Below are 144,179 nucleotides of genomic sequence, written 5' to 3'. Positions count from 1 at the left end.
GAACATTTCCCACTTGGAAATTGCACTTTTCTCATTGGTCAAGCCAGACTCAAGAGGAGGGACCTCCAGCAGAAGTCCTGCCTCTTACTCATTCTCTTGTTCCCTGGCTCTTTCCCCTGACTCTCTCTTCCCTCTGCTGCTGGTCAAGCTGACCACGAGGCCTGCAGGCCATCAGTATTGTCAGGCCTCAACATCTCAAGCCATGTGCAACTTGAAAACCATCGACTTGAGGAACCATCAAGACGTTCTCCTGCGACTGTATCCGGGCTCCCTCAACAGCCAAGGCAATTGCAAGTATTGTACCAGTAGCTAAATGAACCTATGTTTAGTAAGAGGTAAACTCCTTTGTAACAAAAGGTGCTTTTAAATTAAGAGCTCGATGGTTCTCTCAGATGGTCAAAATGACCTTTGACATAACTGCACTTCCCCTATTCTGTTCCGGTTTCATTTTATTTTCACTTTTCCCTTTCCCATGTATGAGTGTTTTGTGTGTATGTTTCTGTTTAGATTTGTTATGTGTTCATATTTTAGTTAAATAAACATTTGTGTACATTCTTGCAAGCTGATTCTGGTCTGCTTGTAAATCAACGTTAATTTAACGATTCGATCTCAGCTCCATGCTAATCAAGAGTTATTTTTGTGTGGCCACAAAAAATATCCTTTTCCAGTGCAAAATGTTTTGGGGTGTGTGTCCTTGAAGACTTCAGTGTAAATGCCCACTACTGTGATAGGGTAACATCTTTGCATGTGGATAAGTGTAAACACCCAATTATGCACATGTGGGGTTGTTTTGAAAACTTTGGATGGTTAAAAAAATGACAACTGGTTGACACCATGTGGGAAGCAGACATGTGAGCCATGAGCCCTGCACATTTTGCTATTTTTTTTTATTGTTTTCGTGTTATAATCCAGTGAGATTCGATACGCCCAATTACATATTTGCTCTTTGATGTAAACATGGCTAAGTATAAATCCTCAGATTCTGGAGACATTAAAAGTCAAGAAATTTTTATTTGTATAGCTCCTTTCACAACACACATAGTTTCAAAGCAGCTTTACAGAAGATCAGGCATTAACAGAAGATAAAACTGTAATATCTGTAATGTCTTAAGAGTCATCATTGTGTAGTTTGATAAAATACGATTGTGAATTGTGTTTAAAAATAAGTAATTCAATAATATTTGTATTTATAACCCCAGTGAGCAAGCCGAAGGTGACAGTGGCAAGGAACACAAAACTCCATAAGATGTTTGTTAAAGGAGAAAAATAACCTTGGGAGAAAAGGGCCAGTTCCCCTCTGGCTAACATCAATTAATCAATTCATGACTAATGTCTTTGAAGTCTATCCTGGATTAACTCGTATGGTGGTGTAGTGGGCTAAAGCACATAACTGTTAATCAGAAAGTTGCTGGTTCGATCCCCACAGCCACCACCATTGTGTGCTTGAACAAGGCACTTAACTCCAGGTTGCTCTGGGGAGATAAGTGCCTTTAATAAGATCACTGTAAGTCGCTTTGGATAAAAGCATCAGCCAAATGCATAAATGTAAAATGTAAATGTAACTGCAGAATTTCACATAGATGCAATTGTCCTTGTTAGTTGGATGATGAAGTGTTTTGTTGGCAATTAATTGATAGTCTGTGTATTCCATTTGAAGAGTGTAGTCCATCATTAGACCGAGGTGATGCAGGCAGAGATCAGTGAGGTGCATTGCAGTTCAACTTGGCCGGTGATTTCGGTGAGGTCTATCATAAGTCCAAGGTTCAGGCCATGGCAAATGATGTATCCCATGTCTTAATGTTGGTGTTGGCATCAGTTCATCCTCTGAAGTCCAACGTAATAGATGAAGTTTGGCTGGAACTGGCTGCTATTAGTATTCATCACACAGCGACACGTATCAGTGGAGTCCAACACAAAGCAGGAATGGAGCTGGATCCAGACGGTTCTGGTGACCTCAGCATAGGAGTCGCAAGGCTAGATAGATAGATTATTGTCCTCAAAGAGGAAATTTGTTTCCACTGTCGGTGCATAGAAAAACATAAACACAACAACACCATACATATTAACTGTCAAAACAATCACAAACATAGAGGGACAAAAAAATAAAAAATAAAAAAAACACGTGATCATACAACAAATGCCAGAGCATACGATGGCTGATACATAATGGCATAAATAATGGCTGATTACCTATGTGTTTAAAGCTCGTATAGCCATAGGAACAAAACCTTTCTGCACATGGGTAGTCTATACCTGCGGCAAGAAAGTGGATGAAATACTGAAAAAGAGGATGGTCTGCATCATTTAAAATGTTATCTGCCTTCCGAAGCTTATATAATGTAACACAGTCCGATAAATTCGGGGTAGGAATACCAATAAATTTTATCGCTAGATTATTTATCTTTAAGAGTTTGTTCTTATTGGTAACTGTTAGCATATGGAAAAAACAAATGGCACCATACATAAGAACTGACTCAATAATATTTAATTACAGAAGCAGAAGACTAAGCTGAACCAACCAATGTTTATGTTTACGAATAACTGTAATTCTCTGTTGACAGCACTTGTAAATACCTACAGTGTGCTGATTGAAGCTGAGATGTCATATTTAATGTAATGCCAAGATACCTGAAATGTTCCACCCTTTCCACCATCTCTCCATTAAAGATAAATCTGGAAGGATGGATCAGTGTTTTGGAAGAGCTAAAAACCAGTTCTTTAGTCTTTGAAATATTAAAGTAAAGAAAGTTTTCATCACACCATGTACTAAAAAATGCTATGGAGCATTGATAGTCCAAAAAAGAATCATTGTCCTTATTAAGCAGTGCAAGAATGACAGTATCATCTGCCTATTTAAAGTAATGAGTGGTAGTAACTGGACACTGACAATCATCTGTATAGACAATATAAAGAAATGGGCTAAGTACACAACCTGAGGGTTGAAAACAATAATAGGCGATAATGCATTGTCCACCTTTACCACTTGTGGTCGATTCGATAGGAAATTATAAATCCAATGTACTAGTGGTGATGGAACTTTCTTGATTTACTGATGATGTTGAATTGAAGGCAGAACTAAAGTCAATAAAAATAAGTCTGGCATAATTTCCAGGGGTATCCAGGTGTTGAAGTAGACGGTTCAAGAGACAAGCCACTGCATCCTCTGTACCTCTCTTCCACTTACATGCAAATTGGAGACTATCCATAAATGGTGAAACATAAGGAAGCATAATGTTTTGAACTATTTTCTCAAAGCATTTCATTATGATATAGGTTAACGAGACCGGCCAGTAGTGATTCAGCACTGTTGGATATGTTTTTTTTTTTAAACAGGAATAACAACTGATGTTTTCCATATGATTGGTATTGTTGAAGTACAAAGAGATCGAAGGAAAAGAGAATGAAAAATAGGGGTTAATTCCTGGGTGCAGTTTTTCAAGACCCGACCTGAAATTCTGTCTGGCCCGGGAGCCTTATTCGGTTTACACCTAATAAGCTTGAAATAGACATCCTGCTTATTTAGAAGGGATTCATAATCCAACTCATGAGAAGGTAAAGAGTCCAAAAGGCTATCTCAAACTGCTGAAAAATCAGAGGTATTAAAATGGACATAAAAATTATTACGATTAACAGCAAAGGTGGTGGGATCTAAAACAGAAATAGTATGTTTAACGGCTTGTCCAGTAAGAGACCTGACCCGCTGAAAAGCCTGTTTTGTGTTCATATTTGCAAAATCCTGCTCCAATTTGTTTTTATTCTTCATTATAGCCATAAAGATTTCATTTTTGATGTCCTTATTTATTATTTTGAGACCAGCAAAATCCTTCTGCATAAAGGCATATTTTCTCTTGTGGAAAATATATTTTATCGATGAGTTGATCCATGGTTTTGAATTTGGATATGTTCTGATAAACTTTACCGGTATCAAGGAATCCATACAGAATTTAATGTAATTGGTAATAACTGAAGTCTGCTCATCTAGCTCTCCCACGAAGACTTCCCAGTCTGTAAAGGCAAAGCAGCCTTGAAGGCATGCAATAGCTTCCTCCAACCATTGAGGGATGCTGTGTATTACCGGCCTGCATTTTTCAGCCGTTGTTTGTAAACAGGAAGTTAATGGATAACATTATGATCCGTTAATCCTAGTAGTGGGAGAGCTCTAGCTTCATAGGCTTCCGAGATATTACTGTAACACAGATCTATAGTTTTATTAAATCTTGTTGGTACATCTACATATTGGTTGAAGGCTGGCAATGAGTAATCAAACCGACAGCTGTTAAAGTCACCAAGTAGTAGTACTGGAGCATCCGGATACTTGCTGAGCAAAGCCTTTGTATTATATGCTATCTGCTCAGCCACTGCCTTGACATTAGCACTTGGTGGAAGATACACACAGCTCAGCACAACAGTCGAGAAATCCCTCGGGAGATAAAAGGCAGGGGCGGAAAGGGTGAACAGCTCCAGGTCCGGATTACAAATCCTTCCGTGTACTTTGATGTTAGTACACCAACGTAAGTTGATGTAAATACATACCCCATCTCCCCGCTCTTTCCCCGAGTTACTGGTACTGTCTGCCCGAAAGATCACAAAACCATCCAGGCTAACCTCGGTATCCGGGACAGACTCATCCAGCCAGGACTCTGACTCATGGCAAAAACACATGCCTCTCTGAACGATACATCCATGAGACATTTCGCATGCAACAAGTCCATTTTATTTTTCAATGAACGAACATTTGAAAGGATGATTGAAGTTAGTGGAGGTTTAAAAGGACAGCATCTAAGTCTGCAACGCACACCTCCTAGCCTTCCTATTTACCTCTGTAAACCAGATGTTAATACTATATCAGGTGGAATGAGGATAGATTGATTTAGTTGGCAATGGATAGAGTTACGGAAGAGTAGAAGTTCATTTCTGGAATAGGTAAGTCCATGCCTTAAATTATCATTTAATAAAATACTCCAAACAGCACATTCACTAACAATCCAAGTAATTATAAAAATAATCCAAACCCAACTTGTCCAATTTCCCATGATGTTTCAGCTGTAGACAAACAAACAAACAAACAAACAAAAAAATGCACCGACCGTGCCTTCACAGCAAGTGCCGAATGAATTGAGACAGGGAAACAAATAAAATAATATTAGCATTGATGCCATTCAATCTATTGCAGATATATAAATCATGATCACTGTTTCTGGTTCCGGCAGACCTAACTAAAGCAGATTCATTGTCAGTTGAAGTATAAATTAGGTGTATCCCTGGCTAAATTGATGAGTCTTTAGTCTAAACTTAAACTGAGGGAGTATGTCTGAATCTCGAACAGTGTTAGGGTGACTATTCCACAGTTTAGGAGCCAAATATGAAAATGATCTACCTCATTTTGTGGATTTTGATATGGTATGCACTATTAACAGGCCAGAATTTTGTGATCGTAATGAATGTGATGGAATATAGCATGGTAGAAGGTCACTTAAGTACTGCGTATCTAGACCATTCAAAGGTTTTTACATGTTTAACAGAATTTTTAAATGAACACAAAATTTAACCGGTAGCCAATGTAACGATGATAAAATGTGACTAATATGATCAAATTTCTTGGTTCTCGTCAGCACTCTGGCTGCTGCATTTTTTTAATTGAAGTTTTTAATTGTTTTTTGGCATCAGCAACAGAGAGCATGTGCCGTAATTTAGCAATATTTCTTAGGTGGAAGAAAGCTGTTCTACAAAAAAATGATAATTTGATTTTCAAAGGACAGATTGGTATTAAATATAACAACTAAGTTCTTCGCTGTTGAAGATGATGTAACAGTATATCCATGGAGAGTCAAATTATATTTCAGCAGCTTATTTTTAGAGATTTTTGGTCCAATAATTAGTACCTCTGTTTTGTTGGAATTGAGTAGAAGGAAATTTCTGGCCATCCTATCTTATATTTCATTGATCGTCGGAATAACAGTGGAAACTGTTTCCACGATTCCTGATAATATCTCCCAGGGGAAGCATACAAGGAGAAAAGCACAGGCCCTAAAACTGATCTATGTGGCACTCCATACTTTACTTCTGTTTAGTTTGATAATTCCTCATTTAGATAGACAAAGTGGTAGCGGTCTGCTAAATTGGACCTAAACCAACATCATTTTCTAGCCTATTCAAGAGAATGTCGTGATCTATCGTGTCAAATGCAGCACTAAGATCTAATAACACTAGAAGTGAAATGCAGCCGCGATCAGATGATAAGAGTAAGTCATTTGTTACTCTGATAAGTGCAGTCTCTGTGCTGTGATGAGGCCTAAATTGAATATACTATGACTGAAATTGTTCATATATACTAATTTCTCTATAGAAATTAACATATTTGGGAGGATACTACCTTTTCTATTGTTTTCGACACAAATGGGAGATTTGAAATTGGTCTATAAGTAGGCAGTTTTCCAGGATCAAGTTGTGGCTTCTTACTAAGCGGTTTGATAACTGTCATTTTAAAGTTTCTTGGGAAATATTCTATGAATAGCGAAGAGTCAATAATATTAAGAAGAGGTTATGAGATTACAGGGAATACCTCTTGTAAGAGCTTGGTTGGTATTGGATCTAACAAACATGTTGTGGCTTTTGATGTTTCGATAAGATTTGTTAGCTCTTCATGACCTATGACAGCAAAGGATTGAAGTTGCAGGTGAGGAAAATTATGAGACGCTGTTTTCTAAGGTGCTATGACAGATGATTGCCTAATTCCAATTTTATTTCTGATTATTTCAATTTTATCAGTAAATAAATTCATCAAGTCATTACTCTTGTGCTGTGATGTAATATATGGTTCCAATTTAGCCACAGTACTGAATTAACACCTAGGATTGTTGTGATCATTTTCTATAAGTTTAATAAAATATGCTGACCTGGCGGCTTTTAGTGCCTGTCTGTAGCTATAGACACTATCCTTCCATGCATCACGAAATACCTCTAATTTTGTATTCTTCCAATTGCACACCATTTTCCAAGCTGCTGTCTTGAGAGCATGAGTGTGATCATTGTACCATTGTGCAGGGCTTTTATCTTTCATTTTCTTTAATCGAAGTGGGCGACACTATCAAGAGTGCTAGAGATGACTGTATTTATATTTTTTGTTATTTCATAAAGTTCTTATGGGCTTTGGGGTTTACTGAGTGTATGAGATAAGTGAAGCTGTCTTTAGTGGTTGAAAGAATAGTTCTATCTGAACAATAGCATTGTGAAGATTGAGTGACATTAGCTGATCGCAGCATGCAAGAGACGAGGTAATGATTCGAGATGTCATCGCTCTGGGGCAGAATTTCTATATTATCAACATCAACTCCATATGAAATAATTAAATCTAGCATATGATTATGGCGATGAGTTGGTCCTGTTACATTTTGTCTGACTCCAAGAGAGTTGAGAATATCGATAAATGCTAATCCCAATGTGTAATTTTCATTATCTATGTGAATGTTGAAGTCACCAACAATTAAACCTCTATCTACGGTAACTACAAGATCTGATAAAAAAACAACACCTCCTCAACCCTTCAGATGAGGCATATAACAATAACCTGGGGGAGTATATTCATTTACATTATTATATTTATCCAGTTTAAGCCAGGTTTCAGTCGAACAGAGCACATACAAAATATGATCTGTTATCATTTAATTTACAATTAGTGCTTTGGTAGAAAGAGATCTAATGTTTAGTAGCCCTATCTTTATATGATGTTTATCTTTAATTTGTTTGTTTTGTTCAAGTTTGATCTTAATAAAAATGATTTAGTGAGGGTTTTGTGTTAGGTAGTTTAGGGGACAGACACAGTCTCTATGAGATATCTAGGTGATACAGTCTCTATTTGTTGTAGTTTATGTGACCTGTGTGATGTCTCAAGGTAGCTAGCAGATGTTTGGATTAACCAGTTTGTCTACTACCTGACCTTGGCCCCAGTTTGTCAAATACTATCATTTTCAAGTGTATGAGCCATATTACTAGAGAGGAGAGCAGCACCTTCCCTTCAGGGATAGAGTCTTTCTCTTTTTAGCAGGTCAGGCCTACACCAAAATCTCTTCCAATTGTCTATAAATCCTATTGTATCCTCCAGACACTACTCAGACATCCAGCCATTCAGTGAAACTAAACTACTATAAACCTTGTCACCATGATGAGCAGGCAGGGGGGCAGAGCATACTACAGTGTCTCACATCATATTTGCAAATTCACACTCCTCTTAAACATTACAGTGATTTCTGACAGGCAAAGCTGGACATCATTAGTGCCGACATGAATATACATTTTAGAAAATCTACATTTAGCATTAGCAGCACTTGTAAATTTGATTTGATGTCAGACTACATGGCTCACTTAATGTATTTAACAATAGTGGCTGGAGTCTCTATTTCCACGTTCCTTACAATAGAATCACCAATAACAAGGGCTCTTCCAAAATGCTTCTCAGTGGGTCCATCAATGAGTGGAGAGAATCAATTGGATGCCCTAAAAAGGAACGGGAGAGTGGTACTCGCTCAGTAAAGCGACAAACCGCAGAGACGTCACCCAAATGCCCTGCTGTGGGGGCTCTAGAGCCAGAACCAAAGTGTGTGTTGCTCTCTGTACTGTCCGCATCTGAAACAGTATCTACTGGCTTCTCTTTTTCACTGACCTCCACTAGCGTTTGGATGCATGTCTCTAACTCATTAATCTTCTCCGACAGCCTGACTAATTCCTTACATTTATCACTGTCATGTCTAGATGTGTTTTTGTTAATGTTTTGTTTTCATGTCTTTTATTTAGAAATTTCTAGTTCCTGTTTCATGTCATGTGGTTCCCTTTTCATTTGAGTTCATGTTTCCCTCCATGTTCATGTGTCTTTTTTTCATTGGTTTATTGTTTCATTAGGTTATTATCAGTTCTAGTTTGTCATTGGTTTTAGTTTATTGTCTTGTTATCTTGTTTAGAGTTCTGTTTGTTAGTTGGCTTATGTTTCCCCATGTCCATGTATTGAAACCCTCATGTTTGCCATTGTCTCTTTTCAAGTATTCTAATGGAATGTAACTTTGTTGTTTTGTTCAAGTAAAGTTTATGCCAGGTTTATGTAATCTAGTTTTTGTCAAGTCAAGTTCATGTTCACGTTTATAGTTAGGATTTTTGATTGCACATTTGTAAATAAAACTGCACTTGGGTTCTTCACTCCATCGTTTTTGTCTGCTCTTGTGTCATTGCCTACCAGCAACATTACAATCACATGTGAATCCCTCACTGCTGACAGAAGAGGCTATTGCAAACATGTGACATGCAATGCAGGAAGAAATAACATGAGTGAATGCCATGACTTACCACAGTTGTCTGTTGTTGTTCCTGAGCGGTTAGGGTTTGAGATCGATGTTAATCCCTCACGCAATTGTTTGTTCTTGATAAGCAGTGCTTTGTGATCGATGCAATAATCTGTGTAACACGGAGGAGAAAACAGGTGTGCGCTGTAAAATGCACGCAGTTTAATCGCAATAAAAATAGATAGTGGATGCACATGGAAAATGCACACAGTTGAATCGTGATAAGAGAATAATGCGGGGGAAAGCCTGATGCGCACTGAAAAATGGCAGCTGTTAAGGATTAAAGACTGAAAATGGATATATAAACTATAGTAAAAAAGCTAGCAGCCTACAAACACAGACTCGAGCTAGGCTCGACAGCAACATGTAAAATACACACAGATGAAACAGTAGAAAAACACGTGGTAAAATTACAAAGGATAAAAAGACGAAAGTATGAGAATAAGTATAAGCAATGCTAAGTAGGCTACAAACCCTTGTGCAGCATGCCGTCAGCAACAGGAACAGGAAGTCCAGTGACTTGTACAGTGACAATGTAAAAGATACTTACTTGCTCAAGCTGACACCCCCGCACAGGCCGCGAGCCAAGGACTCGATTTGGAAGGCATGTCGGGATAACAAATTCAGTGTCAGTTGTCCAACATCTCGGTGATGCTGACGAAGGTTGTTGCTGACTTGAATGATCTCGCTGTAACGATGTCGATCGATTAAGGCGATGGAAAAAAATTGTCTGAGTTGGTCACAATTATCTGCTAATCTGCCCGCATCCAAAACAGACTTGGAACACATTTTGGAAAAACTGTAATATTTCGAAAATATGAGCCGAAGGAATAACATACAGATTGTTGGAATTCCTTTACATGAAGAAGGCAGATATATAGTGAAATTCCTGGACGAGCTCTTCCCGAGTCTGCTCAACATAACAGGCCATAAACTGGAAATTGAGCGATCTCACATTGTTGCTGCTCGCGGATTTGAAGAGGGAGAAAGGCCCTGATCAATTCTGTCCAAATTTCTGAGAACATCCGAAAAATATCTTTATGATCTTTTATCAGATGCGCCAGGCAAGGAGCAAAGGAAAGCTCTCTTTGAAAAATCACAATATTCGGTTCAAGGAATGTAACAAGCTTTTACATCAAAGACGTAAGATCGCTTTTGCATTGATGTTTCCGGCCAAACTGAGAATAGAAATTAAGGATGGTCGCAAAGTATTTATATGTGCAAAACAGGCCTTCATGAATACATTGGAGTGAGTAAGCCATTTGATGTTTTGACACGCTGAACATTGACACGCTGAACATATACTCGATTGTCTGAGGAAGCTGTGTTGCTGAGTTTGTTTTGTGGCATAACACTTTCTTCAAGAAACATTTGCATTGAAGGAAGATCATTTTTACACTGATATTCCTGGCCAGATTGTAAATGGACACTATCGATGACCGCAAAATATCTACATTGTAGGATTATCCATGCAGAAGTATTTCAGCAATATGATTTGAATCTAGGAAAACCCCACAGCCTTTGAGAATACCTCAACGTCATAAATTAAAAAAAGGCACCAACGAGTCTCACATCTGGCCAATAAAACTACCAAAGAGACTTTTCTAGATTGCACATGACTTCATAACTTCTCTACAAAGAGGCCCTAAGTTCAAATGTCACAAGCGATAAGAGACAGAGAACACACAATCCAGGAGTTCCCAAGAAAGACTCAAAACACATGCTGTTTTGTCTCCCGATATAAACCAAATTGCTACACTGAGACTCATCAGATCACAAGACATCGTGATTATTATATAACAGCAGCTAAAAAGGACATTTCATCCTCCAGGAACATTTCACACAAAGTCACAGTACTTTGCAGAGTTAAACCTATAAAATATATATAGAAGGCATTTAAACCACCAATTTACACCATACCTAGACTTGCAAGATAATTCTGAAAATTGCTTTGAACTGTGGTGACTTTTATAACTGACAAATTAATTATTATAGCCTGATGTATCTTTTTAAAATATGTGTAATGATTTGTAATAACTTCTAACTAACAAATCAATGATTATAATCTTTAATCTTGTTTGGTAACTTCAAGGTTCAACTGGATATTATACCCCGATAATCAGGTTTCTCATAACGTGTAATGTATTATCCATGTTCTCAAACTAATGAATTAACCAGTATGATTTGTAACTAGGGATTTTAATGTTTTGTTACCTACATAATAATATAATAGTATAATAGTCAAGAAAGAATGTCATATTGAGTATGCAAATGCTTGCTGATTTAAGTAGAGAATGTTGATGACAACGAATGTCATGTCTCTTGTACTGTTGTCAATATATAAATGTTCATGATTAAACATGCACTATTTTTTGAGCGGGAAGTCCTAAGAATCACCCAAACAAAGGCTCATAAATCAATTCTGAAAAGGGACAGACCAGTCGACCATGTGACTCTGGAAAGTCACTTCTGTTTGGAGCAGGACAACTTTGGGGGTGCGGCCAATTTCAGTTCAAATCGTTCATAACCAATGAAGAATGCTCTCTTCTGCCTCCTCTCATGCCTCTCTTCTGCTGAACTCATCGTTTGCTGCTTCAAGATCCTCTGTGTCATGTGGAGTCCAAGGAACCTCGGGACTTCGAGTCTCTCACTCTGCTGTAGCAACTGAACCAATCACACACACAATTATTCATTATTTAATGAATAAGCCAACAGATGTCTCATGACTGTTACAAGCAAAGGTCCAAATAGGCCCAATCCGACTCTGTTATGTCTGCTCTCCCACTGATCATTGTCAAGCCTTTACACTGTCTTTACAAGGTCCATTAACTAATGGACATCAGTGGCATGCAGCTAACCTCTCCCGCTTGGAATGTAAGAGCAATATTTCCCCCATAAGAAATGGACTCAAACCCCATAACAACAGACTTTTCATCATTCAATTATAGACAAACTGTCCATAAATTCACATGTATATCCCCAGGAATTTGTGTATAGGATCATTACTGTCTTGTAAAGTGTTTTTGTACTGTATACTGTTATATGCCTGACTTATGACAGGACTACCAGCTAATGAAAAATTATTTAATATCATGTTTCCTACCAAATGAATCCTTGTGTGACATCCTGCACCATGGTATATATAGAATTCTGACAGCATGGATTGTATGCTTGCTATATTAATCAGAGCATAAAGGCGCTTAAACTAACCCATATCACGCAAATGAGTCAGCTTCCAAACAAAGGAACATTTCCCGCTTGGAAATTGCACCTTTCTCATTGGTTAAGCCAGACTCGAGAGGAGAGACCTCCAGCAGACGTTAAAATACACGTCCCGCCTCTTACTTTTTCTCTTTCCCCTGACTCTCTCCGGGTGTTCATGTGGGACCCAGTCCGACCCTGGGGTTGCAGGCCGGCAGGCCTCAAAACATCAAGCCATGTGCAACTACCTGTGGTGTTCATAGAGTCAATAAACACCACAGTTCATCATAATTTCTTCATTCAACATGAAAGAAATTGATTGCAACTTGAACACCATCGACTCGAGGAACCATCAAGACATTCTCCTGCTACTGCATCCAGGCTCTCTCAACAGCCAAGTTAATTGCAAGTATCGTACCAGTAACTATCTGAACTTAGGTTTAGTATAAGAGGTAATCACCTTTGTAACAAAAGGTGCTTTTTAAATTAGATGGTTGAATGATTCTTTTCATAACTGCATTTCCCCTATTCTGTTCCGGTTTAATTTTATTTCCACTTTTCCCTTTGCCATGTAGAAGGGTTTTTGTGTGAATGTTTTTGTTTAGATTAGTTATGTGTTTGTATTTTAGTTAAATAAACTTTTGTGTACATTCTTGCGAGTTGATTCTGGTCTGCTTGTAAATCAACATCAATGTAACGATTCGATCACAGCAACATGTTAAGAAAGTGTTATTTTTGTGTGACCATGAAAAATATCCTTTCTGAGAATTGATTGTAATATTAATTAACCGATCCAAATGTTCATGATTAATTAACCTTTTAAAGATATTTTGAAAGCACCTAAGCACCTTTTTAAGCCTTAACGTATTCAAAGCACTTTACACTGCGTCTCATTCACTCATTCACTGCTTCACCCATTCACACACACTTTCATACACCATTGGCAGCAGAGCTGCTATGTAAGGTGCTAGCCTGCCATTGGGAGCAACTTGGGGTTCAGTGTCTTGCCCAAGGTCACTTCGGCATGTGGAGTCGTGTAGGCCGGGATTTGAACCACCAACCCTGCGATTAGTGGTTAACCCGCTCTACCAACTGAGCCACAGTCTCCCCTAAATAATCTCATCCCTGTTTCTAAAAGATTTCGCTTCATATATATATGTGTGTGTGTGTGTGTGTGTGTGTGTGTGTGTGTGTGTGAGCGTGTATTTATCACTTTGTGGGGACCAAATGTCCCCATAAGGATAGTAAAACCCGAAATTTTTGACCTTGTGGGGACATTTTGTCGGTCCCCATGAGGAAAACAGCTTATAAATCATACTAAATTATGTTTTTTGAAAATGTAAAAATGCAGAAAGTTTTCTGTGAGGGTTAGGTTTAGGGGTTGTGTTAGGTTTAGGGGATAGAATATAAAGTTTGTACAGTATAAAAACCATTATGTCTATGGAAAGTCCCCATAAAACATGGAAACACAACATGTGTGTGTGTGTGTGTGTGTGTGTGTGTGTGTGTGTGTGTGTGTGTGTGTGTGTGTAATATTATTGTCAATAAACCATGAGAATAATATTACTCCAATAAGAGAATTCATCATAATTCTCTTATTAAAGCTAATTCCCTACAGTAGAAATTGTGTGCTGATTCAACGAGACATTGTATTATGAATTTTATTTTGAAAAATAATCTAGTTATTTGTCATTTATCTAAATTATTACGGTTGTCCAATGCAACTGATTCCTTTATAAATTTCCTTACATTTTTTTGTAGAAATTTTGTAGGTATTGTAGAAATAGGACCGTTTCATTTAATTCCTAGCTCATACATACTGTTTCCCGTACAAATAATGGTAATGTACACAACAATTTAACATGTGCAGTGTACCTTTATCATACCAAATTCTCTATATATATTGGTGTGAGTAACTAACTGCACATGCGCAACCTGCCGATGCCATATCGTCAACACAGTACAGCTAAGCTAATAGCACAACAAAGCTCATAGCACAGCACCACTAACCGAACAAGTGAGCGAACTTTCATTGAAACCCCTATATATGCTACACTGCTCTACATTTCATACAACCAACGGGAGTCGCGAGTCCTCCTTGCAGAAGGCCTTGCTTCAGAGTCCAAAACATCTATGGAACGAACTTCTTCAAACGCCAAAGAACGCAATGCAAGCAAATACAACAACACGCAAGTATATCTCCAGACTTTTGTTCAAAGTGCTGGTGTATTAGCTGAATACTTTGGGGAATCCGATTGCAAATCGATATAGACTCTAAGTAGGATAAATGGTTCTTAAGGCATTGTCTACAGACTCCATAATGTTAATTTTCTCTGTATAGATCATTTATTTCAGATTCTGTCACTTTCCTCACCAACCCAATTCATGTCGTATGTGTTAGATTAGTTTTATGTTTAGAATAGCAATAAAGTTTGTCTGTATTCAGATTAGTTTTATGTTTAGAATAGCAAAAAAGTTTGTCTGTATTCAAAGATAATTTGACTGTGGTATATTTTGATAAATAATCTTGCTTTGATTTCATTTCAGAGCTGTACTTAAACAAGCGTAATATCATTTTCAGTAAGCCATGAGATTAATATTACTTCAATAAGATAAATAATCATATTTCCCTTATAAAAGCTCATTTCTATAACAGTAGACATACAGGCAGATACAAAAAGAATTTGTATTGCTATGTTAATGGTGGAGCATTTTATTCAGACAATTAATCTAGTTATTTGTAATTTATCTCATTTATAATGCATGTCGAAGGCGTCTAATTCCATTATAAATTTAGTTACACAATGATGTATTATAAGGACAGTTTAAATTAATTCCTAGCTCACACATACTGTTTCCTTACATATAATGGTGTAGAATTGCAGCACTTTAACTGATCCCATCTACATGTATACTACCAAATTCCCTACAACATGCTCACATAAAGGATATCTTTTATAAAGTTGACAGGCTAAGTCATGGCGTATTGGTTTTTTTTTTTTTTTGTTTTTTTTGCACAGCATCCGAGTATGTTTGGTTCTTGATCATCCAAAGAACCGGTATGTCAGTTTTGTTCCTTTTTGTTCTTGTTCCGACGAGTGGCTGGAATTTGATTTGTGGAATAACACTGCTTCAGGACAATTGTGGATGAATCTGTTCGTTCTTTGTGCTTATGCCTACTGTTGGCTGCAGTTTGTTTTAGTGCATTATTTTTATGGGACATTAGAATGATTATGTCATCTGCTGCACTCATAACAGCCAGCTCACTGAACACTTTTTTGTCTGTCTGAGGAAACTGAATGGCTTTATATCAGCTGGAGTTTGTTTTGTGGAGGAACACACCTTCGAGACCAATCTGTGAATGAATCTACAAGTTCTTTGTGTTTATTCTGCCTGTTGGCTGGGGTCTGTTTTACAAAGTATTTTCTGTTATGTAATTTTGTCTCACAAAATTTGTATAGAAGCACCGGACTTGAACAATTTATTGTCGCAGGAGCTCTCGTAGGAGTACATGGACCTTTTGAGTTTAGAGGGATTGACGCCGGTTGGCACTTTCGAGTGCGGGATTAATGCACATGTTTTCAGGGGGAATTTCGGGGGTTTCATTGTTGCGGCTGTGGCTCAGGTGGTAGAGTGGATTGTCCAATATTCGTAGGGTTGGTGGTTTGATACCCGGCCCACATGCTGAAATGTCCTTGGGCAAGACACTGAACCCCAAGTTGCTCCCAATGGCAGGCTAGCGCCTTGCATGGCAGCTCTGCCGTCATTGGTTAGTGAATGTGTGTGTGTGTGAATGGGTGAATGAGTCACAGTGTAAAGCGCTTTGAATACTGTTAAGGTTAAAAGGCGCTATATAAGCGCATACCATTTACCTTTTTTTTTTGACACACAATACTTTTTTTTATTATATCAATATGTCAAATGTTAATATGAGTAGGTTCTCTCTCCACATGGAATGTGAATGGGTTGGGGCACCCCATAAAAGAAGGAAGGTTATTTCTTTTCTCAAGAATAAGAAATATGATATAGTGTTTCTTCAAGAAACACATCTTTTCCCATTGGAAGCTGAAAAATTTGGGAAGTTATGGGGTGTACATGTTTTCTTTAGTGCTGGCTCAAGTAAGAGTAGCAATTACAATGTCTTAAACATATTAAAGATAAATTAGGAAGATACATTATTGTTTAAGCAGAAATTCAGGGGCAAAGGTTGAATTTGGCTAAATGTTTACGCACCTAACGCTGATGATCAGGGATGATCAGGGCCGCCGGCACCCCTCATGATATAATTTTGGGAGGAGACTTTAATCTATTGATTGACTCAGTCCTTGATCATAGTGAAACAAAAGTGTGTAAGACCCCTAGAGCAACATTGATGCTTCACAGGATGTGTAAAAATCTTGGTCTTGCAGATATTTGGAGAATTCTGAACCCATCTGGTAGGGACTATACATTTTTTTCATCAGTCCATCAGATTTATTCTAGAATAGATTTTGTTTTGTTTTATATCTAAGTACCTCATTTCATCTTTTGTGGATTGCTCAATTGGAAATATCTCAGATCATGCCCTGGTGAGTTTAGAGGTTTTGCCACATACGGAAAATAAAGCATATAGATGGCGCTTTAATGTATGTGTTTATATGGAGACCAACTGGTCCTCATTATCATCTGTGGGCTTGTCTTGGGAGGCACTTAAGGCGGTTCTTAGGGGTCAGATCATACAATATGCCTCATTTACCAAAAAATCCAAAGCCCAAGAACTCGTGGAGTTGAAAGAGAATATTAAAAACGCAGAAGCAGAGCAGAAGCGCAGAATGTCATCTGATGGCCTCAGAGAATTGACTCTCTTAAAATACAGATATAATGCTACTTTGTCACGGAAGGTGGAGTTTTGGTTATTCAGGGCAAGACAGTCATACTTTGGGATTGGGGACAAAGCAGGGAAGCTTTTGACAAGATATATAAAGCAGAGAGAGCCTTTTTCTACCTTTCCCTCTGCCTTTAAAGAGTTCTATCTTGATCTCTATAGTTCCACGTCTTTGTCTACTGATGAAGATATTAGAACATTTGTGGAACCATTAAAACTCCCTAAATTGACGACTGAGCAAAACACTCTCTTGATTCTGAGATAACCTTGGAGGAGCTTGAAGACGTAATTAAGGTCTAACCTACAGGAAATACTCCGGGGCTAGATGGTTTTGCCACTGATGTTTTTAGATCATACGCAACAGAATTGGCTCCACTATTGTTAGAATTTATACAGAATCATTAAAGAATAGAATGCTTATGCCAACCATGCCGCAGACCTGGATCAGTCTGATTCTTAAAAAGGACAAAGATCCAAGCGAGTGTAAAACTTACTGTGTAATTTTTCTGATTCAGCTAGATGTTAAAATTTTGTCCAAAATTTTGGCTAACCGGTTAAGTAAAGTTATGACATCTCTTATACATATAGATCAGGTGGGGGTTATTTGGGGGTGTAGCTCTTCTGATAACATTAGGCGTTTCATTAATATCATGTGGTCAGAAGCGAATGATCAGTCTCTGGTCGCTGCCATCTCACTTGACGCCAAAAGGCGTTTGATATCTTTTTAAGATTTTGGAAATATATGGGTTCGGGAGCACATTTATTGGTTAGATCAAGCTACTTTATAGACACCCTGTAGCAGCGGTACAAACAAATTGATTAATTTCAGATTATTTTACTCTGAATAGGGGCACTCAGCGGGTTTGCCCTCTTCCCCCACTATTGTTCCTGGAACCATTAGCAGCTGCAATAAGAGAGGAGGATGATTTTCCAGGGGTGATGGCGGGAGGTGTGGTCCATATGCTTCTGCTTTACGCAGATTCTATTTTATTATTTGTCTCTGACCCCACTAGATCTATGCCTTGCCTCCACAGAATTATTAATTTATTTTCCAAGCTCTCAGGATACCAAGTCTATTAGTCTAAATCTGAAGCTTTGGCTCTGACATCATACTGCCCGGTAATGGCTTTTCAGCTGGGTGCCTTCCAGTGGCCCAAACCGTTTTTGGGTATTTTATTCCCAGCAAATTTGTCTTTGTGACAGGGCGGAGGGCGGGGCGGGGCCGGGCCGGGTTGTGATTATACACACCCGGTCCCTTATCAGGCTAATTAATCCTCTGAGAGGGATAAAGGCCGATTGCGGACGGTAGAGCGATGAGAGAGAGAGAGATAGTTTACGGACAAGTCCGTCATGTGTGTGTTTGTCATTAAAATTAAGTTTATCATTAAAATATTGTTTATATCGCCAACCCGGATCTCTCCCCTCCCCCAGGGAAAGAGTGGGGGGGGGGGGGGGTGTACGGGTTCTCGCTGCCTCCTTTCCATTGAACTGCTTTACACTGGTGCCGAAATCCGGGAAGGAGGAGGGATACGCCATAGTAGAGGTCTCGCCACTACCATCCACCCCAATGGAGCAGCCATGGCTGTCTGCAGGGGGACGGAGGAGCCCGGCCGCCTGGATTTTTTCGTCATTACAGAGGAAACAACCAGGGTTTCCGTTGTCCGGTAATTACCGGACATTGGCCGGTAAAAAAATTAAATGTCCGACAAAATTAAATCTCTCCAGTCAAATTGTCCGATTAAAATTGCCTAATAATCCCGTCCCCCTAACACAATCTGAATTTGAGAATAAGCCTAAAATGTATAAAGCAAAAATACACCGATCTCTTGCTATGTTATAAAGGAACAGGCTCTATCGTTTGAAAGTTATGAAACAACATCGCATGCTGCATTTCAAATAAAGCGCACGCCTAAAACGGCTGCAATATAGACCTAAACAACGAACGATTGAGTGAGACATTTCAAATATGGCCAGGCCCAGGCAGACTAGCTTTAAAAGCTTTTTTCAGAGGCCAGACGATGGTGAATCAGGAACATCTCATTATAGATAGATCAGTGCTTCTAATCCGCGCATTCGTGCAGTTTTTTTTCTCTATCATCAAAACTGAATAGCCTATGTTCATCAGTGCATGGTTACAGTCTATATCAAGCAGGGACACGTTTGTGTGCATTTTATTTTGTGATTTCACCGGAATTAATAGAGAGTCTCCGCAACGGCGATAGATTGAAACACGCGTCCTAGTGAAGATTGCGCAACTCGCGCAGCGCATCGTCCATGCAACTGATAGCAGCGGACACGAGCGCTCACTTGATTTCAAAAACAACAGATTTTAGCGCTAGATCTCTTATTTAATAACGGACTAAATGAATGATCTGCTAGTTAACTGGAGATGTTTTATTTATTTGTATTAGGTACATCCGTGATTGTTTCAAAAATGTTTCAATGTTTCAAAAAGTGAATGTGTGTGAAACCACAGTAAAAAACAATTGGCGTTGATTGACGCCAATCGGACGTTCATGTTTTTTTTTTTGTCTATTTGAAAGTTAAGCTAATAATAATATGTTGCATTCTATATGGCCTGATTATGTCATTTTTTAAGTTACATAGACTGCCTCCAGTTTTCCTCAACTTGACTAATTAAGAGGCGATATATTTGACCGGCATATCATCAAAATGTCCGTAAAACGAAACCTCTGCCGGTCACTTTGACCTGCACCATTTTTTTCTAGCGGAAACTCTGGAAACAACATAAAATTCTCTGTCATTTTGGGGCATACAGATAAGTGCAAGATATCATTAGAGACTATAAAGGGTCTACTTTTATTTGTGTACACTCACAATAACAATAAAACAAATATTCTCCTGCAATGTAATCTGTATGAAACAAAGCTATGTACAGTTTCTTCTGCCTCAGCGATAATCTGATCACACCCACCAGCAGAGTGCGCTATTCATACGCTAATGTGCTGAGACGATCCCCCAACTGTGCCTTAAAAACAAAGTCATTAAATTTTCTGTGTGTTTGAAAGACAGCACGATACACAATTGAGAAAACTCCTGAATAGTGTCGAAGAGTTGTGTCTCAGAAGAAGAGCGGGACTCCGATGAACTTTTGTATTTTGAAGAGAGACTTGATCCAGTGAGGATACAATTTCAGATGAGTAAGTCATTTAGTTTTCATTATTTGACATGCTATTTTATATAAACATGTACATATTTTACTAGTGGAACTGTTTCCAGCCAGGATTCAGAGTATTGACATTTGAAATATGTCCTAATAGGCAAATTTCTGTTACATTTAAATGCTGTTTCGGCTAAAGCAGGTATTTTACATTGTATGCTCTATGTGATATAAATATGATATGTAATTGTAAAAGGTCTTCAATGGAAAGGAGGAGGCGAGAACTGTCTTTTCAATATAAATAATAGTTTAATGAGAAACTTAAAAGAAGACACAAACACACACATGACGGACATGTCCGTAAACGATCTCTCTCTCCCGCACGACACCCTGCAGTCGACCTTTATACCTCGGAGGCTTGATTAGCCTAATATGGGACCGGGTGCGTAGGATAACGACCCGGCCCCGCCCTCTGCCCTGCCACAGTAATATGGTATAAAAATAATATTAATGTTAGATTATATTTTAACTAGTGTTCATGCTGCCTCATTATCATCAACAAAGCTTGTGCTTGCAAATATGTGTTCAGGTTAAATGAGTAAAATGCACTTTAAATATGCCCATATTAGAAAATCAGCATCTTATAATGATTTCTGAAGTATTATTTGACACTGAAGACTGCAGTAATGATGCTGAAAATTCAGCTTTGATCACAAATGCATTTTACAATATATTCAAATAGAAAACTGTTCTTTTAAATTAGTTTTTACTTTATTTTGGATCAAATAAATGCAGCCTTGTTGAGCAGAAGAGACTTCTATTAAACAGTAGTATAGGTCTAAAATTAAGTAAAGTCTTTATGTAAAGAAAATGTATAGTCAGATTACTTATTTTAACTTAAAACTTGATGGTGATCTTTCTGTCACATTCCTCATTGACTGGCCCAGGGGAGGGGTCTTTTGTCTCCTCATATGTGAATTACAATCAATATTCATGATGCATATGACCTTTCTAACACTAAAAGTGTCTTTCAAAAGTTCAATCACTATATTGTTTTGTATAAATGATTGATCAGGATGGTTTTCACATCATTTTGTAGTAAAAAAAATTTGGCTACAAGATCCAGTTCTCAAAAGGCTTGTGGATAAATGTTTAGTATGTGTTATATGACCTTATTTCAATGACTTAAAAAAACCATGCATAAACGTTATTTTTTCAAAAATACAAACATGTACACACATGTTGCTAACATATTATTTTAGCCCAGTTGGTGCTGAATACAGTGTTATCAGAATTTAGCCATTCATGTGTTATTAAGCAACTGAAAAAAGCACAAATGTCAAGGCATGTCAAGGCATGTCAAAACTTCTCCAGGGCCCAAAAAACCCTCAGACCCCAGAGGGTTAAACCAAAACACAACACAATGGTGTGTATCTAGTTACATAGTTGGGGCATTTTTCAACAGTGAAACAATGCTGAGTAATGCATGACAGTACCAAATAAAGTGTAAATACATGGTGCTATCATGTTTATAACTGTGAAAGGATACACTTACTGTGCAACATGTAAACATATACAGGATACACACCAGTGTTTGTCACAATGTCATCTTTCATCATATATTCAGTGTAGTGACAAACACATAGGTTGAGACATGTTTTCATTAAAAAGAAAAGAGATACTTTAAATATATTGATATCAATACTATCTAGGTCAGTGTTTCCCAACTTTTTTCTGCCACATCACACTTTTAATTATACAGCAAACCACTATCCCACATAGGCTAACCATCGTGAATATTTTTCCTTTTTAAGAAATTGCCCATGTTTTCTGTCCATTTTAGTAACGTGTTTACTTATAATGTTTGAAATTCGGCTATGCAAAAAAACAAAAAACAAGTCACATAGGAAGGCTACGCTGTGTGAAATCTACCAAGAGTCTTTATAGTGTTTCAGCATTAAAAGAAAAAATCTGATCTATAGTCATCAGTACGAGCATTATTTTTCATCCAAAAAGACAACGATAATAGTCTAATAATAGTCAGTTTCATTAACATCCTTATCTTCTGCTTTATTAAAACTTGCATGGCTACAAATCTGCTGACTTCAATATAAGAATTATAAACACAAAGGAGATCTACAGTATAATTTTCCTACAGTAGCTTATTTAAACTGCTGTGCATTGCTTTTATCAGAAAAGACCACAATAATTGTAACGTTAGTAGGAGGAGGCAGATGAGGAGTGCGGATCTAAATGCAGGTTTTATTTATCTGAGTGGAAAAACAAGACAGACAGGAACAAAAGGAAAAGTCCACGATGGGAAAAAAAGAAACCAAAACATGAAAACATCCAAAGGGTACAAGAACAGAGTGAGCATCGACATCCAACATCTACAAACAACGACGACCGACAGGGGAATGGAGAAACAGCAGGGTTTAAATACACAGACACTTGATGATGACAAACGACAATCAGGTGAGAACAATGACACAGGGCTGGCAGTGATGAGGGCCGGGAATCATGGGAAGTGTAGTTTTTTGACAAAGACTAGTGAAACACAGGGCATCGTGACAATAATAGACAACTAATAATCATTTTGAGTTTCAATAATGTCCTTTCCTCATTGTAAAGCACATTTTAGATGAGTCGAAGCGTCAATGCTCCGTTCAACGCCAGCGTCAAGCGCCGCATTGCCTTACACATGGCAAGAGTTGCAGAAAGCGTCACAGAGGGACGATTTTATGAGTTGGCCACATAAAAAAGTAAGAGGTGTGCACAATAAACATTGAAAACATGTATTTGGAAGAGAGAAAAAAAATCTTTCAGTTGCTTTGATAGCAGAAAGTATTAAAAGGACTAGTTTAGGTCTAAGCGTTTTCTTGGTGAATTTAAATTAGTTCAATAACTGGGGTCTCTGATATTCGTAAACGATAAGGTAATATTTAATTAAAAGAAATTATGAGACATTCTCATGTCTCTTAACATTTTTTTTTTTTTTTTATATTTCTTTTTGCTTAGTACTCTCAAAGACATTAATGGTGAAGCAAAAACGTGTGTGTGAAAAACACTTTGATGTAGTCAAGTGGCGTCACTTCATATACTTCAATGTATTCTGCAGCACTGACGTGAGTCATGTGAAGGTCCCTTAACACGTATAAATATCAGTCACTTTTGCACATTAATCATTGCTCTTCACATCAAAAAAGTGACCGATTATGGTTTCAAAATGGTGAATTTCTTCGAAAGGTGATGAGTTTGGATCCCTGAAATATATATATTTTTTCATGCATTTATTTATTTTGTGGAATTTAATCACTTTCCATGGCACACCTGTCAATCTTTCACAGCACAGTGGTTGGAAAACACCGCTTAAGGTGCATCTGTGGCAATTGTGCCATCATGCCAACAGAACAAGAAAGTATATGCTGCTTAGAGATCACTGTGCATTAAAACTAATACACGAGCATCTAAAATCACTAAGATCAAATCAAATACTCAGTACACATCTAACAGTCTGTAACATACGAAGCAAAACAATTAACATGGATACTCACACTTGTTTGCTGCGATCAATGTCGGGTCTGATATAGTTGGCACTGCATCAACTTTTAATTTAAGTCTCTCTAAAAGACTGCTTTGAACTGTGTCTTGTTTGTAAAAGAATCATCTGTAAAATGAAGCGAGCAAACAAAAACTTTCTTAATCATGTGATCCAGGATGTCATTAAAAATAAACGTTAGCCACCCTTTCTTAATGTTGGGATCCTTGCGAAACAAATGCAAGAAATCAAGTTTCCCACAGCCTGGCACTGGAACATATTGACATCTTCATAGCCATCGTGACACCTGTTGCTCCAAAAATAATCTCACCACTCTAAACACAAGACCGGTGGGTGGGCCTAAGCAGTGTCGACGATAAAGTAGCCGTTTATCTGTTCATGCAGAGGCTGGCCTGTGCTGATGTAATACCTCACTATGACGTATTAGTGAGGAGGAAGTAGAGAACAAGCCATTTTGGCACCTTGGTTTCAATAAAGCCTTTTATTTTGGACTAATGAATAAGATTTCGGTTCTGAAATTTAGATTAAGTTTTATAGTGCTATGAACTCTTACATGTCAAGATATTATGGTAAGTTTGATTTTCCAATTCATGACCCCTTTAAGGATTATAGCAGGGGGTAGGTTTTGCCAATTTAAAACTTGATAGAGAATTAACCTTAAAAACCTCATCAGTTTGGGAAAAAAACTGAACTTGCTTTTAATGGCACTCAGTTGACATTTGAACTTGGAACTATTGTGATACTTGAAGCAACCATGAAATATCATTTTGCTCAAATTTTTGAATTTTCACAAGTAAAAAACAGTTTAATATTGCTGCCCCTTCTCTTGTTTATTACATGTATCGCCAGCCAGAAGCCAACAGCAGAGGGAAAAGGAGCTCCCTTACAACATATTTTTTAGATATAGAGTAAAGAGAGTGTGGAAATTAATGATAGGCTACTGCCCAACTCTCTTCTCAGAGTCAATGATCTCCCTTCATAATGCAGACACCTGGCCCAGTAATGAACCGGAGCCCAGAAGGGATGAGCTTAACCGGAGCAGAGACTTACAGTGGAGCCTAGCGAGAAACTGTGTCATCCATTGTGTTACTATAGTGAGGAAGCAATGTTATATATGTATCTTTGTCTGTATTTCAAGTGCTCCCTCTTATGAAGCCAAATCACTTTTCTTCTTTCCTCACATTTCTTCTCTTGATTATTCTACTCTGTGAATAATCTCTAATCAGCCAGTAAAACACTGTAAGTGTAATATTGCAATTTATCAGCGCATAAAGTAGATCAGGTTTGGGGGTCAACTAAATATTCAAATTGCATAGCTTTTAATTCACTGCACCTAATCTGATAATAGAACTCCAATTGTGATTTCACAGCACCACCGCATTATATCTCTTTGCCAGAGTCTATTAATGAAGTAGAATAAGCCAAGTTGTTTCACACATATCATGCATACAAATCCACACAGATTTAAACTCAACATTACAATTCAACAGCACTTGCATATTATATGCATTTCATTACAAATGGGGAGAACAGCACCATCCAATGGAGACATATTTAATGTACTGGAACCTACACTTCAGCTAATTATAGATCAGTCAGCGGGAGCAGTCCAAGGTGACATGGTGGATTTGAAGGGGGGGGTCAATTCCTCTTTTGAGCAGCAATTAATTAGGCAGTCACATACTACAAGTGTCCTCAGTGTCATTCCTCTTAATTGATGATTGAAAAGGAATTTTGAAAGGAAGCATATCCTCCTTAATGAAGACTGCCACCTGTTATTTCAGGCTATCTTCAGGGATTTAAAACTCATGCCTGTGGCCTCCCTGAAGGTCACGCAGCTCTTATATGTGGCAATTAGTAAAGATGACATAAGGTCAACCCCTAAAGCCTGGATCTTTAACTTCTGAAGAAAGCCCTGCAGTGGAAAAATGGCTATCAACTCAGCTCACCTCTGTGTAATTTCTCAAGGCTTTGACTTTATAGCCACCGGTTTAATGGTGGTTGTGTCAAGCAAAAGGCTTTGATCTGTGGGGGAAGCTAATCAGTCATGCAGTGGATTGTTTCAGAGCTCCTGAACTCCAGCCATTGAATAAACTGGCTAAGGTGTGGAAAATGATTTAGTGCCCTCTGCAGCATTATAATAAAGCGTGCCAATCAGGTTTTTGGAACAATTGCTATCCTGCTTGCACATGCGCAAATCCACATAAATACAAAAACACACATTCACTCCTCTGCAAATATTCCAGCAGCCAGACATAAACCCTACTAAACTCCTAATGACAGATTAAAGCTCACACATAGTGAGTCACTAGACAGAGGGCGTTAATTAAGGCCAGGCTGGTGCTTGCTCTCGTCAGCTTTTATGCCGGACAGGATTGGCCTAAAACAATCAAAGAAGAGACAAGGAATAATAATTTGCTTGCACTGGATTGGCTATCTCGAAAGGGTTAAACATGAGTGGATTAGAAAGCTACCAGTCATTGGTTTCCATACTGTAATCCTCTTAGTTCCCACTCCTAATGTGTTTTTATATCTTTCCTATCTCTCGCCAAGGTGAAATATCAGATTAGTTACCCAGCTTTGAGTATATCATATTACATTCTTATCTAACAGTGACACACAAGCAAAATAAAAGGATATACAATGTATAGACCACCAGTCATTGAGAAATACCTGAAAACAAACCCCTCCCACAAGCCTTTCACTCTATAGCTCTGTTACTCTTCTCTTTTTTTATTTTATGAGAGTTAATCTCTAAAATAGGTGATTTACTTATGATCCCTCAGATTTACTGACAGATTATGCTCCCCTGCTCCTTTGTTTACAAGCGCTGGCAAAGATCACCCATGCCTTCAGAGAGGAGCTGGTGTGAAACACCCAGGGATTTTTTGTATATCTGCCTGAACATGCAAGATTGTGTATTTTCTCTGATGTTCTCCATAGGAAAAGCTTTGCCGAGGAAATTCGGTCCTCGTCTCTTGTCCTGGGAGCCCACCCTGAAGGCAGAGAAAATCTGCCAGCCTGGAATATGCGCATGCAGCACAAGGAGATTAGTCAAAGCATTTACTGCAGCTCAAAGCCAGATTTAAAACGCAGCTATCACAAACACCACCATTTCAGTAAACAATAGGGAATGTTGCTGGCCTTTTGCACCCATGGTGGGAAATGACTACTGTTATGGCCTTTTAGATCTAATCTTGAAATCTCTTTAGTCTCAGTAAGGGAGTAAGACTGAAAAGAAACAGTTACAGTTGATGTCATGGCAGAAAGACTACAGCACTAAAACACTTCCACTAAAATGATGTTCCCCTTAGCTCTGTTATGGAATTTAGAATTTTCAACTTTGAACAGGTAAATGTACTGAATATAGTGCACAGTATGTGTGTGTAAATAGATCAAACATTTTATTGCCCTGAAAAGGTTCTGAGAAACCAAATTAATCTTCATCTACGCAAACTAACATTTGTGCAAACGCCCACACATATATTCACAGTAGCGGAGAGGTCATCTGTTCAACCACTGTTTCCCTTCCTACTCAAACTATAAGCTTATGGAGCTGATCCTGTTGACTCATACATTTTCAACAACTACCAATAGGTAAGTGCCTTCAGATAAATAAATTACAAAAAAGTCAAGGATAAACTCAATGGGTGGCAGCACTTTTAGGAGAGAGAATTATCAGTATTTAACTGATAACTATTTTATTCTAATCATAAAAATATTAGTAACTACAGTCTTGGCCAACACAAAATAGGAATTGTTTTAACGCTTAGAAGCTCTACGTTACAATGCATGTAGACATTATGACCAAAACTGAAGAAGTGCTTTGAATTTTGCAGACAAATCAGAAGAGTTCCATTTTGATAATTTATGAAACATTTTGCACTGTACATATTATTGTAATCAGTAACTCATCAAACAGCCATGTGTCATATGTTTTTGGATAGCTCTCAAAGGGTAAAATACTCTTATTTGTGAAGATATAGCGCGTAATAGCAAATGTTTTTGACATTTATGTTTCATGTGAACAGGTGTTGCTTAACTTCTTATAACTTTATGAAAAATAAACAGAACATAAAATATCACAGACCATTACTTAGAGGAGGCTATTGTCTGTCAAACGAGCCTCCACCAAACAAGGTAATCGGATGAATAGATCATAAGATAATTGACACAAAGCGCAATGTGCACAGTGCACACCGCATCTGGCTATCTGTGTAATGCCTGGTGTGAAAGTAGGACAGGACGGACAAGAGGTGCGGATCCAAACGCGGTTTTTATTGAATACCAAACAAACAAACACTGGAGCAAAATAAAAAGTCCACGAGGGGAAAAGTAAACAAACACACACTAACACAAAGCTGGACACGAGTCGACAGAACATCCACGAAGGGCTGGGAAATCCTGGAGAAAACACGAGAGATTACGTATAGGCATAAACATGAAACGGTAACGATCGACAACGGAGAGAGGAAACGACAGGGTTTAAGTAGACAGACACAGTGATAACAAAATAAGCGACAGGTGCGGACAATAACGCTGTGACAGCGGTGATGAGGAGTGAGGAAGAGGGGAAGTGTAGTTTTAACAGAGACATTGAAACACAGGCGGACAACAAGGAAGAAATGACAGGGAGCGTGTTAGGTGAAACAGAAAACACGGGACGGATAACAAGGAAGAGTGACATGGAACGTGACTGGCGAGGGTGAAACAGAAAACACGGGACAGACCACATGGAAACGTGACATGAACGTGACTACAGAGAAACAGAGAACACAGTGAGGACAACAGGGGATCGTGACAATCTGTCATCTAGCAATCTGGCTGAAAACACGTTAGCTTTCCTGGATCAGATGATGTCATCAGAAATGATGTAGCATCACACAACATTAAACCAATCAGATTGGGGTCAGATCTGTAAAAAATCATCCATATATGGACAGAAAAACATTTGATTGGTGACTGTTTCATATGGCCACCAGGAGATGGCGCTAAATATATGATATGTGAATTTGTATTACTAAAATTATGTCTGCATGCTATGTATACCTTTAGTCATTGTTGTGTTTGCATTCTTATGTACAATTATTATGTTTTATTTGTTTAGAGAGGCTTCTGGCCACTTGCAGACGTTTTTGTCACTAGCATAAATAATTTTCGTAATGCTTTACATTTGTATTGCTTTGATGAATCAACACAACAGTTGACATGATTGGGAACAAAATAAAAGCAGTTTTACAGAGCCACCTTACTTACACCCAGATATATATAATGTGAAATCAGAAAAATAAGAATTCAAAGTAAAATTTTAGCTAATTTTTAATTTTATTATTATTATTTTTATTTGTATTATAAGATTTCAATTTTGGGTATGCCACTGAAACAGTAGATCATTAAAAAACAACTTCAGAGCTTAAAGAGTTAAACAATCAATAGTAGTACTATAGTATTACTATTCCTATATTAAAAGTCTTAAAAGGAGTTAAATGTGTGTTTTAATATAGACTACCAAGAAAGGAATAGACATCAATGATTCCTAGTGTGCACTGTCTAGAAGGGAATAAAAACAGTTAGAGAATATTTTTGTAAACTCCAGAGATACATTTGACAAGATGTCTTGTATATTTGCAGTATATTTCTTGATGTATATTTCTTGACAAAAACATATTTTTTGGGGGGAGCTGCTTTTTGCATCTGTTTACAATGGGCTGTGAATAACATTTTTCAATGGGTTGTATGTTCTGAAAAATTATGTTGCTGTCAAATAGGTATGGTGCTCGAAAGACAGCCCAAATTTCTCTATTTTTTATCCTGTGTTTGTTTGTGTTCCATTAGACTCTAGTTTTGGGAAAATTACATATGAACAAAACAAATGTTGACACTGAGGGAATTCTCATTCCTCTGCACAACCCACACATTGGGACCCGGTGTTCTCTTGTCCCTGAGGGATGAATAAACATTGGCTGCCACTGATAGTGAAGGAATTCCCATAACCTGAGGCCATAACACCCACCCATACACACTAATTCCTGTAACCTGCAAAGAAAGATAATGAAGCTAGCAGCCATCTCCAGCACAATTACTGCAGACCAAAACCAAGGGAGAGGCAGTGTTTTATTTATTTATTTATTTTTTATATTTATATTTATTCTTTGCCCAGAGGATTTGACTGGGTGGGGTAGCAAGATAAAAATAAAAAGATAAATCAAGTAAAGCCAACCCATAGTCACATTTTGACCTATTCTCAGTGCACAAATGCACAATGGGAAATCCTACACTTTTAAGGAGCAAATATATTCATACATGCGGTATCTTCTTGATTATCAGGTCAAGCAGTAAGCTACTAGTGTTTGTGTGTGCGGCTGCAACTGATCAAAGCTTAATACAAATCTCATACAAAGTGGTGGAAAAGATATTGCAGAGAGAGAAGGAGAGGGGTATGAAAAAATTTAAAATACTCACAAAACCACAATCTGCTAAGAACAGACTTTTCAATACTGGATGTGCAATTAGTACACGCTAAACAGCATGCCATGCCTCTCAGAAGCTATTTCCTTAATCCTTACAGGGGTGAGGAGAATGATCCTCCCAAGGAATGGAATCTCTATATCCCTCAGTTTGCCGTAAAGCAGCTATCTACATTGGAAACTGCCAACTTTTCAGTGCCCCTTAAAGCACCTTAATCGCCCGAGGCATTATACAGGCTAATTTCCATATTAATTTACAGTATTTCTTCTCCTCATTTCCCTTTAATTTTAGTCTGGTGCAAGCCTCGTCCAACGGCAGGAGGGCAAACTGAATAGTGTGGTACATGTGTAGAATCTAGAGGGTCAGTCGAGACACACATAAACAACACAGAAGTAATTTATAAGTAACTCTCCTTTGGGTCAGGGGAATTGAATTGACAGTGGTCCCAATGGACTGCTACCTTTATTGATATCACTGTCCAGACAGAAAGAATCTGCTATTCCCTGTCACATTGCCTGGACAGAGAGTGTGATGGGGGTAGGTTGACAAAACCTACCCGGTTATGACACATTAAATAGAGCTCTTCTCTCTGGCAATATTATGTCTGGTCTCTCTCATGGGTATGTTGGCGTCTTTTTTATAGAGAATGAACATTATGAGATCTGGAGCAAAAAGATGATGAAAGGGAAAATGTATATGTAACTGTGTGTGTTTGGGTGGGTATTAGAGGGTGTAACACATAACCTGTTCAAAATTCTTTGATGTATCAACGTATGCTGCTGTGACAGCAGTCTGCCCTGATTGTAGTATTTAATGCATAATTAATGGCCTCTTTGTTGAAAAGACAAAATGTAGTTTTAGGTATATACCATTCAAACCGAAATAGTTCAAGCTCAGAGCTGCATAATTGCTGTGGGACACCGTCTGAGTGTCACGCAGTCTGAAGCCCTTATACAATCATGGCAATTTATTGGCTGATGGCATTTATGCGACGCCCCTAGGGAGCTACATCACAGGCTCCATAAAGGCTCTTGCTTTCACGCCATTGAGTCATATTTTCTGTTCTTCAATGCACACTGTTTTCTGGTCCGTGTTGTACTAGGTACTCACGTCAAAGCGAGGATCATTATCATTATTATTCTCCCTTTTGAGTGGCAACACAGGATGGAATTTAAGAAGTGCTTACCTCCGTTCACATGGTTTATCATTGGTGAAGATTCCCATAAAATGTGCGTTGCCTGTCTGGAGTTTTGCCACACGAACGCTGGGTTGGAGGGTTCGTATTGCCCGCAGTGTGATTTAATGAACATCAGGATGCTCCACGAAAGGCTTGCCTCCTTTAGAAATTTGGTTAAGCCGCGTGCTGGTGCAGGCCACGTGCCTACCAGCGCCAAAGAACCACTTGACCCGTGGGAGGCCGGTGCGGACACAGACAGGATGGGAGCTGAGCAGCAGGCTGGCCTACAGTTCTCTCTGTCACTCTTCCCGGATTCAACATTCTTCCAAGGAATTATATATGGGTAGTTGCGTCCTAGCCCTGAGGCCCCCACAGCGGTTTGGGTTGGTGCCGAGGATGAGGACACCATGTCTATGGAGGCATTGGATTCCGAATATTTCACTGGTAGCCAGGCTGAAGCCTTGCATCTTAGAGGTTGGATTTCCAGACCTTCGGTAACTGATACGAAGTTACTGGAGTTTACTACACATGCAGTGGAGAAATTGCACCTGCACTGGCCAGATGAAAAGCAGTTGGAGGATCATAAAGGTTTTTTCCTTTTTTCTCCCCAATTTGTAATGCCCAATTCCCAATGCACTCTAAGTCATTGTGGTGGCGTGGTGGCTCGCCTCAATCCGGGTGGCGGAGGACAAATCTCAGCTGCCTCTCTGTCTGAGACAGTCAGTCCACACATCTTATCACGTGGCTTGTTGAGCGTGTTACCGCTGGAGACAGGCTTCATGCTATTCTCCGCGGCATCCACGCACAACTCATCACACGCCCCACCAAGAGCAAACCACATTATAGTGACCACGAGGAGGTTACCCCATGTGACTCTGCCCTCTAATTTGGTTGCTTAGGAGACCTGGCTGAGTCAATCAGCACGCCCTGGCTTCGAAATCATGACTCCAAGGTTGGTAGTCAGTGGACGACTGTTTTTTTAGGGGGCCAACACAAGCTCATCCCTTGAAGCCGTGCAGGATTACGTCATGCTTGTTGAACAAGGCCTACCAGGCTTTGGGTCAGGTGGTTTCGTACATTGCTCTTGTTGTTGGTCAGAATATGGAAAGCCTCGTGGCAGCAGAACGCCATCAGTGGCTAATGCACATGGATATTCATGACATGGACAAGGCATTTCTAATGAATGCCCCTGTGTCTCAATCCGGACTGTTCGGCGATGCAGTCCAGTAGGTGGTGGAAAAATGTGGTGCTGTGAAACAGCAGACTGCCACGTTCCAGAAGATGCTTCCTCGTAGAGAGAGAGAAAGCCCACTGCAGCTCTACTACTTTCACGTTCGGTATCCTCACAGCGCCTGACCAGAGAGCCACATAAGGCACCGGACATGAGTTTTTCACCCCCTCTGAAGGATTGGGGTCCTCGTTCATTCCCACCATTAAAGGTGCATCCGTATAGATATATTGATGTTTGCCAGGCCCCTTTTAAATGAAGCAAGCCTGATGGACTTGCAGTGAAACAAAGGGCAAGCCCTCATTCAGCGAATTAAACCAGACCATACAAACATATCCAAGTCATTCCAGTTTGCACTTTGGACAGTATCGGGTTGAGTACGACATTGTCCATGCCTTGAATACCCGACAGGCAGAATATGGTTCAGTTTCCCCCTGCAGTTTGCGCTGGTGAGTGATCATTAAAAGAAACACTTCCCGAATTCAGCCTCTGTCTCCATGAACAAAGGTCTCGAGACATGCATGTAGAATTAAATGTTCATCAAGCACAAGTGCACAACATGCAAAGTGAACATAAGCACCATAAAGAATGCTGAGGCCGTTGTGGCGAACCAGTTTTAAGAATTAACATTAACATTCCCATTTTAGAATTAACATTACCAGCAGTGTTTGTATGCTTTTCCCAATTCAAAATACCAGGGAAAATGTTTATTCTGTCAGCTTCCCTGCTGATACATTTCATGGCGCTCATCATTTATGCATAAATACAATAAAGGCAAAAAAAATAATCAAATTCCCTTCAACCAGCCACAGTATAGGAGAAGCGAAGGCTTCCCTCTGCTGTGCCACTGGTTCTTGGGCAGTCACCAAAAGTAATAAATTGCGCCATCTAGTGGTTACAGGTAGCGCTGAAGGCAAAAGCCTTGCATTAACACCTCTCTTAGCAGCAGCTGAAGGGCATTTTGAACTGGGTATTTTGAAAGATATAGCATGGTTATGTAATTCAATTCAGGCATATTCAGGAATTCAATGGGGTTGTTCTGACAGAAGTTTCTGTCGGGGAAGCCCCATTTTTGATTCGGGAAATTCACTCTTAGAAATAGAGGCAATAGGTGAATTCCCCCTTCCCAGAAAGAATGTGGCTTTTACAGCCATTATTTTCTTGCGGTGGCTTGCGTTCCATTCTGGTATTAACACGTTTGAATGTCACTCTAATGAAATGTCAATTCAGAATGCTCACACAGAAACGCTTCAATCGAGATGTCGCACTGTCCCCTCTGGTTTTCCCTCTTGCGCCCGGCACTGCTGGGCATTGGTGCTTTGGAACTTGTGGAATTTATGTGAATGGCCCCTCAACGGGGCGCTTTTTGGAATTATGGGTTTTCCACTGCTGTGGTTGATACCATTCTAAATGCTGGAGCTCCATTATCTAGAAGGCTTTATACATTCAAGTGGCGTATTTTTTCTTCTTGGTGTACAGCGTGAGGTGAAAATCTAGTTTACTGACCTGTCGGAACAGTGCTGGGATATTTGCAGGAGCTTTTTGGGGCCAGGGTTGCCCTGGCAATGCTTAAAGTCTATATTGTCGCTATAGTAGCTGAGCATGCGCTTATTGATGAAGTCTCTGTTGGTAGATATTCTCGTGTCTCTCGTTTAATGTGCGGGGTATGCAGGCGTATTGACTTATCAGTGATTTGCATGCCCTGTCAATCAATCCCTTATGTATGGATTTGGCGCCAGGGTGTTCAAGGTCACACTGAGACCTCATTTAGGCTACTTGCCCAAGTTTATTTTTATGTAATTTTGCTCACAGACCATTCATTTTCAGGCTTTCTATCCTCCCCCATTTGAGTCGGAGGAGCATGAATGATTACATATGCTTTGTCCAGTTCGGGTGCTGTTTATGCTGTTATTTTGAGTTTATGTTGACCGTACTAGCCAGTGCCTTAAGTCAGAGCAGTTATTCGTGTGCTTTGGTGGCTGCAAGAGGGGTGTTTCGGTGTCCAGGCAAAGACTGTCTCATTGGCTTATTTATGCAATTTAAAGTGCCAATAAAGTACACAATTTAATTTTGCCTTTGGGTATTCAAGCCCCTTCTATGAGGAGCATGGCATCCTCATGGGCTTTGGCTAGAGATGTGTCTTTGGAGCACATTTGAATGGCAGCAGGGTGGTCCTCTTCGCATACATTTGTTAGATTTTATAATCTGGATGAGGGATTAACTCCTGCTTCCCAGGTTCTCTCTGTTGGCACAGGAGTAAACTCATAATTCCTTCTTTTTATTCAGATGATTTATCTTGATTGTGCACCGCTATATGCTTGCCACATTGGCTTAGACATTTGGCAGCTAATGTTCGCATGGCATGAATGTCTATCGTTCCCATAGTGTTTACGCAGCTCAAGTTCCTACTAAAGGGGATTTCTCGGTTACATGGAACGTAACTATGGTTCCTTGAGTGGGAACAAGATGCTGACAGAAAATCTGACTTGATGGCGTGAAAGCGAGCGCCTTTATGGAGCCTGTTACGTAGCTCCCTAGGGGTGTCGCTTAAGCGCCATCGGCAAATAAATTGCCATGATTGTATAAGAGCTTCAGACCACATGACATTCAGATGGTGTCCCATAGTGATTACACAGCATCTCGTTCCCACTCGGAACCAGGGTTACGCTCAACGTAACCAAGACATTGATTCTTCATGACCTGTAAGAGCATGAAAAGATGCTTTGTTCCATTCAGAATGATAACGGAAACTCTAATACATCTTTTTTCTGTGGATTAAGCTAACAATTAACTGTAGAGGCTAAAAGAGATTTGCAGTAATATTAAGGATAAAGCTAGCCCAGCAACTCATATATATATATATATATATATATATATATATATATATATATATATATATATATATATATATATATATATATATATATTTAGATATTAGATTAGACAGCCAGATTGAGAAAAGGAAAATAAACAACAGCAATATGGTATTCACTGTTAATCCCTTGTGAATAAATACACTTCAAGTCACATATGTTCTCTTTGCATATTGTCAAGCTGCACCCGACACCAACTCAAGTCTGTGTCCTGTTTTCGATTACGTCTACTGGCATTAATTTACCTGAAATGAGCTAATCCGAACACAGACCAAGATTTGCATGCACACTTAAGCACACCAACCTTTACAAACCCACAAAAAGCCTCTGAAGTGGCCTAATGGCTTACATTCTCCTAATTTGTCTTGACTAGAGAACAGCTGTAAACACACACCCAAGGGGACAAGGGCCGATACACTTCCTATCCTGTTGATGGTATCAGACTAAGAACTGCCCCTCCCAGATTTGTAAATGTTCAGGTGTTTTAGCCTACATGTTGTGACATCCAACACACCCATGAAAAAAGCCCATGAAAATATCATACTAATTGACCATAGACCAGGTGATTCTGAACACAACAAGTATATACCATGCTACTTTTGAATGGTTATGATTTTGTGAGGTGGTCTTTGCACTTGCGCTGACTACTAAACAAAGGCCACTGATTTCTGCATTATAGGGGTAATCAGGTTGGAATCCAGTCTCTAGTGGTGTATTGAACACATGATTGTGCTCATTGTCTGAGTGGCATGAGGTGAGGAATGAATGCTAAACAATACTACTCAAATGGAAAAAAATAGGTTCTGCAGAATTGGACCATTCAGATTGCTTGATAATTTGCTTTCTGATAATTTATTGCTAAAAGCCAGTAAAAGTGTCGCTTCTATGACACTTTCGTCTCACGTGTCAGAGCCTATGTCTTTTGAGTACAAAGTCCAACACTTTATCAGTTGAGCTACCACAGCTGTTAATTACACTGGAAAAAGTGTCTAGCAGTGTCTGAGTAATAGTGTGAAAAATATGTGTTTATGAAGCCTTAATCAGCCATTGTACTAATGATTTGAGTGAAAGTGAATAAAAAGTAGAGTTGTAGTGCTTCTGGTGTTCTATTGTACAAAAAGTAGAATGCGGCTGTAAAGTGATCAATGGAAAGGAGGAGGCGAGAACCGGCTTGATAATATAAATAATATTTTTTATATAAAACTTAAACAAACACACACGACGGACATGTCCGTAAACGATCTCTCTCTCCCGCACGATCCTCTGCAGTCGACCTTTATCCCTCTCGGAGGCTTGATTAGCCTAATATGGGACCGGGTGTGTAGGATCATGACCCGGCCCCGCCCTCCACCCTGCCACATTCCTCCCTCGTTCTCTCAGGCTGGGGAGCCCCCAGCATGATGTACCCCCCTCTTTCCCTGGGGGAGGGTGTGCCCTAAGCCCCGCCTGCCGGCAGGTCATCCCCGCCTACCTGGACGAGGGAGGGGACAAGGGGAGGGAAACACAAATAATTAAACTGGGGGGGTACTTCCTGTAACAGTGTAGTACCCCCCCAAAAAACACTGTTAAATTTAAAAGAGAGGGAAAAGGCCAACGCAGAGTGGCAGTGAGAGAGAGAGAGGAGAGAGAGAGATGAAAAAAAATAACTCTTACTCGGCAGTTCTCCGATACGCCGCAGCTTGTTCCTCGGCCACTCCTCCACCCTCTATTGGACAACAGCCCCTCCACTCCGGGCGGATCAGAGGCAGACATCCAGCCCCTGGCGGATGGAATGCCCCGCCGTGTTCTCGGGGAACAGAAGGGGTCTCCCCCGCCCCTGGCAGCGGTTCTCCCGCTCCAGGCGGTCGGCAGCGATCGTCCTCTTCCAGGCGGCTGGGCTCCTCATCCCCCGGAAGATGGCCGCGGCTGCTCCATTGGGGTGGACGGTAGTGGTGAGAACTCAACTACGGCGTATCCCTCCTCCTTCCTGGGTTTCGGCACCAGTGTAAAGTGATCAATGGAAAGGAGGAGGCGAGAACCGGCTTGATAATATAAATAATATTTTTTATATAAAACTTAAACAAACACACACGACGGACATGTCCTTAAACGATCTCTCTCCCCCGCACGATCCTCTGCAGTTAACTTTTATCCCTCTCGGAGGCTTGATTAGCCTAATACGGGACCGGGTGTGTAGGATCACGACCCGGCCCCGCCCTCCGCCCTGCCACAGCGGCACTTCAGTTTGAAAAGATTGTGTTATAGTAACCTTCATTCAATGAGACTAGGTTGAAAAATATAATAAAACTCTTGGTTAAAAGTTGTTGCTTATATGTATAGAAACAATACATTTTTTAAATATATACAAAAATAGTCCAAGGCACTTCTTCTGGTATGAAAATTGAAATGCCTTTACTTTAAATGGCTTGTCACACTGACAATAAAAGTTAAAAATCAGTTGCTGCACACTGATGCAGTTTGGCCAACAGACCCATCCTCAGAGTGTATCAGTCACTTTAAAGCGCCCTTGAGGGTGTTTGTGTGCCAAGTTTAAATATAGTCTTTATTGTTATTCAATTATTTCAGCTTTCTAAACTAGCTATCAAAGAGGCATGTATTATAAACCATTAAAGCAATTAGAGAGACATTAGTCTTACAGGGATTAAATTTGCCATAAAGATAGTGAAACTACATGTATTAATTGCCAACTAAATGCTGAAATATTCAAATTAATCGTGCATACATAGAGTACAGTGCTCTCAAACACATCATACAGAAGACAAATGGGATGTTTGGTTACTAATTATTAGTTTCAATTGCAATTCATATATTCTACAATGAAGTGTGAATACAGCTCAATCTTGTTTGGGCCTAGAGTGGAGCGAAATCTAATTGGTTGCAGCTGTGCCAAGTGGCAGTTACAGTACTTGCTTGTTTTATAACTACGGCCCTGCATGTATAAATTTTTTAATTGTTTTCCATCAGTCTGTACAGTCTAGATACAGTAAAATGAAAAGGCAAGGCTAAGAATGGAACTCTAGTTGGAGATGGTCCCTGTGTATCTTTTACTGTCAATTAAACACTTAAAGATGCATGTTAAGGTAATCATTCAGACTGACCTCAAATTAAAATAGTAATGCAAGGTAGTTCGGTTTTGAAGACCAAATATTTCACCATGACCTGTGCTTAGAAGTGTGTACTTGCCACCAGAAGCAGTGAGGGGGCATAATTATTAGTGAGTTACTGGAAGCCACACGCTCATTCTTTATGTGATTTGTTAGAGAAATATACTGAATGCATATACAGGTAATACACATTTAAAATATACAGATACATTCACAAACAACATGTTGGAAATGTTGTTTGTAATCGTAATGTTTTCTCAGAGTAAATAAAAACTGCCCTATATCACTTCATTTTATGGACAGACAAACAACAATATTTCAATAATGAGAGGTCCATCACTGATGCAACACTGACCTCCCAGCTTAGCAGGGGGGCTCAGATGTAGGCCTACAGAGTATGAGTTTACACAATGTATCAAGGCACAGATAGCAGGGCAAGGCATTATTAAAGATGGGCCTGTAGATTTGGCTGTCAGTCATCCTGCTGTCTGCTTCCAGAAATGCACAATCTTTAGAGGAAATCAAACTTCTGAAATACACTACAAATAAAGACCATCATGGATACACCTCTTTGTAGCCAAATCCAGCCAAAGAAAGAATTCCAACTAACACCTGTAGGTTCTAGTCTTAGTGAGTGGCGAGCACCCATGCTATCCAGCAAAAGCAAGGCTGCAGCACATTAAGGGTAATAAGGCAGCAACTTATCAGGCAAGCTCAGACAGATATTCCTTTCAAAGTGAGCAGAGGGGACTGGCTACAGAAGTGTGCCATGCTTTGGCAGCAAAATATAGCATCAAATCAGTTATTCTCTATGTACTGTGGAATGTGTTGGCTCAAGGCTTTGAGCAAAACAAGTGTCTTAAAGAAGTTCAGAACCACTGCATGATTGAGTGGCTACTGCTGCTAGCTTGGGCTGCAGCCTGTGTACACCTTTGAGCTGCTTTACTTAGCAATTCACACAAAGTGTGCTAGCAGTCAGATGGGTACAGGGCTAAGAACACTGCAGCCACAGAACAAAATAGTATTTTCACACAGAACCAAAATATTTTTTAAAGAAGACATAAAAAGTAATATGTATAAATGTGTTAAGTGTGTCAATAGGAAATACAAATTTTAGATTCCCAAACATTCCTTTTTCAAATAGAATAGTGTAGAAGTAGCTAGATCAAGGAGTCCTGCAACTGATGGTATGACCCCCCAGAGACAGAAGGATTTGAGAAACCCTATATAATTAGAGCTGTGGCAAGTTTTCCAAGATGCTTGGAACAACCTATCTCCTAACAGCCTTGAAAAACTGTACGTACAGTAAGTGTGTACATAGTAGAATTGGTGCTGTTTTAAAGGCATAGGGTTGAAAGGCAGATATATAGTGATGATAGATAGAGAGGGAGGGAGGGAGGGAGAGAGAGGTAGGTAGGTAGGTAGGTAGGTAGGTAGGTAGGTAGGTAGGTAGGTAGGTAGGTAGATAGATAGATAGATAGATAGATAGATAGATAGATAGATAGATAGATAGATAGATAGATAGATAGATAGATAGATAGAGAGAGTTATTATTTATTTGAGAGCCATTACTGCTGTTTTTTGTTCTGATGCAGCAGCCATTTTACAATGTCTCTCACTGCTGGGTTGAATTCACTCTGGTTTTGATGATCATTTATCTTCCATTAAAATGAATGGAACACAGTAAGATTAAAACCTTCTACCATATGCATCAATTACTATTGCAGAATCAATACCAAACTTCTCCATGAGAGAAAACAAATGATGCCATAATATCAATGAGGAAGCTAAACACAAATGAAAGCAAAAGATACTGTTGAGTATCAGAGAAATATTGCACAATAATAATTAACACATTTGAGCAACACCAGACAGGATTGTAAGTTTAATTTCTTAATCATATATTTAAAATAGCAATGCATCAACAAAAGCAAAAAGCAATGCATGCAAGACCCAAGAAAAGTCAGATTGAAGAGTAATGTATTTTGGTGTGTGCTAGCATTTGGCAAACCAGCTACATCTATTAGCCTTGACGTCAAAGTGAATTTGCATGTCAAAACATGTAAGCTTGATTTCTGAGAGAAAACAATAAAGTCAAACAGCGTGTCAAGTCTATTAAACACATACAGTACAAACTTTCCTTAAGATTTTTATTGATGTAAATCCCCACATGATATATTTAAACATGAATTAAAAAAGGCTGAGCAGACAGGCATAAAAAAAAAAAAAATTGCAATTAATTACGATTAGCCGTGGAACAACCAGTACCCTGCTATTTCGTTTGAAGCTGGGCAAGTTTACACAGTCAACATAGCAACAGGTTGACAGCTTTTCTTAAAGCAGTACAAACTGGAAGCAAACATAAACTAGGATTCTCAAAGACGATGACATCTGTGTTTGTTCATAAATATGACGGCTAGAGACCTTGCAAGGCAGTATGGCAAACAAAGTGCATCGTATGCATTGCATATTCCTCTGTAATATTTGACATGCCAACTGTGCCTGCTGTCACATCTCAGACTGATATACACTACACATTTATATAAATATATAATTTATTTGAGAGCCATCATTGCTTTTTTGTGTTCTGATGCAGCTGCTATTTTACACTGTCTCTCACAGCTGAGTTGAATTCACTCTGGCTTTGATGGTCATTTCTCTTCCATTACAATAAATGGAACACAGTGAATCAAACATAAACACAATAATTCTTGCATGCATGGCTTTTTGTTTTGTTGATGCATTGCTATTTTAAATATGTGATTAAGAAATTAAACTTACAAGCCTATCTCTGTACTGTAAATACTAGCATTCAGGACACTGCCTTGGTCAACACCTTGGCAACTCCTGTGTATCTTGCACATTTGAGCCATTATATTGTTTGTAGGCTACTTTATTTTTATACTGGATATGATATATAAGCTATATTGTGCATACTGTATATTGTACTTATTTACATTGTATATAACCTTTCTATATTTATATAATGAAATGTGTGGACCACCCAAGTTTTTTCACTCATCATTACACTTATGCAAATGATGAAGTGAAAATAAAAATTATTGATTTGAGTTCTTCAGGTATGTTAAGAGTGAAACATGTGCTTTGAAACAAGCAATGCTTATGTAAAAAATAATGGGATCCAGTTTTCCTGAAATTATAACTGATATAACACTGATTTTATGTATCAATAAGGTGTCAGCCGCTAGGTGTCAGCCTTGTGACTTTAAACACGATATACCCTCAACATCTTCGCTGTCGTTTTCATGTGTGCAGGTTTCTGACTCGTTGTGCGTGTTCATCAGTCAGGTAGTGAGGAATTAAAGTATATATATATATATATATATATATATATTGGTGAGTGGGTAAGCAATATTACATTACAATCAGTTACAATTATCATATAACGAAGACAAATATTCAATTAAAACGAACAATATTTCACTAGTGATTACAAATGTTTTAAATGTTTTATTGTCTTACCTGTGTGTTACATATACAAATAGAAGAAATAAAAGAGGTTTAGAGAGAATTATAACATAACATTTACCACCCCAAAACTCCTTAATATTCAAATGCATAAACATGTAGCCTAAATAAATATATACATATATGGAGTAGGCACAGGCTTAGCCAAAGCGAAACTATTTTCATCCTCATCGGCGTAATATTGAATTATGGTGACATATTATGGTAAATATATTTTTCTCCTTCAGACTTAAGCCCTCGACATAACATAGTATGTTACACCCGAGTGCGCTAGAATGTTCGTGTGTTAGAGAGATTCATTCATTGATACATTGTGATCGTCATCATTGATGATCATGGGGACGAGGGGCATCTCCATAAAAGATTTGGAATTAACGCAGATCAAAAAGATGTAATTTCCAGTAGGCTACGACTAGGAACAGCAGTGTTGATATTGTGCTCCCATTCATATGTATGAATTACGTTAATATTTATTAACACGACTACTGCCAGTGCCAAGTGAAAATATTTCATCACTGAGGGCTCGCGGCGCAACACGTATCACCTTTCTCGATTTAATGTCAAAACAGACGAGTAAATAAAAACTAATTTGCCTGCAATAAACAGACTCGGTTTGCATGTTTTATGAATTGGATAATGATCTGACCGGATTGCATTAGCAGCCTTCCCATTTCTAATATCTAAGAATAAAAATAGGCTGTTTTGTATGCGGCAGGTCCTCTTCTGCAAACGGATGAAAATGCTACACCCATAAACCCACTTTAGTTCAAGAAAAAAGTTAATTAATTTCGAATAGATGGATTAAAGCCTGTTGTTTACACCTAGCCTACTGTAGCAAGAGCCATTTAATTACTCGCACGTAATGCCAGGATATTTAATCGTCAAATTTCAATTTGAATGGAAATGGCCGTAAATCGTCCTGCCATTTTATTATCCGTTTCTAAATATGGCAAATTTAGATCCAGACGTTATTAACTGTAGTTATGCGCAGACACAACTAGTGCGGATAACATGTTACACTGCTGCATGGACTAAAGCTAGTTGGCCGAGTTTTTCATAGCTGTAGTTTTGCCCCACCCACCAGCAAATCTAACTCGCCAGTGTAAACTCTGATTGGCTGTGGGGATTGCGGGTCCTGAGACTGAGCGCGAGACACTGTGCTGTGCATTCGACAGTATGCGCTGAAGATGCGTGTGGAGCGTTTACCTCAGTGAGCCACATTTAAGAACTATATCAAGAAGTACATTTCGCTTCATCCACAGGCTGGATATTTTTGACCGAACGCTTTAATAACGGTGAGGCGAGTCCAGTTGCCCTTACCGAAGCTAGAATATGTTTCATTGATCTTTCTCAGAGCTTTTATGTGGATTTGTTTAATTCATTCTGGACTAAGACCAGCTGAAATACCCTCATATAAGAAATTTACGCCGTTGAGAGAAATCTCCAGGATCTTCAGTGGACAAGACACCCACCTTTTGCTCGACTGGGAATATCACTGAATTGCGGTCTGGACTGGTACTTAATTAATTTAACTGACATTGGAATCTGCGTGGTATCATTTGGATATATTTATGCGGATCAAGGAGGAGACAACCCAACTTCAGCTCATTAAACTGATTGATTGGGCACCAGAGATGTTTTAAACTCAAATTTATTCCAAGTGAACGAATGTTTGTCATGTATCATGTAGCCAGACCATTTATTTTTTACTTGGATGCTTTCTTATAATTTATTTCTTTCATTCACAAGTTGAGGACCTTTCAGTGGACATTTACATTTGTATTGAATATTTTTCTCTCATGGACTCAAACTGATCGATTTACATACATCTCGGTTACCCTGAACAACGCAAATGTTCACGGTGAAGCCGTGTTTTTCGTCCAAAATGTTTTCACATACGTTATATGAAGAATTAGCCTGTTTACCTTTCCCGCAGATTTTTCTTTAAAATAGCGCAAGGCATGGGCTGGCCTGATACGATTTCAGTAGGCTAAAGTAAATGGAAGTTATCAACTGCGAAATCATGAGTCAGATGTATTTCATTGCAGATATAAACATTTTCGTTCGTTTTAAAGGACAGTGTGACTGAGCGCGAGACACTGAGCTGTGCATTCGACACAGCTCATGTTTTTATTTTTATTTGTATTTTTTTATTCGATTTATTGGGACTTTTTTACGTCGTGCCGAACGAACATATGTTTAATTGTTAATACATGTCCATGCAAATACGCGCTTGAAGACAGACATCAACAGGTACCATAATGCATTCAAAGGACATGGATTTCGTACAAATGTTTTTGTGCTTTCTCTTGTGTTGGACTAGTGTCGATGCTGTTTTCAATTTGAAATATTCAGTGGAAGAAGAGCTGCGTGCAGGGACAAAGATAGCCAACGTGACGGCGGACGCAAAAGTTGCAGGTTTTGTACTGGGAAACCGACAACCTTACTTGCGGGTCATCTCCAATTCCGAGCCGCGATGGGTTAATCTGAGCCCCGCCGGACTGCTCATCACAAAACAAAAAATTGACCGGGACGCTGTTTGCCGACAGACAACGAAGTGTTTTATCTCGTTGGAAGTGATGTCCGACTCGATGGAGATCTGCGTGATTAAAATTGAGATTATCGACGTAAACGACAACGCGCCCCGCTTCCCCACCAACCACATTGACATAGAAATCTCGGAAAACGCCGCTCCCGGTACCAGATTTCCCCTAGAGGGGGCAAGCGATCCGGACTCGGGGAGCAACGGCATTCAAACTTACACCATTACCCCCAATGATATTTTCGGTCTCGAGATTAAGACGAGGGGAGACGGCTCCAAGATTGCAGAGCTTGTGGTGGAAAAGACTTTAGACAGAGAAACGCAGTCGCGTTACACGTTTGAACTCACAGCTGAGGATGGCGGGGATCCCCCAAAGTCTGGGACTGTGCAACTTAACATCAAAGTAATTGACTCGAATGACAACAACCCCGTTTTCGACGAGCCAGCATACACTGTAAACGTGCTGGAGAATTCGCCCATTAACACATTGGTCATTGACTTGAATGCTACGGATCCAGACGAAGGAACCAATGGCGAGGTGGTTTACTCATTCATAAACTTTGTCTCCAACCTGACCAAACAGATGTTTAAAATCGACCCCAAAACAGGTGCTATAACCGTGAAAGGCGTGTTGGACCACGAAGAATTGCACGTCCACGAAATAGATGTACAAGCCAAAGATCTGGGTCCAAACTCGATCCCTGCCCACTGCAAAGTGATTGTCAATGTCATAGACGTCAATGACAACGCACCAGAAATCAAACTGTTGTCAGAAAACAGTGAGATGGTAGAGGTCAGTGAGAACGCACCTCTAGGATATGTAATAGCACTGGTGAGAGTCTCAGACAACGATTCGGGAGCGAATGGAAAAGTGCAGTGCAGACTGCAGGGAAATGTGCCTTTCAGACTCAATGAGTTTGAGAGCTTCTCCACCTTACTTGTTGATGGCCGGCTGGATAGGGAGCAGAGAGATATGTACAATTTGACTATTCTAGCCGAGGACAGCGGATATCCCCCGCTTAGAAGCTCAAAATCGTTTGCAGTTAAAGTAACGGACGAAAACGACAATCCCCCGTACTTCACCAAACCACATTATCAAGCCATGGTCCTCGAAAATAATGTCCCAGGTGCGTTTCTTCTGGCGGTGTCCGCCAGGGACCCTGACCTGGGCATGAACGGCACCGTTTCGTACGAAATCATCAAATCGGAGGTGCGGGGGATGTCTGTGGAATCGTACGTCACCGTCAACTCCAACGGTGAAATCTATGGGGTCAGGGCTTTTAATCACGAAGATACGCGGACCTTTGAGTTTAAAGTCTCAGCAAAGGATGGGGGAGATCCACCATTGACCAGCAACGCCACCGTGCGCATCGTCGTACTGGATGTAAACGACAACACACCTGTGATGACAACCCCGCCGCTGGTTAACGGCACTGCGGAGGTGTCCATTCCCAAAAATGCTGGAGTTGGTTATTTGGTTACTCAAATAAAAGCCGATGATTACGATGAGGGGGAAAATGGAAGGTTAACATATTCCATATCAGAGGGAGATATGGCATACTTTGAAATAGACCAGATAAACGGTGAGATGCGAACCACAAAGACATTTGGGGAGAACGCCAAGCCATCCTACCAAATAACAGTAGTGGCGCACGATCACGGCCAAACTTCCTTATCTGCCTCTGCCTATATTGTAATTTATCTTTCCCCTGATCTGAATGCACATGAGCAAATAGGACCCGTCAACCTGTCGCTCATTTTCATCATTGCCCTTGGTTCAATTGCTGTGATCCTGTTTGTCACTATGATCTTTGTTGCAGTCAAGTGCAAAAGGGATAACAAGGAAATCCGAACATACAACTGCAGGTACCCAAACAATTTTTTTGGTTACACACAGCTTAGTTTAATATCATGCATATTAATAAAGTATTTACTGGAAATTAATCGATTTTCTGACAGTATAAACAATAATTATGGCATGTTTGATTTGTATCTTACCTCAATGTTGTGTGTGCTCGTCTTATGCACGCGCTGTACTAGCCACCTGTGCATGTGCTTTGGCCTTGCCTTGTTATTTAGTGCCTCACTAGACCCATTTTATCACAATAATTGCATTAGCATTATCGTGACAATAATTTATATATATATATATATATATATATATATATATATATATATATACACACACACACACATAAAACACACTCACACACACAAACTAAATAAATATAACCAGTAAAAATAATATTTTAGTTACAGAAATTCAGTCACTAAAGCTTTTCTCTAAATAAATGAGAAAAGAATAAAGGATAGTATATTCTAAAATAAGCTATATAGTAGTATCAACTTGATAGTATATTGTTTTCCAGATACATTGCAAATAAGGAAAGGTAAACATAGGCCTGTTATTATCCACACACCATCTGCATTGAGATTGGCATTTGCAGAATATTATGTTGTAAATTTATGACCTTTCTCAAATGTGTTTGATCAAAATATGAACTTGTTGCTCACACGTTTGGATTTGTTTATGGCTTTGGCAATATATTATGACTGAGATCATAGAGGTCAGTATATCATAATACAAAAGCAAGACCATAGCTATCAAATGTAACTATGGCAACAACCACCATTTCATAATAGTAAAACATACTTAAAATGTAAATCATGCAAATGTACAGCACGGTAATTGGTGTGGGGGGGGGAGAATATTATTTTGTTAATCTACTGTAATATGAATACTTATCAATCTGTAACATCAGCCTCTGTGTTGATTTCCCACTGCTACATCACCACTCAGCATTTCCATATAAATTGCTTTTGCAAATTTGACCTGAAACCATTACCATATTTTTACCTCAAATCGTTGTTGACGTTTCTGTCATGTCAAGCAACAACATAACGAACCATCTTGTTCCTATGTTCATCAATTTGTATATAAGTGAACATCTTGAAGAATACTAGATCATGGCTTTGAGGGTTAGACGTATACAATATCTGCCTTGCCATGATTGCAAGATGGTTAGATAGGGCCTGTGTTTAGATTGCCGTTGTGAACATTTATATTCCTCTCCAAACAGAAACCTGATGAAGGCTTTCAGCTCTCCCAACAGGGGGTTAGTGAGAGTGCTTGATATGCTTTTCTTCAGCTGTGCTCACTGACTCGCCTTTCTGGCCTTATAAGATTCTTTGGATTGTTTTCGCTATGAAAAGAGCAAAACATATTTATTACAGTTAGTAAAGAAAACCTGATGTTATATATCACATATATTATTTTACAGATCAAACCAATTATATAATAATAATAATAATACAAATAAATATCATTATATGCTTTCCATTTTTTAAACAAAACTATTAAAAGATTTCAAATAATACTGAAATTTAAATAAAATAGAACAAAAACTCATATTCACAAATATGAGCATGGCTGAACCGGTTCCAACGAGTTCCAAAGAAATATTTTCCTGCTATGTCTAAAGACTTCAAGTAGCCACTATATATATGCGCACACTCATTTGTAAGCTTCTGTCACTCTATTTCTTAAAAATAAAGAGATAAGCTCGGTATTCCAAAGACAGCACTTTTCAACCATCTATTACTAACTTTTTCTCTGCTTTAACCTAAGAGAGGAAAAAAGCTTTTAGATGCCCTCCAAAATCATTTTTCTGAGCAAGAAAAAAGTAAGGAATAGGGAGACACAGGCTGAATCCCAATGAAAAGCACAGAAGAGGAGGCTTTGTGAGGTAGTGTTGTGCTAGAAAAAAAGAGTGTACCATTAAATTAAAGGCATACATTAAAACAAATGTGTGCCCTTCAGAGGACATAATAATAAATAAGTGCAAGGTTGTTTCAGCATATAATATGTAACGATTCTCACAGGAAGAAGAGAGGGGTCAGCAGGAAAAGCTCAGACAAAGACTGTTTACTTCACCAACTCTCCTTATGAAATTTCCAGTGTATATTTTCAGATATATGGATAAATTGCAACCCAAGCATTCTTTGGGGCAGAATTTCAAAGTTTCTCATTTACTCTGATTAGAATCAAAACCCTCAAATCAAGTAAGTAGTAGCCACAGAGCATAGCTTAGAGAATTTAACTCAATCCAATTCACTTTGAATATTATTGCTTACTCGTGTGATGTGTTTAGTATCATTTGTCACTGTGTGTGCTTTTGTGGTTTGGCATGTTTGCATTGTGAATGTGTTTGTGACAAGTCGACCTGCCGAGCATGAAAATTCAAGCAAATGAGGGATGTCGGCTCCATTGGTGGCCAGAGATCTCTCCGGCTTGCCAATGAATATGGGTCTGACACCTAAGCCCGGGCCAGGCTGGACCTGGCTCAGCTTTGTGTGCAATGAGTAAGGCAGAGCACTGCTTTATTGAGTCTGTTCAGTTTCTTGTACCTGCGCAGGGTGGCGGAGTACTCCTACGGCAACCAGAAGAAGACCAGCAAGAAGAAGAAGCTGAGCAAGAACGACATCCGGCTGGTGCCGAGGGACGTGGAGGAGACTGACAAGATGAATGTGGTGAGTTGCTCGTCTCTCACCTCTTCGCTCAACTACTTCGACTACCACCAGCAGACTCTGCCACTGGGCTGCAGGCGCTCCGAGAGCACCATCCTCAACGTGGAGAACCAGAACTCAAGGAATGCTGCACCCAACCATGGCTACCACCATACCTTCACAGGGCAGGGCCCTCAGCAGCCTGACCTCATCATCAACGGCATGCCGCTGCCTGAGGTGAGATTTGCTCCGGTCTGCTCCATCCATCAGCCTGCCACGGCTACCAGCGGCAAGGGAGAGTGGGGTCAAGGGAGAGCTGCCGCAAGGGCCGCTAACCCAACCTAGTGAAAAAGGCTAAATCTGGTTACTGCTAACTTGCTTGAATTGTACACACAGTGGGCAGCAATTAGGGTGCTTTCTTGTTTTTAAGTTTACAACAAGACAAATGGTTTTGCAGCTCTTTTTTTCTTCTTTGAAATATGGTTTCATCTAACTATGCCTTTGGTGGTGCTTTCATATCCATGATTATTTGTTGGGTATAACATTATGTTCTTAGGAATCTAAGTATTGGTAATGCCCTGCTATAATAAAAAAGTGAGGCAAGCAGCCATTGGACAGCTGCCAAAGTGGATATTTGGCCACTTCCATTTCTGCTCTCTCTTTTTGTTGGGCTGAGCAAAAGAGCTGTAGCCTGAACATCTGCCAAATGCATTGACCTGGCTAATTGGCAGCACTGCGTGTCATTTCAGGTGTAGGCATTAAGGACAGCCATTGCTGAAATAATGATTTGCAAGCACTTGTCTTTCATTGGTGTTATGGCTATTTGAGTTGTCAGGTGGTACACAAATATACACTGAACTATTTTCCTTCAAATTGACCGTGGTGAAAAGGTTCCAGGTCATCCAATGAACCTCAGCTTCACCAAGCAGAGCTTTCACCAATAGAACAGTCTATGAACTGAATACAAATAAACAGAGCTATGTAATATTGCTACATGTAATAATTAAGGCTGACATTAGTCTCCGTACTTTGTGTCTGTGTCTTTGGAGAATGTATCAGGAGTTTTATACTACTTACAAAATTTGATACATTTGCACCGATCCTTTGATTGGTTGATCCAGCTTTCTTAGCTGTTTATAAAAATTGCAGAGCTCAATGGGACACTGTTAAAATAGTGCTAATATATGGACTTTTCACAGTAGTGCCATCTGTAATTTTTGACTGGAATGACAACTTTGAGGATAGACTTACAGCCATTATAATGGGTTGTAATGTTGTTTAACATGTTTTGGATCGTTCTGTTGATGAAAAACATTGTAAACCCAACCATGGGGTCAAGGGAGAGCGGCAGCAAAAAAAAAAAAAAATCAGTAGACGTGATCTAGAAGTTGTGTACAGTGAAGGCCATTGAAGATACTTTAAGTATATCCCTCACAGCCTTGTTTTTGTGTCAAAAATCAGATATGGTGTTACTGTGAATAATGACTATTAAATATAAATATTGCTGTCACCAGATGCTAAAGTCATTTTGAGGATATTTAAGACTACTGAAAGGAATATACAAACAAATTTTGTATATGCTTTTTGTAAAAAAAAATTATGGAGTGTAACAGCAATTGTAGTGTCTAGGCACAGTAGCTTAATCCTTTAATGAAGCTACCTAAGCAGCAGGATTAAAGAACATCTATTTGTCTCGACTGATGAAAAGACAAAGAATGAATGGGGAGGGGGTGGGGGTGCAGAAGCCTGTAGTTTGAGTGTGATAGTACAATGAACTCTAAAGCAAACCTCTGTTGTTTGACTGCAGCATTAGAGGAGAGATAGAAACAGTGTCTGGGCCCAGTGCATTTTCCAATTTTCACATGGCCAGCGATTTCCCTGATTAAGGTGTGGGTTAATTTGTATGCTGGTTTCATAATCCATTGTGACATTTACAAAATACAGTGGCTCTTTTGCGACATATTGTTGTATATGGAAAATGTTGTCAGTGTAATTGTACATCCATTTATATGGGGCACAATCAAATATTGCAGCTGTGAAATGACCGATAATAGCTCTGTCACGCTTTGCGATCCCGGGCTTTGAAACATTTGACTCTATAAGTCAGGCTTTCCCAGAGGTCTGTTAAGGACACACTGGCTGGTACACAGTCATGAATATCAGTGCATCTCCGTCCCCAGAAATATCAAGGCCCATAGGCTGCTTTGCAACCTTTAATGATGCAAACGTAATTTCAAGAAAGTGTTTGTTTGTTTACTTCACAGTCCCAGAAGGAGCTTTAAGTCTGAAAATGTATATAAGGATGAGTGCCATTATTGCATAATTACCGGCTGAATAATTAGTCAAATATGCTAATCTACAAAGTACATGCACATTGCACATACACGATGATGTCTCTAAGACATTATGGATATTACAGTTTTATCTTCTGTTAATGCCTGATCTTCTGTAATGCTGCTATGAAACAATGTGTGTTGTGAAAGGCACTATACTAATAAAAATGACTTGACTTGGGTTGACAGTATTTTCAATTCAACTCAATAATTGATTGCCATGCCAACAAAGTTGTTTCGAATTTTTCACGGTGAGCTCACAACAATAATTACATACATCACACATACAGCATCAAGAGCAACAAGGGTATTACAGCAGTGCCTATAAGAATTAGCTGGTACCACTGAGTACAGCACAAAAATAGAGACCAAGAGTCTAGGGTGTAAACATTCAGGTACTCGAGGGGTTATGAATCTGAACAATCTTACAAAATGTACTATTTAAGAGATGTGTGGAGTTGGATTGATAGTTGTATGCTTTTGGGGAGCATATTGTATGCCCTTGATGGCAACACAACAACTGTGGCAGATGAGCTTGTGCTCAAAAAGCCACCATTGAAGAAATACACATAGCAAGCCTGAAAATTATAGTCTAAGATAACAGTAACTAGTATCTCAAAGGCCCCAGGTGAGCTCTGAGTTTTTGATACTGACTCTCTGGAGATGACTCTGTGCTGCCAGTCTCTGAGGATTTTGATGCATTGTTTTGAGAAAGCTGTGTGGTTAACCTGTCTGCTGTAGTCTGTAGCAGACACATGACAATCTAGCAATCACTTAAGATCATTGGCGATTCTTACAGAGTAAGCACTCTCAACACTTCGCTTTGAACTGGTAATGTGCGACACGCCTCACTCCACCTGTTACACTGATAAAAAGACAAAATCCCTCCAAATATTTATCTATTTTGTGTTGGTGCTAGACGAAAGCATCTTGCTATTCTACAATGTATAATTGGACATACATTGAATAGATTAGTGTTTTAAGAAGAGTGATTTTGTTCTGGTTGTTTATTTTGATTTGTGTTACTTGTGCTTTTACCTTTTCTGATGGAGAAAATTTGTTTCCAATTTTGCAAGTATTGCCCAATGATAATTTAAGTACTGCATGTCCAGATGCTAGCATTCTGTTAGCAAAGATATAAGCTCATAAATCCCCCTTCTAGCTTATAGTACTCAAATACAGTTTAATATGTGAGATTAGACACTCAATAAGGAGATTGGGTACTCATATTTATCATAGTCATATATCTCTTATTATATAACATATAAACACTTTTCATTGTAACAAAGCAAAGATATGCTCTAAATTTGTGATGATGTTGTGTTAGCCCTGTTTTACAGGGTGTTAAACTAGCATACAGTGTGCAGTAATGGATTCACGATTCAGGTAACATCAGGCCCCTCTGCAAGTGACACAATCAGATGTTATTTTTGAGTTCACAGAGCAAATACCATGCTATGTAAACATACTACACATTTGCTTCATTTTCTGCCAATCTAATGTACCTCCCTCCATTCACAAACCATCATTAATGTAGTTTAACCTTGGTTGGAGACAATCAAAGTTGGCAACTTTTTCAAACTAATAGTGCTACATTATCTATTATTTGAAAACTAATTGCAATTATCATATTTTTTTACATTTGCTTGTTTGCAGTCCTAAATTGAGCAGAATTTTTCATTTCTTCACAATCATTTGGTTGTTTGTGGTAAGAAATGGCTTACATTTGTTTCACCTGTCAGACCAGGGTTTGAGAAGTTTTGAAAATGGATGTTTAGACTTAACTGAACCATTGGGGTTTTGTATTTCTCTGACTTTTGCCAGACTAAGCCAATTAATCATTCTAAATCCCATGCACGATAAGGTAAAAGCCACAGCATGCTGCCTCCCTGAAGGGCTTTCAGAAAAGGATTCATTGAACTGGGCTGCTCTGATGAAAAAATCTGATTTAGACAGTTTCAATTAGAGGGAAATTAATAAAAAGAAAGAAAGAAAAAGGAAGAAAGACAGACAGACTGAAAGACTGAAAGAATGACAAATTGCCAAGACTATGCCTTGAAATATTTTTTTATCAACTTCCTCTTTAATCAAAACCTCTCCTGTTTTTTATTTTATGTTATGTGCCAAAGAGCAAAATAGACAGTATGAGAGAGAACAGGAAGAAATGGGCTGAAGCAGAGAGAGAGAGAGAGAAAGAGAGAGAGAGATCTTATCTAAAGTACCTTGTGATGCGTTCTGATTGGATTCTGGCAATGAAGATGGGAAATTTCAAAGAAGGTTACATTTAAGCTAGACTCGCTGGTACTCTGCCTTCAAGAGTCTACTAACAGGAACATTTCAGGAACTTATAAAAGGACCACAGTCCCATTATAGATGGAGCATTCACCATTCGCTGAACTCTACCGTTCAAGTGAGTGCACTGCAGTATTAGTGCAATATAGTCAGGCAGACTAATTTTCTCTTGGAGCACGGAGATGAGGCATTCATGGCCTCAGTAATGAGAAAAGCCATAATACAGTCATAATACAATATAGTCTTTGTGATTCCAGTCATGAGCTGACATAAGCATGTCGAAAAATACAGCTCTCATTTGATGTCTGCTCTCAAACATTGAGGACAAAATGCTGACAACGTAAAATCCTCAGTCAGTCAGGAAAAAGAGAAAGGATGGGGAAAAACTGAGATTTATGTAATACGACAGCACTTCTTGATCTCGTAGTGAGATGCGATGAAAATTGAGAAATGCAAAACTTAATGCATTTTCCATCGAATAGTGCTACCATATTCTTGTTCATTCAGGTTCTATATGCCCCTTTTCCTGGTAAACACAATTTTTTGTTTAGTTTGAGCCATCTGTATGATGTTTGTCACTGTATCTGAAAATGTTAAAATATTTCGTCAACTAGGTTCAGAGCAGTTATGCAGAATGCAGAATATATGTAATCTGGGTAACACTTTACAATATGGTTCCATTCATTAACATTAGTTCATGCATTAGACTCATGAACTAACAAAGAACAATACACTTTTTGTGGCATTTATTAATCTTGGTTAATGTTAGTTACAAAAAATACAATTGTTCACTGTTAGTTCATAGTTCATTAACTAATATTAACATATACAACTCTTGCTTTTAAAGGGTAACTAAACCCTAAACCAACTTTTTTTAGTTAATGATCTGTAAGCATGGGGCTTTATTAGTACTGGTCATTGATTCAAGTAATTTTTTTGACATTTGTGTATAAAGTGTTTTAATTCTACAATATATGGTGTAAAAACGTCTGAGTGCTGCCCTCTTCAGGTTGAACGATGGCTACTGCAGTTGAATTTTCCTATTGGCTGTTGCGGTACTTCGTGACGTAAGCGGTGCCAGCTGACGTAAGCAGGTTCCAGCTCACCACGCCAGATTCATGTACATGTCGTCTTGCGACCGTGTGAGGAATAATAATAACATAGAATCTGACAGCAGCTGTCAATTAATCCATCACTACGAGTCTCAGGTAACACCCCCCCGCTCAGCACCGCACTCGGTTCGTTCCCTCTATCCCCGCCGGGGTCTGCCCACTTTTCCTGCATTTTCAAATATTTCTAGTGGGTGGAGTCAGACTCTGAGCAGGTGTTTAGTTACCCTTTAAAAATTGCTATATGTTGAAATTTACAAAGATTATTAAATGCTGTAAGTATTGTTCATTGTTAGTTCTTGTTAACTTATGTTGTTAACTAATGTTAACAAATGGAACCTTATTGCATAGTGTTACCATAATCTGAACATTGGTACCTGATGATGCATGCTATTGCTTACTCTCAACAATTGCTTTGGTAATACTTAACAATAAGGTTGCACTTGTTAACATCAGTTAAATACATTACTTAACATGAACTAACAATGAACAATACTTTTACAGCACTTATTAATCTTGGTTAATACTAATACATCTTTATATATATATATATATATATATATATATATATATATATATATATATATATATATATATATATATACTGTATGTATTTTTCATCATAAAAAAAATTAAATAGTTGGAGACTGTTAAGATTTGTTTTTTCTCACACTTTTGCAAAGTAACACTTAATGTGTGATATCGCTTAGATCAGGGTGGCGAGATGGAACCTGTGAAAGAGGACTTTTGATGGAGAAGTAGCCAGCCAGAATCAGATACAGTTGAGACCCACAAGAGAGGAAAATAACTTTAGAAATTATTTTATCATCTCTTAGCCTCATCTCTCATTAACACAGATTTAGCTGCCAGCGCTGAAAATGCCTGTGGTTAAATTAATAAGATGGGAAAGGTCGGCCTACATTCTCTAACACAAAGCATACAAGGCAACGCCACAGGGAATGACGAAACATACAACTTTCTACATGGTTTTTGCAATACTAGTGGATTTGATTAATTATATGTACAGGATAATGGGCAAGCCATACCATTGTTTCTGTATTTTAACAACCAAACTGTATACAGTATTCACAGTTACATGTGTAGTGCACTTACTTGAACAAGTAGTCACAGTAAGTATAAGAAATGCCTTGTGGATGCAATTTAAACTGGTGGGTTATATGTTCAGGTGTGCAATATATCAGCTTCGCCAACTTGCCAAATAAACTACAAGGGGATCTGCACACAGATAGTCCTTTAAGGGAAATTGAATATATATTGATGTTTGAAAATTGCACAACGCAGAGCAAAACATTACATTATATAACATGTTGTCCAATTTATTTAGTGTGTCAGGCTATACATTTTTCCAAATGCAAAGGTGAATAGTAAATTTAAAATAGAACATGCAGCCTACTCATTCTCCAGCAGTTGATGTTTGCCACTCTGTATGTTAACAGGATGTTCCTTGTTTTTTTTTCTTCTTTTTTTTTCCTCAAAGCTAAGAACTGCATACTGCACATCATCATAAACTGGATGTACCGAAGAAAGAAAGAAAAAAAAAACATAACAGAGTATACTCTTAACTCCAATGCTGTAACAGGTCTTGTGTGGTTTGTTAGAATATGTGTGTAAAGAGATTTAGATGGGCAAGGATGTAAGAACTGGCTTGACAATATAAATAATAGTTTAATGAGAAACTTAAACAAAAGACACAAACACACACATGACGGACATGCCCGTAAACGATCTCTATCTCCCGCACAATCCTCCGCAGTCGGCCTTGATCCCTCTCGGAGGCTTGATTAGCCTGATAAGGGACCGGGTGTGTAGAATCACGACCCGGCCCCGCCCTCCCATAATGTGTTGGTTGTTTTCTGCCTGTATTTTAACAGGTTAACATTGGAGCATATCATTATTTATATATTGATCTGCACTCACCTCACTTTTCCACATTTAAAACAAACTTTCTATGCTTTGAGTCAATTTCTTATCAAGAACCATTTACTTGTATATTCTCTTTTTATATTTATAAAAGAAAAAGTCTTGAGAGACTGTGATAAAAAAATTGTTTTTTACTATATATCTGCTGAGATTAATTTCTGTTTTCACAGAGTTTACACAAGTAAGAATACCCAGCCCCTTTGTGGGTCCATTGGTAACTGGGTTATTTGTCTAGGTAGGCAGGGTGTGCTGAGTATGTGGTGAGCTGGCTTAATGAACAGCGAGATTGTTGGCTGGCAGATTGGCTGTATGGATGTAGCGCTGTGAAAACAGCAGGCCGACATAATTGTGCATTGTTCAGCTATAGAACAGGAGGCAGAGCATGTAATGAGCTGTAGCACCCACTCACGTCTTTCCTAATGGGCTATGACCAGGTTCATCCTTCCAGGGGTCTTAGCCACTCCAATCATCGCTGTCATCTATTCCCCATAGTCTTTCTTTCCTAGAATCCCATAATATCACATGTTCCTCCCTACACTGTTTTGCCTGTTCTCAGGTTGTTTTAAAGCAGTGGTTCTCCTTTTTTCTTTTTTTGGTTGTGCCCCCCCCCCTGAAACTACAAATTTGTTTCTCCATTATCTGATCCAAAATTCTTAAAACTGAAACTTTAACTTCATTTCCTTTCAGATTCATCAATCTTCAATCAAACAAAAAGAGTGTTTTATCAAGTGTTTAAAAATACACTGAAATATATACAGTAAATATAAACAAATATACAATTAAATTAAACTTTCACATTTCTTTCTGTTTTGGTGAATAATGAAATGTTACACTATGCATTGAAAAAAAAGAGTCAGAATGAAATTAGGTCTATATTTTTCTGTTATTTTCTGTATACTTTGTGTTACAAAAATATATAAGAAATAAAGCATTTTTATTGTTGTAAGTGATTTTAGCCATTCTAGAATTTCCACAAACTGAGCCATTAGATTAGCCCCCTCTTTCCAAACCATGCACTCCAAAGGTGCCAAATGAGCTTTATTGAGACACAGAGCAGAAGTGTTTGTAAAAACAACAGCAGCCTCAACTGACAACTGCAATGAACAACATGGCATAACAATTGCATTAAAGCTCAATAATTTGCAGCAACTACAAAACTTTGAGAACGTGCACAGGTTAAAAGCATCAGAGGCCGTGGCCCGTGGACACATTTTTGTTGGCTGTTTACTAGCTAGACATTTTGTTGGCTAGAGTTGTCCCAGAGGCAGTTGAGATATCTCATGACACTCATGTCATTAATATTTCTCAGGGACAATGAAAATTTTTTGCATACATTTCCATGAAAAAAAATCACTTGCAGCACCTTTCAAATAATAAAAAAAAAAAGAATAAATAAAGTGATACTGCTGGGCAGGAGCAATGTTGAAAGAAAAAAAAATTCATAATTAGATAAAAGCACTATAAAAGTTATATCACCCATGTGCAATAATTTAAGTCTTCTGAAGCCATACAATATCAGGGTGTGAGAACAGACTGAAATGTACCCATTCACCCATTCGAATCTGGCACGTATAAAAGGAAAAGCCAGCGGATAAGAAGAAATTGTGCACATACTTCATTGGTCCTTAATTGGTGTGTATTGTCACCGTGAAGAATTTGAATGTGAAAGAGAACGAGATTTGAGAGGATGCACCCCACACGTTGAGAACCACTATTTTAAAGCTTTAAAACAGGCAAACAAGAAGCTTGAAAAAAATTAAGCTAAGTGAGAATTTTTGTTGTTATTTGCTTAATATGCTGGGATTATTTTCATTTTAGCAGGTTGGGGAGTTTTGGTCCTGTTCTGCATTTTGATTGCTGTATAGCGTCCTGAATAAATGGGATTCAAGGATGCCTACTTCACCGATTTCATGAGTTTTTCTTTTTTTTTCTGTTGGCTGAGAGCCTGAGACATAAGGTGTTAAAACGGTTTTAAAACCCAAAAGACACAAATGCAGTTGCAAAATCCCTGAATGTAAGAATGGCTTTGATGCAACTGAAAAAAATATATATATATTTTAAGCTGCCTATTTTATTTTTAATTTTTGGAAACCACTCCACTAAACACAATGGAGGTTTGCTTTGACTCTCTCGTCACGTCCAGCGTTTGATGTCCTCCTGCCAGAGAGCCAATGTTAATGAATGAGATCGGTGTGTTCTGATTTGCTGCTCTGTTTCTGGGCGCTGTGCTTTCAGCAGGGGCTGTGGCCTCCCTAACCACATTCTGACAAGACAGCTGCTCTGAAAGAGAGAGAGATGAAGAATGCAAGAGAAAGAGAGGCTGGAATCACAGAGTCTCACTTCTCAGCTGTAATGATAATGTAAGGATTTAATTTGGCCTTGAGGCGCGTGGGTGCAGGTCACTCCAAAGACTTGTTACATCGTCATCCCAAAGTTATGATACATCGTTAGCCTAAAGCGAGCCGACAGAGCCCGTTATAGCCACAAAACTCATGCAAAACCTATTCTGTATACAACATAATGCTTGAGGGGGATGTTGATGATGGGTGTTATTCTCTGTTGGCCTCTTGTTTATTATGTCTTGGGTGTTTCATATAACAAATGGAGGGAGACAGTTTTCTCTCAGGGGTTCTTAGCGTCTCTCAACAGAGCATGATTAATTGTTGTCGTGGTCTATTTTTATGTTACATCCTGAATCACAAAGGTGCAGGTAGGTTGACGATGTAGCTCCGGGCTCTCGCTGACAATGTTTGTTTTATGGTATTTTCATATTTTATGGACCCTGCTGATTTAGTTACTTCAAAACATTACTCGCCATTAGATAGAACACAGGTACTACCAAGCCCTTTCTGCCTTCGATAGCCCTGTGGTCCTTTTGCATTTTTTATAGAGGCACTAATGCACCAACAAGCAAGGCTGACAGATTAGGGGACATCAGAGTGACTCTAGCTGACTTTTTATCTGCTCATATTTTAGTAAAAATTACTAGTAGTACCAGTAGTCTTAAGAACAGATTTGGCCTTGTTGAGTTTGAGATAACAGGCAGGCCCTGCCATTCCTTCTGGCTCACATACAGCAAATATCTGCGGTTTAGCTGCTGGAAGGAACAGGCTGCCATGAGGGAGAATGTGAGACCATAGACTGTCATCTGAACAGAGTCCTGGATGTTGATAGGGAAGGGTCTTGGCTCCACTGTTACCTGGGTGCCTTGGATCATGCTTATTGGGCTGGATAGAGAGATAGACAGAGCAGTGTTTCTAATTATAACATTCCAGTCACAGTGCTGTGGTGTGCTCCAGCTTGCATGAGGAACTGCAGAAAGATGACTTTAGGTTTAATTTGGAATTCTAGCAATAATCCAGACTAAGTCTCTTAAAACTGCAGCTCCCCCTCTGTTGGATTAAGGGGCAGTTTTAAAAGGATAAGAGCTGCTTATCAGTGCTTTACTTAACACTTATTAGTGACTTCCAAAAAACATATATATGAAACTGTGTAGAGTTGGATAATGTGGCTATTTATTAGTGAATATGTGACCTAGATAACAGAGTAGGAACCACTAAGATCAAGCAGAGGAGATTAAAACAAATGGTAGTGATTAATCTAATGTGAAACAGTATGCTGTGGAGTTTAAAGCTGTTTTTAGGCTTATAATGTTCTAATTGTCTCAATATACAAATCTGTTCTCCATTGGTCACATGTAATCTTGCTTCTAGAAATCAGAATCAGTAAGACATAATACATTTTTGTGTCACTATTTAGACGTTCATATTCTAGGCTCAACAATAAGAATGGTCTGCTGGCCTGGAACTGCCACTTGCCCTGTTAGGCCAGTGCTGTGTTGAGTCTAAATCTTACATTTGTTGATCTTGTAAATGTGTTTATATGCCTTGCAAATGTACACATTTGGATCCATGTGATGTATTGAATATAAAATTCTGCTAATTTTAATTTGGTAATTGTACTTTGCTGGCTTACATATATGAGGTTTTGTCAAAATTTCAAAAATGATTTGTGATAGAAATGTACGCAATTATTATAACAATTTATCGCTGACATTTAGTTACATAATAACAGTAACATTTTCAGCTATTATTGCCAATTGAAAACAGAGTTTTTCTTTCTTTCTTTTATTACTTATTTTAAGGAAAATTAACATATAATTAAATGTTTGAATATAATTTTTCTAGCACATATACAAACAAAAGTACATTACTAAAAATACAATTTTAAATTGATTCATGGTGGGGCCAGTCAAAATTTTTGCAGGGCAAGTAAAACATCTAAACATCTAAAATAATTAATATTGAACTCTGTAGTGGCTTTTTCCTATAAGCCAGGGCCAGGTGGTAAGATGTTCTTTACACATAATTTGGAATAAACAATGTCCACACATCGATATCCATTTCAACTGCTTTGTTTTCCATTTAATGAAATATATATATGTGTGTGTCTATATATATATATATATATCTCTTAAAGTGTGTAACACATGTTGCTCTATGGTAAGAACCATATGTTCCCGCCACCTGTCCCCTGATACAACCCACAGGAAGTTTAAATACCATGTTAAATTAACAGGTGACCACACCCACACCACTGGTGCACACTGTCATCTAGTGGTTTGAACAACATTACATTTGGCTCCTAGAAGCGCTGATATTTGATTTAGACAGCGCACACACACACGCACATATATGTGTGTGTGTGTGTGTGTGTGTGTGTGTGTGTGTGTGTGTGTGTGTGTGTGTGTGTGTGTGTGTGCAAACATGCTGTCAGCTTTCTGGAGATCAGCTTTCTCAGTGGAAAATAGCCGTCCAAGTGGGGGTTATTCTCGTGGTATTACTCTCTATTATTTCATGATAGATGGTGAAAGAGCCTTTCACTATAGAAACCGCAATGTCCTCTGCCATTTTGAACAGTACTTTTTCTCCTAAGTGGGCACTCCAGTAAGAGGTAATTAATGAGTTGTGTAATTCATCTTTCTGTTGTGTCTCTCAGCTGTGATGAGCCATACTGCTGAAGTTGTTTGTTTAAAGCTGTTTAAAGCTGTTTTCTAGCTGTAGTAGTGTAGTAGAAGTAATACAAGCGGTCACGGAGCGCTGTTGTATGTAAACAATGACTGACGGATTCACTTCACGTCACCAACTGCTCAAATTACACACAAAAATTATCTTTTGCCACCAACTGCAGGCTAACATACTTAATGTAAAAAAAAGATACATGTAAGAGACACTTATACAGTAACTCTTAACAGATCTGCACTGCTCTTACACTTTAGTTTAGGATGGCATGAACACAAGCAGAGTGATACACACACAGTGAAGCGTCCGAGTACTGATGGTGTCAGACCATCAGTGCTCATGGATGTCTCTCGTCCAATCAGATTCGATGACCGAAACTAACTGTTGTATATATATATATATATATATATATATATATATATATATATATATATATATATATATATATATATATATATTATAGATATTTATTTATGACCATAACTCAGTCATCCAAATTAAATGATGAAAAGTGTTTTGGGAAACCATTCTTTAAATAAAGATTTTATACATGTATTTATATATTAATGTATATATTATATATATATTGATTGATTGATTTTTTGATTGACACAAACATATATGATCATTTGCTATTCTGCACTAAAGTTTTTTTGGGCTGGAAGTTTTATTAACTCGTTTTATGTAACGCCTTAAAGCAAACATTTGTAAAGTGGCTAACTTTCAGACCTGCAAGAAAGCTGTTGAACAAAGATTGCTGTTGTCATTGTTTCTTTTTATAGAGAGGCACAGAGAAAGATGAGACTGCCACAAAATTGTGCCCTTTTGTTTAATGTGCTCCTAATGAAGTGTTACTTTGTCCTGTTTTGTTTTTGGCTGTCTCACTGTCAGGGCTGCTTTGGGAACAAGCTATATAATACAGCCCGTCATGACACATGTTGTTTGAAATTGCACAAAAGTGAGAGGCTGCCATGTGTCTCAGGGGGTTGAAGAGCTAGAGAAATAGAACTCTGCAGGGGTAGAAGGAAGAGAGAGTTGAGACAGAGACAGCTACAGCACAACCTTTTTTATCTGAAAGTGCAAGTATCCAGTGGGAGACAGTCACTCAGGGGGCAATGCAAAAATAGAGGAGTGTGTGTGTGTGCAGATTCTTGTTTACAAGGTGACACCTTTTTAACCTCCTATTAACTGCATGCTCCTGAGAGCATCTGTTCTCCGCTGGTAAATACGTCACTCAGCTCTCTCTCTCCTTCCCTCTGATTTGAACTTTAAGTCACCTAAGTTGTTTTCTGAGTGTTAATTTACAAATAATTCAAACTTGTCAGTTTTTTTCATGAGAAATAGAACCATACTTGAAAAATCCTTATGGTGAGAAATCATTGGGCCTACTATATCGGTTGCATTAGGTATGAGGAGTTAGAACAAAAGGAGAGATAATTGTTCTCTCTCTTCAAAGATCCGAAAACCTCTTTGAATTGTCTGAGCTGACCTCAACTCTAGACCCACTAATGATCACTATTAGAGGTGGCCTGTTAACCAGGATGGTAATTATGCCACATTTGTCTTGGCAGGTTTGTCAAACCAACGTCTCTGTATGGGACTATAAATGTAGACAGTTGATTGTGATAATTATAATGGGAATTCTAGAGATAATAAGTAATCTTTTATTTAAAAAGTAAATTCTAGCTGCTGGCATATTCAGACAAAGGCAGTGTGTGTATCATGGGGTGTTTTCAGACAAGATATGAAATTTGAGAACAAACCTAGTCACAGAAAGAACAGCATATTTTCTATCAATAATTACTTGATTAAAGACCACCAAAATTTCAATCAGTTTCTCCCCTGTTAAAATCCCATTTTAAAGACTTCCGAATTAACCCCAAGCTTGGGACCCCAGGTGTCAGGTCTATGCTGTTTCTGCTAATCAGGGGAAGTACTATTTTTCAAAGCTTGAACTGAACAAAATTGGAGCTGTTGGAGAACTCTTATGTTGGCATTATTCTCATGTAATGAGTGCAAGAGAGTCCAATTATTCCACTTGCCATCAAAACAGAGGAAGAATTAACTCATCTCCAATTTGAAACTCTCCTACAGTACTATATTCTATAGATATTCACACTTTTGATCTGTCTACGTATTCTCAACTGTTGTACTGTTTGCGAGGCTAAGCTTCTTCTACTAAGTCTTTTTAGTGCATTGTAGCTTTGTCAAGAAGTCAAGTCATTTTTATCTGTATAGCACCTTTCACAACACACATCGTTTCAAAGCAGCTTTACAGAAAATGAAACTACAATATCTATAATGTCTTAACGTCATCATTGTGTTGTTTGATAAAATATTATTGTGAATTGTGTTTATAAATAAGTAATTAAATAATAATTGTATTTAGAGTTCCAGTGAGCAAGCCGAAGGCGACTGTGGCAAGGAACACAAAACTCCATACGATGTTGGTTAATGGAGAAAAACCTTGGGAGAAACCAGGCTCACAGTGGGGTCCAGTTTCACTCTGGCTAACATGAATATAATGCCAATATTGCTTAATTATGTATAGTGCAAGTCATGGTTTAAAGTGATTAAACTAAGAAAGTGTTAAGGGTCAGTGATTAAACAAAGATTTTGTAAGAACTGTAAGATTAATGACTAATTTCTTTGAAGTTCATCCTGGATTAACTGCAGTAGTTCACAGTCCTTTGTTTGTTGGCTGATGAAGGATTTTGTTGGCAATTAATTGATAGTCTATGTATTCCAATATTAGAGTGTAGTCCATCATTAGACCAAGGTGATTCAGGCAGAGATCAGTGAGATGCATCGCAGTTCAACCATCCAGTAATTTCGGTGAGGTCTATCCTATATCCAAGGTTCAGGCAATGGCATATGATGTATCCCATGTCTTATGGTTGGAGTTGGCATCAGTTCATCAGTAATAGACTGAACTTATGTTTGGCTGGCACTGGCTGCATTTAGTCCTCATCACTCAAATCAAATCACTTTATTGTCACACTACCATGTACACAAGTGCAACAGTAGGTGAAATTCTTGTGTGCAGTTCCGAGCAACATAGCAGTCATGACAGTGACGAGACATATACCAATTACAGTAAACAACATACTTACACAACACAATTTACATATCAAATGTACACATACTTACACAACACAATAATTATATACAATGTACAGTAGACAATACACACAATATAGAATACACAATATACAATAAGTGGGAGAATATGAAATATATATAAGTAGTTGAATTGAGGAGAATATGTTGACAGTCCAGTGTGAGATTATAGATTAATAAAGTGCAGTGCTAATTATTGATCCTGATAGATCAAGTGTTCAACAGTCTGACTGCTTTGGGGAAGAAGCTGTCATGTAGTCGGCTGGTGCGGGTCCTGATGCTGCGATACCGCCTGCCTGATGGTAGCAGTGAGAACAGACCATGACTCGGGTGGCTGGAGTCTCTGATGATCCTCCGAGTTTTTTCACACACGCCTTGTATATATGTCCTGGAGGGAGGGAAGCTCACCTCCGATGATGTTTCTGGCAGTTCGCACCACCCTTTGCAGGGCTTTGCAGTTGTGGGCGGTGCTATTGCCGTACCAGGCGGTGATGCAGCCAGTCAGGATGCTCCCTACAGTACTAGTGTAGAACCGTGTGAGGATGTGGTGGTTCATTCCAAACTTCCTCAGCCGTCTCAGGAAGAAGAGGCGCTGGTGAGCCTTCTTCACAACGGCCTCAGTGTGGACGGACCATGTGAGTTCCTCAGTAATGTGGACACCGAGGAACTTGAAACTGCTGACTCTCTCTACCGGTGCTCCATTAATGGTGATGGGGCTGTGTACTCTGTCTTTTCTCCTGAAGTCCACTACAAGCTCCTTGGTTTTACTGACGTTGAGGGAGAGGTTGTGCTCCTGACACCAGCGTGTCAGAGTGTGCACCTCCTCTCTGTAGGCTCTTTCATCATTGTCAGTGATCAGACCTACCACCGTCGTATCATCAGCAAACTTAATGATGGTATTGGAGCTATGTGTTGCCACACAGTCATGCGTGTATAGGGAATACAGGAGAGGGCTGAGAACACAGCCCTGTGGGGCTCCAGTGTTGAGGGTCAGTGATGAGGAAGTGTTGCTGCCCGTTCTAACCACCTGACGTCTGCCTGACAGGAAATCCAGGATACAGCTGCACAGTAAGCTGTTTAAGCCCAGAGCCCGGAGTTTCATATCAAGCTTGGAGGGCACTATGGTGTTGAATGCTGAGCTGTAGTCTACAAACAGCATTCTCACATATGTGTTCCTTTTTTCCAGGTGGGAGAGAGCAGTGTGTATTGTAGATGCAATGGCATCATCAGTGGAGCGGTTGTTACGGTAGGCAAACTGCAATGGTTCTAAAGAGGGGGGCAGAACAGAGCAGATGTAATCTCTGATTAACCTTTCAAAGCATTTGCTGATGATGGGGGTCAGAGCAACAGGACGCCAGTCATTTAAGCAAGTGATTGTGACTTGCTTCGGTACAGGCACAATGGTTGATGTTTTGAAGCATGTGGGGACTACAGACAGGGAGAGGGACAGATTGAAAATGTCTGTAAAAACACCAGCCAGTTGATTCGCGCACACTCTGATGACGCGGCCCGGAATGCTGTCTGGGCCCGCGGCTTTACGGATGTTCACCCGTCAGAATGATCGGGTTACATCCACAACAGAGACGGAGAGTGAACCAACCTCTGTAGTGTCAGCCGCGAATACTCTCTCCGCGAGGGCGGTGTTATTGTCCTCAAAACGAGCATAAAATGTATTAAGTTTGTCCGGGAGAGATGCAGCGATGTTCATGGCGGAGTCTTTATTCCGTTTGTAGTCCGTGATGGTGTTAATTCCCTGCCACATACTTCTAGAGTCAGTGGTGTTGAACTGACCTTCAAGCTTGTGCTTGTACTGGCGTTTGGCTGCACTGATGGTGTTACGGAGGGCATTGTTTACGCTCCTCCGTGTTAGGAGAATTAAAAGCGGAGGTCTGCGCATTGAGTGCCGTGCGAACATCGCCGGTAACCCATGGTTTCTGGTTGGGGTATATCCGTATTGTTTTGGTCGAAACAACATCCTCTACGCACTTCCTAATGAAACACGTTACGCTGTCAGCGTAAACCTCGATGTCATCATCAGAGGCGGACCGGAACATCTCCCAGTCCGCGTGATCAAAACAGTCTTGTAGCGCAGAGTCTGATTGGTCCGACCAGCACTGGATCGTTCTGAGGGTGGGTGCGTCCCGTTTCAGTTTCTGCCTGTACGCTGGCAAAAGCAGAACAGAATTGTGGTCCGATTTGCCAAATGGGGGGCGGGGGAGGGATTTGTAGCCATCCCAGAAAGGAGAGTAACAATGGTCTAAAACCCGGTCCCCTCGTGTGTTGAACTTTATGTGTTGGTGGTATTTTGGAGCGATTGTTTTGAAGTTGGCTTTGTTAAAGTCCCCGGTAACAATGAACGCAGACTCAGGGTGTGCGGTTTCCTGCTCACTTATACTCCCATACAGTTCCCTGAGTGCCCGGTCTGTGTCGGCTTGTGGGGGGATGTACACAGCTGTGATAATGACTGCTGTGAATTCCCTCGGTAGCCAGAATGGTCGACACATAAGCATGAGATATTCCAGGTCAGGAGAGCAGAAAGACTTTATGAAATGTACATTCCTCTGATCACACCATGATTTGTTGATCATAAAACATACACCACCACCTCTGCTTTTACCATAGAGGTCTTTCGCTCTGTCCGCTCGGTGCACGGAAAAGCCAGTGATTTCGATGGCCGAGTCTGGAATCTCCGCAGCCAGCCAGGTTTCTGTAAGGCAGATAACACAGCAATCTCTCGTCTCTCGTTGGAAGGAGATCCGTGCTCTCAGCTCGCAGAGCTTGTTGTCCAGAGACTGAACATTTGCCAGTAGTATACTGGGTAGCGGGGGTAGATTTGCACGACGTCTTACTCTGATGAGAACGCCGGCTCGTTTTCCTCTTATCCTTCTGCGTTTCCGCAGCCGAGCAGCCCAGACAAAGGGCACCGCCGGCGTGTATGTAAACAGTGGGTCGGTATTAAGGAATTTGAAGTCCGGTTTTCGATGTGTAATTGTAGAACCAATGTCCAAAAGCGTTTGTCTGTCGTAAACAATAAGGCATACAACAGCCAAGACAAAAAAACAAAGAACTGTAAACAAAACAAACAATAAACCGCAGTGTTGTATCGGAGCTCGCGACGCAGCAGCCATACTCGGCGCCATCTTGAGTCCAAGAGACTCTGTTGGAGTCCAATTTGGTTTGACAATTCCTAATTTACAAAGACAAAGTGGTCTGTATATGTTGTGGCTTTCAGTGTTTAATAAATTTTGTTAGCTATTCATGACCTATGACAGCGAAGGATTGAAGTTGCATGTGAGGAAGATTACGAGACACTGTATTCTGAGGTACTGTGACAGATAATTGCATAATTCCAATTTTATTTCTGATTATTGAAATTTTCATTAGTCATTACTATTGTGCTGCGACAGAATATCTGGTTCAGTTGACACTTTATTCCTAAACAATTCAGCCACAGTACTGAATAAACACTTACGATTGTTGTGGTTATTTTCTATGAGTTTGCTAAAATATGCTGACTTGGCAGCTTTTAGCGCCTGTCTGTAGCTACAAACACTATCCTTCCAAGCACCGCAAAATACCTAAAATTTTGAATTCTTCCATTTGCGCTCTATTTTCTGAGCGCATGAGTGTGATCATTGTACCATGGTGCGGGGCTTTTCTCTATCAAGAGTGCTAGAGAAAACTGTATTTTATTTTCTGTTATTTCATCAAGTTCTTCTAGACTTTGGGGCTTATATAGTGTTTTAGATAGACCTGGAAGATTGTTAGTGAAGCTATCTTAAGTGGTCGAAAGAATAGCTCTACCTGAACGATTGCGTGGTGTAGATTGAGTGACATTAACTGATCGCTGCAGAGATTCCATCTCTCTGTGGAAGAATTTCTATAGTATCAACATCAACTCCATATGACAGAATTAAATCTAGCATATGATCATGGTGATGAGTTGGCCCTGTCGCATGTTGTCTGACTCCAAGATAGTTGAGAATATCGATAAATGTTAATCCCAATGTGTCATTTTCATTATCTATGTGAATGTTGAAGTCACCAACAATTACAGCTCTATCTACAGTAACTACAATATCTGATAAAAAAAATTAGCAAATTCACCATGGAAATCAGAATAAGGCCTGGGTGATCTATATACTGTAGCAAGGGCAAAAGACGACATAGTTTTTTATTTATATCTGACCGTGTCACATTTAGCATTATTAGTTCAAAAGACTTAAACTTATGTCCTGTCCTCTGAGTAACACCTAAAACTTCACTGTAAATTGTTGCAATACCTCCTCTTCGACCCTTTAGATGAGGCTCATTTTTATAACAATAACCTGGTGGAGTAGATTCATTTAAACTAATATATTAATCTGGGTTAAGCCAGGATTCAGTCAAACAGAGCGCATCCAAACTATGATCTGTATTAATTTCATTTACAATTAGTGCTTTGATGGAAAGAGAGCTAATATTTAGTAGCCCTACCTTGTTTAGTTAGCCTGTCACCTAAACAAAACACAAAGAGGATCTCAAACTACTCAAGAAAAAATTGATATATCTCCTCATCTTTCTCCACAGTGTGGTATTAACCTGCTAAATTAGAGTTTTAGCCTTGCCACAATCGACATAAGGATGGGAACCATTTCTACTCAAGCTTAGCTTGAATCCCTGTTAAGTGTTGGTTTTTCAAGTGTAAATTTTCCAACATCAGAGGGATTTCCACTTTGCTTTTGAAAAACATCTTGTAGATTAAATGGAAAGGCCACAGTTGGAGCCCTTTGAATAAATAAAAAGTGTCCAGCTCTATAGGATATCAGTTTTATATCAGCCTACAAGGATTGAAGTTGGCTGCTAATCAGGAGGGGCTGAATAAAAGGAGATGAATACAATTATTCGACACTGCAATGAGACAAAAAACAACTCTCAATATGCATCTACTCAGACACACAGTCAGCCTTAAGAAATGTTGGGCTCCAATAACTGCTGTGCACTAGCGAAAAACAATCCCACTCACCCGTACGCACATTTAGACAAATGCACCCAGACTGCTTTGATAAGAGACAATTACAATGCCTTGTTTAGGGCAGCAGAACAAAAGGATTTCAGCTCTTTATATCAAGGATGTGTTCATGGTGAAATGAACAGGCATGCTACCAAATATTAACGAGATCTTTATCAGTGTGAGTGCAGATGATTGAGGTGCTGAGACCATCGTCTCTAGGGTTGGAGCGAGGTGCTGGCCGTATCTTGTTGTTTTTCCATGACCCTCGCTCCATTCTCCCCTCCCCCTAAACCTTTTTATCCCTACAGACGGTCTAATACAAATTAAATTAAAGAAAGTCATCACAGATAATCCTGGTGGGTTTCAGCTGCTGCAGCGGTATGGGTCAAGCCCGCAGCATCTGGCCCTTCTCGTCACAGCAAGCCCACAAGCTGCTCAGCTCTCTCTGGGAGCCGGAGCAGAGCACCACCCTTACTGGCCCACTTATGAATGTGTGCACATGCATGTGGTTGAGCTCAGGATGTGGGAATGTAAAACAAGGGTGCGAGCGAGCCTGTCAACATGTGTGTAAAGTGTGTTTCTATTTGTTTGTATTGTGTTAAAGGAAAGTAGGGAAGAGTGTTAAACAACCATTTGGGGAGGGGGTGGTATTGAAATAAATAGCTAATTGAAAATCAGAACGCATGCTCGAATTAGCCCCATATCTGTCGGCAGTCCCTTGTGTCATGCATTGCAAAGGGACTTTGCTTTGGTGATAGCTGACTGATGTGGGGGAGTTAAAGCATTTTTCTCGATTGTGATGCTGACAGCTGCTGAAAAAAGGCATTTAATATTAGGAGCAGATGTGTCTGGCATTGATAAATCTGAGCATTAACTACTCTTACTACATTAATGCATCATGAATTGTGCTGAAGGGTTCAACCTTGTTTGATTACATAAGTTTTATCCATCTGTCTATTAGGGCATTATGGGAGTTCCTAGTGTAGCGCTTACTCTCTGGCAATTAACCTGTAGGTAGATTAGGCTAATAAATAACTTGTTATATGTCAGTCTATGGACCAGCGTTCCAGAAGAAATAGACTCGCTGCTGAGAAAGATGCCACAACAACAGTGAACACTCGTTTGAACCCACAATGTGTATTTTCAAAATACTCAACAGGTGAATTACATTAATTGATAAACAAATAAAATAAAATAAAAAATATATAAATGTGTATTTCTTTTTTCAACAAGAATGCAGCTTCCCAAATCTTGCTGTTGTATCCTTTGTTTCTCTAGGTCTCAATTTTTCTCTTTGGGTTTCAACAAGGTAAAGTCAGCTCACTACGGTTACTGCAGTGTTCCCTCAACCCTATTGAGGTTAAATGTACTCACTCGTTGTACTTGTACACACTTGTCTCTTTGGTAATCAATCAGTATCAATTATCAAAACCCCAAATAAACAATATGACACCTAATTGAACAACAACATTTGTTCAATTAAATATATTCAAAACATTCAGTCTTTTCTGAATATTGTTCTTTGAGAAGTCCGTAGAAAGTTAATTGTCCTTTATCTGTTGATGAGGAAAAAAGGTCTCCATCCCAGGAAAAAAACAAAAGATGATGAAAGTTATTCCTTTCCCTACCATTCGCAGTTCAAATCAGTGCTAAGACTAGTCTTTCCTCAACTGAAAGATCCAAGAATAGACTCAAGAGAGGCTCGCCAGTCCAAACCCTCCTCAGAACCACTGGAAGGCCGGGACAAATCCAGAATACAGGGACCAGAACATCGTCACCTCAGACATGAGGACATCAATGGGACTTGGAAAAAATAGAACAACAAAAAAAACCTGACCTTGAACAGACAAGGTCACAAAAAATAGCATGAATATCTTCATTGTAACAACATACAATAACGTTTTTTAATGCATGAAAGTAAATAAACCATTGTACATTTTACACAGAATTTGAACATATGCATTTTTCAAATAAAGAATATTTCTCTGACATATGTATGGTTTGTGACTATTTTCCCAACATAATGCATTCATTAATATATTATTAACCACTTTTCTGTCACCTATTCAGCTGTTATTTACCAAATACAGCATTACACTCTGTTTATACACATAAATCACTCACAGATTTAATTTATCTTGCTTTTCCTCTTATACAACAATAACAGTCTGATTTGTAACAATTACAAAGCAATTTGACTTACCAAGGAGATCGTTAACTCACAGAAAATTCCAGAATGGTGCAGGTACAGCACGCCCCCTTTAAATCCTTCTCTCTACCCTGCTCGAAAAGTGGGCAGACCCCAGCGGGGATAGAGGGGACGAACCGAGGGCAGGGATGAGCGGGGGGTGGGGTGGATGCACCTGAGACCCGTAGTGACAGATTAATTGACAGCTGCTGTCAGACTCTAAAATGGAGTGACTGGAGTGACGCAAGTAGCTTTGCCACGGAGCGGTCTTTTGAAGTCGAGGACCTTTCTCCCCCACCTTCACCTGAAGTGGAGGAGGGTGAATTGTCTGTGGACACAGGGCCGGAGCCATATCAATTCGAGCCGCTGGCTCAAACTGCGGTTTTAACTCCCTGTTGAGCATCCGAGTGCGCATTCACCTTCACTCGCGTGCAGGAAAAACAAATGAAACGCTGTTCAGTGATGTTTATCCTTTTAGCAGGATTTTTATTTAGCAAGCTTCACTTGAACATAACATCAGTTAGCTGTTCTCTCAACTTAGAAGAATGTGACGTAAAGCGTAACGTCATCATGTACAAAACCATATACCTCCAAATAAAACTATACAGGTAGTCAATACCGTAATACAATGTATAAGGGTGCAATACGTTTAACACTCCCGCATCGCGAACGCGTTTGTCGGCCCCAGAGGATTAACTTTAGCCTAACCATAAATTGTGATTCAAATATATATGATCACTCACCTCAAGACGCCACTGAGGTGGTGGAGTCCATGCAGGAGGAGCAGCGTTTGGCACTGCGTCGCTTTTCAGCTGAGCTGTTTGGAGAAGCCCATTTCCACCTCCATTGCGTTGGAGAAGCAATCCCGCGTAAAATGCAGTTTGCACACTCCTACAGCTCTAGGCGGAACTCATGGTCTTCCAGAACAAGAACGTGCAACCCCTGGCTCTAATTTCCAAGTCTATATGGAAAGCAATACAGACCAGCAGTGCTGTTGCAACCAGCAACATTACACCTACGTACCATCCTGACCACTGTACTAAATACAGATAATCTACGCTAACTTGAAGCTATCCTAACTGACACAATACTATGCTACTAACTAACTATGCTTCTAACAATACTACACTAACAAATATGCTAATTAACTACCTAGGCTACACGAAATAATCTAAATAACTATATAAATGCTATGTTAAATAGATGCTAAAATACTCTATCCTGATCGTTTTCAATACTCGCAATTCCAACTCCTGACTCGCTACAGTGGTTTTGACGAAACAAGATGGTTTTTATACTGCCATGGGCGTGGTAGCTCGTACCAAGGGCATGGTGAGCTGGAACCTGCTTACGTCAGCTGTCACCGCTTACGTCAGCCTACACCGTTTTTACACCATAGATTGTAGAATTAAAACACTTTATACACAAATGTCAAAAAATTACTTGAATCAATGACCAGTACTAATAAAGCCCCATTCTTACAGATCATTAACTAAAAAAAGTTGGTTTAGGGTTTAGTTACCCTTTAATCAAAAATACACTCCATAAACACTTCAGCAATACTCTGATGCTACTGAAGTATATGTATATCACTATACACTTTTATATTAACAAGCTGAATGTCCGTTTCACTCTCATAACAATACCAACATCACTCATAACTTAATAGGAAATAAAACGTGTCATTTCACTCACATCAATCCATCGACAGAATTCATCTAGAAGATTATTTTCTTTCTTTATTTCCCGGAGCGTCGTGAAACCGCGCTCATCAGCTATCCGTGCACGAGAGAGAGAGAGCTGCCTCTAACTTCACGCATAAACCTCGTGCGAAACCTGGAAATCAATTTTTCCGCTGCGCCACATTCTGCGCTCGCATTGGCTCATCTCAACTTCAAAACTCATCACCATTGGTCACACTAATACCCAAATGAAAATATAAGTTCGTATGAAATTAATATTTTCTTTTATAAAGTTTCTTCATTTGAATAGTTTTCAATAATTCTCCCATTATTACATTCTTATATTAATGACAATAATTTTTTTTCTGTTACTCTCTGGTAACCTTGGTTACACTAGCCATTACCCCCCCTCTGTTATACAACAAGATATGTGGTAAGGTTCATCAGAGGTGGGAGGATGATTTTGTTTTATTTTTGCTACTTTTATTACATAATTATTTAGTGGAGACATGGAAATGTAACGCTGAATATTGCGGCAATAGGAATGGAAGTTCTGCCTTTTAGTCAGTTTTTATTGAAAATGCATTTTTTTTGTGTGATCCAAGTTAAAGAAGCACAATTTATGATTGCAGTGTTAAAATATGTTATTTGCTTGTAATCTTGACCAACCATTTTGGAGATTTTCATATTTTCCAGTTAAAGTAGATTGGAGCTATATATAGAAAATAGATTAGGATCTATGGGAAATAGCTGCCCGAGGCATTATGAATTTGGCCGTAGAAGTAACCTGACTTGGCTTAAAGGATCTCTGGAGATGTTGCAAGTTGAATTTGAACCTTTGTTACATGTCTTCTAGGAATGTCAATAAGGAGATGTCAATAGGGAGGCAAGCTCAATCCATTTCAGAGAGAAGGAAAGAGAGAGAAAGTGAACTAGAGACAGAGAGAGACAAAGATTATATCCAGGGAGAATAAGAGTCTGTATTGAGATGCCGTAAATTTCCATCCAAAGTAAAAAGTATCTGGAAAGATGACTTTGTATCTTGTCACTGTTTGGAGAGGGGATGCGCTTTCGGTTGGGAAAGGCAGTAGCCTGAAACTGTTGGCGGGAGGGCATTGTGGTCTTTAAAACATTTTGGCTGTGCTGAAAGATATTTGGGAGAACATTACCCCAAGATAGATTGTCATTATCTTGGATAAAACTGATAAGCAAGTGAATGATTTACACTCATAACAAAAGCAGCATTCAGAATGGTATTTCAGTGTCTCCCCTATATGCATTTTGCAGCGGCACTGCTCTTGGGATTTCACACGGTTAATTTAATATACTTGATGTAACACAACGCTTGCCAGTCCCAGTCAACTATGTGCTTTGTACACTGCGAAAGAGAACCCCCCCCCCACACACACACAAACACAAATACACGCACACACTCAATTCTGAGGACAGTATCATCAACACATAACACACGTGTCAAACTTGCTTCAATTCAAGTGACCCGCAAGCTCATTTCTGAAATGTAGGATATTCAGGGGATTGCAAAGTTTCATTGAACAATCAGTAAGCGCTTTCCTCATAAATATTAAAGAACCTTCCCATCATCTGTATGTTTTTTTGTTTGCCTTCAGAAATTCCAAGAGATAACTGTAGTTTTATCAGAGCCTGATAAATGGAATCTGTAAAGAAGACACAACTTAGTCACACTGTCAGAATATTTTAATTTACCCATATAAAAATTAGGCACCGATCCGATACCTGGATTGGTATTGGGTCCAATACTGACGTTTTTACCCAGATCGCGAATAGGTCCAACGAGTATGATCCAAATCCGATACTGCATGTTGGTAATTGATGTTACTGTCAAGCTCAAATAATGACATAACCTTCAAATCACCATTAAAGTTGTCCATATAACTAATGCATTTTTTCAGGCTCTTACAGTCATCCAAAAGCTTTGGAATTGCAAAAGACTGTTTAATAATAAATATACTGTCAGCATGAGGCAAGCACCGGCTTGACAATATAAATGATATTTTAACGTGAAACTGATACCAAAAGACACAAACACACACATAGGACAGACAGCTGCCCTGTCACACCAATGAATAGTAAAATTATTATATATTATTAATTAAATAATAATACCAAAAAATAAATAAATATATATATATATATATATATATATATATATATATATATATATATATATATATATATATATATAGGCGTTGAATGTCCTTTTCAGGACGCATCTTTATAAAGATGCCTTTCCGCCCCTGTGTAGTTCCTGGATGCGGTAGAGTGCTCTCCGCTTCAGACGGCCACAGGCGCTGCCTCGTGTGTTTGGGCTGCGATCACACCGAGGCAGTGTTTGTGGATGGTTCATGTTCTCACTGCGAGAACGTGAACATGGCAACGTTGCAGACGCGGCTTTCCTTCAACCGAAGGAACGCCACTCCAGCCGCCCCCTGCGTCGCTCCTTCTTCCCACGTGATTGAGGATGACGCGGCTGGCGTTGGAGGCAATCTGGGGATGGCAGTGGGCTCGGTTTCGCCGGGTACACCCTCGCGAACCACCCGCCCTCCCGGCATGCTCGTTGACTTCCGTCTGGGCTCGCCTCACAGCCAGCCTGCTTATCCTCTGGAGCCCCCCAAGCTGGATGAACTCACCAATGCTTCGGAGAGCGGTCCAGCATCTGACGTGGGTGACTCGTCTTGGCTGCTGCCTTCAGGCCAGCACGCCCAGGCTGAGGCCAACGCCCAGATGTCCGACATGCTTGCCCGGGCCATCACCACCATGGGGCTAGACTGGAACCTTCCGTCCTCCCCACAGCCGTCGTGGGTGGATGATTGGTTCCACGACACGCCAACATTGGCCGCCAAAGGCTACAGCGCCACCGGAAAAGGCTGCTTCCGCCCTGCATGCCATGGCCCTCCTGCAAGTCCACCAGGCCAAGGTACTCAAAGATCTGCACGAGGGTAGTCCTGATCCCGAGGTGCTGCAGGAACTGTGCTCAGCGACCGACCTGGCCCTCAGGGCCATGAAGGCCACAGCGCAGTCACTCGGGCAGGCGATGACCAAACATGTGGGTCAGGAATGTCATCTGTGGCTGAACTTGGTCGAGATGCACAAGAAGGACAAGACACGCTTCCTCGACACCCCTGCCTCCCAGTTCGGCCTCATCGGCGACACCGTCGAGGACTTCACCCAGCAGTTCTCTGCAGTGAAAAAGCAGACGAAGGCCATTTCACACATCCTGCCCTGCCACAGACCTGCCGCCATGGGCCAAGCCCGTGCGCTGGCACATCAACTGCCTAGAATTGCTGACTGTATTCTTTGCCATGCGGAGGTTTGTCCCGCTGATTCAGGGCAAACACGTCTTGATCAGATCAGACAGCACCACCGTGGTAGTGTACATAAATCGTTAAGGCGGCGTACACTCCTGCCACGTCACAAATTTCCCATCGTCTCCTCCTTTGGAGCTCAAGTCGCTGCACGCCACTCATATCCCCGGCAACCTCAATGTGGTGGCGGACATGCTATCACGACAATGCTTGCCCAGTGGAGAGTGGAGGCTTCACCCCCAGTCGGTCCAGCTGATTTGGTAACGGTTTGGCAAGGCTCAGGAAGACCAGTTCGCCTCCCAAGAGACCTCCCACTGCCCGCTCTGGTATGCCCAAACAGAGGCTCCCCTTGGGGCAGACACACTGGCACACAGCTGGCCCACAGGGCTGTGCAAGTACCCATTTCCCACAGTGAGCCGTCTTGCACAGGTGCTGTGCATGGTCAGGGAGGACGAGGAATAAGCTCCCTATTGGCCCACGGGCTTGGTTCTTGGACCTTGTACTCCTCGCGACAGCCCCTCCCTGGCAAATTCTCCTGAGGAAAGACCTTCTTTATCAGGGACGGGGCACGCTCTGGCATCCGCACCCAGACCTCTGGAACCTCCCCGTCTGGCCCCTGGACGGGACACGGAAGATCTGATCACCCACCTGCTGTCATAGACACGATCAAATCAGAGCCCCTTCTACCAGGCAACTTTACGCGCTAAAGTGGCCCTTGTTCACGAATCGGTGTTCTTCTCGGGCCGAAGACCCACAAAGGTGCGCAGTCAGGTCGGTGCTCTCATTTCTGCTGGAGAGGTTGGAGGGCAGGCGGTCCCCGTCCAACTTGAAGGTGTATGTACCACAACAGCAAGTCTATGTAGACGGCAAGTCTATGGGTAAGCATGACTTGATTATCAGGTTCCTAAGAGGCGCCCAGAGGTTAAATCCCTCCCAGCCAAGCCTGTTCCCCTCCTGGGATCTCTCAGTGGTCATCTCGGGCCTTCAGAGACCCCCCTTCAAGCTGCTAGAATCAGTTGGACTCAGGACCCTCTCCCTAAAGACGGCCCTGCTGATCGTGCTCGCCTCCATCAAGAGGGTCAGGGACCTGCAAGCGTTCTCTGTCAGCGTCACTTACGAGTGGACCCGCATCTCCCTTGGGCAGTTCCCACTGCCCCCTGGTCGCCATTTCTGTAGCAACTCCTCCCTCTGAAGAGGCGGGATCTACCACCGCGCCACTTCCCACATGTGACCTAAAAGCCCATGTGGTGTATGTCACCACTCTTATCTCCCCCTCTCTGGGCAGGTGTGGTCTGCGCATGGTCTTTTCCCACTAAAATAAACTGGGTAAGACCCCCTTCCCCGATGCGTGTAAGGGCCCCAGCCTTTGACTCTATGCAAGAAACATAGAGAGGAAAGAGGCCCGGCTAGGCTCTGCCCGTTCCCAGGTTGGCAAGCATCGCCTTGTTCCCCTGTCTAGGGTATAAGGATTCCAACGACTTTATGGGGCATTGGGGGAAGGGTACATGCAGTCTGATACAGCTGGTCGTTTCGGCACGTCAAGTACCTTCCCGCTCCTGTGTCAGTAGTACACGTACACGGCTCAGCGCATGGCGTGATTTAAATTGGACCCCTAGTGTCGCTTCTTCGACACAACGTTGAAGTGAGTGACAGACGGGAAACGTCTAGGTTACGAATGTAACCTCCGTTCCATGATGGAGGGAACTAGACGTTGTGTCCTCCCGGCCAGGTCACTGAGCCGAGCCACTGTAGTGGCCGGACCATTTCCGGCTCCTCAGAAAAATCCTGAATGAAACAGACTTATTTCACCGCCTTTATATCCGTATGTCTGGGGGCGGGACATGCAAATTCTGTCTGCCAACTTCTCATTGGCCTGTTTTCATAGATCAGAAGTATATTCTGCGCTCAAGAGAGACCCCTAGTGTCGCTTCTTCGACACAACGTCTCGTTCCCTCCATTTGGGAAAGGAGGTTACATCCGTAACCTAGACGATTTCTGGCTTCAAGGTGTCTTTTATACAGGTAACTAGCTGAGATTAGGAGCACGCTCTTAAAGGTAGTGCTCATAATCTCAGCTTGTTACGTGTATAAAAGACACCTGTTCACAGAAGCTATCAATCAATCAGATTCCAAACTCTGCACCATGGCCAAGACTAAAGAGCTGTCCAATGTCAGGGACAAGATTGTAGATCTACACTAGGCTGGAATGGACTATAAGACCATCGCCAAGCAGCTTGGTGAGAAGGTGACAACAGTTGGTGCGATTATTCACAAATGGAAGAAACACAAAAAAACTGTCAATCTCCCTCGGTCTGGGGCTCCATACAAGATCTCACCACGTGGAGTTGCAATGATCATGAGAACGGTGAGGAATCAGCCCAGAACTACACGGGAGGATCTTGTCAATGATGTCAAGGCAGCTGGGACCATAGTCACCAAGAAAACAATTGGTAACACTCTACGCCATGAAGGACTGAATTCCTGCAGTGCCCACAAGGTCCCCCAGCTCAAGAAAGCACATGTACAGGCCCGTCTGAAGTTTCCCAATGAACATCTGAATGATTCAGAGGAGAGCTGGGTAAAAGTGCTGTGGTCAGATGAGACCAAAATCTTTGGCATCAACTCAACTCGCCGTGTTTGGAGGAGGAGGAATGCTACCTATGAACCCAAGAACACCATCCCCACCGTCAAACATGGAGGTGGACACATTATGCGTTGGAGGTGTTTTTCTGCTAAGGGGACAGGACAACTTCACCGCATCAAAGGGGCGATGGACAGGGCCATGTACTATCAAATCTTGGGTGAGAACCTCCATCCATCTACCAAGGGCATTAAAAATGGGTTGTGGATGGGTATTCCAGCATGACAATGACCCAAAACACACGGCCAAGGTAACAAAGGAGTGGCTCAAGAAGAAGCAATGTTATTGCCCTTACTAGATCCAATCAAACCCCTAACAATAAGTATTAAACTTTGGTGTGTAACATGTTGCACCGTTTGTGCTATGGACATGAATGATGCCTCAAATCCAAGGTAATTATCGTTAACAAAAACAATTAAGACGAAAACTAGTTGTGAAAAAAATATTTTAATTTACAAAAACAAAAGTAATAAAAAAAAGGAAACTAAACTCTAAATATGAACTAAAATAAAATAGAATTTTATTTTGAATAGTTGTTGGATGATCTGATTTAAATAAGAGTCAATGAGGGGTTTGCTGACACTTAAAATCAACCAACCACAGTTCGACTCCATACATGACGTTCAGAGGCACGTAAATCTGGGAGAGAGGCTCTGGACGACACCAAAATAAACCAGCATATGACAAAGCACTGACGGCAAAATGGTGCTGCCATCTTTGAAGAAACTAGAGCATGATCAAAAAAAGTCTCATTTAGTTGACCTCAAACCAAACTTCTCAAAATATTTCATTCCATAAACTTCGTAAACTTTGACAAATAAGTGACTACTTGTTCTCTGTGTTTGAGCTGCATGATTCCAGTCCATGCTGCGGAGATGTTAGAGTTGTCACTCCTAATTGTATCGGCAATGGCAAATAAACACTTGAATTAACAAAGAATAATATATATTTTAACATTTTTAAATCTTGGTCAGTGTTAATGTATAAATTAACAATTGTATATTGTAGTTCATAGTTGATCATAAGCCATTAAATAATGTTCAAAAATAAAATTAACAAACTTCTAAAAAATATGCTAGTTATTTTTATGTTAGAATTAATATTAACCAAGATGAATAAGTGCTGTAAGTGTTTTTAAATCTAACTAAAACGAAACAGAAATGAAAATCAAAACACAAAATAAAATAAAAATAAAAACTTTAGGAGAGGTGTGCTGTTATTTTTATAGCAAATTGACTTAAGATTTTCTCCAATCTTTAATAAATTAGTCGAAAAACCCATTTGAATTGATGGTGGGACTCGAGTCATATCTAGGCATCAGAATAGCATTGAGACTTGTGGATGGGCTTTGCTGACTTGGGCCAGTAAGTAATTTAGCAACCACCCAGAACACCCCAGCAACAAACTAAAAGGGAGAAACAGCAGAATTTTATTTGAGTTGTAAAGTTGCTTAAATCATCGTTTTAAGGCTTGTTTTATGGTTTATGGCATTACGTCCTAATGGCAACAAAGATGTACAATTGGAAATAATGTTACACAAAAAAGGTTAGTAAGTGATTTATCATACAGTGCATATTGCATATTGAGTATCACATACACATTGCTTACATATTGTGCCTATATTTTTGAAAAAAGTTAGTGTTTTAATGTTTACAGATTGGCCCCATTCACTTCCTTGTAATTACCCAGATATTGCAATTGTATTTTTTTTTTTACAAAAAGGAGGGACTAGTCAAATGAATTTTTTTGGGGTAATTAATACAATGCACCAAATGTTTTCGGTTTATACAAAGCACTCAAACCAACTAATTTCGTGGGACAATAGAGGCAGTAACTAACAGCCTGTGGATGCGACGTCTCTTTATCTGAAGGCTAGTGAATCAGCATGGGTTTGTATGTGCCAAGACCATTGTGTCCAAGTGTCTCTTTTTCCATCCCAGGTGACGCCAGGTGGACATGGGCGTCAATCCCATGGGATTGATTTATAGAAGTCACCACCATTTGAGTTTCATTAGATTCTAGGGCTGAAGTTTGCCTTGAAAAAGAAAAACTAATGTGATAGCCAAGCACCCCTCACCTATTACCATCACCACCACCACTACAAACACACACACCCTATTGTCTATTATATTACTGACCAGTCTGCTTCTTGTAAAACATCCAAGCAGATTGTGAGTCTATAAAGCACACACACATAGACTTGCTGCTCGATATGGATATTGTACAGTTAAAACCGCTATTTATAGTGTACAGAGTATCTGATCAATTGCGGAACACTAAAAAGGCCAAAAGCTAACACCAAGTCTTCTTGTTGAAACAAAATGTCAAAGTACAAAATTACATGCACACAATTATATATACAGTAGATAAGAGAGGTGTATCACAGTAATAATACTGCCATATGTTAGCAAACAACATGCTAGAACAGCCTTCCTTGCTGGAATGCACATACTGTATGTATGATAGAATGGGTTATTAAAATCATCATGTAAAAGGCAAAGAGCTTTGACATATGACCTTGTGAATTATTAACACAGTTGCTATAAATGTATGCATAATTAATCACATACAAACTAACTGCAGGCGAATGGCACCTACAGTTCTTAGCAGATGAGTCTATAACGGGACCAAACACAAAGGCTTTTCCACTCTTGCTCCCTGCTCTCTGTTTATGATGTAGCTGTTAATTGGGGAAATTCCCATTCCTGCTTCTTTAGTTGTTTATTACACCATGGTCTGTTCTCATACTCGATTCTGATTGGCTGGAATGCATGCTGTTGAAACCGTTGAAAGCATAGGTAGTTCCGGTCAGTTTTAATCACAGTTCGATATTAATGCGCTGTTTGTAATTATAGCAACATAAAATTACAGAGCAAGCAATACAACTTGCTTGAGTACAACTATAGCAATTGAAAATATTTCCTAACCACTTTCATCAGAATAATATAATGGAATTCAGCTTGTTTTGCAAGGAGGGTGAGAGATTGAAATCAGGACCTATTTAATGCATCATTCGCCTTCCAGGAAGGTGATGCAAGATGATTTAAACTGTGCTGAAGTGCCACCTATAGCCACTAAAAGTGCTACTTACTTTTACTTTCACTTCCACGTTTGTAACATTGTTTTTTCCACGTTAATGTGAAAGTGAGAATGAACAAAAATTAAATAATACATTTTCTCTGGAGTGCCAACCCCTCTACATTCTATGGACTATTATTTCTGGATTGTGCATTTAAATTGACAGTTTTGACCAAGACCTCTGTGTCTGATTTAGAACAGGCGGAACTGCAGATCTAACTGCCCTTAGATAAAATTAACCTTTATTTTTTATTCTTCCAGTTATAATTTTCACTGCAAAAAATATATATTACAGCTTTAACTAATAAATTCTGGCAAGTGACCATGGTATAAGCGGGATAATCCATGGCTAGATGTGCCTTTAACGATTTTAAATGCGTGATGTGGAGGCAAGGAACCACCCTCTGCAAAGTGCATTTAAAATCGTTAACCTAACCATGGATTACCCTTTAAGAAGTGCTTTGCGATTATTTTGCTTAAAGGAAATACATCAGCTATTGTCCGCAGTGAAAGAAACACTGAACTAATTAGGTAGGAAAGGGTATTGTGTTTAATCATTTGTAACACACCGTTTCGTCCCCCATGGAGTCTTTCTATAGCTAGTGGAATAATGCAAAGCTGAGCAAATGCATATATACACTGAGACTCTTTTAAAGTATACATATTTGTCCAGTTGTTTTTTGATAATACAGATTACATCACTTTGGACTGACAGGTTGTGTTGCTGTCAGTTTAAAGTCGAAAAAGCTTTATAAGCATTTACACTCGGAAACGACTCCCTTTCATAATAAGATGGATTTGCAATGGAGCAAGTTGAGTTGAGTGTCAATTGACAGGTGATGAAGTGGAATGAAATGGCAACTTATTTGTCACATGGGCTCCTGTTGCGATTGATTCTTTATAATTTGTGTTTGTAGGTAGCCGACCACTATTCAACATCAACAAGTCTTCATATTCATCATGGCTCCTGCTGAAGAGGCAGGAATAGAAAACTTAATTTTATCCCGATGCCAGGGCGAGCCTGAGGCAGTCTTTTGCCTTCTTTATGCTTTAAAGCCTCCTCTAGTGTTCATACGGTCTGCAAGAGAAGGGGAAATCTATAATCTAGCAGATGGCAGTGGATCTATGGGAAATTCTATAATCAGGAGTTGGCAACCTAACACTGGCTCAGTATTTCCACCCGTCATGCTGTGTTTCTCTGAGCTGGTGAAGAAAGCATAAATCCAGTCCTATTCTTAATATTTTTTTGTATTCTTAATGCGCAGTATGCACATGCACATGTAATTATCTGCACTAATAAGTGGGTCCAAAAGGTGGCAACAATCACATTTGAGCCGTTGCTGTCACGAAGAAGTGGTAGAAGACGATGTAATTGCTGCTATACAACATGAGACAAAGATGGAAACAACAACAGTGTATGTGCATGTCAAGAACACATGTGTAAGGAGGTCAGGAGATACCTGCATTTATATAACTTCTGAAAGAATATAAAGACATTTCTATGGGTCTAAACTCCTGAAGAGAAATAGTCCAGCATCTCTTAGCAGTCATAGCACACAGTCAAATGAAGTATACTTTAAAAGGTGGAGCATTCAACTACGTGTTCGTGTCAAAACCGGGTCATACTTTGGGATTTAGAGAAAAGAAAGGCTGCATGTTCGACAATGAAAAGAGGGAGTGTGAGGAAATAAATGAGACAGACATTGATGTCTAGGAAGAGAAACTCCATGTTGAGATTGGCTTTCAGTGTGATAGGCCCCATGTCAATTTACACAGTCAAACAGCACAAAACACACACACGTTGGTGCAGCTATCCTTATGAGTACTCTCCATAGACATAATGATTTTTATACTGTACAAACTATAGAATATATCCCCTAACCCTACCCCTAAACCTAACCCTCACAAAAAACTTTCTGCATTTTTACATTTAATGTTTAGTCCATACTAAACATCGTTTAGTGTGTTTTTTTTAAGCAATTTGAATTATGGGGACACTAGAAATGTCCTCATAAACCACATTTATAGCATAATACCCATGTAATTACCAGTTTGTAATCTAAAAAAAAATCTCCTTGTAAACCACCCATATTTATCTAAAATATATATATATATATATATATATATATATATATATATATATATAGCTGCAAGCAGCAATTATGGGGCAAACATATGGCATGTACCGAAGTGTCACTGGACATCACTGATTATGACTTTCAAAAAAGCAGAATAAAAAACACAAATAGAATTGCTAAAATTAAAATACAATTAATTATAACATTTTGACCAATATGTGGAACAGTAACCAACTATAATGTACATGGTGAGGTCAAGGTGTGATCATTATGACACACACAAAGTTTCATGTGGTAAAGTGTTGCATAGATGCATCCTCAGATGCTCTTTGGCGACTTGCCATCAAATTTGTTGGTACACTATTGAGAACCGTCTATTGAAAATAACTTTTTGTCATGAAGAGTCCCTAGATAATACACTACAAATTCCGTGCAAATCGGACTTACGGCCCAGGAGGAGTTTGAAAAAGAAAGTTTAATTCAAAATGTCAAACAGGAAGTATAGCTGACCATGGCAAATATATCATGGCTATCACGGTACTCAACATGACCCGTGGAATCTTCAAAGAGCAGTAACAGGACAATAGTTCAATTTCATCAAACGTTACATGCATTTTTAATCATATTGTTATAATTTTTGGCTACAAGGTGGAGCTGGAACCAAATTATATAGGTACTCTCAAGGCATAGTCCTGATGATGTATACCAAGTTTCGTAAGCATAAGCCAAAGCATTTGTAAAATACAGAATTTAAAAAAAAAAAAAAAAAAAATGTCCGATGCCCCAAATGGAATGGAATGCCCCAAGGAATCTTTAGAGACCAGTCTAATTTTTCATATCTCCTGACCACTTTGTGGTGCTGTGCCGAAAATATGCTGGTACCCTCAAGTCATGATGAGTATAATAAATACAATATCACAAGTGTCAATATGCCTAAGCGTGGCAATTTTTGCATGCTCGCAGTAAAATTAGTTGAAGCATTATTCGAGGACGGTTTAGTCTATCAAAATGCTTTTAATAAATTTTTGTCCTCAGATGATATGTGCAAAATGTAGTGCAACTCGGATGTACGGTCTATGAGGAGTTTGAATAAGTAGTTTTTTGGAAAATTCAAAATGGCGGAAAATATAGTCAGACAGTGATTGAAACCATTGTGAGCATTCGACTTGGCATGAGCCAAGGAATCAGAGGATTTTTTTTTTATTCTAGGCCTTTGGCACTTGAAAAACTGCTGTTGGCCTTGCTCTGTGCATCTACCCCTGTACAATGAACACCCTCGCATCCGGACTACGGAACCAATTATCACGCTGTGAAAAAGGCAAATCAAATCTCACAGTGGCAACTATGCGAGGAGATTGCTTTTCCTCTCCGGTGGCTGATGTAGGTGGAGTTTGATAGGGGGGTTGTAGAAGTTAGGGTGACAGGTTAGAGAGAAAAGAAGAGAGAGAAACAGAATGAGGTTAGAGAACTAGACTAGGGTGCTTTGCTAAGGTGTCATTGCAGGGATATGGTGACTCCAGCCACTTGGATCATAACAACACATTGTAGAACCTGATTAAGTAGCCATTTGTTGCAGCCAAACTGTAGTTTAAGCAGCCCTCATCTCCGAGCATGAAACCCAAACTCTGGGAAAGAAATATTTATATCCCTTAAACTTTGATGGCGGACAGCAGTGTAGGCATAAAGTAAATTACTTTACAGGAATTTACCAGGATTACCGCTAATGCATGGAAGCTCTCTGGCATAAAGACCTTTAAGGGCCAAGGGCGCCTCTTAAATGCCCTCTTGCCATCAACCTGAATTAAAGAAATCATAAAAAGTGCATTGAACAATAGAATTGATATCCTCTTTTTTTTTGGGTGAAGCACGATCCATTAGTGAATAATTTGCACACATCAATAGATATTTTTCTTGTTGAATTATGACACTTATGTTATTTATGTTATGTTGATATCTGCTTGAAAATGCTGAACCACATTTCGCAATCTCCAGCCGTGATATGTCTCTGTGGAACAGGCACCGCATTTGCATAACCAAAGCTATTACTCCAATTAGTCCACTCTGATATAAACAGGGAGATCAAAATGTCAACAGAAGGAAATCTGCTGAGATCAGACTGAGCCTGTATCATCGATGGCAACTCTTCTCTTAAAAGGGTCAGTGATCTATGATGTGTAACTGCATTTTAACATGGCTCTTGTTTGTTTTAAGAGTCACAGCTGAGAAGAGGGATTGTAGAGGTTAATATGTGTGGGTAAAATGGCCTTGAATCTCATTATCCTGGCAGAACTCAGGCTAATGCAGATCCACCATTCAAAACCAATTTTGGGCCTGCCGCCTAGAGGAAATTTGTATTTGGGATGCACCGATCCGATACCTGGATCGGTATTGGCTTCGATACTGATGTTTTTATCTGGATCAGGTATCAGTCCGACAAGCCCAATCCAAATCCGATACTTTGTGTTATTCATGGTTGTTACTGTCAAGATAAAAAAATCATAAAAGAACCATAGAAGCACCATTAAAGTAGTCCATGACTTGTGAAGTTTATTTGAATTCTACTGAATACTTTCACTGGAATTACTGTAATTTTTTTCTGCTGCATTATCAAATAGACTAGTTTACAAAGTTTTTGTTTTTTGTATGTTATAAAGAAATAATAGAGGTTTGTGTTTCTTTACACATAAAAGAGCATTCCCAATCACTTTCACACAGTGAAGTATAGATATTCTAAACTGATTAAGGAAAATACAACACTGGTATCGGATTGGTATTGGCCAATACCAAGAGTTCAGGTATCGGAACTGGAACGGGAGATGAAGCTGATATTGGTGCATCCCTAATTTATATGCTGTCTTTTTCTTTTTTTAGTTTTCTCCTTGTTGCTCAGTCCATAGCGGTTCTTTAATCTTTGTATGGTTGATGGAAAGGCTCTATTATGAGTTCTCAGAAGGAATAAAGTAGAGCACAGGTGGTATAACAAAATGCATATACATTGGTATATTTTTATACACCTGCCCTGTTAGAGTACTGGAATAATTGCATTGCCCATGTCCATTACTTTGATTTTAATGAGCCAAGCCAGATAGGAACTAAGAAGCAACTACCTCGTGAGTTACGACGAGAACAAACAAGAGTATGTTCCAAATAGAGGTCTGCTAATATTATGTTAATTAAAATGTATTTTTATAAATTATATCCTTGATTACTGATGACTTAAGGTTTAATTAGGTACACCAAACACCCACACAATCAAGAACATACACATCCCGACACACAAAAGACTGTGTTAAACTTCAGTGGGTCCATATTTCATCACCACCCAAAAATCTCAATTAGACGCCTGGTCAGCCATCACTTGTAATTAAAAAAAATATCATGCATTAGGTAATTGGTGAGCATGGAGGTGAGACGGTACACAGCAGCTGGTGACATGGTATTTGGAGTTCTGACTGGCCTGAGGTGGACAGCAATGAGGTGGGCAGAAATGAGACATGACTATACGTCCTGATTAGGGACTGTGGAGATGTTTTTGAGAGACCACTCTTCTTTTTTCTTTAGATTAACATTTGGACTGCAGGGAATGCTCTAATTGTTCATAGCAGCCAATAAACCCATTCAAAAAGGAATTCAGCCAACATCAACATGAAGTTGGTGTGGTTACGCAATTGGTGGCATGCACACACATCTTCTATCCACTGTTTAAATTCGAGGATACGTCTGCCAATTCTTTTTACAACTTGGCAACCTCTGTGACTTGAAACAGTGAGAGGTGGTCCCCACAAGTGACATGATTGGCTTTTAAGTTCACCTCTGGCCCAAGTTTCGCCCTCTCCGGAACCACCATTTCCAACATCACAGGGACTGCCTCCCTCCATAATTTCAGGAGGTTGAGATGGTATATTTGACATGTTCGTTTTACCTCATAATCGAGATCTCCCACTTGTCGTGTGATCTCAAATGGCGCTTGCCATTTGGCAAGTAATTTGGAGATTGATGTTGGGAGGAATACAAGTAATACAAGTAATACTTTGTCTTCCAGTGTAAATTCCCATAGCAGAGTGCCCCTATCATACAGTCGGCTTTGACATTATTGAGATTTATTAAATTCTCCTGTGTTAGTCGACCCAAAGTGTGTAGTTTTGCTCTAAGATCAAGAACATACTGAATATTTTTTTTTTTTGCTGTTTGAAGGTCCCTCCTACCAAGCTTCCCACCTGACGTTGAGCATGCCGCTTTGCTGACACCCATACAGCAGCTCAAATGGGGAAGCCTTGTAGAGGCTTCCCCCATTTGTAGAAGGTGCAACGGCGCTTTGGGGTGGTTAGTGCCACACACCACCTGCACACATCCCCATGAATGCCTAACCAGTTGAAATGGCCCATTATGTGGTTCAGTGTTTTTCCCTGTCCTATGTGTCCCGCAATTGAATTATAATGAGCTGCCTGGAATAACATTTCATGACAGCTCTTTGGCACTAACAGCTGGGTTGTATTTTCCATTGTCTGAGTGTCCTGTGTCACCTGATACAACCAATCCTTAATGATATGAAAAATAAGTACAGTGGGTACGGAAAGTATTCAGACCCCCTTAAATTTTTCACTCTTTGTTATATTGCAGCCATTTGCTAAAATCATTTAAGTTCATTTTTTTCCCTCATTATTGGACACACAGCACCCCATATTGACAGAAAAACACAGAATTGTTGACATTTTTGCACATTTATTAAAAAAGAAAAACTGAAATATCACATGGTCCTAAGAATCCAGACCCTTTGTTCAGTATTTAGTAGAAGCACCCTTTTGATCTAATACAGCCATGAGTCTTTTTGGGAAAGATGCAACAAGTTTTTTACATCTGGATTTGGGTATCCTCTGCCATTCCTCCTTGCAGATCCTCTCCAGTTCTGTCAGGTTGGATGGTAAACGTTGGTGGACAGCCATTTTCAGGTCTCTCCAGAGATGCTCAATTGGGTTTAAGTCAGGGCTCTGGCTGTGCCATTCAAGAACAGTCACGGAGTTGTTGTGAAGCCACTCCTTCGTTATTTTAGCGGTGTGCTTAGGGTCATTGTCTTGTTGGAAGGTGAACCTTCGGCCCAGTCTGAGGTCCAGAGCACTCTGGAGAAGGTTTTCGTCCAGGATATCCCTGTACTTGGCCGCATTCATCTTTCCCTCGATTGCAACCAGTCGTCCTGTCCCTGCAGCTGAAAAACACCCCCACAGCATGATGCTGCCACCACCATGCTTCACTGTTGAGACTGTATTGGACAGGTGATGAGCAGTGCCTGGTTTTCTCCACACATACCGCTTAGAATTAAGGCCAAAAGGTTCTATCTCGGTCTCATCAGACCAGAGAATCTTATTTATCACCATCTTGGAATCCTTCAGGTGTTTTTTAGCAAACTCCATGCGGGCTTTCATGTGTCTTGCACTGAGGAGAGGCTTCCGTAGGGCCACTCTGCCATAAAGCCCCGACTGGTGGATGGCTGCAGTGATGGTTGACTTACTACAACTTTCTCCCATCTCCCGACTGCATCTCTGGAGCTCAGCCACAGTGATCTTTGGGTTCTTCTTTACCTCTCTCACCAAGGCTCTTCTCCCCCGATAGCTCAGTTTGGCCGGACGGCCAGCTCTAGGAAGGGTTCTGGTCATCCCAAACGTCTTCCATTTAAGGATTATGGAGGCCACTGTGCTCTTATGACCCTTAAGGGCAGCAGAACTTTTTTTTGTAACCTTGGCCAGATCTGTGCCTTGCCACAATTCTGTCTCTGAGCTCTTCAGGCAGTTCCTTTGACCTCATGATTCTCATTTGCTCTGACATGCACTGTGAGCTGTAAGGTCTTATATAGACAGGTGTGTGGCTTTCCTAATCAAGTCCAATCAGTATAATCAATCACAGCTGGACTCAATTGAAGGTGTAGAACCATCTCAAGGATGATCAGAAGAAATGGACAGCACCTGAGTTAAATATATGAGTGTCACAGCAAAGAGTATGAATACTTAGGACCATGTGATATTTCAGTTTTTCTTTTTTAATAAATGTGCAAAAATGTCAACAATTCTGTGTTTTTCTGTCAATATGGGGTGCTGTGTGTACAATAATGAGGGAAAAAAATGAACTTAAATGATTTTAGCAAATGGCTGCAATATAACAAAGAGTGAAAAATGTAAGGGGGTCTGAATACTTTCCGTACCCACTGTATATGTGAGTCCAATAACTGGCTGGAGGTGCTGACCATCAATCACTTTCACCTGATCAAAAGCGTGCCTAAGGGTCTCGTTTCACGTCTTCTCCAGAGGGAAATCCCCTGCAGGGAATCCTTTAAGGGCTGGGGAAGTCAGCACTTCCCCCTCCCTAATGTCATACTGACGTGGAGCTGACTTAGACGGCCATGGCTCTGCCACCCCAGCCAGTGAATTGCAAACCACACACGAGACACTTTGTTACAGGACCCATCCACACAAATTCCCCTCAATAACCAGTAAATTCCAGCCAATTTGTACCCAAGATTTGTGTATGGGTGAGGCGGGGACTATCTGCCACCTCGATTTTATGTTTTTTCCCCGGAATTTAATGATGAGGGTAACCAAATATTATCATGAACATCCCTGTGCATGCACATCTTAACTTCACCATCCTATTTGTGCCCAATGCCTCGTTTTGAATCAAACTGTAATAGGTAAGGACGGGCAAGGATGAGGCGTGAAGCTCCTCCCCCAGTGGACAGCAGCAAGTCCTCCGGCCCCTGGTCGATGGAACTGCTCCTCCCCTTTTCTGCAGACGGCCATGGTTCCTCCGACTATCGGTGGCCGGCAGGAACCCACCATCCCCAGGCATCCGGGTGCGGCTGCTCCTGTGGTGGATGGCAGCGGTGAGGACTCTGCGACAGCGCAACCCTTTTCCCTCCTGGGTTTTGACAAATAAGGACAGGCAAGGAGGTGGTGGGAACTGGCTGAACAGTAAACATAAACTTTAATGATACAAATGAACTTAAAACTACATAAAACACAAGGATACAGACACATCCAACGTGGCCACATGCGTCTCACTCGAACCAGCATCTTCGGCTGCCCCTTATCTCATTCTTCCGCTGATTAGCCAATTCAGCACTGGCCGTGCTCCATCACGGCCTGGCCACGCCCTCCTCCTCATCATACCGTGAGCATTAGTTCTGTGGACAGAAACGCCTTGTTAATGAGAGAGGTCAACGGAGAATGGCTAGAATGGTTTGAGCTGACAGCACAATTGTTGTGAGCAGAATAGCATCTCAGAATGCACAACACATTGGTGTAAACCTTGAGGTGTATGGGCTACAAAAGCAGAAGACATTGGGCACTTTATTAGGACCATAGTGTCCCTAATAAAGTGCTCAGTGAGTGAATATCTTGATGTTTATGTTTGCTTTCAATCAGAGGAACCATCATTTGACAAACAGTGGTACCCAATTAGATTAATAATGATTAAATGTTTAAGTATTAACAAAGTATTTTCTTATATATTCAAATAATAAGTTATTGAATCAGTTTTAAGTACATTAATTGAAATGGAAATAAATAGAATTTACTGACTCTAATATAATCTTTGCTATAAATCATCTATCTTAATGCTCTCATACTGGACAGTAAAAGAGAGATCACATTAGTATAATGTAATTTAATTGTCAAATAAAAAGCACATTAAATTCTCTGCAATATTCATGATGTTGCTTATTTAATATATCCAGCAAAACCATCACAAACATATTGTAAATATTCAATATATCACACAGCTCTATTGTGTGTTACTAGTCATCTTTTGGTGCTATCATCTCCATATTCCTTAGATTTATTCCAACACTTTTGACTTCCAGAGGCCTTTGAACTCTTTTTCTCAGTGTGGGACAGAGTCATCATATGCAAATCATTGAGGCCTTTTCATCTGCAATTGCTAAGTAAAATAAAATCCCCTGGCATACTCTTAATTTCTTCTCTTCATTTATTTATTTATTTGATATTCTTATATTAGCATCCACAAAAATGGTGTACGGAAAAGAATAACTCAAATAGAGGAAACTTTCTTTTCTAACCCTCAATCCCTCATCTTTTCCCTTGTTTGGCTTGATGACATTTTGAAGTGCGTGGTCTGACTGAGGATGGGTTTGGGGGGAGGCTGGAGGAGTGACGACAGGAGCAGACTCACTGCAGCAAAACAGGCCACATGTGCTTAGAAAAAGAATGGGGGAGTTTGTCTTTGAATGCCCAGGCAGCTAACTAGAGTATTTGTGTAAAATAACATTTATATTGAAAGGCAATTACTGATGACATTATTTTGGTTGCTGCATAATTAAATAAATGTTTTGTTCTCTTTCTCTTGCTCTCTATTTCCTCTCTTCTGTCTCTTTCCCCCAGACGGAGAATTATTCCATCAACTCCAGTTATGTAAACAGCAGAGCACATCTAATTAAAAGGTATGTCTTTATTAAGCAATCAGATTAACTAAACTCTCTTATTTTAATGCATTCGTATATATATATATATATATATATATATATATATATATATATATATATATATATATATATATTCAAGCCACCCCTCCCTCCACCCCCACTTACAAGGTTGCACCCAAATAGTTACATTTGTTGTCCACCCTCTCTCTTTATGGCTGGGTCTTTAAGACTTCTATGTAAATGTTTTTTGTTCTTTTGTTTTTTGCATGTGAAATGAGCAACAGCAACCACACATGAGCTGCTGATGTGCCATTGAGTCCAGTATAGTTTTTAATTGCTGCATACCTCAATATGAGTCTCTTGGCAAAGCCTCCATTACATTGTGACAGTTTCACAAAACAGTATGAAACAATATAAAACAATATAAAATAAGTCACATGAACTGTTAAGATCAGACTGGAATGATCACAAATCAGCCAGGAACAGAACAAGCTTTGCAAACTTTCCAATATTTTACTCTTATTGTTAGTATTTAAGATTGATAGTATCTATCCTGCTTTCTCCTGCTTTAACTCACTGTGACAAGTTTCTGAATCAGGAGAGGCATCATTGACATGCAAATGTGGGCAGTCATGTGTTAATGTCAACAGATGGTCTTTTTAGACTGGGGAGGTAGAGTTGAGTTCTGGAAGTTACAGTATAGTACAATAATATAATGAACTCTTTTATCTTAAAAGATAAAGGAACATGCGATGCCTCATGATATGAACGCTTTAAAATCGTCTTTGACCAGAGACTTCCTTGTTTGTTAAAAATATAGATAAAGAATATATATAAAAATGTGGTTGCTCATAAACCATCTTAGAGTAGGCCATAAAACATTAATATCCAACATGTTTATAAATGGCCAGTATCAAGTATTAATAATTCATTATCATTAGTGATTAAGCACATCCTCATCAAGTATTTCTCATTTCTCATCTAATATGAATAATTCCATCAAATACTTCCAAACGTGTATACATATTACATTTTAGAGAATATTAAAGCTTTAGAGGCAAGGAAAAGGTAATGTCATTCCTCATTGTGAAAGAAAGGAGCAAGGACAATAGATCCTTTGTACTAACAGGACTTGGCCAGCATTCCTCGGTCCACCTAAAGGAGGCCATTGACTGACATGGAGCATTGACATGCAGACATCCCTAATTAAGTTCCTCAGCCGCCCAGGGGCCTAGCTGCTATACAAGTGCATAAGCACCATAATCCTCTCTTACCTGGAGCAAAAGAACATTCCAGCCTACCTCAGTACTGCATTTTTCAAACCAATTACAGCCATTTTATCTTCTGAAAGAAAATAAATTCCTGTGTTGACATAAACAAAGACTATTCAAGCATCGGCTGTTTGGCTCTGCAACACTACAAAGAAATCCCCTCTGGAGCCTGTGGGTGCACAGACTGGGACAGGTGCAATTAGACTGATAAAATCAGAGACTGCACTACCACCACTGCAGTGACATTGCTAGAATCCCCCACTCTCTCTCTCCATTCATCCCTCTCTTTTTCCTTAGAAAAGGCTACAGAGAGGCTTTTGTCTATGAAGTCAGTTTGTGTTTGTGTACACATGCGTCTCTGATCCTTGATATTGCTTAAAAGGCAGAATGTGTTCCACTGGGCAAACTTTCAAACTGGGTTCAAACAAGTTAGGCTCAATCTACAGCATTTGTGGTATAATTTTGATTATAGTGCTGATCTATTCATGAAAATAATAATCTAAATCATGATATCAACTTGTGTGATTATCAAACATGATGACTTTTATATAGTGTAAAATGCTTTCTTAAATACATGTAAAGTGTGTCATTGTATTACAAATGTGTTCTGGTTCTGTGCTCAAAACACAGAAATTCTATCTATCTGTTGCCCTGAGTGACAGATGTGCTCTGAGTTTGATACCTTGTGCTAATGTGCACTGAGTGCATTATATTTAAAGTAATCCAGATTTACTTTAATTGCACATTTGCTTAATTTCACACATGTTTGGCCACTAAAATGTACCATAAAAAGGCTATTGCCAACTCAACTACAAACAACAAAGTTCAGTCCATTTAGTTTTCCGGCAAAATAAAATATTCAATCAAAATGGGATTTAACTGCACTTGTTTTTCTTCTTCTTTCTCCCTGTCGGCAGTAGATCATGGGCAAATCATTACATTCTTTTAAATTCAGGTTAAAAGGAAAATATTTTTTTGTAGTGTTTATCATATCGCAGTTCAAATCGCAATCACAATATTAATTTTTATCTAAATCGTTCAGCCCTAGTTTTTCTTTGATAAAAGCAAAAATCATATAGGCCTGGATAGCACAGCAAGTATTGATGCTGACTATCACTCCCGAAGTCATGAAATCGAAAACAGGGTGTGCTGAGTGACGCCAGCCAAGTCTCCTAAGCAATCACATTTGGGAGGGTAGAGTCACATGGGGTAACCTCCTCATGGTCGCAATTTGTGGTTCTCACTCTCAGTGGGGCACATGGTAAGTTGAACATGCTGGGTGTCTCTGCGGTGTCATATAGAACGAGCCACAAGTTAAGATGCATGGATTGACTCAAGTGAAGGCATCTGAGACTTGTCCTTTGCCACCCAGATTGAGGTGAGTAACCGCGCTAAGTGAATGGGGATGATATTTTAGAGGGTATAAAGGCAGAAATGTGAAGTTTAGTTTTATAAAAGCACTAATATAATTTTTTTCCATTAAAATGTGTTTAGAATTTGAGCTGTAAAGTTGTTCAAATCATTTGTTTTACAGTCCTGTTTGGTTTTTAGGGTTTACAGCATTACGTTATCATGGCACTATGGGATATAACTATCACACATCAAATTATGATAATATGCATATTGTTTACGTCTTGTGGCTATACTTTTGAAACAGTGAGTATTTTAACATTTACGGATTGGCCCCATTTACTTCCATGGTAAGTTCCTCACTGTAACCCAAAATTTTTATTTATTTATTAAATTTTTTAAGAAAGTAGGTACAAGTCGAACTTAATTTTTGTGGTAATCAACATTATGCCAAAAATGCAGTCAATTGAGCTTAACTTGTATTGAACCCAGAATATTCCTTTAAAGTACGGGTCTCAAACTGTTGGCCTGGGGGCCATTTTCGCCCTGGTAGATTTTGATAAGAGAGCAGGTTTCAGGGATTTATTTGTTGTTTGGCTGCAAACAGCAAAGATGTCTCTTTCCAAACCAAAAAGGAAAGTGGATGATGAACACAGACAGTTTCAAGAAAGATGGATATTGCAGTAGTTTTTTGTGGAGTTCAATAGAAATGCTACCTGTCTGATATTCAAGGAAAAAGTCAGCGTTCTAAAGGAATATAATCTCTAGCATCATTACTCGACTAAACACAGAGAACAGTAAGAGAAGTACCAGGGAGATGAGAGAAAAAAACAAGCCACATGGCTATTGAGAGGGCTAACATCTCTGCAAAGTATTTTCCATAAAGCCAAAAAGGATGCTGATGCTGCAGTTGAATCAAGTTATGTGGTGAGTTATTTGCTAAAGCAGGAAAGCTATTCACCGAACAGCAGTTTCTGAAGGATTGCATGTTGCAAGTCACTGATATTCTATGTCCAGAAAAGAAGAGCTTGTTCAACAATATCTCTCTATCAGCAAACACATTGGCAGAGTGGATTAACCAGATATCAAGTGACATTTATGATCAGTTATGCAACAAAAGTAGAGTTTTCACTGCGTACTCTATGGCGCTAGACAAAAACACAGACAAAACTGACAATGCTCAGCTAGCCATTTTCATCAGGGGTATTACTGACCAATTCAAAGTGACAGAAGAGTTGCAGAGTTTGTGTCCAATGCACGGCTGTACCACAGCCAAGGATATATTTCAGCATCTGTGAGACAAGATTGAGCGCACTGGTTTGCACCATGAAACAGACTGGTAGGCATTACCACTGATGGTCCATGACAGGCAAAACATTTTTACTGGTAGCACTAGTACAAAGAAAGTAGAGGAGGAAAATACAGATCCAGCAGTTTTTTCTGCACTGCATTATACACAACAGGCCATGTGCAGCAAATACTTGGAATATGTCATGTCTGTTGTCTTGAAATGTTTCAATTACTTCAGGTCCAGAAGTTTACAGCACTGGCAGTCCTGGGCCTTTTTAGAAGGAATTGAGTCAACATATATTGATGCATTTTTCTTTAATGAGGTGCGCTGGCTCAGCAGGGGAAATGTCCTGAAAAGATGTTTTGAGTTAAGAGCAGAGGTGAAGAGATTCATGGAATATGGCAGAATGGATGTTCCTGAATTTGATGATCCAAAATGGGTCATGGACCTTGTATTCCTAGTGGACATAACACAGGAGCTGAACACTCTTAACCTGAAGTTCCAGGGCCCAGGTTAGCTCATCACTGCAGCTTATGAAAGTGTGAAAGCCTTCTCAACAAAACTGCGATTGTGGAAAACTCATCTTTCTGCAAAAATCCTCTTAATACATTTTCAAATAGAAAAGTCCTTTTAATAAATAAATAGTCTACAGTTGACGGTTACCATCAAAACAGAAACAATAACACAAAAACTCTTTCTCTCTGCTGGTTTTAACTCGCTGGTCACTCTCTCTGCTCTGATGCTCTGGCGTGCCTTTTAAGTCTCCCTCCGCCATGCCTATAATGAGAAACAGGTGTTAGAGACAACTATGAGCCAGGTGACAAGCCTTACCGCTCTCCCTCTCCTGCAGACTGACGCATGACCACCGCTGACTCAGGCCGGGGTAACTATTGGCCTGCACACCTGAATTTTTTTTTAGAGAAAGTCAGCAACAACCATCTGCACCCCTGGTCTGTGGATCACCTTGTACTTAAAGGGCAGGAGAGCCAGATACCAACTGGTGATCTGTGCATTAGTATCCTTCATGTGTTGGAGCCACTGCAGAGGAGCGTGATCAGAACAGAGGGTGAAGGCCTGCCCCAGCAGGTAGTAACGGATGGTCAGAAAAGCCCACTTAATTGCAAGACACTCCTTCTCGATGGTATATATTTTGTCTCCCTGAAGGAGAGCTTGCGATTAATAAATAGCACTGTCCGCCCGCCCCCGCCCCCACATTTCTTTGGGTTGGCCGTGAGCCCCGTCTGTCTCAGCGCTCCCAGGACAGCCCTCATATGTTGCATATGACGCTGCCAATCATTACTATAGATGATGATGTCATCTAAATATGCAGCGGCATATGCCTTGTGTGGTCTTAGGACCTTGTCCATAAGGTGCTGAAATGTTACCGAAGCTCCGTACAAACGGAAGTGTCAAAAATTGGTGTAATCTTTTCTCGAGACTTTGGAGTTAAAGGGATCTGCTAATAACTAAAATAATTTATTAATAATAAATAATATTTTTTGGGAGAAATTGCATGTTGGTAAAGAAAGGAAGCACAATGTTTGCTCAAATTATTATACCACCTTTCTAAAACTTCCAAGAGTTTATGGGACCAACATAGGATATGTTCGGAAAAGCTACTGTAGAGCACACTGCAAGGACTATTCCACAAATAAGTGTGCTCAGCATCGCCTTCCATTACCAATGTTACAAATTAACAAGCAGTTCACAATTTTTTAAATCTCCTGCCAAGATATTACTCCCCAAATTTGGATAAAAATGTATATTATATGAATCCATGGTACTCAACAGGTGACCCACAGGCTGGAACCATCTTTTCGTGGCCTGTGTGATGTTGTCAACATATACAATTATTAAATGTACATGGATTTTATGTAGTCAAGTAGTAGCTGTCCTAAAAACTATTCAAGTAAGAGTAAAAGAGTAGCTAATTTAAAAGTACTCATGAGTGGTGAGTATTGAGTACCGAGTTGAAAAACCTATGCCCCATTATAATGAACGTCTCGGGGTACTTAACCTTTAACCCTTGTTCGCATGGCCCCACGAACGAAGCGAGCAAGCAGAGGATGTTTCCCCAATGGCATCCCATCAATCAGGGTGTGTTAAGCCGAAAGAGCGGCCATATAAACCCTGAGAGTGGCGGGGCATGTGCCTGCTGATAATCTTTCTTGAAAACGTCCAGAACTGAAGCAATCTGGCAGTTAACTGGATCTGTATTGTGTGCAGTGCACCATCTTTCAAATACACCCCATTTATTGGCATAACTTCTTCTAGTAGAGGGAGCCTTAGCACTCAGAATGGTCTCGATAACTTCAGGTAACTCGATAACTGGGTGGCCGGCGGTTCCTCCCCCTGAGTGCGACGAGGAAGGAATTGCCTGAAGGTTTCCTCATGACTCTTTGCCTCCTGAATCCTAGTGATGACTGTGTTCATTGAGTCACTGAACAGGCCAGAAGGTGAAACCGGGGCATCAAGAAGGAACACTTTGTCCTTATCTCTGATGCCCGAAAGTTCAACCATAAATATCTCTCTGTACTGACCAAAGCAGCCATTGACCAGCCAATGGCGCCTGGTACGCCTGTAACACTCCCATGTTGTGTAGGGCAGCACCAGCCTGACCTGCTGCCTGATAAGCTTTCCCCACAAGCGTAGAGATGGTCCTGCATGGCTTTGTGGGGAGAGTAGGTCTTTTTAATGACCATGCTGAGCCAGGCGAGAGATAAACCACGAGTGTCTCTTCTACCTGCGGTATCATCAAATACCCCTGTGCCTCAGCACCCTCGATGGTCGAATATGTCGACATCGAAGGCACAAAGATACGGGAAGTATAAGGTTTCCTCCATAAACGAGAAAGCTCATCATGGAGGTCTTCAAAGAAGGGTAGGGACTGATTTTACGTTCCCTTCACCTGGCTACCAGACAGAAATCTGTCCTCTAGTTTAGAGCGTTTGGGGTCTCTTGTTCGTGTGGCCAGTCTAACTGTAGTCTAGCCACCGCACGAGTAATTCCTCAACCGCTTTATTATCATGTGAGGAATGCTCAGAGGTAGGTAGCTCAAAGTCCACGGACTCAAGAGATTCAACGTCCCCCTCATGAACCGAAGAGGCGCCGGGGCGCGCTTTGGGATCATGAGAAGGACCGGTTGGATCTGGAGAGAGAGGGAGCAATAGGGACGAACCCGTCTCTCGCTCCTCAGCCAGATCCAAACGAGAGCCCCACGATGGAAGGGTGGGCGCTGGCTCTCGGAAGTAAGTGAGGCGAGTGCAAAGCATTTTCATGGTAAACAGTTCGCAATGTTCGCACCCGCCCCGCCCTAACACAAGAGCAGCATGCTCTTCCCCCAAACACACAAAACAAAACTGGTGTGTGTCCGCTTCAGCCAAATGGCTTAAACACGGAAACACACACCGTTTGCCTTGCTTGTTGCTCATGTTAAGGAAGAAAGAAAGGTTTTCTGCACACTGCCTAACAAATCTAACTCCTATCAGAGGGAAGTAGAAAGTTTTGACAGGCTTGAGAAGCACAACACACACACAGAATGGTCTGAAGATAAAAGACCTTCAGGATGAACCTGTGGCGCATCTATTTATAGCCCCAGGTACCGGCGCATCCTGATGATGTCACCAGCAGAAGCTATAAATTCCAGTCAATTTCACTGACGTGTTGCACACATCTCAATCCTAAAAGACGTTCCCAAAGCGCTAAATCAGCGCAGCATCAAAGTGTAGTTTTGATAGGGAACACTGTATGCCAACTTTTAAAATACATCACTTATCTACGATAAACACTAGGGATGTGCACGAGTAGTCGAATATTTGAATATTCGTTACGCAATAATTAATAGAATAGTAAAAATACTATTCTAATTTCGCAAAAAGTTGTGCTTTGCTGGCCATATATACAGTAAGCTGCATGTTAAATCCTGAATATTCTGCCTTAAGTATTGCTGTACAAATGTTGATCTTTATAAAGGCTAAGCATAATTCTAAATTATTTTCAAATGTATAAATCTTCTCTACTTTCCTGGTAATTTATTATATCAAGTAACACTCTCTACATCTGGGGTCGGTATTATTAAAAAACGAAAAATATTAAAAAAATATTATTATTAAAATATATAATTGTTTAATTCTATTACATTAATACTTTTAAAGCTCCTCAAGTTATTCAGCCATAAGTAGTGAGTGGTTTTCTTGTTTCTTTGTTATTGTTAATTAATAGCCTTTATATGATTTATAGCCTACTAGACACTGCTCAATTCACGTATATGTACACTTCAAGTCTTCTCTTTTTTCTCTTTTTTGATAATTTTAATCTCTCTCAGCAGCCCAATAATCTCAGTGATAGATAGTTAAATTACAGACTACGTTATAGACACAGAATTTAGTAAGCAGAAATATGAAATTTACCTCAATATGTTTCTTCAAATAAACTCACATGACACAGTCAAGCAATTGGCCTTTTTCACTGCGAAAATCCCTTTTAGGTGCGGCCGTGACATTCAGCGGTTGAACTGTGTTTGAGGCATTCTCCACAGATGGCGGCATGGCGCCAAATCTGCAGCTGTTGTTCAAATTTGTTACTTGTGATTTGATTTGACAGGAGTCACGAGACTCTCGTAGCCAATCACGTTGATAGATAAAAATACATTCAGGACAGGGAAGTAGCAAACACAGACAGTGGGAAAATAGCACAGTAAAAGTATAGTTACAGCACTTAAAATGTACTCAATTAAAAGTAAAAGTATACTAATTTTAAACTAGTTATTATTGGGAAAAGGTAGTTAATTACAGGAACGTGAGTATTTGTAATTCATTACTTTACACCCCAGAGTATAGGAAAATATTTTTAGTGTGGGGAAATTTGCTGCAGTATATTGGGCTTTACAAAGTTAAGTACTTCTGGTATAAATATACAGTATATTCTCTCTCTCTCTCTCTCTCTCTCTCTCTCTCTCTCTCTCTCTCTCTCTCTCTCTCTCTCCCTCTCTCTCTCTCTCTCTCTCTCTCTCTCTCTCTCTCTCTCTCTCTATATATATATAAAGATATATATATATATAAATAAACATTATTTTGCAAAAGTATTTGTCTTAAGATGTTTATTTACGTCTTCAGCTTTAGTGTGTCAATAGGAAATATAAATGTTAACATTTCCGAATTATTACTTTTGCAAATAGAAAAGATTAGAATATAGAACAGGGAGCCCTGCAACAGATGTCATGGCCCCCTTAAAGCCCCCCACTGAACAATGTGTCAGTCTGAGATTACATAAATAGACAGAAGCAACAAAGACAGCCTAAATAAATAGAAGAACTGTGGCAAATTCTCCAAGAAGCTTGGAACATCCTATCTGCCAACAACCAAGAAAAATAGTGTCCAGGTGTACCTAGGAGATTTGGTGCTGTTTTAAAGGTAAAGGTGGTCACACCGAATATTGATTTAGCTTTTTTATGTTTACTGGACTTTGTATGACATTAAGTGATAAATGAAAACTATTTATGTCATTATTTTTGAAGACATCCTCACTATGCAAAATTTTTCACAAGTGCCTAAAACTTTTACACAGTACTTTGTATATACAGTCAGGACCATAAATATTGGGACATCGACACAGTTCTAATCTTTTTGGCTCTATACACCACCACAGTGGATTTGAAATGAAATGAACAAGATGTGCAGACTTTCAGCTTTAATTTGAGGGTATTGACATCCAAATCAGGTGAACGGTGTAGGAATTACAACAGTTTGTATATGTGCCTCCCACTTTTTAAGGGACCAAAAGTAATGGGACAATTGGCTGCTCAGCTGTTCCATGGCCAGGTGTGTGTTATTCCCTCATTAGTGAAGCATGGTGGTGATAGTGTCATGGCGTGGGCATGTATGGCTGCCAATGGAACTGGTTCTTTTGTATTTATTGATGATGTGACTGCTGACAAAAGCAGCAGGATGAATTCTGAAGTGTTTCGGGCAATATTATCTGCTCATATTCAGCCAAATGCTTCAGAACTCATTGGACGGCGCTTCACAGTACAGATGGACAATGACCCGAAGCATACTGCGAAAGCAACCAAAGAGTTTTTTAAGGGAAAGAAGTGGAATGTTATGCAATGGCCAAGTCAATCACCTGACCTGAATCCGATTGAGCATCCATTTCACTTGCTGAAGACAAAACTGAAGGGAAAATGCCCCAAGAACAAGCAGGAACTGAAGACAGTTGCAGTAGAGGCCTGGCAGAGCATCACCAGGGATGAAACCCAGCGTCTGGTGATGTCAATGCATTCCAGACTTCAGGCTGTAATTGACTGCAAAGGATTTGTAACCAAGTATTAAAAAGTGAAAGTTTAATTTATGATTGTTAATCTGTCCCATTACTTTTGGTCTCTTAAAAGTGGGAGGCACATATACAAACTGTTGTAATTCCTACACCGTTCACCTGATTTGGATGTAAATACCCTCAAATTAAAGCTGAAAGTCTGCAGTTAAAGCACATCTTGTTCATTTAATTTCAAATCCATTGTGGTGGTGTATAGAGCCAAAAAGATTAGAATTGTGTCGACGTCCCAATATTTATAGACCTGACTGTATATATATATATATATATATATATATATATATATATATATATATATATATATATATATATACTGAATTAAGAAGTCAACAAAAATGCAAAATACTACTGATTAAAACATTTCACACTATGTGTTGTTTCATATACTATTTTAAAATATACTATATACTAAACCTGTCTCAGTATAAACTGCACAGTATGCAGTAAGTATGCTATTATTACATTCCAAAACATTCCAAACAAAGACATTGACCTCCTTAAAGAAAAGTGGCCTCTTCAAATTATTTCCTTTGCAGATCAGACAGATAAGTTTTCTTCTGAAACAGCCTGTAGAACCTCAAGAAACATTGACCGCTGACGTCTTGAGCTATAATCCTGGCATTAACGAAGCACTCTGTACAGCTGCAGAGACTGCCTACCAATGACCTCTGATCTTTTACAATGCTACATCAGAATGTGATAAAAGCACATTCTTTTCAGCTTCAGCCTCTGGGCAGCTAGGAGCTAAACATGGGATAAATAGAGTTAGCATGGGGTGAAGAGAGAAAAATAATTATGAAATCAAAGTTGACAGTTAAATATCACTTTCTCTTCTTTCATCTTTTCTCTTTTCTGGCTAAAGCACGTCAACATTCAAGGACATGGAAGGAAATAGTCTAAAGGACAGTGGGCATGAGGAGAGTGATCAAACTGACAGTGAACATGATGTTCAGAGAGGGCACTACGCTGACACTGCTGTCAATGACGTACTTAATATGACTGTACCTCCAAACAACTCACAGTTACCTGACCAAGGTAAGACAGCTTTATAGGCAGAACCAGCCTTTCTTCACTGGCCTGTCTTTGATATGAACATTATTGACAGAGCCATGCCTGCAGTCAGCTGCAACACACTTAAATGACAGCAATTAGGCTAACAAAAGGTTGAAGTTGGAAATCTACATATCACAAAGTCTTCTCATGCATAATTCACATGGATCATTTAGCAGGGAATTAATGTTGATGTTTCATTCTTGACTGCCATTAAAGACATTCGATTTGTTGGCAGGAGTCAGTAGGAGGTCATGTTCGCTCTTAAGTTCTGTCACTCAATGATACCAAGTTATAGAATGACGAGTGGCGGCACTACAGAGCATCAAAGACAAGCCAAGACCAAAGGAGGGCTTACGATGATTTTATTACACCGATTTTTTTGTGTTATCGTGCTCAATCAGCCTTTGATCTTGGCAATTCAGAACAATGGTACACCTCCAGCAGAAGCTAGCTGTCAATAGTGAGAACTCAATCTTGTTGGACAGAAATTTGTAAACTAATTTTGTGAATTATAATGAGAGCATGGCATTTGCTGAATAGGAAGAGACCAGAATTAAGAGCATTTCTGAGCGAAATGAGGTAATTAAAATCAGCAGAACAGTCACTCAGATAGAAGTTTAAAGAATGTGTGACATTGTGGATTGCTTGCAATACACCAAATCGAGTTTGGCTACATCCTTGTGGACTTCTGACTCACAGCACTGCGACTCACAGCATACATTTGCTCCACCTGAGTGTCTCGCTTGGGGAAGTACAGCCTATTAAGAGAGCTAAGGAAGAGAATGTACTGAGTTAACAGCCGTAACATAATTTAGCTTGTTCTCCTTCATTGTTTTGTTCCTCTGCAAAGCAGGATTCTGAATTATGTGTAATTGGCAGGTGAACCAATTAAGATCTCATTTGGCACAGATCAGGTGCTCTATGGCGAATTTCAGCAGGCTAATTAACCAGTTTGTTCTCCAGACGAATCGCAAGACGTATGGCTACCTGGCAACTGCAAAGAGGGAAACATCTTCCATTTACATTTTATATGGCAATGTGCGGATGCATCAGCAGATTTGCTTGAGTGTTGTTAGGCTTGCCATGGATGGTGTTATAGTGTGCTATGGAAACTGCTGGGAGGAATTACAAGCCTCAGGATTTCTAAGATGGAGATCTTTGTACATTTCTTCCACCGCCAACTTGCTGTCAACAAATAATTAACTATGATTTGGTAAGTCTCAAGACTACAGCTAAGCAATTGAAGACATCTCTCGGTAACAGAAATGCAAAAATAGGTCTCATAAAATGCACTCTGACAGACTCTCCAGCCTGGCACTCTCATAAATGGACACAATTAGAAAAATGTACACAGAGCAAGTTACAGCTGAATGAAGCTGTTCCAGGTCAGCCCTTTTATCTTTAGCAAAGCTCTTATCTGTTTTTGAGCAAACAAACACTGAAAATAAATGATAACAGATCAGCTAAATGAGCAAGCAATTCAATGCCGCTGTCGTCAGTTTTAAGCAAAGCTATTAGACGGTGGCAAGTATCAGATACTAATGGAATTTTGAGACATGTCTTCTATCATATTATTCTGCAGCCTCTGCAACAGCGAGGGCCTTTTTTCTCCCAATGTAGAATCAGTGCAGTGAACAGACTGGTCTCATTTGAGTCCATGTTTTCAACAGAATCTGTAACTTCATGAATGTTAATAATTATGAAATGAATTGACCGAAGGCTCTTACATAAGCAGAAATGTAATGATACCGCATCTCCCTGCATTATAGTCTTATTATGCCCCTAAAGTGTGTGATGGCTTGCTCACTTCTAGTTCGAATTGGCACAAAAACATTTTCTTAAAAGTTATTATATAGACTCAGGTGTTCAAAGGCTCTTTTAACTCACTTTGTTGCATTTAAAGCAATGCGCTATGTAAGAGTTTAGTGTTTTTATAAAAAATTTAGACAATCTCGGCAAACAGATTCACAAGAAAACAACATAAGAATTCCTAGGTAAACATGCTCATTTAAGACACCAAGGCATATAGGCTAGCCGTTGTGGTGGGAATACCTCTGATCTAACATTAACTGCTTTAGTAAAATTAAATAAGTATAAACTGCAATTGCCAAAGGACACAAACAGAGACTCTTTTTATAAAAACTCTCCTTAATTTCCTTTTTTGCTTTTGTTTTTATGATTTTTTCCCCCTCATTCTTCCTTGAATCAAACAGAGGCAGGAAGTAAAGGGATAGTAAGCTCCCTTCTGTTTTGTTCCCCAGGCTCCCATGCAGTGTAAATGTGTATGATTCACGCAGCTCTTTGAAAAGGTAATGTTCGCACCAGGGACACAGTGTTACCTCCGATTTAAAATGGCTCCTCCCTAACTTGTCTCCCCTGCTCTTTCCATTGTGAGACAGAATGTGAGAACAAGCTTCAGTGAGGGGAAAAAAGCTCTCCATGGACTGTTGTCTCTTAATACACAATACTCATACACTTCCTTAGGGTTGCTTTCTTCATAAATTTTTTCTTTTTTCTATCACCAGGATATATTTCTACTTCCTGCAGTGTACGTTCCTTTTCACAGCAATCTATAGAGCCTTCTACACACATCAGAATCATAATTTCAAGAGATGGTGTTTTGCCATTGAAGTGTGGGAGACACCATTAATGCTACTCTAGCAGGGCTATAGTGGTCATGAGCCAACAGTAATGATTTCAATAGGGCAAAATTACCTAACAGTGCTTAGATCTAAATGTAGAGAAAAGGTGATGAATAGGTAACAGTGTTAATCGCGTTGACTGAATCCTATGTCACCCTGCATTGAACTATACATCAATTGAGTGGTAAGAGACTGTTGAGGACATGGGCAGCAGACAGTAGTGGGCTATAAAATTGTTTATAAATTTACTCTTCACTTCCTTTCAAAAGCATTTTTTGCATGCAAAGGCTCTCTGAATCTCAGAATTTTACATAGGGATTGACTGTTGATTTTATCTGTTGTTGGTCAGAGTTCTAGTTAAAGACTATTTGTACAGTCTCAGTCCCACCAGAGAAAATGACAGTCACCATTAAGCTCTTCTTCATCTTCTCTCTCTTTTCCACACCCCCAGAGGAGACTGAGGAGTTTTGGCAGCTCAATTTGCAGCTGCTGAGTTCCAGCATGTTCCACTCTGAGTGTCCCCAGCCCTGGGAGTCTTTTATTCATCAATTCCTCTGTCCCCTTAGGCATGCATCTCCTCCTATGCCCTAGGATTTCACACTCTCTCCACCTCCCAGTGTCCCATCAGTACACTTTGGCTTCTAATTGATTTTGATGAAATTGATAAAAGAGTTTCCCTTTTTGTCTCCATCGCCCCCACCCCTCTCAAATCCCACCCCCAGTTCATTTCTGACTCTCAACCTGCTACATCAGTGTTGGAGAAGCTACTTTTAAACTGTAGCTTGCCAGGCTACAAGCTTTTCATAATTTAAAGTAGGTCTGTCACTATTGATTATTTTTGTGATCGAGTAAACTGACAATTATTCTGACAATAAATTGAGTAATCAGAAAAATTACTTAATTTCTGATTCCATAATTTTGTTGACTTGAAGTAGCACTTGGCGAAAATAAGTTCATTATCCTAGGTTTTGATTGCACTTTATGTTTGAATGATAATGACAACAAAACAAATGTTAAAACAATATCTAATGCCAAAAGACATCCAAAGCAGATCTATAAAATAAAAATGTATATAATTCCAGCTGACAGACATTTGCTACTCCAGGTTTTTAAATTTAATCATCCTGAAATTTTATTTACATGAGGATGAAGATTGCAGTTACATTAGGCTAATTACAGTAGGCTAATTAGTTGACACGCAATGGAACCAAAGTCACAATCTGCTGAAAATAACCTAAGATTGTCTAATATTTACAGATTTACTGTAAATTGAATAAAGTCTGACAGACATCTTTTACATTACATTATTTTATGTTGTTTCATAAAGCCTGTATTGCAAACAAATGTGTAGCTCAATTGGATTTGAATCCATTTTAATTAGTTTTTTGGTGAGTTCAGCATGTCCCGCACACACAGCAACAAAGGGCTTATCTTCTCTCCCGCATCTGGACAGAGTTCAGCAAATCGCATGCAGTCTACCTAGTTTACTTACCATGCTGTGTCAAGTGTTGTTGCATTTCAGAAATGATGTTATGGTATCAGATGTCAACAGACAACTACTATTCATTGTTTTTCAAATTTAAAATGAAGTGCTCTCACAAGTTGACACTTCTTGTAGCTATGTATTCGGACCGTCGTCCATGGACTACACCTTCCACATTATTTTCAATTTGTCATTTAGGCAATTTTGTATTCAAGGATTTTGATCGAGTAGTTGAATTAAATTCAGTAATCGTGACAGTCCTAATTTAAAGCAGTTCAACTAGTGTCAATCTACAGTATTTTTGATAAAGTAGTTTGCTACTCTGCAAGCTGCTAAAAAAATTATTCTATTTAAGCTATTTGTAAAACTTTACAATTAATTAATGCATTAGGTAACATTAACTAACATTGAACAAGCTTTATTTAATAAAAAATTTTTACAGCATTTTTTTTATCTTGCCTAATGATGTGGGCGGTTGGTAGAGCAGGTTGGTCACTAATCACAGGGTTGGTGGTTCGAATCCCAGCCCACACGACTCCACATGCCGAAGTGTCATTGGGTAAGACACTGAACCCCAAGTTGCTCTCAATGGCAGGCTAGCACCTTGCATGTGTATGAATGTGTGTGTGAATGGGTGAATGAGTCACAGTGTAAAGGGCTTTGAATACCGTTAAGGTTAAAAAGGTGCTATATAAGTGCAGACCATTTATCATGTTAATTCGTAAATATAATTTTTTCATTGTTAGTTCAGGTTATTTCATAATGCATTAAGGTGCAATATGCAACCTTATTTTTAAGTGTTAACAAGCGTTTTTAAGCTCAATTAGAGTAACACCATAAAAAATAAACAAATACAAATAATAATATAACCTAGTCAAAAACATTGATGAACAGTAGTATGTAACTACCCAGATATCTATTTTTAAAGTAAATCAAATTTATTTTCTTCTTTTTTTATTGGTGGTGATAACTGAAATATAATTTTTGCACTCAGACACATTTCAAACTTAGTTTAGGTGAATATATTTTGTGTGATGGCCTCTGATTGCCTAATGTAAATGCTGACAGATGTCAAAATCAAGACAGGAACAGGAAGAGACAGAGAGATGAGAGTTAGGTAAGCAGGATGAGAGAGGTGTAGAGAGTAGGAGAAACAATGTCTTTGACAGTTTGCTGTGATTTTCCCTGGGCTATTAACAGTATCCACAAGGGGTAGTGCATCATGAAAGATGACTTCCTGGGGCTGGCAGGCTATTACAGGAGATTTGTGCCTAATTATTTGGACGTCACCATCCCGCTGACTGATCTCACTAAAAAGGGGGCTCCAGACCCGGTCCAGTGGACGGGGAAGTGCCAACAGGCATTCACGCAGGTTAAAGCCGCACTTTGCTGAATTGGCAAATTCTCCTGTGTTAGTTGCCCCAAAGCGTGGAGTATAACTGTGTGTATATATATATATATATATATATATATATATATATATATATATATATATATATATATATATATATATATACACATATATACATATACATACACACACACACACACACACCAATCAACCACAACATTAAAACCACCTGCCTAATATTGTGTATGTCCTCCACGTGCCACCAAAACAGCACCAACCCTATTCTTCTTACCACAATTGTACAGAGCAGTTATCTAAGTTACCATTTACTTTGTCAGTTCGTACCTGTCTGGCCATTCTCTGTTGACGTCTCTCATCAACAAGGCATTTCCGTCCACAGAACATCCCCTCATTGGATGTTTTTTTTGTTTTTGGCACTATTCTGAGTAAATTCTAGAGACTGTTGTGTGTGAATATCTCAGGAGATCAGCAGTTACAGAAATACTCAAACCAGCATGTCTGGCACCAACAACTATCCATGCAATTATCTAATCAGACAATCGAGTGGCAGCATGCAGTGTATAAAATCTTGCAGATGCAGGTCAGGAACTTCAGTTAATGTTCATATCAACCATCAAAATGGGTTTTAACCTGAATCTCTCTCTCTCTCTCTCTCTCTCTCTCTCGCTCTCTCGCTCTCTCTCTCTCTCTCTCTCTATATATATATATATATATATATATATATTAGTGTGGTCAATTGATTACAATTTTTAATCGAATTAATTACATGGTGTCCCGATTAAATAATCGTGATTAATCGCATTTTTTGTATACAATATACAAATATCTGCTGAGAAAGCCCCTCATATAACAATAATTCAATATAATGTAATAATGATTATACATATTTATATCAATATATAATTATACATAGTTATCTTGAAATATGTACAAATTATTTATATATATATATATATATATATATATATATATATATATATATATATATATATAATAAAAAATATTCAGATAATTAAAATGCATTACATTCTTGTGGCAGAAGAGTTAATCATTGGTTTAGAATACAATGTAATGTTTACTACCATATTATTGATCATAAGTCAATCATTGGCACACAGTTCACAGCAATTCATTTCACAAGTTAATTTGTCAATCAGTTCTAGATTTATTATGAGGGCTTGTTTAAGGATTTACACCTGCGTCAGACATTTTTTAAATTTTTATTAATGCTTACAAAACTTTATATCTAGAGCCAAGAGGTATATTAAAACAACAACAACAAAAAGGAAAATAAATAAACAGTTTAAATAAAAATATCAAATTGTTTATATATTTCAATACACTTTACAGCTTTCTTGTTACTAAAATTGGAAATTGTTCTTAGGTATAGCTGAACCTCCGAATTAAAAATTAAATCTAATGGTTTATAACCACCATACTTAAATTTATGAATATTAAACTTTGCCAACAAAAGCAGAACATTAATCAAATAATATTCCTTATGAAGAAACATGTCATACCTAAAAACAATGAATAAAACATTTTCAATCCAGCCACACCCTGCGTCAGATATGCTTGTGTAGTGTCTCGGGTTCATTGCGTCATAAATATAAAATGTTTATCACTGTGTCAAGTTAAATATAGTTTAATACTCAATCTTTAAACACATCTTGAGATCCCTTAGTTCGCATTTGCGCTCCTTCAAGTGTTTTGTTCACTGCATAAACTGCACATTTCTCACACAGCTGAAATTTCACTTACTGCCCTCTGGAGTAAACAGGTGGTACTACAAGCTTGCATTTCTCAGGAATCTTCCTTATTATGGTCAGTGGGGCATTGCGATTAAATGCGTTAATTTTTTTAACGAGTTATTTTTTGTCAAATTAATCGCACTGAATTAACGCATTAAATCGACAGCCCTAATATATATATATATATATATATATATATATATATATATATATATATATATATATAGCATTTTATTATGTGCTATTCATTTTTATGCATTCAAACGTATTGATCTATAAAAAAGTGTCAGAGTATTACTCAAAGGTGCCGGAGCTTACCTCTGCATCTGTTGCCTTCACAAAATTGTGTAAAAATTAGGAAATTATTATTAAATTTTTTTACAGCACTTTCAAACTGTACTGTGGCAGGTATGCCTTGAGATCTTTTTTTTTCTCTTTGAAAGTATGTCTTCCTCTCAAAAACACAAAAACTTCTTAGACAATCACATAACTCAATAGCATTGCTCTCCCTTGAAGATGCTCTACAAAATCCACTGCCTGAATACTTGAATGGGGTTTAATCATCTCAAGAGGGGACTTCTTATCTTTAATGTAGTTGATATGGATAGCTTATTGAACATAACAGAGAGAAAAAAGGAGCGGTTCATTATTTCTAGGGTCTGCAATGAAGCTGATGTGTCTCATTGTGAACCCTCAGTTAACAACTCATCTTCCAGTCAATCCTGTCTTTAATTCTTGGAAAGCGAGGAAGAGAGTGGAATGGTGAGGAAAAGAGGGCTCAGGATTGCATTGCTTATTCAGGACAATGCTCTTGGCTGTGTGTTAATAATCTCTTCAGAAAAGTGGCTGGATCCCAATTGTTTGTTCAACATGTGTGTAACTGGGTGCAATTCAGCACAAATAGGAATGCAGAGAGATTGGCCTTGAACACAGAGGAGACGATTAAGGCTCTTAAGGTAGCGTGTTGTTTGATAGTCACGGTGAGAGAGAACTGCTGCTCTTCAATCTGAAGTCAATTTGTGAGGGGGTGGAAAAGACTGAGAGTGAGAAGAGATGAGAAAGTGTGTGTTTAAGGGTTAGTTAGAGAAATTGTGAAAAAGAAAAAGGCTTACTTTGAGTAAGGCTTTTAGTTGGATGCGGTCAGCTGTAATGTGGTCCCACACCACATCCAGTGCCCCAAATTGTGCTATCCAATTTTTGGGGATTTTTCATTAACTACGCTGGAATTCTTGCCCACCCACCTTCAATCCTCATATCCATCTGCTATATACCATCCTAGCTCTTCCTGACACATGGCCCTTATCCAGACCAACTGGTTACTTATTCTCATATGCACAAAATCCACAGGAAAACAAAAACAAAATCTCACGGGCAAAGCAGCCGCTAGGGCACAGAGGTAAAGCGAAGCTAACCACATTCCAGGCTTTGCTCTAACTGGAACTTAACTAATAGGGAGGTGAGACAAATTTTGTCCCAGTAGAAGACTCTTGGACCTCCTCCATGTGTAATGGGCTCTCTGTAAAACTGATGCTGAGGAGCCCAGTTCTCACAGTAAGCATTTCCTGCATTCCGTCCCAGATTCTTCTACCTGGGCAGGGTATTACTGTGAAAATTAAAAGATTCTCAAGGCACCATTTGGGTTCCTCAGCTGGCACACAGGCAGATCCTCTAGACACCCTTTAAAAGGAGTTTTTAATATCCCCTTTATGTACTCATGGAACTTAAATATATATTCCAAGTGCTTCAGAGTTTTTACCTTATGATAGGGAAGATAACATGCCAAGGATGAGAAAATGTTTCCAAATCAGCAAAATATCATCAGCACCAATGCTGAGCTGAACCAGACCCTCATCCTCATAGCCCCTCCTTTTGATTTGGATTGGAATGTGTGGCTAGTGCTGCCAAAAAGTGAGCCTCTATCAGTGGGCAGGCTGTTTAATAGATCCGTCTGGCATGCGGCCTGCAGTAAGCCTCACTCAACTCCATTAATTCCAGTTAGAATAGCTTAGCTCTGCTTACTAAAACTCAACATTACAGATTTTTGTCCCTGCTAACAGAGAAAACCACATGCGTGTCCACTGAAATACGCACTCATTAAAAGTGTGTACACATTTAAGGAGAGCACTCTCAAACACACACATGCTTACATAAACACTCACAATAATCTGTAGCACGTTATTTTCTTAGGAAAATAACAATTGTATATTGCATTTTTTTCCTTTGACTGTCAGGGGTCGCTCATTTAAGGGAAGATTACGCACACTCTGCAATGGTAAAGGAAAAAAAAATCAGCTGTCTTCTGACAAGTACCTTGTACCCAGCAGTTTCCTGTCCAGAATACAAAGAGACATTTATTACTGCAGCTGGGTAGAAAGGGGGATGAGAGAAGTGAGAGAAAAAAACAGAGGAGAAAAAGAAAATCAGAGTGAGAGCTGTTTGCTCTGTCACTGCGGCAGCTCAAATTTCTCTTTTAACCCCCTTTTATATTAACACAGTGTGCATCTGAGTGCATCTTTCTGAAAAATAAACAATATTTTTTTAAAGCTCTACTCTCTTTCCTGCTATATTTTCTTCATACAACTCTCAACTAGCATGTCATTACATTTATCTGTCCCGTATTATGACTCAACGAGAATAATTTTACACAGTGAAACTATAAAATGATGCTGCCTGCTTGTTTCAGATAATTACATCCATTAAGAAAAGGTTTAAACCCTGCCACTCTGATCTATAGTCATTTGTCCTGATGTAAACATAAAATTATCAGGATGAAGACCTTTGACAGCAAAAATGCATACCCTAAGACGTACCATCAAACGGTTTATGACTGCACTGTAGGGAATGACTGACCGAGTTCACAGGCAGGCCTTTATCTTCTCAACCCTTTTTCCTTTTGTCCTCACTGCATCCTCTGCCACTTTCCTTCAGATGATCTAACTGGGTTAAAATTCAGTTCTTTTGCAAAACTATCCTCCCTCCTTGACATAAATGACTGCAGCCAGGCCAGATTATCAGCCACTGATGAAAGACTAAAGACAGGGACCAGAGAGTGAGATCAGTTACATTCAGGCTCTCCCCACTTTGCCCAAAGGCGTATGTGCTTTATAAAGTCAGCCTTACGATCCAGACCCCCTCCCTGAAAACATTTATGTGCAAATACTCTCCTTCCATTCCCGCAAAGCAGTCCACTCTCCCCAAAGTTTAAGCAACCTTTTTTCTTCTGAGGCTGTTAAATTTAATGGCAGACAGGGAGACCTCAGAATGGGTTTTTTAATGATGCTTTCCTGCTCTTGTGCACAATCCATTAAAGACTAGGTTGGAATGGGCTGCTGTACTGCAAGATTGGAGATCAACAAAATCAACTGGGGCAAACAGTGCAGCGGCGGCTTAGACCCTTTTGTCTTTCCATGCCAACAATAAAAAGAACCTTTTGCTGTCTCAATATTTCTCTCACAGTAACAGCAAAAATCTAATACATCTTAATAAGTCTCCATACAAACCTAAACTGTCATATGATTTATCATTAACAATTGATGTCTAATTCTATCTACAGGCCTTCATAAGATCATTAGCCCGTCTTCTTAAAAGCATGTGAAGCTCCTCCGGTGGACTTTGCTCCTGACCCTAAATCAAGACCACAACCCCATTGTGATAAATAGTTTGTCAAATCTAACAGGCCCACCCTTGCAGACAAGCACTGCCACAGTTGGAATGGGAATGTGGTAGAGCAAAAGAAGTGATTGGGAATGGTCAGTTGGGCTCCTTAAGACCAGCCACTTTTTCTGTACTCTGTCTTACACTCCTGTAATACAGCAGATAAGGACATTTAATGTCACAGCCCTGTATGCGGCCAAGAGTGGGCCTTGGTTGAAATTTAATTATCTTCAGCTACAGCAACATTTCCCATATTATGCCTTGCGCAATCCCACCCACCCCTCTGGCACAACAGGGTGCCTCCTGTCGCCAATGACCCACTGACATCATTTGACTCAACTGGAGTCTGCGTTGTCTAACATTGTCTGTTTTCCTCCAACCTATTACTCAGGGGACTGTGTTTAAAAATATTGTGACGTCAGGGTTTTTATAGCATTCCATGCTGAGGAATACGCCCCAATGCTGTCTCTGCTCAGTGTGTGACTCATGCTTTAAGGTAAGTTTTGCAGCATATAGACAAGCAGTCACATACTGTATGTCCCCTCACCATTGTTTTGGCTGTGAGTCAAAGCAAAGGCTGTTGCTATTTCAGCTGCAGTGCCTCTCCCTCTACAAAAGCCTGTCTATTTGACTCAGTATTACACAGTGCAATGGATGGTCAGTATTGCTGTGTGGCAGCTGAAGTCTGATGTCTTTTTGGGCATCTTTTTTTTTTGCACACACCTTAGAGAGGCTTTTATTTTAAATACATATAAAAAGGGACACTTTAAGTGTCCATATGTATGTGAAAACAAAAAGAGGCATGGTGCCCCTGTTAAAGGGGCCAGACAGGTATTGTCTAAGAGCCAACATGGCTATATTGCACCTGGACTTGGGTTTCAGAATATGAGAGCAATGATGATGATGTTTATAAAGCATCGGTGATCCAGCAGGGCTGCATTGTCATACCCCTCCTCTTGGCCACCCTCTCCATTTGTGTGCCTAGACTCGGGTGGCAACAGAAGGGCTGGGAATTGATGATGATTTAAAGAGATGCAGATCCTCCATAGCAGGTATCACTTAGCAGGTATCGTCCTTAATTAAGTCACTTTCTATATACATACAACAACAAAAATAAATTAATAAAAGACTAAATAAACAATCTGTCAGATATTGTCCAAGAAAGTGAGGGATACAGAGAATGGGTAAAACAAATTTTAAAACTCATAGCCAAGGATGATGCATTGAACAAGCCTGAATGAGAAGGCACATTGCATTAATTATGTAACAGAGTCCATGGAAGCAGGCCGCTCGCAAACATCTCCCTGGGAATGGCAGTCTGGAGATAATAGTATTCAACTGACGTATTTGGGCCCAGCTGTTGAAGGGAAGACACATTGATTTTAGGCTCTCAGGTTGCATTGTGTCCAGGTGCATTTTTGTCAGTCTAGGTCTGACAGGAACAGGGTATCTACTTTATTCCCACTGAATAAAACAAGACTCTAAACATTTAAATGGCACAATAGCAGGAAGATGAAGCCATACCAGCCATGGGAGAGGATATAAAGGGACTTAAGATGACCCTCCTTTTGTGTGTTAACTTGCCACTTTTGCTATGACCAATCCATTAATTATATGGGGCTTTTCCACTGCACGGTACAACTCGACTCAACTCGGCTTTCCACTGTGGATAGTACTGATACTGATACTTTTTTTAAAACCATCTCTCAGGTTCCAAGCTAGCCAAGCCTATACTAAATGTGATGTCACAATCCTGCAGATCACTGATTGGTCAGGGAGAATCGTCACTACCAGCATTACTGGATTTCCGACACGCAACATCAACCTGCAAGTTTTAAAGTTAGCAACAGCAATAACAGTATAATTTGTTCAAGCGACTTTCGAATTGTGAAAAAAGAAATGGCTATGGGCAAAAAAACGCCGTGGTCAATAAACGAGGTGCAGAGCGATGGTATGTTTTGTTATGTTAACCAGCTTTTAGTTGACCAGCTACGGGATGCTTGCTTCTAAAACAACCAGGCCAATTTAACTGTTACACTTGTCTAAAATCACCATGCAACAACTGCTTTATGCAGCACAATGAGCTAGTAGCTAACAGCTAGTGGTTGTGTTATTGTTTTGGTCAGTTTGTGTCATGTTTAATATAATGTCACAGCAGTAGAGGCGGCACAACTATGACGATCAGCCTATAATCCCACCCACGTTGAGATGGCACTAAACTGCAGTGGAAATGCAAGCTCATAAACGTAAAGTGAGTAGAGTTGAAGCGAGTCGAACTGTAATGTGCAGTGGAAAAGTGCCAATATAGGCCCGTTTCCACCTGCTATTTCGATGAGTCTCGGGTGATCCGTTCGGCAATGTGTTCAGACGAGACAACGCTGTTTACACCTGTTCATTAAAATACCTCTCCTGTGACCACTTTTGTTTGGATTTACAGGGGAGGGTCTCTGTTTCATGACGATATAATTAATCACTGTATTAGTGTGCTACTGCATGATATTAAAGCACAAAGTCAGAAAAGACAAAGAAAGTGCAAAAAACACTTTCTCCCAGTTGCAGTTGAAATTTAATCTAAGCACAAATGCAACATGTCAAGCAGAATTATAAATTATTTTAGTGGATTATCTGTATTAAAGGAGCTTCAGGGGTTCTTGCTTGTCATCAGTGTTAATATCAGACACACCAAAGAAGATCTATGGAGCTCTTATGATTGTGTTTGTATCCGCTTTTTTAAATTTTACGATCGGATAGTTTTTCCTTTTAAAGCCACTTTTAAATGGCAAATTTTAAACTCGTTTTAACGGCCAGGACACATTCAGGACAGATTACTGTTTACACCTCAAATGCGATGTGGACACATGCATTTTGACCACATTCGTATGTGGTGTCTGTGATCTAATCACAAACCGTTTTAGATCCCGCTTAGACCTGTATTTAGGGCTGACCACATGTGATCGGGTCACCCGAAACACAGCTTAATCCCAGATGGAAATGGTACCTTAGCTTTTGATGATTACTTAAATACGTACAGAAGAATGAAGTTCAAAATTTACATAGTTCTCTGATTTAAAATGTAATGAATTAGTCTTTTTATTTTAATCAGCGCAAATCATATGCGATCAATAATTGATTGAAATTGACTGAAATATAAATTAGAGTAAAAGAAGGGAGATCAAGAAAGGAAAAGTTAACAGAAGAAAAACTGTACACTCATCCACCCACAAATCTATTTTTGCCAAACCTGCCCTGAAGCCAGTTACATTCTCTTGGCTGGATGCTTTATGAATAGCAAATAATGCCCTAATAGAACAATATCTCACAGGCTTGCTTCAAGTAAAGAAGCATGGCCTGCAGATTTCAGAGGGGCTCACTAACTTCGGCAATGTGCTTCTCACAGATCATTTAATTCTATGCAGCCAGCGAGTTTGTGGACCCCCCCAAGCCCAGCTCGTCCCCTCACAGATGTAATTTACTGTCTTTTTGGTTGCTCTTCTCAGACTCAAGGGTTTCTGAGTAAATTAGCTACATTGCTCGGTCAAGTTTAAACACAGAATGCAGCATTTGTTACAGAGTATTTAAAGATGTCCTCCACAAACCAATCCTTTTGGAAAAGAAAAGCCGGCCCTTGTGATTGCGCTCAAATGGGCAGCCACATAAGCATGCATCCCTTGATGGCTGCCAAATCTATGAGTTAATTTGGAGTCTGCCATGATCAAGGATATTTGAAGGTCGAGGACCACTACAATAGCTTCCTCTGTCCTTGTCAAAATCTAATGAAGGAATCTGTAATTTCCCAACCCATAAAGGGTGCAGAGACATAAAATGCCTGTGCTAGCATGCTATCCACTTCTCAGTCCATGACACTGACCAAAGAAAAGCTATAAGGGTGCGGTTTAACAACAACAGGGAGAAGATGTCATTCTGTGGCACTACTCAATGGAGTCTAACCCTTTGGTCCAGTTTAACTCCTCATAGTGGCTGTGAAGCATGGAGCTCTTTGGCCTTGTTTAAAACCTGGAGCAGAAAGCCAGTTGCTATGGGCCTGTGCACAGTGTATTAGTATGCTGATCACTGTGAAAAGCCTACATCACCATTCATGATCAACCATTTTATATTAATTTCATATGTAAGGACTGGGTAAAAATATAGATTTTCAGATGAATCGTGATCTTCATTTGAATCTTGATATTGATTTTTAAATCCGTATGCTACCAAATTCCACACTTGAATTAGTCTGTAATTTGCCACTGGCTGGTAAATGTTCAGATTTCACTCACCAGTGATTGGGTTGTATAGTGGCTTGGTATTAGAGTTTACTAGTAGAGTTTGGTTTGACCTGTTCCGTGTTCTGTGTGTCCAAAATGAGATCCACACAATCCACATGACATTGTAAATACTTGTAAAAAGTACAAATGATAAATGTAAACACAGAATTTAATTGAATCAAATCATGGCTTGGTCAGAATCAAATCGGAAAATCTGTAACAATAATTACTGAGTTATTCTTGATGCCTTGAAATGACTCCCAGTTGCTACATGCCAAGTGCTTTCAGCTTTAAGATTCAGTTGTCTGAATAGATGTCTGAATTGAGTGTAAAATGGCAATGGATATCAATGGCAAATTACTTTTTTAAACGGTCCCTGACGATAAAGTAAAATGATCAAGATTCCACCTGTGTGATCCATGGAACAAGTTGAGCTCATTTCATTTGCTAGCTCCCACCCCCTCTTCTCTTACATAAAGAGGCTCAAAGTGATTCATAATATAGAACAACAAATGCCTTTTTTTCCTTGTGCAGTTACACAGCTATTAAGCAGATACTGTTTGAACCAACATTAGGCTACCGTATTGTTTGTCAGCATCAGTTTAGAAATTCATCCTTTAACTAGGATCTGCCATGGAGGGTCTCATGGGGCGAGAGGAGAGAGGAGGGGATACATATTTTGAGCTGTGGTACACAGATGGCAGCGGTTGAAGGAATGGTGCAGTGGTAAACCACAGATATAAGTTAAGCTGTCAGTGTGTGTTTGAGGCTAAAGTAGTGCAGAATGGATTCACTGAGGAGACTGGCTGTCAGACACACTTACCAGAGCAGGACAGACCAGACCCTGATTTACTTCCTGATAAATTGACTGGTACTAATGTTAAGAAATGGAAGCAGGCACAGGGAACTCTTGATATGCCATCCACGTTACAGTCCTTTACAAGGCTAAGCAGGGAGTATAATATCCTTAATAATTAATACCTGAGCACAGAGCGAAGGAAGATGGAAGATGTCAAGGTCACTTTCCTGAAGGATCCACAGAAATTAGGGGGAAGAGAGCGAAACAGATGTACAAGGGAAAGAAGGAAACATGACATTTTGAGATGGCGTGGAACAGGGAAAGAAAGAAAAAGTGGAGCAGATGGAGTGAGATTGTTGGAGAGCAGCTCTAGATGGCAAAGTCTCAGCACTGAGTGCCATCTTCGTGGCTCAGTGACGCATCCTCCTCCACTGTTTGTAAAAACAAGACCATCACACTCCATCTTGTGGTCCCACAGGCCTGAGGGCTTGCGGCTGATTTATGGTGCACAGACTGAATTGTCTGGCTGGGATGACAGCAGCACTTGGGCTCTCCCTTGTGGGAAGCCCCAGCGTCTGCCTGGCTTGTCCTAGCCTATGCATGGCAGCAATCAATAGTGTTAGAGTGGAGACGAGGTTCCCAATGTGACCTCAAGCCTGGATGAAAGCACAGCAGATCTACCCTGGACCTCCCGAGTACTCCCTGCACCTACAACGAGCAATGTGAATAAAATGAACAATGCCTGCATGACATTTATTCAAATGCAGACTTGCTCAGTCTCTCATATAGCCAATTGAACATGGAGAGCAATTTACAAACAACTGCTGGACTGTCAGTTGTTGTGCTCCAGATTTGCTAGTATGCAGCTAAATCCAGCCCAGACCCTGCAGTGAAAAGGCCTAACTCAAAAGAGTGAATGCAGAGGGTTAGTCTTAAAGAGGTCACAACAGGTTTAATGTGGCACCTATTTTCTCTCATACAATGCCAGTGGCCTCCTCACCTGCAGTGAGAAGAAAGAAATAAGGTAAACACCATAACTGATGTCTGCCCTCTCACTCTAAGATATTATTTCTCTCAGGATCTGGATGTAGCTGTATTGTTTCAATAGTCGGGTACACAGAACAACAATTGAATGAGACAAAAGGAAGAAAAATTACTAAAGCCGTTTTAGGCAGAATGTGTGGATATGATTTATACAGTCGTTATGCCCAAAACTGTATCACATCAAACTGTTGTTTAATATGGTTAATCTTTAAACCAATACATCATCGTATAGCTCAGGACTGTTTGATTTATTAGAAATGTGGTGCTCATTTTACCTTGTTCCTCAAAAGAAATGACTTTTTTCCTTAGCCCGTAAATCCAAAGTGACTGAATAGTGTCAAGTCTGCAAGGCCCCGTGGTTGCAAATACATCTCTAGTCGCTGTGTGTTTCAGAGTGTGTGTGAGTAAGCCCACTCTCCCTCATTCTTCTCCCAGCCCAAGCCTGTCTAAACGGGTACATTAGCGACATTTCCTCGGCCCTCTTACTGGATTACATCAACACTGCAGAGCCCCAGCACCTATACCCATGTTTGGAGAGAAAAGAAAGTGTGTTTTCCAAGAAGCAGCATAATAGCTGCCAAACAAGTTGAAAGTCTGGCAGTTACACATAAGATGTTAAGATTTCTTTTTAAAGCCATTGCTTTTGTTTTGGGATGTAGTCCACCCACAAATTTAGCTCATTTAGCCATGTTTACATAGACAATTATTTTAATGAATTAAAACCCCTTTTTGTATAGTTAAGGAAAAGGAGGGAGCATAGTGTCGCCTTTTAGCTGCGCTATCAGTCACAGCAGCCACAGTAACCTCAGTTTTATGGTATAGTTTTGGCTCATGAGGGGACAGATCTGATTGTGTGCATTATTTGCTCCTGTTGAAGTATATCGATGTGATTCTGCTGCAAAAAGAGAGTGGTGGTGGATTTCTGATACGAGAATTCAGCCTTTGCCTTACAAGTGGAACTATTTATTATTCTATGGCCCTGCAGTATGCTGATCAGGGTGCCCATATTTAAAGGGCTCCCAAATGCATTATGTATTCTTTTATTCCCTCAGCATGAAATTAAAACTCAGTGTTTCCCATTTGTCAGTAATGCTTTCATCCCCATGACATTCTTTTAACTATGTACTTTACTATTATTACTATTTCAACTAACATAGCAAGCTTCTGCCTTTTGCCAGTGCCAAGACCATAATTAGAAGCCAAGATAGGAAATGTTCCCACTGACGTAGTGCTCTGGACTGTATTTTTAAGTCTGTTCGCGGAACTGATTGGCAAACGTATTTTCCTGATGACTTTCAATAGACTTTCTCTGTAGGATGGCTGTCTGCCTTTCACTGCTCTCTTGTGCTTGACTAAAAGATCAGCTGCATTGAAGCTTTAATTGATTCATTTGTTGGCATTATATTTGTCTATCTCTCTAAGGAAAAATGATAGGAATAATATTCTTGTTCTGTCAGGGATCGACATGCTGTCATGTCTTACTGCAGTTTGTTATGTGGTTAGTACAGACCTTTGAGAGAGACATCTGTGAGTTTTGTGGATTTAGCAGCAACAGGATGCGAGAGAGCTGTAAATGGTATTTTGCTTTCAGAGCTATGTAATTTACAAGAGAATCTCTCCCCGGGAGATCCTCTAAAGGAATGAAGCTAAAAAAGACAACAACGTTCAACATATGTGCTTGTCCCTTTTGTCATAAGAGAGCGAAATTAGCTTTTTTATGCCTTGAGTATTCAAGAGGTGAGAATGACTTGAATCTTGTTAAAGTGCCCCATATTGATTCACAGGATGCAGATAAATCCATGCTTCTGTAAAAAAGCAGATTCTTATGAAAGAAGGAATTCTGGGTTGGCAAATTGTGTGTGGCAGATGTGGTTGTCCTCGGTCGTCTGTCGCTGTGTATGTGGATAATGGTGAGACTCACCCTTGTTGCTATGGTGATAACATTGACTTTTGGTGATGAAAAGCCCTTTCAAGATGTGGACTTGCATGTGTGTGTTCACAGGGGTTGTTAATTACGAGCTAAATTTGAGCCACTTGAGATACCATAGTTGATTCAGAGCTTTACTTTCCAATTTATTTTTTACTTTTTCAATTTAATTTATCTATTCTCCCTGCTGTTCGGCTGTGAGTTTCAGTGTGAGCAATCGTGTTTGTGCCCGTCTGGGTGTGTATATTGGCATCTATATTTAGGTCAAATCTCTCCCATAATGCATCAAGATACACATAGGCAAACATATTTTTATGACATCAATCGGGAGCTCTCATATGCACAGGAGATCAGAAGTGCCCCCTTCAGTCAGTAATCCGTCAATCTCATCAAATCCCATTTTAAGGGCAACAGCTTTGGCAGCGAATCCTTGGAATGCAATGCTTAAATCTTTAAATATTGATTCAGGGCCCAAAGCTGCATTGTCCCTCAGAATCTAGGAAGAGCAGATCATTAGTGATTTTAATTGGATGATCCGTCAAGCTTGGAGTGCCAGATCTACATGTGCGAATCCTTCCCAAAATCCCTAGTCACTGTGGACTAAAAGTGTGTTGCAGGGTCTCGACCCTTGTGCTGATTTACCAATAGGGAAGCTACAAATTGTGTCAGCAAACATCTGTGTGACAGCTACTCTTACTATTTTTGTTGGTAGGGGTGTGAACCTGTCCTACGACAAATTAGGCCTATTGGTGACAATCAAGAGTAACAATTGTCCCCTTGTGTTCCAAATATGGTATGTTTGTGTAGGAGTAGCCAAAAAAAGAGAACAAAAAAATTACCACTGAATCAGCGTATTTGAAACATTATGCTCGTATTTATTAAATGTGAGCAGTGAGTGTGTATACAGCAATCAGAAGACACATTGGAAAAGCTTTTGGGAAGGGATTTTGATATGCAAATGCCATTTGTGTATATTAGTAAACATTTAAGCAGGTAGAGTGCCCTTGTCGTGCTGTCCACCCAGATGGCCAATAATGAAATATGCATAGAGTCAAAGGACTCTGCATGAAAAGCTGTTTTTGGCTGACTGCTTATAAAAAGAGAGCTGCCTTGATTTTTATATATGCATCTCTTTTAAATAAAAGGTATGAGAAAAGAGTTCAAGCTCCTCAATTTGAGGGAATGAAAGCCCAGCTTTTTTGTTGTTATAATGATACAAAAAGCAGCTTGAAAGCCCTTCCCTCCGTAACAACAAAGAATAGATCTGTAGTAATACTGGCTCACACAATATCTTTTTCTTTATTTAACAGCACAACAGCTTTAAAACATTATTACATATTTATAACTGCCAGATAGATGACAGAGACAGAGCACAATGTTCAGCATATAACAATGGGCTAATTTCCCAGTGTCCCTCATGCTGAAAACTCTGATTGCACTGTCTAAACACTCTTTTCATCAAGCCTGGCAACAGAGTGAAACAATTACTCAAATGATTGGAATCCACATTTGATTTAACAATGCACCTTTAATTGAAGACCCTCAAAAGTTCTAGTGTAGAAACGTGTTGAAGTAGTAGTGCCAGGCAAAAGCTTGCGCTAAAAATGGAGGGGAGAAGTTTGGCTATGCCTATTCTAGCTATGACATGTGCTAGAAAGATGAAAGCTCCCAAATTATGAAATCCATAAAAGAGAGCACAAATAAGCAGAAGATGTGGGAACTGCACAGTTTAGGCAACAAAACTAACTCTTTCTGTCTCTCTCTGCAGATCAGTCTGAGGGGTTTCACTGCCAAGATGAGTGTCGTATCCTGGGCCACTCGGATCGCTGCTGGATGCCTCGCATGCCAAAGCCGGCCAGAGCGAAGTCTCCCGAACACGGCCGCAATGTTATTGCTCTGTCCATTGAGGCCACCACCATAGATGTACCTCATTATGAGGACTGTGGCACCACCAAAAGGACTTTTGCCACCTTTGGCAAAGATGGGCCAGATGAAGAGCGGGGCGAACAGAGGATCAGGCGGCAAACGGCAGAGCCAGCCATCTGCAGCCCAAAAACCAACGGTGCCATCCGCGAGGCTGGAAACGGTCGAGAGGCTGTCAGCCCCGTCACCTCCCCTGTGCACCTGAAGAGCCCCCAGTCCAAGCCACCCTCCACCTACAACACGCTGAAGTGTCGTGATGCAGAGCGCATAGCCAACCACAGCATGCTGCGGCAGCCGGAGGGAAAGGACAGTGAGCCGGCAATGCGGGAGATCAACACGCTCCTGCAGGACGGCCATGAGAAGGAGTCCCCCGGCAGTAAACGCCTAAAGGACATCGTGCTTTAACTGGCTCCCATGTATACACAGAGAGCATACACTATTCTGAGTGTGTGTTGCCATGTGTATATGTGTATTTGTGTGCTTTTGAAAGTGTCAAGCTGAATGAGCCGGGGAAGGAAGACATATTTGCAGCACAACATATTCTCAAGAGTATGAAGTAAACCAGAGACGAACAAACTAAGCTGAAAATGTGTATGTGAGCTCAGACTGTCATTGTGGCTTGTTAGTAACAGCAATGCTTGCATATTTGTCGCAATTTTCTGTCTGCAGTGGACAGGCTGGTTACTGTGTGCTGCGTGACAAGATCAGCCCCGTCCTCGCATCTTACCCTTAGGAGAAAGACCTTCCAGTGCACCGCTGGTGACACCTGAGTAAAGTCATGCCTTGTAGACTTTAAAGAGACTTCTTTCTTATAATGCCTTCTTTGGTAAGCAGTTTTTGTTTCAGCTGCCAAACCGCTCACTGTTCCTGAAGAGAATGTGGGTCTCTCAGATGCTACAGATAGTGACTTACATTAGCAGGACTCTTGCCGTCTGACGTGCTGTCCAACTGCACTCTCGCAACGTTGTCTGATTACGGGAGAGCGCACAAGAATTCTCCTGCAGATCTCATTTCATTTCAGTGGCTTCTCACTGGTCTGATAAGACGAGCCTTCTCTGTATCCCTCAAGACATTTCAATGTCAGAAAACCATGAGCTCATTACAGTGCTTATTTTCTATCACAGATGGAGCTAAATGACATTGTGCTATCAGCTCAAGCTCACTGAAAAACTGGAATAGGGAGAGAGACTGATCCCCAAGACTTCAAGCCACATATAAAATCTCTCTCTCTCTCTCTCTCTCTCTCTCTCTCTCTCTCTCTCTCTCTCTCTCTCTCTCTCTCTCTATATATATATACACATACATATATATATATATATATATATATATATATATATATATCTCAATAAAAGAACAAAACATGGGACTTGTTGCTTTTAAAATCTCCTGTGCCCTTTCCTGATTGTAGCCAGTGGAGCGCAGTTTACTAGAACTTTGTGCACTGGTCTTGTACTTTTTTGGTTTTTGACTATGGGGCTAGGATAGAAGGGGTCGTCACTTACGTCTTGCTATGTGAATCTCTGTTTAGGGTTTACTACTATCATTTTGAATAATATGTTGTTATGTGACAATCCCTTTAATGTTTTGTTGAGAAAGTAAAAACTGAAAAAATAAACATTGGTGTTGAACTAAAGCTACAGTAGCGTTTGTACACAAACACAAAAAAGGAAAAAAAAACCTATGCCAAAATATATTTTATAAATAATTTAAAATGTATAATGAGAATATTTAATGCTGTGTAGTTATTTTATTGGTAAGTTATACTTGAAATTAACTGGCTCCACAACCCCCCCCCCCCCCCTGCACTTTTTATTACTTTTTTAATTAATTTTCAATTTATCTTGAATTTTTGTTCACTGTGTTACCCCTGGCAACTGTTGATTGCAGTCTACCTTGTTGTAAAAGAGTTTCTTATTGGTCAGTTATTGTGCCATCAAGTTTCTGTGTGGGCAAAAAGACAAAAAGACAAAAAATAATTACAAAAAAACAAAAACACCAAGAGTAGTGTGTCAATGCAATGAGCTTTGAGTGAGATAGCAAAAGAACCCCCCGCCCCCCAAAAAAGGGGGGTGGGCACTGCGACAACATAAACTTTCAAGATAACAGGTTGTTGTTTAATCTTAATACTCAAGTAAGGGCAAGAGTAACACTATAATTTCCTGTCAGTTGAGGCACTTCCACTAATTTCTGAAGTAATATGTTTGAGAAGCACTCACGCTAGCATCTGCTAAATGGATATAAGTTACAGGTAAAGCAAGCCCTCCAGTTAAAGATACAGATTCTTTGTTATCTATCATCAAATACAGCCCTCTTTACATCATTGTTTTCAAACTGATTTAAAAACGCTGCACCAAGCACAACCAATCAGGTTTGTTTTTCAGCAAACATGACAAAACAGATTTTGTGGAATTGCCATAGCAATGGATGGAGACTCTTAAGAGATATTGCATAATCAGCACCGCATCAGAGGATTATCGGTTTCTTTGCAATACTCATTTTACAATGTGTCAAACAACAGCAATGTGTGAATAAAGATATAGATAGATCTAGTTGCTGAATTTTTTGGCTGGTCTCACCAAACAGGTTCTGGAAACATGAAAAACGGAATTATCACTGAATGTATACTGCAGCTTATTATTAAACTATTAAATGTTCTCCACTTTGTCTCCTTGTCTAAATTCATCAGTATTGCATGTTTCCATCACACTCTTTTTTAATTTGCCATCCAATGGCTCATAATGGAATAGATTCACCTCGACTGGAGAGAAAAAGAGAGAAAAAGCATTGTTGGAAAGTAGTGAGCACAATCAGAGTTCAGCATACTGCAATTATCCATTCTTACATGATATTTTGTCTTGCCATAATTCATTCAAATCTATAATGTGATATGAATATTGACAAAAAAATTTCCTTGCAAGTAATAAGATAATGTGTAAAATGATGGTGATGGCAGCGATGAGGATCAAATAAAAATTAGTTTTAGCTGCAGAAGTCCTCTCTTGTTATCATAGCTCTGTGACATCTTTTTTAGATCTCATAATTGACATATTAGAAAACATGTAGAAAAAATACACCAATCGCTGCCAAAAAAAACCCGTCTAGGTTACGTATGTAACCTCTGTTCCCCGATGGAGGGAACGAGACGTTGTGTCAGAGAAGCAACACTAGGGGTCTCTCTTGAGCGCCGATATTCACCTCTGAACTATGAAAAAAGGCCAATGAGAGTTGGCAACCAGTATTTGCATGTCCCGCCCCCGGACATACGGGTATTTAAGCGGTGCAAATACGGGAGTTCATTCAGGATTTTTCTGAGGAGCCGGAAATGGTCCGGCCACAACAGGGGCTCGGCTCAGCGACGTGGCAGGGGAGACACAACGTCTCGTTCCCTTCATCGGGGAACGCTAGACGTTCCCCTTCTGTCGCTCTCTCCACATTGTGTCAGAGAAGCGACACTAGGGGTCCACTTAAAAAGAGCCATGCGCTGAGCCGTGTACGTGATCTGCTGATACAGGAGCGAGCAGGTATTCCTAAGTGCAGAACGACCAACTGTATCAGGCTGCACGTACCCTTCCCCAATGCCCCATTTAAGCCATCAGGATTCCTTATCGTTACCCTGGAGGGGGAAAAAGGTGACGGCCGCCAACATGGGAACGGGCCAGCCTGGCTGGGCCTCTTTTCTCTCTATGTTTCTCGCATAGAGCAACTACGGCCGGGGCCCTTACACGCATTGAGGGAAGGGGGCCTTAGCCCTTATTAGGGCGGAGAAGACCCTGCAGAGGCCACACCTACCCGGGAGGGGAGGCAAATTTTGAGTGGCAATACATCGCATGGCCTATACTTAGGTCTTATGCGGAACAGTAGTGCGGTGGTAGATCCAGCCTCGCAGAGGGGGGAAGCATACAGCACGGCACCCGAGGCAGCTGTAACTGCCTAAGGAAAACACGGAGTCAACTTTCGTGAGGGGACAGAACCGTGGTTTTACACACAGGGGGAGTCCGAACAGGAGGCCTTACCTGTGGGGCACCTATACCAGTACAGGGTAGCTAGAGGTACCCGCAGTGGTTTGGGTCGGCGAGTTCCTCCGCAGAACTGCAACCTACGAGGGCTAGGGAGGAGTCAACCAGTATCCCAAACCTGGGATCTCCTGGGAAAGAAGGCGCACTGTTTCCCCTGGTTAGGGGGAAGGGCGCTGGGTGCAAGCGATTGACCCGGTCAGATCGTGGATGTGCCACCGAGTTCTACGGGCTCGGTACCTGAGAGAACACATTCCCTTTCTGCTGTCCCCCAAAGCAGACGAAGAGCTGCTCAGAGCGTCTGGTGCTCTGTGTGCAGTCCAGGTAAATATGTAAGGCACGTACTGGACACAGCAGTGAAAGGGCTGGGTCTGCCTCCTCCCGGGGCAGCGCTTGCAGGTTCACCACCTGATCCCTGAAGGGTGTGGTAGGAACCTTGGGCACGTAGCCCAGTCGCAGTCTTAGGATCACGAAAGTGTCCGCCGGACCGAACTCCAGGCAAGCGTCGCTAACAGAGAACGCATGCAGGTCCCCGACCCTCTTGATGGAAGCGAGCGCGATCAGCAGGGCGGTCTTGAGAGAGAGGGCCCTGAGTCCAACTGAGTCAAGCGGCTCGAAGGGGGTCTCCGGAGTCCCATAAGGACGACCGAGAGATCCCAGGAGGGAAACAGGTTAGGCCGGGAGGGAGTCATCCTCCGGGCACCTTTTAGGAACCTGACAATTAAGTTATGCTTACCAAGAGACTTGCCGTCTACCATGTCGTGGTGGGCCGCGATAGCGGCAACATACACCTTGAGGGTGGAGGGGGACAGCCTCCTCTCCAGCCTCTCCTGAAGAAACACGAGCACTGACCTAACTGCGCACTTCTGCGGGTCTTCGGCTCGGGAAGAACACCAGTCCGCGAACAGACGCCACTTCAGGGCGTAAAGATGCCTGGTCGAAGGGGCTCTGGCTTGGTTAATAGTGTCTATGATGGCCGAAGGTAGGCCGGCTAGATCCTCCACGTCCCGTCCAGGGACCAGACGTGGAGATTCCAGAGGTCTGGATGCGGATGCAGAGCGTCCCCCGTCCCTGAGAAAGAAGGTCCTTCCTCAGGGGAATTCGCCAGGGAAGGGCTGTCATGAGGAGCATGAGATCCGAAAACCACGTCCGGTTGGGCCAGTAGGGGGCCACCAGAGTGACTTGCTCCTTGTCCTCCCTGACCTTGCATAGCACCTGTGCAAGAAGGCTCACTGGGGGAAAAGCATACTTGCGCAGCCCCGCGGGCCAGCTGTGCGCCAGAGCATCTGTCCCAAGGGGAGCCTCTGTGAGGGCATACCAGAGCAGACAGTGGGAGGTTTCCTGGGAGGCAAACAGGTCTACCTGGGCCTTGCCGAACCTGTCCCAAATCAGCTGGACCGATTGGGGGTGGAGCCTCCACTCTCCGCCGGGCAAGTTTTGCCTTGACAGTGCGTCCGCTATCACATTGAGGTTGCCGGGGATGTGAGTGTCGCGCAATGACTCCAGTAGAAAGCAGAGGTCTGTCCAGGGTTTGAAGGTTTGGCGGCAGGCGGGGGTAACTTCCACGCCGTGCATGCCGTGGTGCCATGCTCGTCTCGGGACTCGAGTCTGGAGCCAATGCTGAAGTGGTCTCATATGCATCAACCGCAGTGGCGCGGCCGCCGCGGAGGATGCCATATGCCCCAGGAGCCGTTGGAAACGTTTCAAAGGGACCACGGTGCCTGGTTCGAAAGAAGCGAGGCATTCCAGCACTGACTGAGCACGCTCGTTGGAGAGACGTGCTGTCATTGAGACTGAGTCTAACTCCAAACCGAGAAAAGAGATGCTCTGGACCGGGGTGAGCTTGCTCTTTTCCCAGTTGACCTGAAACCCTAAACGGCCGAGGTGCTCGAGCACCTGGTCTCTGTGTGCGCATAGTAATTCCTGCGAGGAGGCCAAAATGAGCCAATCGTCGAGGTAATTGAGTATGCGTATGCCCGCTCCTCATAGCGGGGCAAGAGCCGCCTCTGCGACCTTCGTGAAGACGCGAGGGGACAGAGACAGGCCGAAGGGGAGGACCTTGTACTGATACGCCTGGCCGTCGAACGCGAACCGATGTCGAGGGCGAATTGAGACATGGAAGTACGCGTCCTTCAGGTCTACTGCTGCAAACCAATCTAGATGCCGGACGCCAGATAGAATTTGTTTCTGGGTAAGCATTTTGAACGGGAGTTTGGACAAGGTCCGATTGAAAACTCGCAGGTCCAAGATCGGTCGTATGCCGCCGCCTTTCTTGGGTACAACGAAGTAAGGGCTGTAGAAACCCTTCTTCGTTTCGGTTGGAGGGACAGGCTCTATCGCGTCCTTGATTAGAAGGGAGGCGATTTCCTCGCGCAGGGAGTGGGCATGTTCGCCACTGCGGAGGAACGAAGGGGGGCAGAGACCTGGCAAACTGAATTGCGTAACCGAGTCGGATGGTCCGGTGCAGCCACCATGACAAGCTGGGCAGTGAAAGCCATGCCTCTAAGCTCCGTGCTAGGGGCACCAAGGGGACGAGTATTTTGGTACCGGTACAGGTAACGCGGCGTCGGGATGCGCTGTGGCGTCCCGAGGCTCTGGTGCTGAGAATAAACTCAAAGCACTTACCTTGTTCCACGCACCCAGCAGGGGGTGGGTTCGTGACTGAGGAGGAGGTCTGATGCTGGCGTCCTCTGGACTCGTCTGAACCGGCCGGCCGGGGAACAGTCGTGGGGCTGAGGGCGGAAGCACCGCATCCTGGGCGCCGAGACTGTTGAGGCCTGAAAGCAAAGTGCCGTGAGAACGGCATTTGCGGGCCATGTGACCCAGAGGTAAAGGAAATAGCTCTTTTATTGAGAATTTGGGTACCGCAGCCCCCATCAGGGGGTGCGGCAAATGAAAAAACAAAAGATTCTCCTCCCGGCCCTCCACCGGGGGACGGAGTGGTCTTACCACCTCCGGAGCTAACTTCTCGTCCTCTGGGTCCGCTGTCTCAGGGACGCTTGGGAGCCTTCCGGGTCCTCGAAGGGGTCCGTGAGGCAGGGGGCGTACGCTTCCTGCGGTTTGCTCGACGCCGGGGCTGAGAGCTGGGCCCAGGTTGGGGCGGAGCAGAAGGTCTTCTGGCCGTGGGAGGACGCCCTCGGCGAGCAGGTGGGGCCTGGGCCGTGGCGGCAAGCTTGCGGCGCAGCATGATGTGCGAAATGGCCTCCGTCTGCTTCTTCACCAGGGAGAACTGCTGGGAAAAGTCCTCAACAGTGTCGCCGAAGAGGCCGAACTGGGAGACAGGGGCGTTGAGGAAGCGAGTCTTGTCAGCTTCACGCATCTCAACCAAGTCCAGCCATTGCTGACGTTCCTGGACGACCAGAGTGTCCATCGCCTGCCCGAGTGCCTGCGCTGTGACCTTCGTCGCTCTCAGAGCGAGGTCGGTCACTGAGCGCAGTTCCTGCAGCGTGTCGGGATCAGGGCCACCCCCGTGCATGTTGCGAAGTGCCTTGGCTTGGTGGACCTGCAGGAGAGCCATGGCATGCAGGGCGGAAGCGGCGCATCCGGTAGCGCTGTAGGCCTTCGCGGTGAGCGAGGATGTTGCTCTACAGGACCGGGAAGGGAGTACAGGGCGGCCCCGCCAGGTGGTAGTGCTTCTGGGACATAAGTGGAGCGCAACAGCTCTATCCACCTGGGGGATCTCCGTGTACCCGTGGCGCGCTCCGCCGTCGAGGATGGCGAGGGCGGATGAGCAGGTGGCGGTGCGACAAGTGGAGAGGGGTGCTCTCCACGAAGACGTCAGCTCATCATGCACCTCCGGGAAGAAAGGAACCGGGGCGAGGCTGTGGCGCGCCCACGCCAAGAACCAGTCGTCCAGCCATGATGGCTGTGGGGAGGATGGAGGGTTCCAATCCAGACCCACGCTGTTGGCTGCCCGGAAAGCATATCGGACATCTGTGCGTCGGCCTCCTCCTGGGCGTGCAAGCCCGAGGCGGCAGCCCAGAGGAGCCCTCAGCATCAGAGCCCACACCCTCCGATGTCGCGGCGAACTCATCTGCTTCCATCGCAAGAGGGTAGGCAGACTGGCTGTGAGGCGAGTCGCCGCCACCTCGAGTGGGGACAGGAGTCAACGAGCGTGCCGGGCGCTGGTGGTCCGAGGGGCGTACCGGCGGAGCTGCACCCGCTGCCATCCCGAATCGCCTCCATCGCCAGCCGCATCGTCCTCAATCCCGTGGGAAGAAGGAGCGACGCGGGGGGCGGCTGGAGTGGCTTGCTTACCGTTGTAAGCAAGCCGCGACCGCAACGTTGTCATGGTCATGTTCTCGCAATGAGAACATGAACCATCTACAAACGCAGCCTCAGTGTGATCACTACCCAGACACACGAGACAACGCCTGTGGCCGTCGGAAGCGGAGAATACTCTACCGCATCCAGGAACAACACAGGGGCGGAAAGGCCTTTTTATAAAGACGCGTCCTTAAAAGGACGTTCAACGCCGCTGTGTTTTTTGCTCTTTTAGAGGAAATTACTCTTTTAAATAAAATCACTCTTTTATGAATGAAAGAACTCGTGAGAGATCTTTCTTATCTGCAACTGTCGATGCGCTCAGGGGCAGGAAGTGCACAGCTGTGCAAACAGGAAAAAGCCGCTGTTGTGCGCCGTAGAATCCAACAGCATGCAGCAGAGGATAGCAGGAACTCGGTGTGTAAAACGCAGCAGTCTGCAAACATGACCATCGGCTCCAAAGAAATTTTCTGAGTGAACTCCCGTATTTGCGCCGCTTAAATACCCGTATGTCCGGGGGCGGGACATGCAAATACTGGTTGCCAACTCTCATTGGCCTTTTTTCATAGTTCAGAGGTGAATATCGCCGCTCAAGAGAGACCCCTAGTGTCGCTTCTCTGACACAACGTGGAGAGAGCGACAGAAGGGGAACAGCAGTTTGGGAACTACCCAACTGAGGATTGTCAATTTCAGATGGCTGGTTGTTCTAATTTGCTGAAGTGGATAATACACATATTTATGCCCAAGTACATTAGTCATTTGATGCTGCTTATCTGTCAAAACAATATTTGTCAAAAGATCCCAAATGACATTGTCACACTGATGAGAGAAGGGTTCATCATTCCAAATTTTCTGACAGGATTGAGGAATGGAGAATTATAGGAGATAGTTGTTACAGACAACCCATCTCTCCTCAAAGCTGCAAGAGAAAACCATTATCACACACAATTTAGGTACAGTTTAATGCAACAAACTACATATTGGCTGGACTGCACAGTCTGTGTTGTAATGGTGTTCAAACCCAGGGTTACCAATAACACTCTACATTTAACCTCATGCTTTAAGTTTTTAAGGTCAAAGAATCTAATTCAAAGAGGGTTGTACCCCCATTATAAGTACTGAAAATAAACTTGGTGTCATAAATGCATCTGTTGCACCCAATGGCAGTCCACACTGCTCTGAGCTGCAAACAAAATATAAGACATGCCCAAATGAGTCTCATCACCTCATGTTTAATTACTCTGGATTCCTGTTGTTCAGAGTGAATGTATCCAATTATACAGATAATTATTTCAAAGGTTACCAGGACACACATCCTAATAATGTCCTATTATTGTTTCAATTATAATTTTCCAGAATGGCAGAAGGGGAGTCAGGGAACAATTTAAATGATTTATTCCTGACACAGACATGCAAAGAAAGGATCAGGAGGAGTTGAAGGGGAAAGAGGGGGAATGGTGCAACTCTTTTTCACCAATAAAAATCAGTTTGTACTTTATTCCTTTGATAGCCCTTTTTCACCAATAAAAATCAGTTTGTACTTTATTCCTTTGATAGCCCTTTTTCACCATCAATTGCAATGATTCTCGTGCCGAGCCTGTGCGCCGCTGGTTCACGACCAGGGCAATCTGGAGCCTGTCGTAACCTGGGTGATCTTTTCCACTGACCTGAGTGCCGAACGGTGACGTAACGGGTTTCTGTCTACGTGGTAATTTCACGTGACTACCTCAAACATGGTGCGTAACAGTGTGTTTGTATACAGCTTTTACTCTGGTTTTTGATGACATATTTAAACATATGGATTAATGCAATCCATTGTTATTACATTGCACAACAAGATTGTGAGAGACGACATCTATGCTGAATCATTATTACCATTGGTGCAGCAGATGGTTGTATTTAGATTTTTGCTATAGCATATCATTTTTATTGAGAATCCCACCATTTTACTTAACAGATAGCATGAACTTCCAAACTGAGTAGCTGGTCAAAAATAAAACAATGAACAAAATAAGATGACAACAGTGTAAGATAAGCAAACAAAGTTGTCAAATATAACAACTTACTGAGATTAGCTATAGAGGACACTGGCGATTCACTGTTGATCTTGAGTGTTACTGGCTAAATTCAATGCCCCGTTAACAGGCTGGTCAGTGTCTGAGTCTAAATCATTGTTGCTCCGTCCACTGCCGCTTTTGCTTATGTCCTTCTTATGATCCCTGTACTCCATTAAGTGTTTTTCAATTTGTTTATGATTTGGTCTGTTGTCTGATTGAAGATTGCGTGCATCATTTCATGCTGTATTTTCATCCTAGTAGAGTATTGTTTTCATTTACTATCTCTCTAGTTTATCTTTGATCTTCGTAAATACCATATCGCAAGTTGAGCACTTGTTTCATCGGGTTACCTGAACAATTTTGATGTCTGATAATTTTGTGGATTTTTATTGTCGTTATAGAGTGAAGTACTCATGCTGCAGATGTTTGGGAAAACTTTACCATGGTGAAAAAACATTATCCTACCCTCTTCCCCTGACATAATTGGTTCCTGTGTAGAGACCAGTAAGCTTTTGGGGCTGGTGCGGAAACAGGTTTTCTGCCCCAGAACAGCCCTTTCTGCAGTGGAAATGCACGGAATAGTCTGAGAATTTGCACCAGACCAGGAACCCAAACACAAACCATAAAGGTGGAAAAGAGCTATGAGCTATGGGCCTCTAAATCAGTTCCAGCCATCACTATTCCTGAATTGACCTCATTAAATCAAAAGGCTCACAGCTGCTCCAGCAGAGGGAAAGGGCTCATTGTGACCCACTGTTCATTCAGGCAAACCTCTGGGACCAGTTTTATATCCCATGCCCACCAACCAATGGCTGGAGGGCAAACAGAATTGGTTGGAGTATGGCTAAAAGTTAAGCTTTTTAAGTTTTGAAAATTGAAAAATTACAATTTTAGTTGGCCAATGATTATAACTACACAATGGAGTATGTCTGTTGATAATAAAGACATAGTAGCCCTTTAATTGGGACCAAAGGTACTAACTTTGACTCTCAGATTTGGGCTACAACCCAGTCACCCTGCTATGCCCTTTGTAAGGGTCTGTTTTGGGACAGGGCAATAGATCTCAGGGCAAATGTTCTTTCTTTATACTTTTAATTTGGATGCTAATTGTGTAACACATCAAGGCATAGAGTTGCAAATAAGGATTTGGATCACAGTGGGTGTCATTCTCAGACTGAAATACCCTGGAGCCTCAGTAGTTGTAGCACAGGAAAACTTATAGTGATGTTAATGGTTACGTGGGCAATTTTTCCAATGCTTAAGTACTTAACATAATAATGACAACTTTAAGTAACCCAATCATAGGTTGACATAGCAACACTGGCTTAACCAGTAGAGTGAAACAGTGCCCAGCCACTTTTCAGCCATCTTGGTGGCAGAAGTGTTTTCCTAGTTCATTTTGTCAAGAGAAATTTCATAAAATCCTTCATTAAAGCGTTCTTAGCCATGAACCAAACCAACCAGCTCCAAGATAATGGAACAAAAAAGAGCAAATGGAACAAAAAGAGCAACACGCAAGACTTGTGTATTCTTAACATCTTTAATAAGGGAATGAATTACAATCCCATGAAGCACTGTGAATGTTGTAATTGAATTAAAAAAGGATATGTAACAATATTCAAGTTTGTAAGTGTAGAAATAATATATTGTATTCCATATTATAAAATAATTAATATAATATGCATATTATATATTGCATTTTAAATAATAATATATAATTTTATTATTAAGTTTATTGCAAAATATTCAGATATACTGTATACAAATATACATACAGTTTGAGAGTGTAGGGAGATATTCGCAGTGCATCATGGGAGTGGGTGAACACTACTAAGCTTGTTTACTGTCATTCTCTGATTGGTAGATTTTATTATATTATATTGATAGTTTAGATCCATTTATTGATATTTATATTCAACTATTTGTCTGTTCACATCATGTATATTGCATATTAATCTAAAAATTAAATGTCTGTTATTTGCCACTTGCTGATAACTTTTTAGATTTATCTCACCAGTGTTTGAGTTGTGTAGTGGCAAAGAAGAAATATTTATACTGCATGCTGGGAGTAATAGTTTGGTTTGACTCTTAGTAATGCATGTCCAAAAACAAGATCCATGCAATCCATTTTTAATATCCTTTCTGTTCTTTACTGTCAGTTACTGATCAAAAACAACAAAAGCTTTAATCACACATAGCACAAATGCTGTAAAGATGCCATTCGACCAGAAAACCCTTCTGTCAAATTCCCTGCCACTGATCTTAAAAACCTAATACCATTTTAGCACTTGTTCTACATATCACTGTTAATACTTGTAAACAGCAAACATGTAACAAAATTATATATATATATATATATATATATATATATATATATATATATATATATATATACACACACACACACAATGATCAGCCACAACATTAAAACCACCTTCCTAATTTTGTGTTGGTTGTGGTGCCAAAACAGCGCCAACACGCACCTCAGAATAGCATTCTATCCCAATAAAGACATTTTGTTATACCAGGAAAATCAGGTAAGATATTTACTTATTTGCAGCAACATAAAGAAGTGAAAAGTTATTCTAGTAGAGCTAAACACTCAGACACACCATTTATAGAAGCGTCACAGGAGTATTTCCACTTTGTTTAAATACAAGCAGGACCTGAGGTCGATCATTACCGTCAGTCACAAGGTTGATTAGCCCCTTCATTTTCCACCTACCATTACAAATCTGACAAACATTGCCTCATCTGGATGGAGTCCCCACAATATAACCCTAATCAGCCCTGCAAATGAGAAACGACACTGTTTTGTATTTACCGCTGACACCCCAGTTTCACTGTAGCACTGGGAAGAAGTCGGCAGTAATTTGGCTGAAGGCAGGCAGATGATATCATATCATTGCTTGATCAGTCTCATCTAGGCCTGTCTGTCTGAGGAAGGTGCCCTTTAGAGAGGCCAGTTTCAAGATGCCCATTCTCAAGCATACTCACATTCTGACCCAAGCCATCCAGCTCAGTCCATGGCATGCAGGACATAGGCCAGAGTTCTAAAAAGCTGCCAGTGACCCCCTCTCCAGGGGATAAAGTGCTAATAATAGTTCTGGAAATTATATTCTGGCCTTTCACAGCCCCCATCATCCTCCATGCCAATCAGGGCGATGGATCTCTCCCACAAGCCCAGTGGACATGCATTATTAAGGTGTTTAGTTGACCTAAACTTTCTGCAAGTGGGTAGTTCCTAAAGTTTCCTATGGTGTGGCAGGCTTTCCTCCACCTAAAACTTTAAGCAGCATTTTGATAATTCTTACTTTGAACCGTAAAAGTTTGATAAAGAAAATGTGTTGTAATCACTCAAAAAAATATAAAAGTTAATTTGCATAAAATGTTCTTACTCATGTAACCAATTTGTGCTCAACCACTTTAATTTGGTTGGCTTGAAAAAGCCAAACTACTGATATACTATTTAAAATTATTATAAGGTGGTTTGAAAAAGCCAACCTCCTGATATACTATTTAAACGTATTATTTTAATTATTAGTGGTGCTTGTGAAGCAAAGCATCACTATTATAATCTCACATACTTATTCTTCCGTAGACTTTTTCAGCACATAACTAGTCCCGCAACGTTTGTCGTAGACCCACAAATGAGGTGTCAAAATGACCAGCCTATTGAGGACACCAATGCTTTGACTTTTCTAAAGGATGGGGGGTACAGTGCACCCTTGATGGGTAAAAATGAATCTTAAAAAGTCCCATAGGGTACTATGGGAAGGTTTTTCCTACTATGACAAGAAATTTGTCGGCTCGTGTCTCCCAATCAAAATGTTGTTCATTTCACTTGGGCTACTAATCAGCCTTGAAGTATCATCTTGGAAATAGTGTAGCCATGCCCTAGCAAGCATTTGTGGCACCCTAGCAACCACCCCTATAAACTTCCATGCAAAATGGCTCAGAAGGATGTCTTCAGAACAGAATGTCTTAGAGACTTGGGAATTTAAAATAAAACATTTTTAGTCAGGTTATTTAGCCGCCAATAAGAATCACTCTGGTTACTGGCTAACCACACCCTAGCAACCATTTAGAGCACCCTAGCAACCAGCCATACTGACTTCCATAAAAAATGGCTGAGAGGGATATAGTCGGATCAGAATATCCCTCTCAGCCATTTTTTATGGAAAAACGTGAGTTTGATTGTTTTACTTGGGTGAGCAATCAGACTTCAAGCATCTACTTGAAAACTACTTAGCCACACCCTAGCAACCAAATCCCATTGGCTTCCGATCAAAAATTTTGTGGTGCAGAGATATAGGGATTGCAATTACGGTTGCTAGGGTAAGCACATGTGATTGCTAGGCATTTGCCAGGGTGATACTTAGAAGGCTGCTTGCTGTCCTGAGTCATACAAGCCAACAATGAAGCCTCAACGACATTCTGATCTGGAGATATCCATCTAAGCGATTTTGAATGGAAATCAATGGGGTTTGCTTGCTAGGTTGCTGCAAATGGTGATGGTACAAATCACATATCTCTGCACCAGAACATTGTAGAGACTTCCGGTTTCATTCATTTGACTCAGGGTAGTAAGGAGCCTTTTGAGTATCACCCTGGTAACTGCCTAGCAACCAAATGAGCTCACCCTAGCATTCAAGTAGATCTAGCTATCTATCTATCTATCTATCTATCTATCTATCTATCTATCTATCTATCTATCTATCTATCTATCTATCCATCCATCCATCCATCCATCCATCCATCCATCAACTTTCAGACTAGGCTTTTTCAAGCCAACCTAAAGTTTGTCCACAAACATTTGAATCTAGTTATTATAATTTTTTCTTCTGAGACAAAATGTCTGACTCTGACTCCTCCTAGAGCTTTTAAGCTACATGCACCAAACACCAAACTCGCCACAGACCTTCAGATTAATCCCGAATAGTGATCTGTATCTTTTCTAACTGATCAGAGTTAAGGTATTGTATCAGACTTCTGAAAAGGCCTCAAGTCACTTTCACTTCCATTCAAGGTATTAAAAAGTTTTTCCTATAATAACTCCTTAAGAGGATTCAAGCTACACCCTATCACTCCACCACTCGTACTTTCTATATATCAATCCATCACTTTCTTTTTCTATCTTTACATCACTATTTTTATTCTTTCTTTCACTCTATCACTTTAACACCCTAACAACTGCATACAACCTAGCAACCATTTAGTGCACCCTATTAACCAAAACCCATTGACTGCCATTCAAAATGGCTTAGATGGATCAGAATGTCATAGAGTCTTCAGGTTTGACTCATTACACTCAGTCCAGCAATCAGCCTTTTTAGGATCACCCTGACAACTTCCTAGCAACCAGATGGACTTGCCCTAGAAACCGTATAGTAAAACACATATCTCTGCACCACAACATTGTAGATACATCAACTTTGGCTTATTTGACTCAGACCAGTAAGGAGCCTTTAAATATCATGATGGACAATACTTAGCCTCACACTAGCAACCATGTAGTGCCCCATAGCAACCAAAACACATTGACATCCATTAAAATTAGCTTAGATGATATCTCCAGATCAGAATATCATAGAGACTTCATTGTTGGCTTGTATGACTCATGTCAGCAAGCAGCCTTGTTAGTATCGCCCTGGAAACTGCTTGGCAAACCAAATTAGCTCACCCTAGCAACCAAGTAACAAAACATATATCTCTGAACCAGAACATTGTGGACACTTCCGGTTTCGTTCATTGGACTCAGGGTTGCAAGGAGCCTTTTGAGTATCACCTTGGTAACTTTCTAGCAACCAGATGGGGTTATACTAGCAACCAAATAACAAATAATATATCTCTGCACTAGAACATAATATAGACTTCGCATTTCTTTCATTTGACAAGAAGCCTTTTGAGTATCACATTGGTAACTGCCTAGCAACCAGATGGGGTTATACTAGCAACCAGGTAACAAAATATATATCTCAGAACAATGTAGAGACTTCCAGGTTGGGTCATTTGACTCAGGCTAGCAAGGAGCCTTTTGAGTATCACCTTGGTAACTGCCTAGCAACCAGATGGGGTTATCCTTGCAACCAGGTAACAAAATATATATCTCAGAACAATGTAGAGACTTCCAAGTTGGGTTATTTGACTCAGACTAGAAAGGAGCCTTTTTAGTATCGCCTTGGTAACTGCCTAGTAACCAGATGTGGTTACCCTAGCAATTGATTAGCAAAACATACACTCACCTAAAGGATTATTAGGAACACCATACTAATACTGTGTTTGACCCCCTTTCGCCTTCAGAACTGCCTTAATTCTACGTGGCATTGATTCAACAAGGTGCTGAAAGCATTCTTTAGAAATGTTGGCCCATATTGATAGGATAGCATCTTGCAGTTGATGGAGATTTGTGGGATGCACATCCAGGGCATGAAGCTCCCATTCCACCACATCCCAAAGATGCTCTATTGGGTTGAGATCTGGTGACTGTGGGGGGCATTTTAGTACAGTGAACTCATTGTCATGTTCAAGAAACCAATTTGAAATGATTCAAGCTTTGTGACATGGTGCATTATCCTGCTGGAAGTAGCCATCAGAGGATGGGTACATGGTGGCCATAAAGGGATGGACATGGTCAGAAACAATGCTCAGGTAGGCCGTGGCATTTAAACGATGCCAAATTGGCACTAAGGGGCCTAAAGTGTGCCAAGAAAACATCCCCACACCATTACACCACCACCACCAGCCTGCACAGTGGTAACAAGGCATGATGGATCCATGTTCTCATTCTGTTTACGCCAAATTCTGACTCTACCATCTGAATGTCTCAACAGAAATCGAGATTCATCAGACCAGGCAACATTTTTCCAGTCTTCAACTGTCCAATTTTGGTGAGCTCTTGCAAATTGTAGCCTCTTTTTCCTATTTGTAGTGGAGATGAGTGGTACCCGGTGGGGTCTTCTGCTGTTGTAGCCCATCCGCCTCAAGGTTGTGCGTGTTGTGGCTTCACAAATGCTTTGCTGCATACCTCATACGAGTGGTTATTTCAGGCAAAGTTGCTCTTCTATCAGCTTGAATCAGTCGGCCCATTCTCCTCTGACCTCTAGCATCAACAAGGCATTTTCGCCCACAGGACTGCCGCATACTGGATGTTTTTCTCTTTTCACACCATTCTTTGTAAACCCTAGAATTGGTTGTGCGTGAAAATCCCAGTAACTGAGCAGATTGTGAAATACTCAGACTGGCCCGTCTGGCACCAACAACCATGCCACGCTCAAAATTGCTTAAATCACCTTTCTTTCCCATTCTGACATTCAGTTTGGAGTTCAGGAGATTGTCTTGACCAGGACCACACCCCTAAATGCATTGAAGCAACTGCCATGTGATTGGTTGATTAGATAATTGCATTAATGAGAAATTGAACAGGTGTTCCTAATAATCCTTTAGGTGAGTGTATATCTCTGCATCAGCATATCGTAGACCCTTCGTGGTTGGTTTATTTACTCTGGATTTCAAGAAGTCTTGAACAGACTTCACATACTTATTTTCCTACTTATGCTATGCCAGTAATAAAAGTAGTGTGGAAGTATGCCATTACCATGGTATTTATTCTGACACATCCAGTTCGGCAAAAACATTTTGAAAAACTTTCATGTTTATATCATGCTATATTATGTTTGTCATGGTAATATAATGTTTGTAAACAAAAAAAATCTAAATGATTAAAAATACTGTCTCCTTTATTGGTATTAAAATAATACAGGCATTTATTGGACTTGCACTGTTTTTTATAGGCACTGTATTAAGCAGCATATAACCCTTTCAAATGAACAATGTTTATGGTTCCCCTTCTGTCGCTCTCTCCACGTTGTGTCGGAGAAGCGACACTAGGGGTCTCTCTTGAGCGCCGATATATGCCTCTGTTCTATGAAAACAGGCCAATGAGAAGTTGGCAGACGGTAAGTGCTTTGGGGATGGCAGCGG

At 40.3% G+C, this 144,179-nt stretch overlaps 1 protein-coding gene across 4 annotated transcripts; it reads left to right on the top strand.

Annotated features, from left to right (window-relative positions):
- Positions 1-43,621: 43,621 nt before the first annotated feature.
- Positions 43,622-127,070, top strand: LOC127659379 (protocadherin-19-like). Of its 4 annotated transcripts, none has more exons than XM_052149163.1 (5): positions 43,622-46,821; positions 49,371-49,485; positions 93,668-93,726; positions 104,813-104,985; positions 125,709-127,070. In XM_052149163.1, exons 1-5 carry the CDS (start codon positions 44,675-44,677, stop codon positions 126,266-126,268), a joined length of 3,054 nt encoding a protein of 1,017 aa, XP_052005123.1. In that variant the 5' UTR covers positions 43,622-44,674; the 3' UTR covers positions 126,269-127,070. The 4 variants fall into 4 exon arrangements, with proteins under 4 accessions (XP_052005123.1, XP_052005121.1, XP_052005122.1 ...); XM_052149161.1 differs by having other exon boundaries at positions 49,371-49,698; XM_052149162.1 differs by having other exon boundaries at positions 49,353-49,485.
- Positions 127,071-144,179: the final 17,109 nt, after the last annotated feature.

The sequence above is a fragment of the Xyrauchen texanus genome, chromosome 19 (genome assembly GCF_025860055.1).
Source record: "Xyrauchen texanus isolate HMW12.3.18 chromosome 19, RBS_HiC_50CHRs, whole genome shotgun sequence".
NCBI classification, from domain to species: Eukaryota; Metazoa; Chordata; class Actinopteri; order Cypriniformes; family Catostomidae; genus Xyrauchen; species Xyrauchen texanus.
Note: the sequence above shows the minus strand (reverse complement) of the source record. Positions and strands in the feature narration are given on the sequence as shown.

What these genes read in the sequence shown, in the direction of transcription:
- LOC127659379 (XM_052149160.1), top strand. Translation starts at nt 44,675, where the DNA reads ATGCATTCAAAGGACATGGATTTCGTACAAATGTTTTTGTGCTTTCTC. An exon ending in ATCCGAACATACAACTGCAG is followed by an intron (nt 46,822 to 49,352) that starts GTACCCAAACAA and finishes GAGTCTGTTCAG; the next exon opens with TTTCTTGTACCTGCGCAGGG. An exon ending in CTCACAGTTACCTGACCAAG is followed by an intron (nt 104,986 to 125,708) that starts GTAAGACAGCTT and finishes CTCTCTCTGCAG; the next exon opens with ATCAGTCTGAGGGGTTTCAC.